This window comes from Anabrus simplex, chromosome 10, assembly GCF_040414725.1.
Source record: "Anabrus simplex isolate iqAnaSimp1 chromosome 10, ASM4041472v1, whole genome shotgun sequence".
Classification (NCBI taxonomy): Eukaryota; Metazoa; Arthropoda; class Insecta; order Orthoptera; family Tettigoniidae; genus Anabrus; species Anabrus simplex.
In genome coordinates, this window is record NC_090274.1 from 9,087,521 (window position 1) to 9,231,699 (window position 144,179).

General features: G+C 40.9%; 1 protein-coding gene across 2 annotated transcripts; it reads left to right on the plus strand.

The window, feature by feature from the left end:
• Positions 1–1,096: 1,096 nt before the first annotated feature.
• LOC136882282 (insulin-like growth factor-binding protein complex acid labile subunit) lies at positions 1,097–81,931 on the plus strand. 2 transcript variants are annotated; one of them, XM_067154840.2, is made up of 2 exons: positions 1,097–1,248; positions 77,776–81,931. In XM_067154840.2, exon 2 carries the CDS (start codon positions 77,786–77,788, stop codon positions 79,964–79,966), a length of 2,181 nt encoding a protein of 726 aa, XP_067010941.1. In that variant the 5' UTR covers positions 1,097–1,248; positions 77,776–77,785; the 3' UTR covers positions 79,967–81,931. The 2 variants fall into 2 exon arrangements, with proteins under 2 accessions (XP_067010941.1, XP_067010942.1); XM_067154841.2 differs by lacking the exon at positions 1,097–1,248 and adding an exon at positions 29,919–30,037.
• The last annotated feature ends 62,248 nt before the right edge of the window (positions 81,932–144,179 follow it).

Below are 144,179 nucleotides of genomic sequence, written 5' to 3' on the forward strand. Positions count from 1 at the left end.
TTGTTTAAAGAGGAAGTACAGCTAGGTAATCATCATCTATAGAACACTAATCAGAGAGAAAAAATGGAAGGGATCCGACACTTCAAAAACTGAAGGTATCGTCCAAAGAAAGACAAGGGCCACGAAGGGCGTGAAAATGAAAGACTCCCTAGGCCTCGCAACCTAATACCGTCGGGGTCGAAAAAGGAACAAGAGTTGACCAAGGGAGGTCGGATAGGACAGATGAAAGTGAGGAGCCTGTCACAAGTAAGTGGAAGCAATGCCAGGACTCAGCTAAGGGCCCCATGGTCGGCAACCCACGCTCCCAAGTTTTTTTTTTGCTACGGGCTTTACGTCGCACCGACACAGATAGGTCTTATGGCGACGATGGGATAGGAAAGGCCTAGGAGTTGGAAGGAAGCGGCCGTGGCCTTAATTAAGGTACAGCCCCAGCATTTGCCTGGTGTGAAAATAGGAAACCACGGAAAACCATCTTCAGGGCTGCCGATAGGGGGATTCGAACCTACTATCTCCCGGATGCAAGCTCACAGCCGCGCGCCGCTACACGCACGGCCAACTCGCCCAGTCGCTCCCAAGTTAAGAGCCCGCGGGCCACACCTTAGTCACCTCTTACGACTGGCTGGGGATACGTTGGGTGTTATTTACCGCCCCCACCCACAGGGGAAGACGAACGTGTAGTCGCTAAGCACACTCCCAACATTAAGCCCTGGGTCCCCTTTTAGTTACCTTTCTTTCGACTGCAGGGGATACCGTGGATGCATTCTACCACCCCTGACCTACAGTTGTGATCCTATCTGGAAAGCCAAGAATAAGGACGGAAGGGAATCGTCGGACTGATCGGGCGTCATCCCATAATCTGCTGACCTTTATGTTGAGCAACGGTCTCTTCAAGTCCGTAGCACAGTTTTTTCTCTCCTTTTAAAATAATGTGTTGTTCCCGTACATGGATCTACAGGCTACCATTTATTTCAGTTTTCGGATTTCGATCCACACCTCTTTGGTTCGCAGCTTTAGTTCCTGTCTTCGCCGGTAGGAGCTCTACCAGCACGCTCTCGCTCCAGCTACACTGCACTGCATACCAACCACTCTTGTTTTAGTGTGCAGCAGTTCAGTCTGTGTTCGAGCAGCTAGATAGTGTGTGTGTCAGTGACAAGAAGGCGCTCTTTGTTTAGAGCAAGTTCTTTTTTCATCAGTGATATTCACAACGCTTGTGCTTCAGGACAGCATTCGAGTGTTGCTCAAAATAAGGTAAGGCTCAGTTGTATGTATACTTTGTGCGCCTGTTTTAACAACAGGTAGTTTCTGCTACGTGGAATCTTCACAGTGCTCCACAGGTACGAACTAGCTTTGACAACAACGCCAGTTTCACAACTCAGGCTTATTGTAGGTTTCTGAATTATCAAATCTGACAACTGACAGTTCATCCAAGCAGGATAATGCCAAGCGAAGTATTTTACACAAAACTTCGGCAGGTCTCGATTCTCAAAGCACTTCGAAGTCGAAGATTATTTTCTTAGCAAGTTTTTGATAAGATGAAAGGAGGGTGGAGCTGTGTTGCTAGCTTAGGAGATAATGTATTATAATAGTCCTAAGTATTAGGAGAGGATTCTCTTTGATTTAATGCGGTGTTGTGTTTAACTTTCCAGACGGATTTCCTCTTCCAGAGTTGTCACTTTGTTGATATAGACTAATTACTAATGGCTGTCAATGTACGAAAGTTTTACAGAAGCTTCTTACCCTTTACTGTGGTTGAGAGTTTTGATTGCACAATTCATTGTTGTATGTCTCATGAAGCTGAGCAGAATTTTTACACATTAACTCATTCTTCATACCTGAAGGAACATATCTAATGCCATTTAAGGGGACTTCGACATGAGAACGTACTCGAACTTCATTTATTTTGAATCAGATTGTTCTCAAAAACATTTTTCAGAATAGGTGACACAGTTGTTGAAAAACGTGCTTAAAGTCTTTGCGTTATATATCATTGACGTACAATAAACAATACAGTTTTAAGATAATGAACATGTTCACTCACTTTTCAAGCCTTTTAGGCTCATATCTTTCAGAAAATCGTTAGTGAAACTGTATCAAAATTCATAGTTTATCCTATCAGAAGCATTCAGCTTAGTCATATTTATAGACTTAGAACTATAAATATTGCAAAAATTTCGCTGAAAGAGTTTTTACTGTCGGGCTGAGTGGCTCAGACGGTTAAGGCGCTGGCCTTCTAACCCCAAATTGGCAGGTTCGATCCTGGCTCAGTCCGGTGGTATTTGAAGGTGCTCACATACGACAGCCCCGTGTCGGTAGATTTACTGGCACGTAAAAGAACTCCTGCGGGACTAAATTCCGGCACCTCGGCGTCTCCGAAGAACTTAAAAAGTAGTTAGTGGGACGTAAAGCAAATAACATTATTGTTATTATTATTATTATTATTATTATTATTATTATTATTATTATTAGAGTTTTTGCTGGAAATTATTGGAAAAGTTTGACAAATACTTGCAATATTTTCAATCAAATACATCCATTTTGTTTCAGGAATTAGGAAATGCCAGTATCTACCTTCCTTGAAGATTATATTACTTTATCAGGAATAATTTGGGAGATAATGTGGGTTGTGGTGATTATTATTATTATTATTATTATTATTATTATTATTATTATTATTATTTACAATCTGTTTTAAGTCGCACCGACACAGGTCTTATGGCGACGATAGGATAGAAAAGGCGTATGAGTGTGAAGGAGGTGGTCGTGGCCTTAATTAAGGTACAACCCCTGTATCTGCCTGTTGTGAAAATGGAAAATTATCAACAGGGCTGCAGACAGCGGGGTTCAAACCCACTATCTCCCGAATGCAAGGTGGTGGTGGTGATTATTGTTCTAAGAGGAATTACAACTAGGCAATCATCCTCTATATAACACTAATCAAAGAGAAAACATGAAAGGGATCCGACACTTCGAAAAATGAAGGTATCGGCCAAAGGAAGTCAAGGGACACGAAGGGCGTGAAAATGAAAGACTCCCTGGGCTCGAGTGCTCTAATACCGTCGGGGTCGGAAAAGAACAAGAGTTGACCAAAGAAGGTCGGATAGGATAGTTGAAAGTGAGGAGCCTGGCACAAGCAATGTCAGGACTCAGCTAAGAGCACCGTGGACGACAACCCACGCTCGCAAGTTCAGAGTTTCTGGGGCCCCTTTTAGTCGCCCTTTACGACAGGAAGGGGATACCATGGGTGTAATTCTACCGCCCCCACCCACAGAAGGAAGTGAGTACCAGGATTCAGCTGAAGGTCCCGTGGTCGCCAACTAACGCTACAAAGTTAAGAGCCCCTGCGTCTGGTAGATAAGGGGTACCTTAGTTTGCCAAATATAAGACAATTGTTTGGCACTATTTACTCTTCAGTTGTTGGCTTAACCTAAAAGCTAGTTAAATGAACTTGGGAGGACGTTAATATATTTAAATTCCAGATATTCCTTTTCAAGAAGGTTTCCTGTACACATTGATGATGATGATGATGATGATGATGATGATGATGATGACATTTCGGCACTTTTTACAGTCAGGGCCGTCCTAAGAGTGCCTGCAAGAAAACTGGTCACGATCGCTCTCACCCGCATCTTATTTTTTTTCTCACCTGTTCTATCAGCCGCTATTTATTTCAGTAGTTTTGTTACATAAAAGAACATGTTTTGTTTAAAGCGGGTGTTTTAACTTGCTAATTTGAGTGTGTCAGCATCAGCTGCTAGCCACGGTAACACCTGGAGTACATTCCATGCGCAGACAAGGTTCTATTTTTTCCTCGTCGCCGCTGTCTGTTAGCTAGAGGCCCCTACCGTCGGCTCCTTTTCAATGCTATTCTTTTGTCCTCAGTTCACAAGGCAAGGAAGCTGGTAAAGACGAGTCGGTCTGTTTAAAAGACAAGGACAGCAATTGCGTGATCAGCATATCTTTTAATGGCGGTAAAGTTAACTTGAGTTGACATTTTGGGAGTAGAATCGTTATTTATTCGTGTCATGTACCTTAGGAATACTACCTCATACTCGAGGTCTCAGTTATTCCTGTCGGTGGTAGTGATTATTCTTTTAAGAGGAAGTACAACTAGGCGACCATTCTGTGTATAACACTAATCAGAGAGAAAAAAATGGAAGGGATCCGACACTTCGAAAAATTAAGATATCGGCCAAAGGAAGACAAGGGCAATGAAGGACTCCCTGGGCTCGAATGCTCTAACACCGTCGGGGTCGGAAAAGAACAAGAGTTGACCAAAGATGGTCGGATAGGATACATGAAAGTGAGGAGCCTGGCCCAAGTAAGTGGAAGTAAGGCCAGGACTCAGCTAAGGGGCCGTGGTCGCCAACCTACGCTCCGATGGTGAAAGCCCCTGGGTCTCCTTTTAGTATCTTTTCACGTCAGGCTGAGAATAATGCCCCTCGCACAGAAGGAATGATTGCTGTGGACGCAGACCTAATTCTGAGTGGCGTCAAATATACCGCCTTCTCTGAAGTAGTGGAATGGCGAACAAGCACGCCATCGGCCGTGGGCTTATCTGTGTACCCGTATAATATAGACAGAGTAAATAATGCGTCTTTTATTTCACGTTCTGTTTCCTCCAGCAATTTCTTTTTTTGAGCTTTTGAAGGTCAAAATATGTGCAAACGCCTTTTTTCCTTGTTCTCAGGCTTTGTCCCACGTGATGGCGAGTTTATGAAATATGGCGTTCCACTGCAGTGGGAGGTACATGGGCGACATGCAGCAGAAATGTTGTGAGCCTGGCTTGGAAACTGAGCGGATTGCAGGAGTGGTGGTGGTGATTATTGTTTTAAGAGGAAGAGCGACTGGGCAACCATCCCTTTCTTTACAGTTATCGGAGAAAAAAAAAGAACAGGTCCGATCATTCGAAGAATGAAGGTATCTGCCAAAGAAAGGCAAGCGCCACGAAGGCCGTGAAAATGAAAGACTCGCTAGGCCTCGACAGCTAATAGCGTCGGGGTCGGAAAACAGCAAGAGTTGACCAACGAAGGTCGGCTAGGATATATGAAAGCGAGGAGCCCGGCACAAGTAAGTGGAAACAACGCCAGTACTCAGCTGAAGGCCCCGTGGTCGCCAACCCACATTCCCGAGTTAAATGCCCCTAGGACCGTTTCTAGTCGCCTCTTACGACAGGCAGGGGTTAGAGTGGGTGTAATTCTACCGCCCCCATCCACAGGGCGAGATAAAAGTGAGGGGCTTGCAGGGTAAGTAGAATACCAGACTCATGGCGCCCCGTGGACGCCAACCTGCGCCCCCAACAAGTCGCCTCTTTCGATAAGTAGGGAATACCGTGGATGTATTCTAACGCCTCCAACCAGGTAAAGGAATTTGAAGGTGCTCAGATACGTCAGTATAGTCGACGGTACCTGCATGTAAAATTCCGAAATTTCGGCGTCTCCGAGTCAGTGGAAAGAATATAAGAGTTGGAACAAGATACCTTTTTTCAGAAAAACATGAAATGAAAATTATAACGAATTATTCTTATAACTTGTAAATTATTGGCAATCAAGAAATTCCAGTTCGAAACACAATTGGGCCTGAAGAAAGACTAGCTATTAGCTGAAGGTTTGTAAGTTCGCAATTTATACAGTAGTTATTGTTACAGTATAGACCTACAATTTCAAAAACTAAGTTCGGAAATAGTTAACACATAATACTGAATTCAAGATTGTTGTTTAATCACATTATTTATGATATGGAAATGGATAATATCTGACAGTGTCCAAGACTTTTCCATAAATGCCTGTCATGTTTTAGAGAGGATGGTTATAGAGTTGTATTTCCTCTTAAAACAAAAATCACCACCATCTGTCTTATTTTAGACGTGAAAACCGTAACAAAACGATATGATAATAAGATTTCGCATGAGTGCATAGACGGGAAACTCTCCAAAGAAAATTCCGCCGGGTAGAGAATCAGCGCGACGTGTTTAGTTGAGTCGCTAAGAAAATTCCACACAAAAACGTACGTTAGCTCTTCGCGGGTACATGTTTCTCATAAACAATATTAAACCTTTTAAATATATTTTTAAAACTGGTAGTTAACGACCTATAACATTTTTTAAGCGGCTATATATTTAAATGCATGGCAGAGAGATTTTCTCAGCAGAGTTTTCTCAGAGAGACACGAGACTTATAATATTCGTTGTCTTTACCAGGAGCAATTCGAAAGCGATTCAGGTCCTACTTGGGAGAAAACAAAATCAATGGGCAGGAGGAGAAACAAATGAACGACGCAATACGCCACCAAAGAACATTGCTCCACGACGTACGGTGCCTAGAAAAGTAAAGAAGTGCCCTTCGGTGTAACAAACTAGGTTATGGGAAAAGCGTTGTTTAAGGCTCCATAATAAATTAAGAATATTATTCTTTTAAACATAATTCGAATTTCTGTATGTTAGCTCATCAGCCCAGAGGCTGGTTGGGTCATCAAATAGCACCACCAAAGGCTATGCAGTTATGGGGAAACAGCAAAACCCAATGGCAGAGCCCAAACGAGGCGTACTAGTCAAGATGAGGAGTGAGGTAGTTAGCCATTGCGTTCCTCACTGGGTCAGAATGTGCCACTGCAGCACGACTGACCCTATGAGCAACACCTTTCATAACACTCACACTATTTGTGCTCTGAATGTCATTACTCAGCACCACCCATACCCCAATAACTTCCATATGTCACAGCCATGGATGAGACTGGGACTTCAGGGGAAGCTACACTTTGCTCTGGCCTGTGCCAAGAGACGGATACAAAAGTACTGCATCCGTCAAGAAATGGCAACAGGCGTAATTTATAGCAATTAAAAACATAATCAGGATATGTATCACGAATTTAATGCTAAGCATTCATCCCCCCCCCCCCCCCCCCAAAAGCTTTTTTCCGCCCTTAGAGAATGCGTCCGGTTCTTGGAACATATAACTCTTGAAATATCTGTTTTCTGTACAGCAGAGTTACTTACAGCATTATATGGCGATTTCACTTTCCAGCAGAGTTTTGTATTGTCCTTGAATGTCTGGAAATTCAAGCTCTGCTTCGGTTAATCTTCCTTGCCTTCAGTATTTCGCACGGCAGAACCAATACACCATGTGAAAGAAAAAAAAAAAATCGTTCGGAGTCAGAGTAACAAAAGAGCGACGAAATGCGCCATCAAAGAACAGGAAATGCCAAAGAAGAGGTATTTATCAAAAGAAAGATGTGGAACTTCTGTAATGTTTATTGGCCGTTGATTTGTTGAGTGTTGTGTTGAACTGAAGTGAAGACCTTGTCTGCGCCCCTCCACTGCCGCCCACGGTTACCTTGTGTACTGATGTCATCGTGAGGGTCGCAGTTTCGTGGGATGAGGAAGGGGCGTGGAGGGCGAACTCTGATTCATCATGGTAGGCTTTATATTGGAACTAATGACCCACAATGGCCCCGCACATGAGCAGTTTTGATTTTACAGCAATAGGTCCTTTATAGTAATTTAGTTGTTTTCCTCCTCATGTTTGTATGTACGTTGTTCATTGCAACGTTTTCGAAGGCCTGTCTGTTAGCTTGCTTCTTTCCCCCTTTGTCACTAAAACGAGGGGCGAATTTAGCTAATTGGCGTCCGTAGGCATAGAAATATATTTCTGCCTGTTATTTTAACATGAATATACCAAGTAAACTACATCAAAATAACTGAATAATAATAATAATAAATGCATATTGACTCCCCAAATTCAGTCAGGCAATGGCGTGTTGCCTTTGTTGCGATTTCGTTAACCACATCTTGATAGTCTAGTTGCTGGGTAATGCCAGAATTCATGTAGAAAACGGCAAACCTTTTGACTCGATCTTGTGACAAAGAAGATCGTGAATAATTCTTGAGACTTTGAGGACTAAGAAAGGGTGCTCGGCCGAACAGTTGGTTGCAACAGTTGACAAGAATATGTATAATGCAATTTTTAAATTAGGAAACAGTTCTTGGATGTGGTTTTCAAGCAACCTGTATACACCATTAACAGCTCTTCAGTACCTTTAGGTCGGCTAATTTCTTCTGAGTTGAAAGAGGTGAGAGATGATTATTTCTTCGTTATGCCCGACTAAGGAGTGCGATTGAACTTATTTAGCTGACATCGTTGCCTTTTTCTCCTGCCTGTCGTAAGAGGCGACTAAAAGGGCCCCAGGGACTCAGCTTGGGATAGAGTGTTGGAGACCACGGGGCCCTGAGCTGAGTCGTGGTATTGCTTCCACTTACTTGTGCCAGGCTCTTCACTTTCATCTATCCTATCCGGCCTTTCTTGGTCAACTCTTGTTCTTTTCCGACCCCGACGGTATTAGGTTGTGAGGTCTAGGGAGTCTTTCATTTTCAAGCCCTTCGTGGCCGTTGTCTTTCTTTGGCGACGTACTAGAGCACCTTCAAATTCCACCGGGACTGAGCCAGGATCGAACCTGCGAAGTTGGTGTCCGAAGGCCAGCGCTCTACTCAGCCCGGCAGGAAAGTATAGAGAGCTGTAGGGAGCAGGAAAAATGAAAGGTGGAGAGACGGGAAACAGTGGAGGCCCAGGAGAGAATTTGGAAATGAAAGCAGAGGAGACACTAGGCCTAGGTCAGCCTTTCATCAAACTTCACTCTTGTGTACCACTTTTAAACCTTATTCTGTACATTGTACTCCTTGTATTTTGTATAGCTGATTTCTTTTGCTTTACGTCGCACCAACTCAGACAAGTCTTATGGCGACAATGGGATAGGAAAGGTCTAGGAATGGGAAGGAAGCGGCCGTCGCCTTAATTAAGGTACAGCTCCAGCATTTGCCTGGTGTGAAAATGGGAAACCACAGAAAACCATCTTCAGGGCTGCCGACAGTGGGATTCGAACCTCCCGGGTGCAAGCTCACAGCTGCGCGCTCCTAACCGCACGGCCAACTCGCCCGATATATAGCTGATTTTTAAATAGCCGTACTATCTTAACGTAAAATTGCCGAAATGAAGTAATGAGTCGGGAAAAGAAAATTACAACAAATGTAAATATAGCTTCATGATCAAGTATTTAACGAACTCGTAATGTCATAATGCCTGTTATCTGAAAAGCTGGCGTTAGTTGCTGGCTTCACACTCGGACGGCGGAGGTTCAAATCCCGGTCGATCCGGACTTGAAATTTTCATCTCCAAAATCACGGGGCATCCGGAAGGTAAAAACCAAACCACCTCAGAAATAACTGGAATAAAGTGAAGATAGTCTGTTAAAATCTGTAATAATTGTTACCCAGATCACTAGCCAATGGAAATATTGCTAATAAGAAAGTTGAGCTTGCTTTGATATAGCTGAAACATGAGAGACGCGGTCGTAAATCCATTAACCTTGTTGCTTATCGGGTCAGCACGCGGATGTCAGCCGAGGATAAATTGGACTTGCACATTGCTTACCATTTCAAGTATGTTGGGTATTCAGCCCGAAGGCTGGTTTGATCCTCAACAACTGTCATAAATAGCCTAGGCGTCACTGAAGAGGCGTACTAGGGAAATGAGGAGTGAGATAGTTTCCCGTTGCTTTCCTCACTGGGCCAGAAGTTGCTATTACATATCAGTCTGCCAAGCCCACTGAAATACATGCACCAACCGACCCTATGAGCGATATTTTCACACCATTCATAGCAGGGACTGGCTGCATAAGGAATGGTATTACTAGCATCACTCATACCTCACCATTTCAAGGAAATGCTGAAAAGTTCGCCGTTCGTTTCGAGGCAGGCAATTCAGTGCCCCTAAACTCTGCTTCCGAAATGCTGGATATACATTTTTCTGCATATCTTCTGATTTTCGCGGATTTTATTTGTAGATTTGAGGACCGTTTTCGCAAAACTCAACAACTACAAAAAGTACAATTTTCAGGAAACACATTTTACTATCTTCCAGAAGAAAAAAAAAATATATATATTAAACTGAAAATTCCCTCATAATAGAGCATTAAGAAAAAAGTTATTACTATAACGCACTTTTCTAAATAATTACGTGTATTAACAATAGAAAAGTAGGGTTGAAAATTGTGAGTTTTCTTAAAAACTCAACATCTACAGGAGTAAAAGTTTACAAATTTATTTTCAAAGGTCATTTTCTCATATTATATAAAACTACACATGAAAAATTAGTAGATTGGCTCGTTGGGATACTCAGCACCATTATTGTCCTCACTAAGCAACCTTGCAACACTGCAGAATAGAACAGTTTTTCGCCTCATCGGAAGATTAATCGAAATATTTCATAAGTTTCTTAACATCCTTACTTTTCTTAACACTGACGTGATCTGATAGGCAATATCTTGTCCATGTTTCTGAAGTTGGCTCTACCACTTTTCAACACCTCAACAACAATAAGATCATCAAAATAATTTGTTTGAACTCTGCAGTGAACTCTGCTTTTTGATTTCGCATAGGCTACTTCTGCCATCTTGAAGGGTAACTTTTGTTTCAAAATCTGTCTACTTGCTGATTTGTAATCATATACTTCCCAGCTCTTCCCAAGAACAAGACATCGCCCGTGGTGATTCAGACGGGACTGATATAGTTTCCACTTTCCTCAGTTGTTTCTCAATATTACCAAAAACTTACATGATTGCCAAAAGTAAAAAACGAAAAAAAATTACTTCGTAGATATAAATAAAATCCGAAGTAGTATCTAGATGTTGAATTTTTAAAAACATGTATTCCCGTAGATGTGGAAAAACTCCTAACATTTGAAGATCTGTTACAGTAGATATTCAGTTTAGATAAATTCGGATGAGTGCAGTTGATTCATCTTTTATAAAGTACACGACCTCATATATTTTGTAGTTGTTGAGATTTTCAAAAACGCTCCTCAGTTCGTCTTCTTTCGATATTAGTGATTATTTTACATGTACCCTGAACCATTGTTGCCATCGTATAGCCGTAAAAATTTTGGACTTAGCGTCACAAATCATTCATATATACACGCACATTTGTGTGTTTTCTTATGCATTTCGTAGCGAGTTAATACTGCTAACACCGGGCGAGTTAGCCGTGCAGTTAGGAGCGCGCAACTGTGAGGTCGCATCCGGGAGATAGTGGGTCGAACCCCACTGTCGGCAGCCCTGAAGATGGTTTTCCGTGGTTTCCCATTTTCACACCAGGCAAATGCTGGGGCTGTACCTTAAGGCCACGACCGCTTCCTTCACATTCCTAGACCTTTCCTGTCCCATCGTCACCATAAGACCTATCTGTGTCGGTGCGACGTAAAGCAAATAGCAACAACAAAACAACAAGTCTACAAAAGAATCCTCGTGGTGATACTTGTAACCAATTGGAGTGTATAATATTTCCAAAAATTTTGACTTTCTGATGTGACCTACCAACAGTAAAAAATGTATAACTTCTACAGTATTTGCCTTAACACAATGAAATCAGGCGACTTATATCATATTAGATGCGATAGCTCAGGAAAAAAATACAGAGGTCTAGTAGCACAATTTTAAGTTCTAGATGACATTTCATGATCTTTATGAGATCCTAAACATTTGACCGATACTGTACAAATTCGGAACAACTCAAATCATAATTTTAAAGCATTCTAGTTCTAGACTTTGTTTGTTCCGCTGACGGAACTCGTTTTAACCGAGCCCCCTGGCCGTGTGGTTAGGGGCGCGCAGCTGTGAGCGTGCATTCAGGAAGTAGTGGGTTCGAACCCTACTGTCGGCAGTCCCGAAGATAATTTTTCGTGGTTTCCCATTTTTACACCCTGAGCTAAACCTTAATTAAGGCTACGGTCGCTTCATTCTTCCTTCTAGCCCTTTCATATCCCATCGTTGCCATGAGACCTATCAGTGTCGGTGCGACGTAAAGCAACTTGTAAAATAATAATAATAACAATAATAATAATTCATAGACAACTAACCGAATTCCGGACATTCCGCATCCCGGAAGACTTTCAGGCAGGACGCGGGAATTTTGCTCATATCTGGGAAAATCGTGGAAAATTGAAGATAGTGACAGTCTTGCCCTGAATGGCCCAGCGCGTTCCCCAAGCGGTACGTGTGCAACCAGTTGGGGATCACGGATTCGTTTTAAACAGAAACCACGAATGTTAGTTGTTCTAAAGCAATAATAAAACGAATTTGATTGCAGTAATTAATCAGCTACATTTTGTCTAACTTAAATCTAATTTATTAAATGTGCCCCAGGATGCAGCGAATGGATAAATATAGAAATCCACCTACGACTAGGTGGCGCCGGGAGGATTTACGATATCAAGATAGCATTATATGAACTGTGTACACACTTAGTTCATTGCTGTAAAACAATTGTTGCCGGGGTTACACAACCTTGCAAGGCCGCACGTCACGTGGTACATTGCTGACGGAGGCGACACATTTAAATAGCTGTTGTCGTCTGATACTCTTTCATGATGGATGCACTGTATCTTGGCTTCCACTGAAAACTGTCTTATCAATCCATCACCACTGACATGCATTTAGCACTGTCGCCCAGGCGGTAGATTCATATTCCCTATCAGTTGCTTTAGTCTTTTCTTAAATGATTCCAATTAAATATTTACTCTTTCTAGCATTTTGCCGTTTATTTTTAACTAGCCTTCACTCGGTCTAACGATTACAAAGGCTCCAACTTTCTCGCTTCACATATCCTGTCAAATTATATTGTACAAACTTCAAAATGATATGAACACAATTAAAGTAGGAATGATCTAACATAATAAAATCATAACAGGCTAAGACTTTAACTGCGACAACACAGAATTAAGCTCCTATGCATATATTAATATGTATGACGATTGAAAGTTAGTTGAATGAGCGATATAAAGCTCTGATAGAACGCAGAAACTCGTCTGATCGTATTGCTGTAAATGAGACATGTGCACGCAAAAGCACGTCTGATTGTATTGCTGTAAAACAACTGCCGGCTTCTTCTGTCAATACATTGAACTGCGACAACACACAACAAAGCTCCTCTATTCATACACTAATGTGCATTGCTTCTATAGAAGGAATTTATATATTTCACTGATGTTTCTTTGACTGTGATGATGTTTGGTATAGTACGCTATTTAATAATACATGAAGAGGGCCATGGCTTAGGCTAAAACCAGGTTTTGTTGAGGGTATTCCTTCTATTTCTCGGCCGTATAAGTAGCTACACTTTGGTGCTATTCACAATCAATCATGGAAACGTGGATCCAGAAACAAAAAGGTTCTCACAGACCAGGGGCGTAGCCAGGGGGGGGGGGGTTACTGGGGGTTAGAACCCCCCCCCATTGAACTTTCACAAAAAGAAAATAAATAGAAACTGACAGTAAACAATAAACTTCTTTTATGTGATCAAGATAAACTCCCTGCAATCTACTGCTTGTTGAGAGTGTTTGCCACCCTACCTGTCACCACTGCAGCCAGTGAGAGATCATTTTCAACATTAAGACGCCTTAAAACCTACCTCAGAAATACCACAAGTGAAAGTCGACTCAACGGGTTGGCTCCCTTGAACATTCACAGAGACACAGTTGTAAAACCAACAGATGTGTTAAATTTATTTTCTAGGAAGCCTCGAAAATTAGATTTTAGATTGTAAACTGAACATACCGTTTGAGATAAAACTGCTGACCTCGATCATATTGTTCTTGTTCTGTATTTTAAAGTAAGAATTTTGTAGTGTATTGCAATCTGAATATCGCATACAGTAATTCACTCTTGTATCAGTATCCTTATGACAGTCATGCATGCGCGTACCAGACACGCACAAGCACAAGCACTTTCATTATGTTATATCTTAATTTTGTAACTGTAACCCCCCCCCCCCATTGGCCGATCCTGGCTACGCTACTGTCACAGACTAACGTTAGCTGTGAGTTTAAAATGTTTAAGTAGAACCTCTCCTTGGCCTACACTTAGGCTTATGCACGTGCTTACTTTGAACACCAGGTCTGTAATTCTAGAACCATTGAGCTTACCATGTTTACGGCCGGCAATTTCTTCATCCGATTCCTACAGCTGAGGAGTGGTGGCGATATCTCGAAAACGGTTGGTTTCAGGGCCTTAAAACGTGGTTTTCGGCTTAAAATGAGCTTTGTCACTTCTGTGTACGACAAAATTCGATATTTCGCTTGTATGCTAATGTACCAAGAAGCCCAAATCACGGTTCTCACGGGAACGCGCTGATATTCCCGGACGATACATAGTGTATGTTCCTCGGAATGATGATATCTTTCCATGGTGAAATAAATTTCAAAGTCGGTCCAGTATTTTCTGAGAGCACCCGTTCCATAGACACAAACTCAGTCTCTTTATACACAAGTGAGATTTCTCGGAAAATGTCGATGTCCTTAGTTTGCTGATTTTAAATTTCCTTAACTACATTTTTAGAAAACTTTACACACCTATTTCTTAAACTTTTCTTTGGTTTCAGGTGACAAGTTATAATGTTTAATTTCCTTCTCAACTTAGTAACCAAGACAAGAAAGACGAACGTGTGAGAAAAGTTTCATCATGTTTCTCGGTGGTTATTTGTAAAACAGGAATGTTTAATTACTTTTATTGTAGAGTTACAATATGGACATTAAATACAACTTAGAATCGTTAAAATCATAGCATAAAATCAAAATTAAACAAGGTAAGATACACGGAAATTAACGGCAGGATGTGGACAGCGGAAGGAACCCTACGAGGTTGTGGATCGAAGAATTTTTCTAGCCAAAACTTCGAACAAAGAATAATTTAGTTATTATATACTTATCGTAAATACTTATTATAAAAACATCTAAAAAGTAAATATTGAACACTACCGTTAATATAAAACACAAAATAGAAAAACAAACGCTGAAGTTGCAGTCTTACAATCTTATCGATGCTAGTCTTCATGGAGAACACTTTAAATATGAAGTGACCACTTGCACTAAAGAAATAAAATGTAGGTCATTGGAAAACATGTTTAAAAAAATCTGAATTACTGAGGTTAAGCTTAATGAAAACTTAATTAAAGTTACAAAATTGTATTAAAAGGCTTGACTCGTGGCAACGTAAAGATGGATGTAAAATCTCTTTACACCATCGTAAATGGTAGAGAAAACAAATCGACGGGTAAACTCCTGTGACAGATTGAAACATGAAATAAAATAAAATAAACTTACATTTAGGAAATGTAAGATTTGCTTACCGCAAGAGAAGCCAGAGCTCCCGGACAACACGTCCGATGTACACGATACCGAAGACAGAAATCCAGACGCTCTGCGACGCGCTTCCCGAAGGAAGCCCACACTGGATGGTGTAACCGGAAATACCACAGGAAAATTAATGACCAATGAGCGCACAGGAGTTACCTTTCGATCAATTTAATCCAATAAAATTTGAATGTTTTAATTAGACTCTGGTTGCCTTGTCCTTGAAAAGTTCTAGAAGATTGCATCTTGTTAAAGTCCCAGAAAAATCGGCGCGTGAAGTGCAGGCTGTCCCACAAATTTAGACGATAAAATTTAAGACAGTTTTAAATGACCGAAAATTTACTTGAACTAGGCCAAATATACTCTCGCTGCACACGTCACATTTATTATCATTCATAGTATTTCACAGAAGTTTCAAAACCTCAAACTCCATTGAAAATCACAACGTCCAAAGTAAATAATGTGGCTAGAAAAGAGCAATTTAGGAAAAGAAATTGGCTTAAATCCCCTTGTAATTTTTTTGAAAATGTCTGCTAAATACTATACTTGAAATACCAGATCTAGTCACGCAGTGGGTAAATTGACAACTCTTGATATCTCCCAGTCGTTGGGACAGAAGTAGGCTGGACACCCTCAGTTCGTCTATCATCTCAGAATGTGCTGTTCCCTCTTCAAGTTACCGGAGATAAGAAGGACGTGAGTGTACCAGACAGTTTTATCAGAACGTGGCTCTGTCATGCTCCTTATCTGACGTATTGCCTTTTAGGTATTGTGTTGGATGACTGTATGCTCGCGGAGCGGTTCCTAAAGTTTGAAGATCCCGTCATTTTCCCTTCCTACAGTTGAAATTCACCTCCCTCACTTATATACTGTGCCTTTGCTGACGAGATGTAGTGTTTACAGTGCACTATGTCTTCTGGTATGGGCTATATCAAATTTGTTACTTTCATTGACCTGTCTCAGTCTCATCCTTGGCTTTGACAATATGAAAGTGACTGAGGTATGAGTGATGCTAGTAATACCATTCCTTATGCAGCCAGTCCCTGTTATGAATGGTGTGAAAACATCGCTCATAGGGTTGGTTGGTGCATGCATTTCAGTGGGCTTGGCAGACTGATATGTAATAACAACAACAACAATAACAACGGCTGGCTCGGTGAGGAAAGCAACGGGAAACTACCTCACTCATTTCCCTAGTACGCCTCTTCAGCGACGCATAGGCTATTTATGACAGCTGTTAGCGGAGCTGCAGAGGATCAAACCAGCCTTCGGGCTGAATACCCAACATACATACACTTATATACTGACAAGGGATGTCGCTTCTCAGCAGTAACCATTTTGGGCGCCTACGAGGACCTCTTTCTTCTGAGTTTTGTAGTCTATCAGCCAGCGTCTGGGGTGAGATGATGGCGGTTATTATTGTTTTAATAGGAAGTACAACTGACAACCACTCTCTGTTAACACTAATGATGGTGCTGATTATTGTTTTAAGAGGAGTACAACCTTATTGGGCTACCAGCCTTACTCACTAGAAGCTTGTTGTTAATCCTCATATCCTACTGACATTCAGCAGTTGTACTTGGTCCTGAAAGCGCTCGAGACCATCATTTGCAAGTCCTCATCGTCCTAGGAAGGAAATCCCTGCTTCCTTGTTCGTAGACAGATTTCACCCGATACTTGCTTACGACCTTTGAACTTCACTTTCAGCAGCAACTTTCTCTCCGCCTCCCGGACAATTAGCGCAGAGGGCGTAGGTTCGCGTCACATGAGCTCCACAAGGCCACTTCCTCTGGGAGGAGTAGCAGCAAGAGTGCCTGATACCAACATCACTCGCTATTTTTTGTTAGAGAGGGCTTGAACTCGGCTCCTCCATTGGCCTTCCCACTTCGAAGTTTGTGAGGCCCAAAGATTCCCTTCCTTTTGACGTAGAATTCGTATTTCGGTGGTGGTGGTGATTATTGTTTTAAGAGGAAGTACAACTAGGCAACCATCCTCTATATAACACTAATCAGTGGAAGGGATCCGACACTTCGAAAAATGAAGATATTGGTCAAAGGAAGACAAGGGCCACGAAGGGCGTGAAAATGAAAGACTCCCTAGCCCTCGCAAACCTAATAGCGTCGGGCTCGGAAAAGAACAAGAGTTGACCAAGGGAGGTCGGATAGGATAGATGAAAGTGAGGAGCCTGGCACAAGTAAGTGGAAGCAATGCCAGGACTCAGCTGAGGGCCCCGTGGTCGCCAACCCACGCTCCAGAGTTCAGAGCCCCTGGGGCAATTCGTCTTTCGCTTCATAGTATTTCAAGTGGGATATTCGAAGGTTGTGGGTTAGCCATGTTTGTTCTATTTTTAACACCTCTTCGATATGCAGTGCATCAGAGACCAGGGTTTAACAAACAAGAAAAAAAGTCTAGAAGCCAGTAAAATTTCTTAGGCACCAGACATAAAATATAAAAATAATTTATTTCCTTCTGTTACAATACAGGCTTAAGACAAGGAGATTGCTTGTCACCACTGCTGTTCAACTGTACCTTGGAATATATAATGAGGGAATGGTACAAGATTAACCCAAATAACATCCGAATTGGAAGACCCAAAGACAACATAAATTTAAATTGCCTAGGATTTGCCGATGACCTTGCTCTCTTGTCCAACAATATTCAGGAAACCAGACAATAAGTTATATCACTACAGGAAATGGCACAGAAAATTGGTCTTGGAATATCATTTGAAAAGACAGTAATCATGTTTACTGATCCACCACTCATAAACAAAATTGCCATAGGAAACCAAGAAATCAAAATTGTAGATAAATTTAAATATCTGGGAGAAATCATAACATATAACTTCAATTAAAAGCCAGCATGGCATAACAGAATAAAATAAACTGACCAGAGCACAATGTGTCACCAAGAATACCTACAACAAGAAGGGCCTGTCAATAGCAACAAAATTAAAACACTACAAAATAGTCACAGAAATAACATACGCAAGTGGAACCATCTTCAAAACAACTAACACTGCACAAATAGACAAAATACTCAAGATAGAGAGAACATGCATCAACAAATCATACCAAAAAGATGGACACTGGAGAGTAGCTTCTAATGAAACAGTCTACAAGGAAATAGAACCAGTAATGAGCACAATCAGGAAGAAACGCATTTCATTTTTTGGACATCTAATCAGGACACCAGAGAACAGGATCATCAGGAGAATAATAGAAAAAATATGGAATAGTAAGTGCAACATTAAGTGGATTACAGAAATCAAGGAAAATATGAACTACAAATTACACTGGAAGACCTAAGAAACAAAACCGACATAATCAGGAAACTCGTAGACAAGCAAACCAGAATCAACAAACAGACAATAGGAAGGGTGATTGCCGATGAAGAAAGAATGATAAGATCAGAGAGAATGAAGAAGTTCTTGGCTGACAGGAAACTGAAAAATTCTTTGTATAAAGTTGCCTAGAGTGGTACAATGAAGGCCATAAAATGTAAATAATAATAATAATACAGGATGACCCGAAAGTTCCTTAACATTTGACGAGGCAATACTTCACCGAATATTGGAGGCAGAAAGGTAATAATTGACACACATGATTGGCATGATATGGGATTTTATTGACACCAAAGTAATGTACAGTAAATGACTAACAGATGGCACTGGACAGCAATACATCGGGTAAAAATCGCCACACATGCTTGACATGGCATGGGGTTTTATTGACACCAGATGGCGCTGGACAGCAACACGCCAGTATAGCCGCATGAGATCCATGCGCGGTATAAAAAGAGCTGTCATGAGAGAGGGAGACAGATGCGCCTACAGTCGCCTACAGAAAAGGCACTGTTAATGAAGTTTTATTTACTCCATTTTGGTATCAATAAAACTCCTTGTCATGCCAATCATACGTGTCAATTATTATCTCCAATATTCCGTGAAGTATTGCCTCGCCAAATGTCAGCGGACTTTTGGGTCACTCTGTATTAAGCATTTCGATCTCTCACATCTTAATCCATCACCACTCTGGGCACTTAATTGACACAGGTGTACTAAACCTCGAACAGTGCTTGCTGTATAGTAGTACACTACACAAAGAACATAACGGGAGAAAATCTGGAGCAAAGGTTACGATTGCTCACGAGACATATTGAACGCTTATATTGTTTCAAGTCAACGTTCAGTTGAAGCCGGTGCTTGTAACGGCTTCTATGCAGTATAATTTCCGCATTTAGATACGTTTGAGAGACGACAGTAACAACAACGACGAAAATAAACAATTTAACGTAGGAAGGAATTTTACTGTAGAGTTTTAAAAAATGCCATCATATGAATTGCTTATTCTTTCCAGTGTAGAAATAAATTCCAGAAATATTGTTTTGCTCTTAGACTGGAATTTAGCAGTTACCATTTGAAAATATTAGGCACCTGCGCATTCGTTCTCGTCACCATGGCGATCAGGTGCCTGGGATTTTGTCCAGCCCTATACTGTACATACTGACCATGAACTAATAAGTTGAACGTTTATTCTGAGTGAGATGTGTCTGTTAATATTAACTGTATTGAGAAACTACATAATAAAAAGTCGCGTTCATGAACGGCAAAGATGGTGTTCTGTTGGACCACACAACATACCTCCCTGAAAACGATAGAACTAAAGAATTACATGCCACAAGGATTTCTCTAAGAAGAATCGACAGACACACAAAACTTGAAAAATAATTATATTCAAATAAACATTTCAAACCAACGTACCCATCAGCAGAATCCGATCAGAAGGCATCCTAATAATGTACACACTTCTCCCTTATACTTCATTTCTTCAAGTCTTTTAATTCGACATTTTAACAGGCCCACGTTTGTTCACCCACACTTCTCATTGCTTATTGAGATGTCTAACACTTTTGTATCACGCGGATACGTCATAATTGGCATCTCGTTCCACCTTTGTGACTCGAACAGCTTACGAGAAGTCTTCTCCTTCCAATGAAATTGTTTAGAATCTCGACCTGAACTCACTTAACAACACACACACTGTTGTTCCAAGATGTGCTAAAACTCTTGAAGATAATGGCATTTACTCAATGCTGTTAACGCTGCCGTTACACTGTACATTTCACTAAATGAGAATGGTTTGCAACATACTTTTCTCCACACTGTGGACATATAAAGATGCTTTAAAAGCCATAATAATTCACACGCTAATAGTATTTAGACATAATCACCTTTTTCTGCACTGTTTCATAAATAAAATTACGGTATAGTCTATCAGTAACGTCACGACCTCACTTTTACAGTCTCTCCTGGTTACATCTTATTCCTTTTACCTGCAGACTGGGCCACGCCCTATGTTTGCAGAACTAGCTAGTGCAACCCATGCCTCATTCCTTCCAGAAAACAAACTTTCTATCCGAGTAATAGAATAACCCAAGCGCTCACTTCAAAATACAACAAATTGCAAAATTCCTCCTTTACAAATAGTATGCCGTCTAATCTTAGTCAAACTACAGTATTTAAATCTATTCTAACAGTGCAGTATTCAATCTAATAACAGTATGCCACTTTATAAAATATACACAATTATGCCAGTCGTAATCGGTAGCGGCTAAATTTCAGTAATTTAGGTGTTGCAATATGAACATCTTACAAGAGAAAAGAGCAGCTAAGAAGTCACAGGCTGAAAGATCTTTGGCACGAAAGGAAACGAAACACATTGAAGAAGGAATAAAAAGCTGTTCTGTCGTCGCCGTCGCGAATAATAATTAATACTATCTGCGACATGACATCTGCTAGCCAAAATATTTGCGTAATATTTGAGAAAATGTCAAATTCATACTACTGCATTATATTTGGGTTCTTCTTCCTCTTCTTGAAATGGATATGGGCTTGTTATGTCACCCAGATACAATACTTATAAAGAATTGTGCAATTTCTACACTCGGACACAAAGTTCCTATAAATTAGTACACAAATGATGTTCTCAAGATTATCTGATGGATAAGGATTTGCAGATTGGGTTAAGTAGAGAGTGAATTGACACAAAGAATGTTTCCAAAGCACATGAAATAGTTCACTAGAAAACGTAGCACATACACAACTGTTTGTGATAGAATTACATATACAATGCTCAGGATATATAGGAAACACACAAGGACACAAGGTACTAGTCTTCACGCTAGAGTGACCCACCTCAGCGACTTTTTACGAGACGAACAAGACCGGGTCAACATTTAAGGTACAGAAAGGAAAGGGAGTGAAACATATAAAATTAAAATAAAAAAAAAGTGGGACGCTGGACTGAGGGAAAGTAATAACTGGACAAATTATGTTGGGGACATAGAATTATATTTGGGTTATACATATTTGAATTGTCCCAAACGATGCATTTCCTAAACACGAAACAAGATAGGAAACAGTAGCGTCTCGTTTATTTTCTATTGTAGCATTTAGCCACTCATTTGTTTCCAAAGAGGTTGTTTTAATGGATGAAATGGAGTGTAGCCTATGGAATCAATTTCTCGGATAACATGCGTGCATGTACCAGGTCGATGAGAATCTAAATATTATATGAGGATCTGCTAAAAGAAGACAACAAACCTGTTAAATTCGGACATAAACCTTCCTGTCCGATGGCAGACCTGCCTGCATTTCATGACGAATGTTGTCACAGCAGAGAGGCACCTAAATTCGTGCATTTCAATTCAAGGCTGAAGCAGGCAATCAGCCGTGAAGCTGTCACAGTCTCAATAGAAGGCCAACTTTAGCTGCAGTTAACGTCTCGCTGCCCAATTGTTATGCACACAGCCACCTTGGGAATAACCAGCCAAAAGGATCTTTTATTACTGTCCCACTGCCATTGTTCGCCAAATAAACATTGGGAACAAAGTGTTGAAGGTGGGAGACACCTTTCTCTTGCTTAACCCTCATGCATGAATTATTTTTCATTTGCATTTGGTGACGAAAACCACTCGTACTTGATGTGGTTTACCTGATGGAATATATAAAAGATTTTTAGTGTATGCAATTTTAAATTTTTAACATTCAAAGATCGATCATTACTACCTATTGGCCATGGGTTAATATTGCAAAGCGCAAGTAGAACTGTTTTCCTACACACACAAAAAAAGCATCACTGGTATATGTGTTAAATTGACTGCGAAGTTGAATAGGTGATAGGGAAAATGTACTACTGAAATTAAAATTAATAAATAATGCGGGAGGACTCCAACGACCCCATATGAGGTCCTAATGCACGAAAGGATTAATTTTTTATAGCAGTACGACTTTTGATTTCAGTTTCGGTATTCGTCCGACGCACTAGAACTGTTTTATTTGTTGGGTTTCTTCTTTGTTTACGGTAACGTGAAGTATCTGTGGATGTTCGATTATCTCTGGTCCAGGGAGAACCTGGAGCTCAAGCTGTATTCATTTGGATTATTTAACGAATAACAACAACATTAAATGAGTTATACACTGACTGACAGAGAAAATGCAACACCAAGAAGGAGTGGTCAGAACTTTATGCCAATTGCAGGGTAGACTGATGTCACTGAGGTATGCTCATGATGTGAAATGCGCCGCTGTGCTGCGCACGTAGCGAACGATAAATGGGACACGGCGTTGGCGAATGGCCCACTTCGTACCGTGATTTCTCAGCCGACAGTCATTGTAGAACGTGTTGTCGTGTGCCACAGGACACGTGTATAGCTAAGAATGCCAGGCCGCCGTCAACGGAGGCATTTCCAGCAGACAGACGACTTTACGAGGGGTATGGTGATCGGGCTGAGAAGGGCAGGTTGGTCGCTTCGTCAAATCGCAGCCGATACCCATAGGGATGTGTCCACGGTGCAGCGCCTATGGCGAAGATGGTTGGCGCAGGGACATGTGGCACGTGCGAGGGGTCCAGGCGCAGCCCGAGTGACGTCAGCACGCGAGGATCGGCGCATCCGCCGCCAAGCGGTGGCAGCCCCGCACGCCACGTCAACCGCCATTCTTCAGCATGTGCAAGACACCCTGGCTGTTCCAATATCGACCAGAACAATTTCCCGTCGATTGGTTGAAGGAGGCCTGCACTCCCGGCGTCCGCTCAGAAGACTACCATTGACTCCACAGCATAGACGTGCACGCCTGGCATGGTGCCGGGCTAGAGCGACTTGGATGAGGGAATGGCGGAACGTCGTGTTCTCCGATAAGTCACGCTTCTGTTCTGTCAGTGATAGTCACCGCAGACGAGTGTGGCGGCGGCGTGGAGAAAGGTCAAATCCGGCAGTAACTGTGGAGCGCCCTACCGCTAGACAACGCGGCATCATGGTTTGGGGCGCTATTGCGTATGATTCCACGTCACCTCTAGTGCGTATTTGCGTATTCAAGGCACGTTAAATGCCCACCGCTACGTGCAGCATGTGCTGCGGCCGGTGGCACCCCCGTACCTTCAGGGGCTGCCCATGGCCAGCGTACTCTCCGGATCTCTCACCAATCGAACACGTGTAGGATCTCATTGGACGCCGTTTGCAAACTCTGCCCCAGCCTCGTACGGACGACCAACTGTGGCAAATGGTTGACAGAGAATGGAGAACCATCCCTCAGGACACCATCCGCACTGTTATTGACTCTGTACCTCGACGTGTTTCTGCGTGCATCGCCGCTCGCGGTGGTCCTACATCCTACTGAGTCGATGCCGTGCGCATTGTGTAACCTGCATATCGGTTTGAAATAAACATCAATTATTCGTCCGTGCCGTCTCTGTTTTTTCCCCAACTTTCATCCCTTTCGAACCACTCCTTCTTGGTGTTGCATTTGCTCTGTCAGTCAGTGTATTTGTGTCTGGGTCGTCAATCCATAAGACTGGTTTGATGCAGCTCTCCATGCCACCATATCCCTATGCTTATCTTTTCATTTCTACCTAACTACTCTAATCTGCTTGTCATATTCATGCCTTGGTCTACCCGTACCGTTCTTACCGCTTACACTTCCCTCAAAAGCCAATTGAACAAGTTCAGAGTGTCTTCAGATTTTCTCTTCTTTTAAGGCCGCTACACACGACCCAATCTGCTGGGCCCGATCTGCAGGGTCCCTGCAGATTGGGTGGTGTGTAGGTTTGTTGGGACCAGATTGGCTGACAAAACTCATGTCGGGTGGTTGGTCGGGCCGACCACACAATCTCCCAACTTACACTTCGGAAGTCGGCCGATAAGCTATCACTTGCCTCGTCGCCACCTAGCACGTGTGACGTGTGTCAGAGGGCAGTGAGCAGATTCAGTTAGATTAGTAGTTCACTATATACAATAATATAGTTCAGATTAATTTAGTTAATAATTTTAGGTTGGTTTCTTCTCGTATTTTCTACTTATACGTAATTTCAGAAATAAATACTCTTACATTAAAGAAATATATATTTTAATCACTTACTTTTATGTATCCCTTCAGACTATTGAAAATAGCGCAAAAATGTTTATGGAATGATTTTAGACAAAAGCTGTGGTAAAATCAAATGAAATGGCGTATGGCTTTTAGTGCCGGGAGATCCCAGGAAGGGTTCGGCTCGCCAGGTGCAGGTCTTTTGATTTGAATCCCGTGGGCGACCTGCGCGTCGTGATGAGGATGAAATGATGATGAACACTGCACATACACCCAGCCCCCGTGCCAGGGAAATTAACCAGTGATGGTTAAAATTCCAGTCCCTGCCGCGAATCGAACCCCTGTGACGAAAGGCCAGCACGCTAACCATTTACCCATGGAGTCGGGCAAAAGCTGTGGTGACACGGCTGCACTAAATTGCAAATCTCTGTAACTCGCTCAAGTAGCTAAAAATCTTAGTCACGATTAATCGCTCTTGAACACTCACACTTTCCCCCATTATAGCGTCTTGTTTCTTTATTAAAGGCGCCACCAGGTAGAGCAGATCATTGAAAGTGTTGATATCCATTCGCAGAAAATATCTAAAATCGAATAATTCTAGTTCTTTCATAATATTTGTATGGCAATTTCTTTCTCTGTAATAACCACCTTTTAGCCCAATATTTTATCTTTCGTATCGACTTCAATGACAACAAAGTCAATGCAATTCCTATTTTTTGAAATTTAGGAAATGAAGGAGCCATGATCGTGCGTTTCCAGGCCAGAGCGATCCAGCCTACTGCAGATCGGGCCCTGCAGATTGTGCCGTGTGTAGAGCAGCACCCGAGTTTTACCACGCCAACTGCCTGCAGATCGGGCCCAGCAGATTGGGTCGTGTGTAGAGCAGCACCCGATTTACCGCGCCAACTAGCCTGCAGATCGGGCCCAGCAGATTGGGTCGTGTGTAGAGCAGCACCTGATTTACCGCGCCAACTAGCCTGCAGATCGGGCCCAGCAGATTGGGTCGTGTGTAGAGCAGCACCCGATTTACCGCGCCAACTAGCCTGCAGATCGGGCCCAGCAGATTGGGTCGTGTGTAGAGCAGCACCCGATTTACCGCGCCAACTAGCCTGCAGATCGGGCCCAGCAGATTGGGTCGTGTGTAGAGCAGCACTCGATTTACCGCGCCAACTAGCCTGCAGATCGGGCCCAGCAGATTGGGTCGTGTGTAGAGGCCTTTAATCAAATTTCGTCATATCGTTCTCCACTCACCAGTTTGATTCACTATCCCGTCATTCGTGATTCGATCTACCCATCTCACCTTCAACATTCTTCTGTAACACAACATTTCAAAAGCTTCTATTCTCTTTCTTTCACCACCACCACCACCACCATCATCATTCCCGGGTGTGGTGTACAAACTCTCACCATCTCTTCCTGTCTGCATACATCTTCTGTTCCAGGACATCTTCCCAACTGAGACCTCTCTCTCCTCCACATCTGGTTTCACTGTCTCTCATGATCCTGTTCAGAATCACTTGTAGCACTCTCACATAGTTTTAGGGATGTATCCCCAGGCTTCGCAGCCGTACATTAGCATAGGCTGAGTACAACCTCTTTTTGAGTCGAACAGGCAAGTGTCTGTCCAGTCATTAGACCTGCTGTCTTTTTGAGATGTTCATATCCTCGTACTCTGTGATTTTCATTATTCAGGCAGTGTAACAATTTCGTGTTCTTGAACTTCCTGTCAACATAGTGAAATAATTCTTCCTCGGAATTTCACACCCATATTTGTGTTTTTACGGAATGGTTCAGCATAAGCTCGCCAAAGTAATTGCAAAGTTCTGATGAGAGGAAGCAGCCTTGTATCACTCCTTTACACGTTCGTTACTTTTTTCCGAACCTTGCAACAGCGATGATCAGGAAGTTGACTGTGGTGTTAGGGGCGCGCAGCTGTGAGTTTGCATTCGGGAGATAGTGAGTTCGAACCCCACTGTCGCCAACGCTGAAGGCCACGACCGCTTCCGTCTCATTCCTAGCTCTTTCCTATTTCATGCCCTAAGATCTACAGTGTCTTTATCGGCGGGACGTAAAGTAACTTGCAAAGAAGTTAACAGCGCTGTGATGTTGGTTTAACTAAATAAAAAAATGGGTTGTTTATTCCTCCGGGGCAAGATATAATTATTTTATTACTAAAGGTGGTAGCATAGGACGAGATACACACAGTTTGACGTACAAGAGTCCATTCAGTACATCACTGAACACTATTTCTAACCGCAGAGTCCGGGTTGATGTGATCGTGAGTTTCCTTCTGTATAATAGGAATTCTATATTCTTGAACTATGGTGACGTACAGTGTCTAACCTTGCTGCTGTTGAGCTCGCATGACACAGCTGTTGAAACACGACCGTACTGACCTGTATCAGGTGATTCATGACAGGTGATCAGAATTCGTTTCGCAGAAGTGAATTCGAATGTGACAGGTGAAGAGACGTGTCTTCTTGCGCTCTCACATGTATCCCCGGCCTAATGCGGGCTGAATACCGCCTCTTTCTGAGTCGAACACGCAAGTGCCTGTCCAGTCCCCAACCCGTTATTTTAAATTCAATTGTCCGCGCCTGCATCCAACTTCCGGTGTAAATGTCGACCCGAGGTTTAAGACCACCGGGCGAGTTGGCCGTGCGGTTAAGATCGCGCATCTGCGAGCTTGCATTCGGGATATAGTGGGTTTGAACCCCACTTTCGGTAGCCCGAAGATGGTTTTCCATGGATTCCCATTTTCACACCAGGCAAATGCTGAGCTGTACCTTAATTAAGGCCACGGCCGCTTCCTTCCCACTCCTAGTTCTTTCTTATTCCATCGTCTTCATAGGACCCGTGTTTCTGTGCGACGTCGAGGAAGCGACTGTGGCCTTAATTAAGGTACAGCCCTCAGCATTTCCCTGGTGTGACAATGAGAAACCACGGAAAACAATCTTCAGGGCTGCCGATAGTGGGATTCGAAACCACTATCTCTCAAAAGCAAGCTCACAGCTAACCGCACGGCCAACTGCATTCTCCATCAAAATGAAGTACTGGAAATCCAGAAATGCTGACAAATGTTAATTGTGGTGTTAAGAGGCCGAAATAATAATGTTGAAGAAAGAAGAGTTATTGGGAGAATTTTCGGCCACCAGTTGTTACTGCGGCCTTGTCTTCTAGACCTTGAGAATTACTTATCATTTTCCCAGTTAATTTCTAAATTCCAAATTGCTCCGTTAGGGTTATTTTTTCAAAGCATGACAATGAATAGAAGTATGGACTTCACGATATTGTTTTTGCAATTTAAATTTGTGTGCGCGCATGCGCGCGCGTCTTTGAGTGAGTGATTATCACATGTATTTATGAGCTATGTGTTAATGGTGCCATGCACGGGAGTTGTGTATACGTATATAACAATGTTAAAGTGTAAAATAATTATTTACTGTATATTATGTAACATATGCAGATTTTAATGTGTACAGTGTAACCAACGGAGATAGGGACACTTTTGTGTATGTGGGGCTTGCCCTTTCTCAATTTGCAGTCCCTAAATTGAAGATATAATTTTTGCTTCGTGGTTAATGCGATTAGCTGCCAATCCCCGACTCTGCCACGAAATTTTAAGTGGTACGAGGGCTGGAACGGGCCCACTCGGTCTCGGAGGTCAACTGAATAGAGGGTGGGGGTGTTCAATTCCCACCTCAGCCATCCTGTAAGTGGTTTTCAGTGGTTTCCCATTTCTCTCGGCAAATGCAGGGATAGCACCTAGCTTAAGGCCATGGCCGCTTTCTTCCCTCTTCCTTGTCCATCCCTTCCAATCTTCCCATTCTCCACGTGAGGGCGCCTGGGCGAGGTACTGGTCCTTCTTATCAATTTCCTCCCGCTCCAGGACACTGTCCTTGAGGCGATAGAGGTGGGATTCTTCGTTGAGTCCAGGGGGAAGGGGGCAATCCTTGACGGTAAACTGACTGAATGGAAAAATGATAATATATTTTTTGGAAAATAAATATTATAATAATAATGGTTCCTTTTGTGTTAGGGGCTGCCTGCATGCAAACTTGTAACTTCGCAGGCCTTCTGGAGTGTGAGATATTTTTGTCTAGACGGAGGAGTGGTGGTGGTGGTGGTAAAAATGAAATTAAGTAGTGTATGGCTTTTAGTGCCGGGAGTGTCTGAGGACGTGTTCGGCTCGCCAGGTGCAGGTCTTTTGATTTGAGACCCGCAGGCGACCTGCGCGCCGTGATGAGGATGATGAAATGTTGATGAACACAACGCATACACCCAGCCCCCATGCCGGCGAAATTAACCAATGATAGTTAAAATTCCAGACCCTGCCGGGAATCGAACCCGGGACCCCTGTGACCAAAGGCCAGCACGCTAACCATTTAGCCATGGAGCCGGACGTGGTGGTGGTGGTGGTTATTGTTTTCAGAAGAAGTACAACTGGCCAACCATCCTCCATATGACACTAATCAGAGGGGAAAAAATGTAAGAGATCCGACACTTTGAGAAATGAAGGTATCGACGTGAAAATGAGACTCCCAATCCCTCGAATGCTGTAATACCATCGGGGTCGGAAAAGAACAAGAGTTGACCAAGGAAGGTTAGATGCGATAGATGAAAGTGAGGAGCCTGGCACAAGTACGTGGATGCAATGCCAGAACTGAGCTAAGGGACTCGTGGTCGCCAGCCCACGCTCCCAAGTTGAGCCCCTGGGGTCCCTTTTAGTTGCCTCTTGCGAAGGGCAGGGGATACCGTGGGTGTTATTCTACCGCCCCCACCCCCATGGGATCAGGAGGAGGAACTGGGTATATTATTATTATTATTATTATTATTATTATTATTATTATTATTATTATTATTATTATTATTATCCGTACCTTTCTCCCAATTTTCTGTTCCCTGCATTAAAGTGAATTCTAGCCCAGTTTTACGGGTGGATGCCCTTCTTGACGCCTACTCTGTGTGAAGGATTGTATTCACTACTAAAGGTATTGTTGAGCTTGTTGGTAGTGTGGTGCGTTATGCATATGAAGATACAAACATCTTGTCCCAAAGATTAATAGGACGCGCCTAAAAATCCTTGATCCGGGCGGGAATCGAACCCAGGACCCTCTAAGTCAAAGATTTCGATGCTGATCAATCAGTCCTAGAGCCGCATAATTTCAACTACTAATATTCGGTAGTGTTTGAGACGCGATGTAATGTCTCTGTTGCATTGGCAACACTGCGCACAGCGGAAGTGTGCCATCGCCTCAAACAAAAGGTTTGATAGCCTGCGTTTTATCTGTCCTTTGTTCCTGGTGCGACTGTCAGCTGTTTACCGTCGCATCACACCCATGTGCGTCACGGGCCGACGGAACGTGATCTGCAGGAAGAACAGCTGTAGGCTACAGTTTCTGCCCTGGCTTTTTAACACTCGAGTAAGCAGTTCTGAGGCGTTGACATCTTGAGCGTTTGCTTCCTTTGTTTACACGTGCTTTGTGTCTTCCAACCCTCCAGTGTAAGTCATAGTCTTAGTCTAAGCAACGTTTTACATTTGTCTAACATAACTATGTTTTGACAATATGTCTGTCTCAGCACTAACGAATTGTTATAGCGTGTGTTAAACATGGCGCTAGTTCTGTTTTAAACCTCTCAGCAGCTGTTAAAATGTCAAAATATCAGCATCTAGAAGCCCCTTTTTTTATTGCTAGTTCTATGTTAAATCTCTCAACATCAGTTAATATTTCAAGATGACAGCATCTAGAAATTATTATTATTATTATTATTATTATTATTATTATTATTATTATTATTATTATTATTATTATTGTTACCGAGTTTTTGTGGTAGTTAAGCATGAAAGAAGGTGCTGGGTGGTGAATAGGTCTCAAGCTACTAAAGAGAAATTAAATTTTAAAATTTAACAAGGTTATATTTTCTTTTCAAAATTAGGTAACAACAAATAGAACAGGTACTTAATAGCCGAAATACAACTTGAAATGTACAATTACAGGGATTAAAGAATTTGGGCTTCGAGCCCTGAAAACACAATTCTTGAGCAACTAGCTCAACTTTACGATATACCAATTTCAACAAAAGGGGCAGAAGACCCCACTCAAACCCTGGAGCCCTTGCTCCAAATTACACAGCAAAGCCTCCTGGAGGCATACAACTCTCAGTTTTAGAAAAGAGCCACTCGCTCTTAAAGTTAAGCCTCTCCCAGGCCACACCAAACTCAACTTTCAAGTTGTCCTCAAAGGACATATACACAGGGGTAAAATACCCAACCTACTGAGGTCTATTAGGTGAGAAAAGATTAATACATGACCTCTAAAATACAACTTGAGAGGAGGCGAACTTGCACTCCTAATACACTTTGCTTTTAAAACCTAATCTGGCTCTGGGCCACTAACGCAAGGGCTAATCCCATACTACAGAGGTGACTTAGATAAGAACACTTTACATTACATAAACGAAGAAAAGTTGGAGAAAATAAGTTCACCTCAAAAACAAATGTGAGTGGGAGCTCGAGAGGGTTAGCACTCTCTATCCCAATATGTAACTTTACAAGAAAAAGAAGAAAAGAGTAGTTACATTTTAGGAAAAGGTTACATGATGGAAAACGCTTCGAACCCGCCGCGAGAGTTAAACTGCCGACCTAGCAAGAAAAGAAGATATTAATAGGCCATTACCTGGTAGTAGATCGCTGCCGAGGAAAGAGGCGCTTCCCGCCTCCTGCTATGTACTTAATACACTGAAAGATGGAACAGAAGTGGCCCGGAGACCCCAAAATCAGCAGTTTATATCCTCTCGCGGAAGATTCTAGGCGTTAGGGGAAATAAAACACCCTCCCACAAAATCTTTATTGGTTCGGGAAAAGAAACCCCTACATAGAGGAAAAAGAAACACATTATTGGTGGAAAATTAATTAAAGAAATTCGGGATTGGCTAGATCCAAACTAAGGGGAAAAAGAGGGGTATACAGCCAACTTAAACAATAACAGAAAGAAATTTAACAAGAAACAAACTTTTGAAATAAAAATTTCTCCAACAAAATAGTTCTTTGATTTCGCACTAGGTTGCACTATTGTAATTCTTCAGTAGTGTCCTCTAGAAGAGAAAGTTCACACTTCTTACTTCAAGCGAAACAAAAACACATCAAAAGTGACACAGTTCAAAAACTCAAAATTTTCCACGTGGTGACATCTTCTGAGAAAGTAGAGAATTAATAGAATAGATAAAGTTGAACCTTCCTCCAGAAGAGGAGTTTCAACTGGCGCAACTTTTAAATAAACAGAGTAGAGGTGTACCGCCCGGTACAATTATTATTATTATTATTATTATTTAACGATGGCAGAAGTAAGAAAGACGTAAAATGGAGACTAGCACAAGCAAGGAAGGCCTTTCTTAAGAAAAGAAATGTGTTCACGTGAACCATTGATACAGGAATTAGAAAGATGTTTTTGAAGACTTCCGTCTGGAGCGTGACATTGTATGGAAGTGAAACATGGACGGTGAGTAGCTCAGAAAGAAAGAGAATAGAAGTTTTTGAAATGTGGTCTTACGGAAGAATGCTGAAGGTGAGATGATTGATCGAATCATGAATGGAGAGATACTGAATCGAATTGGTGGGAGGAGATCGATTTGGCTAAATTTGACCAGAAGAAGAGATAGAATGATAGGACATCTTAAAACATCCAGAACTTGTTCAGTTGGTTTTTGAGGGGAGTGTAGGCGGTAACGGTAGGGGTAGACCAAGGTATGAATATGATAAGCAGATGTAGGATTTAATAGTTACGTAGAAATGAATAGGTTAGCTCAGGATAGGGCGGCATGGAGTGCTGCATCAAACCAGTCTGTTGGCCATTAACACATCGAATTGTTTTCGGCGACTCAGAGATAGGAAAGGGTTAGGATTCGAAAGGTAGCGTCCGTGGCCTTAATTACGATTCAGCCGCAGAATTTGCCTGGTGTGAAAATGGGAAACCACCAGCACTGTCGACGGTAGGATTCGAAGGTGGTGATGTTGGTGATAATTGTTTTAAGAGGAAGTACAACTTGACAACGATGCCCTTTTAAGACTAATCTGTGGGGGGAAAATGGAAGGGGTCCGGCACTTCGATAAATGAAGGTAGACAAGGGCTACGAAGGGCGTGAAAATGAAAGACCCTCTAGGATTCGCAACGTAATACAGTTGGAGTCGAAAAGAGCAAGAGTTGACCAAGGGAAGTCGGATAGGATAAATGAAAGTGAGGACCATGCCACAAGTAAGTGGAAGCAGTGTCAGGATTCAGCTTTCAGCCACCTCTTACGACAGGCAGGGGATACCGTGGGTTTTATTCTAACGCCGCCACCCACAGGTATAATAATAATTGGCCGGCCCCCCGGTGTATGGGTAGCGAGCCTGCCTCTTACCCGGAGGCCCCGGGTTCAATTTCCGGCCAGGACAAAGGTTTTTACCTGCATCTGAGGGCTGGTTCGAGGTCCACTCAGCCTACGTGATTAGAATTGAAGAGCTATCTGACGGTGAGATAGCGGCCCCGGTCTAGAAAGCCAAGAATAACGGCCGAGAGGATTCGTCGTGCTGACCACACGACACGTCGTAACCTGCAGGCCTTCGGGCTGAGCAGCGGTCGCTTGGTAGGCCAAGGCCCTTCAGGTCTGTTGCGCCATGGGGCGTGAAGTCTATGTGGTCTTACGCCGTGGTTAGCCGGTTCGAGTCCCGTCACCATCAGAATGTCGGTCGGCAGGGTAGAGGAGGTGGTTGTATACAATTTCTAATCACTAGACTGAGTGCCAAAAGCCTGGATTCTATTCCAAACCTCTGCGCAATGTAGTAAGGCCATAGGACGCTGTTGATGGTGTTTCGTCCGTCGGATGGGGACGTTCAGCCTTAAGTAAAGCACTTGGTGCTGTTCAACAGGAGTAGGCTATGAGCCGGCACCGGGTTTCACCGTCTCCCTTCGTACTATCATATATCATGTCATTCATTTCGTCTCATTAACTCCTCTAATGAGGTTGGCGAAGGGAGGTTATCCGGCCTGAAAACTCGCTACGAAGATTCATCTCACTTCATTTTGATAGGTTACGTCGCGCATTCCTATCTACGAAATGTCACTGTAAAATTTGTCACAAATGGAACATAATAATTGCCTTAACACAGTTGAAGTCTAAAATCTGCGGTAAATTAAGAAATACAGTATATTATTTTTGAAGAATATTATGTATACCTACTTTACTACTTTACAAGTACTTTTGGTGCTACGCTCGCAGTAACACACGTATGTCTTTTGTTTGTCTTACACTTTCAACAGTTTCGTGTGTGATGTCTGTGTTCACTGAAATTCTTTGCTTTTGTTTCATTGCTTCAGTTGTCAATGACATCATTTCCTGAATTGTATCGCGATATGCAAGATTTAATAGGCGACAGAAGCTATGGTCAATGTACATAAGAAGAATTCTGTGGACTAGTGATTTATTGGTCCAGGGATCATGCTATTTTTCTGTTGACCTCCATTTTGCTGTTTCAACTGGCCGCTCTAGTCATATGGACAAAGATAATGAGAATCCACAGACATAGCACTCCCATTCCTCGGTGCTAGCCCTGGACCTCAATAAATTAACAAAAGACGGCACCAGCAGCGGAATACGACATAAAGGAGTCCTGTCTACAAGCCTTAAGTATGTTTTCATATTTCTCTAATAACGACGGTATTTCTTAATTTACCGCAGATTTTTCACTTCATTTAAGTAAAAGCAATTATTATGTTCCATTTGTGACAAATTTTACAGTGACATTTTGTAGATAGGAATGCGCGACATAACCAATGCGAAGAAAAATTCTGGATCCAAATGTAAAAAAAAGGGGGGAGGGGGAGAGGAGACTCATTTCTAACAAAATTTTGTATCAAAGAAGTGAAGGAGTTGTTGAACTGATGAGGAGGAGAAGGACACTTGTTGAGGATGGACAGTAACAGACTGACGAAGAGAATCTTTGAATTCTTCAGGATGAGGAAGACGGATCTGGAATGATTTCGAGAAGTGAGGTTGGACTTGACGAAGATGGGGGTGCCGGAAGATTATATCATGGACAGAAATTGATTTAGACAAATCGTCAAACAGTTCTGTGGCTTCCAGAAGACGCTACTGAGGAAAGGGACGTCCTCTATGGAAGAGCAGAAGAAGAAAGTTGGCGAAAGGATGAAAAGATAGTGAGTGAAAGTGAAGGGAAAGAAAGCTAAAAATACTACTTGTATTTTCAGACGTGGGCCATAGACGGCCGAAACGATAATAATATTTAATTGCGCACAATGTGCAGAGCAAAGAAGTTCTTACCACCCATCATCTGTACAAAATTTCATCGATTCCGTTCCCAACGCGGCACGTTAGCACTCGATATCGCTCATAGAATTCACTACATCTCTTGGACCTTCAGCTGCGGCCAGGTTCATGAAAGTACCTACGTAGTTTGACACAGTCTTTGATGAATAGCGCGTACGAAAATCTGATCATTATGTGTCGCAGCTCAAAACTTTCCTGTGACCACTCGTACTTGAGTACGGAGTTCCTCATGTAGAATTCCTCCCAACTGCTGGCTCTCCGTTTGCTGAGGTTCTTGTAGGAGCTGGGGTCACTGGCAGTAGCAGCTTCAGGCGCAGCTCTTGTACTTTAAAACACGTCTCTTGTCAATTCATTTACAAGGTGTGACGAAGCACTCCGTCTATGGAGAATGCTTTGTTTTTGTATATTACTTTGTTGCCCGTTACTTGGGTGCACCCACATATTGTCCAAGCCACCCAACATTACGTGGCTGACTTTCATATTAAATAAATCTACGACAGACTGCTTAGGTGTTTACCGTCCCCTTATTGCTCTTGTGGCAGCGTTTAGCCTTTCCTTCTTCACAAAGTGAGAACAAGTGATCACGGCTCTATCGTGCTTCTACTCGGGAGACGGGAAAGGGTTCGACCTCACAGCTGCTCCCCACTTTCGGTTGTCCTGAGAATGGTCTGCACTAAGGCGAATGCCGGGACACTTCTCAGTACAGGCCATAGCCGCCAACCGCATCTCCTTCATCGTCACAAATCTCCCGGCCTGAGAGACTGTGTCACCGTCTAAGAGACCCGCCCTCCCCTTTCAGGGGAGGAATGAAAATAATTTAGTAGTAGTAGTAGTAGTAATAAGTGAGAACAAGAACAGGTTTCCAGGTTTCTGAAACGTAGCAATTGAAAAGATTTCTGAGGATGCATTAAAGGTAGTAGGTGGTGATATGATTACTGTTTGCATGAAGGAGCTATTCCTGATTAGACGGAAGAGAAGGCCTGGAGGCGTTAATGTCGCCAGGTAAAATAAAACATTACTGAACTACAAAATTAACTATAGCTTAGTCGAGTAGGTCGTCTGCGTACTCACCAAGTATTCTGAGCCCAAAGTTTTAAACATTTTCGTAGCAATCACCGAAAAGAAATGGTGCTACTTTCATGATAAGTTTTAAATGTAGTATTTACCACAAGTCCGCCTCTGTGGTGTAGTGGTTAGCGTGATTAGCTGCCACCCCCGGAGGTCCGGGTTGGATTCCCGGCTCTGCCACGAAATTTGAAAAGTGGTACGAGGGCTGGAACGGGGTCCATTCAGCCTCGGGAGGTCAACTGAGTAGAGGTGGGTTCGATTCCCACCTCAGCCATCCTGGAAGTAGTTTTCCGTGGTTTCCCACTTCTCCTCCAGGCAAATGCCGGAATGGTACCTAACTTAAGGCCACGGCCGCTTCCTTCCCACTTCCTTGTCTATCCCTTCCAAACTTCCCATCCCCCCCCCCCCCGCAAGGCCCCTGTTCAGCATAGCAGGTGAGGCCGTCTGGGCGAGGTATTGGTCATTCTCCCCAGTTGTATCCCCCGACCAAGAGTCTGAAGCTCCAGGACACTGCCCTTGAGGCGGTAGAGGTGGGATCCCTCGCTGAGTCCGAGGGAAAAGCCGACCCTGGAGGGTAAACAGATGATGATAATGATGATTTACCACAAATTAGCGCAATAAGCGTTCACGTTAACCTTCACTTGCAGGAGGCTAAGGATGCTTTTATTTTTTAATTGTTTTTTACAATTGGCTTTACCTCGCACCGACACAGATAGGTCTTATGGCGACAATGGGATAAATGCTATGAAATGATAATGGAGAGTGTTGCTGGAATGAAAGATGACAGGGAAAATCGGAGGCCGGAGAAAAACCTGTCCCGCCTCCGCTTTGACCAGCACAAATCTCACATGGAGTGACCGGGGTTTGAACCACGGTATCCAGTGGTGACAAGCCGACGCGCTGCCGTCTGAGCCACGGAGGCTCCGCATAGATAGTCTACTTTTTAAAAATTAACCAATAAGAAAGAAGAGGAAAAACACTTCATTAGAACACAGTCCTACCTGTTAGATTAGATGTCATGAAGTGGTTGCTTTTGAAGATGAAATCCACTGTCGTGCCTTTCGCTGATGAGCTGCTATGGATTTTTCAGTTCTTGCCCGAATGTTCATTTGTCTTATGCGTATAAATATTCTCGTTCTAACATACATTTTTAATATTTCTGGTGGTACAGCGGGGAATTTGCTGCTAATTATTTGACACACTTTGCGTATAATATTAGGTATGCGTCACAGTTCAGCACGTCCGTGAGTGTCCCTGAAAATTAACTCAAATTCCTTTACTTGGTTTACCATTCTAAGGATGGAACGAGTAGACCTCCCCGAGATAACATTTCTATCCATCCCACAGGGGCTGTACCAGAAGAAATGTAAAGCATTTCCTCAGTGGGACTTCGCATTGACCTGTCATATTTTCTTTCACGGTCGGGTATGTAGCCGGCGAGGTACCGAAATCCCTCTGCTGAAGAATCACGTGTCACTGTAGATTGCCGTGAATCTTTTTTTTGTGCTATTCGCTTTACGTCGCACTGACACAGATAGGTCTTATGGCGACGATGGAACAGGAAAGGCCTAGGAATGGGAAGGAAGCGCCCGTGGCCTTAATTAAGGTACAGCCCCAGCATTTGCCTGGTGTGAAAATGGGAAACCACGGAAAACCATCTTCAGGGTTGCCGACAGTAGTGTTCGAACCCACTATCTCCCGAATACTGGATAGTGGCCGCACTTAAGCGACTGCAGCTACCGAGCTCGGTCGGTGAATCATTAACGGCACGGTTTTCTATCGCAACGATACTGTACTATGAACACACAAATTTCACTCCAGCTACTATGACACTGCTCACGCAAATAACGAAAAGAAAATAAGTGCACCTCACTGCACGAAACACAGCAACTTAACAGAGATCTCACAGAAACGAACTACGACACACACACTACGCAAAATACAGTAGGCCACTATATAAACCAACAGCAGTATACGGAAAGAAATTACGTATAGTTATTACGTGGAAATCATTTCTTTATAAGACAGACATATATAAACAACGAAATGAGATACACGTGCGGTTGTATGCTACACAGTCACGGTGCTCCTGTGATGACGTCACGAGCAGAACGAGGGAAAACTAACATCTACTGCGCAACCAATCTGGGCCACCCGTGGAGGAACAACTATAATGCAAACATTCCTATATATAATAACAGTATTCAGAAATAGAACAATAACAGAGCTTCTAGACATGATACTGTATAGGCTTTTAGGATTATGCCGTTCACGTTAAGAATTTCACCTTATTTTCTTGACACGGCATAAGTCCAAAAGCCTATACAGTATCATGTCTATAAGTACGGACCGTGAAAGCATTAATGGCAATAACAGAGCTTGCTTCTCAAATACATTGTTGTACGAGTCTTATTTACGGAGTTTTCAATAGTATTCACAAGTAAACAGGAAAACAGAACTTGATTCATAAATGAAAATTCGCAGTCTGTTTCTAGTAATTCGACCGGGTCAGGAATGGAATGAATGAAGCCCCCATCTAGCGGCGAGGATAGGAACTGCGCCGGCTGCCGAAGCCTGTCGCACTCCTCTGGTGCAATGGTTAATGACTGACAGATGAAATGAAACTATGCTGGAGACTGTTGCTGGAATGAAAGATGACAGGGAAAACCGGAGCACCCAGAGAAAAATCTGTCCTGCCTGTGCTTCGTCCAGCAGAAATCTCACATGCAGCGACCGGGATTTGAACCACGGAACACAGCGGTGAGAGGCCGGCGCACTGCCGCCTGAGCCATGGTGGCTCTAATTTGATTCATAAATACAGAAAATATTTCCAAGGAATGTTTTACGTACGAAGCTATCAAAAATAATCACAAGTAAAAAAAAAAAATATAACTTGCTTCATAAACACATTTTGTTAATAAATGCCCTATTAGTGTATATTATGCATTTCATGATACGAAATGCGAAAAGCTCCTCCAACAGATGCTCCGCCTGAAGTCTCCGTTGCGAAATGTAGTTCTCTGAAGGAATAACCGCTCATTCCTTGATATAAAACTATCTACCGCCTTTTGCAGATTTAACGCGTTCGCAGCCGAAGTCCACGTTTTAAGGGAACTTAACATCTAGGAGGACAATTTTTTTTTTTGGGGGGGGGGGGCAATATGGCAGTCTGCCCCCTAAATCATTGTCCCCCAAAGTCGGCGCCAGTGGCATACAAGAAAGACTGCGAACCCTATGGGACTGGCCCTGTATAATGCTTAGTGCTACCCTCCTTAGTGGCCAACGTCCCGAGATGTGTTCTCCACCTGCGACTTCACGAGGCGTACACCAGAACAATGACACACTTCCTGGACAATTAATCCATTACACCGTTGCCTTGAGGTCCAGACCCACGTTCGGTACAGCATCGGGAAATGAGCGCGTGGTTGACTCAATTATGTAACGCTCTCTCCCCCACGCCAGATGTTCGACGGCTGTGAATGGAGATTGACACTGCGAGAAAAGTGACTATATATTGTCTGAGAACATAAATTTAGGCATTAAACATCCTCTTTTACGCAGCCCAAATAGGTATTCAAATGTGAAAATGGGCATTATCAAAGTTTGTATAGAGTGTGTCAACTACCGAAGCAACTACCGATCAAGTGTGATCATCATAATGAGGTAGCCATCTTAAAGATATATTTCTTTTAATAACCTATGAAGATGTTTACTGTATTCTGTAATATATTTCTTATTTCAAAATCTCCCTACACTTGGACATTAGACAAACAATACGGCGAAACAACTTCGTTTGAAAAAATACAGTGTAAGTCCATGATCTCAGAATACAATTAGTGGTGTCTGCGTTTCAGAAAAGAACCCCTGAGCGCTTTCAACCTTCCAGTCGACGAACTGCTTGGTACTTCATCAGGTCTGCCGTCTTCTTCTGTCCCTCTCGCACCCCTTACTTCTACGTCGCGTCGTCCAGCTCGTATTAATTCATATAATACGGCACTGTAGGCAGGTAGATAGACTTCTTTTCTCTGTCTGTTTGGTCGGTGTGAAAGCCTTTCTCACGGATCGACTGTGCTATGGATGGTGTCTTATATTTCGAAGAGCTTCATCAAATGCACAGGAACCTAGTATACTGCAGAGCTTACCTAATGAATAAAACTTGGGAGGGCATAAAATAATTAATACGGTAAATAGTACATTTTCATACAGGTATTGTTGTTGTTGTTTCGTATAGGCCGACTAAAAGGACCACGACATCCAACGACTGCGTTCGGATGGGTTTTGATGTTTGTCCAGTGATTGCGCATTCTCTGGGTGTGTTGCCCAGAGGGTACCTGTCTTCCTTCCTGGTGGTTTGTTCTGGAATTTCTTTTGTTTAAGCATCCTCCTGAGTGATGTCCGGTCTTTTAAGTCTCTTTCTGTTCCTCCCAGTTCCTGCAGATCTTTGTTTACTTCCGTCAAAACTTAGTGTTCCTCTTTTGTCAGTAAACGAGAAGCTGGCTGGTCAGTCTGACATGTTGCATCCAGTAGACATTATTATTATTATTATTATTATTATTATTATTATTATTATTATTATTATTATTATTATTAATGTATGTGTTTTGGTGGTTTTTGAGCGTCTTACCGGTCGTAATATCATGTCTCAAAATTATTAGACAGGTTACTCTTACTATCCTCTGAGACACATTTATCGTCGAAACAATCAGCCTCTGGGGAATTCTTTAAAAATTTAATCAAATAATTCTTGTCAGTTTCTTCAGAGCGGTGCTTATGAACAGTACATAGCGAAATAACGCCGTAATATATGTAAACAAGACGAGTGTCATGCTTATAAATGCCAACAGTACATTAAGATGTTATTCAACTACACTGGTGTAGGTAAACATGTGATGAACGTTTTGTTCACAATGGACAGTTTCCTTTGACGTCAACAAAATGGCGCTTCTTTTTCGTCGAGTCATGGAACGGTCCGCTCCCATTTACTGTAATGGAGTCGAACCTAACTGAATGTGTTTTTGCCATGGATTTAAAAGCGAGATAGATATGGCTATTGCCACAATTCTAGCCGAATCCAAACGAAACGAAGATGATTCTCTGCCAAGAATAATTTTCGACGGGCTGAGTGGAATCGAACAGAATTATCAGCGTGCTTGCCGATTGGGATCTTCCGTACCGCCGTTTGGAATGTATGTCAACTGGGAGGCCAACTTTTTCTTACATACGGTCGGGACGTTTTTGTTTCGTGGTAGTTATTCACTTTATAAATATTGGACACCGAGAAATATAATTTCCTGCATCACAAGAAGACTAATATTACCGCAACAATATAGAGCCTACGATACAATGCCTGGGAGAAAATTAATAAGGCTATGAAGGATTAAACAGGTTAGAATATTTAATTTCGTGGTAGATTATATTCATTTATTTTATGATAAATGTTAACCCTATCACTACATAAATAAATATTCAAATAACGTTGCATACTCTTTTGTCGGCTCTCTCTTAATTTCATGCCCCAGAATCACCTCCGATTTATTTTTCAACACCGGTGCCATCGTAGTCCTCAAAGCATGTAGCGTGTTCTTTTTATCCACCTAGGGCGTTTTATTACATAATCTTGGTCACATTGCTCGTCGCTGTGATTTTGTCTTTCATTTAAATATTCCAATCGTCTGTGAGCTGCCATCTTGGATTTCCTGTTTTACCGGCCAACCTTTCTTCGGTAAAATTTTAAACCGATATAATAATACCCGTTATCCGAGATAATGTTGTTGGTGAATATGGGCCTGAGTACCTCAACCCATCTTGGCATGTTCGAGTGGTAGTGATTATTGTTTTAAGAGGAAGTACAACACTAATTAGAAAGAAGCCATGGAAGGGATCCAACACTTCGAAAAATGAAGGTATCGGTCAAAGGAAGACAAAGGTACGAAGGACGTGAAATTCAAAGACTCCCTAGGCCTCGGAAACCTTATACCGTCGGGGTCGGAAAAGAACAAGAGTTCACCAGGGGAGATCGGATAGGATAGATGAAAGTGAGGAGCGTGGCACAGGCAAGTGGAAGCAATGCCAGGACTCAGCTAACGGCCCCGTGGTCGCCAACCCATGCTTCCAAGTTAAGAGCCCTTGAGGCCCCTTTTCGTCGCCTCTTACGAGAGGCAGGGGATAACGTGGGTGTTATTCTACCGCCTCCACCCACAGGGGGATTGGCATGTTCGATCCTGTCTCTATCCGGTGAGACAAGTGTTTGAAGGTATTGAAATGCATCAGCCTCCTGTCGGTAGATTATTTACTTGCACGTTAAACAATTCCTGTGGAACAAAATTCAGACACTTCGGCGTCTCCTAAAACCATACAAATGTGTACTCTGATATAAAAGCAGTAATCTTCTTCTTCTTCTTCTTCTTCTTCTTCTTCTTCTTCTTCTTCTTCAGGAAATGTTTAAACCGTACTTTGAATTTCTAAGCCCCTGCCTGATGTGGAATTTGCTTAGTGTTTTCCCTTGTGGGGACTACAACTATTTGTCTGGGTGTATTCCTTTAGTGTTCTCCATTGCTCTAACAGTTAGTGTTTAAAAGAACTCTATCGCTTTTGTCTCACAACTTATCACAACATGAACGGTTCGTTTCACTCTACCTTATCGCATTTTTCGTATAGTAATGTGTTTTAATCTTTTGAGTGATTAGATAGAAAGTTCTCGTCCAGGACAGTAGCGCGGCTAACCCAAAGTTCGTTCTAAGGTCTGAATTTAACTACGACATGAACCAAATAATACATTTCCCTTCTCCCATTTCTAAAAACTCAAAATGAGAGTATATAGCAGCTTAGTTGTTTGTCTTGCTTTTTCATTACCAAATTTGATATCTCCTTAACCAAATCGTACAGTTACATAATTGTACATGCCAACTACAGCAAGATACACGCAGCGTTATTGATTATGAGATAATCGTAAGCAGTGGCGGTTCTATGATAAATTGACATAATCACAAACATTCTAAGCCTAATAGATTGGGATGAATCTGTTTTCATGTTTACTCACACCTATTGTCGCAGCCTTAAGGAGGAGGTTAACACATTAGGTTTCCCGGAATTGTGGAACGTGTTTCTACTTCAGTGCATCTCCGTTAGGCGAAATAACAATAAGCAGTACTGTGACCGCGCAGGTAGCCCATTAATTTCCACCTCATTGCGTTACCGTTGTTCGAAATACCCCCTTGTGATGGCCCATTCTCTTGTGAAAATACGTATAATGTTCTTCAGTTTTAGTGCTGTCCGTCTCGGTAACTCTGTTAGCTGCCGTCCGCGGAAGCGCGGGTTCGTTTTCAGATTTATTTAGCGTATGGCTTTACAGGTACAATACATCCGTACATGATTTTAGAAACCAAACTATCTTTATGTCCAGGTTGTTTATGAAACTAATTGTCTCTGGAAACGCATGAGTAAAATAAGTGATGTTGCCACTTTTATTAAAACACTCGGTGATAATATGTTGGATGGTCCGCTTAGAGGCACCACAATCGCAACATTATTTTTCCGTTTGTAGTGGAAATCTGCGCAATTACCTACGCATCCTGTTAAGAGTAGACCAAGTTTTACGGGGAAGCTCAAATTCAGGAGGCAGCGACGAACCAATGTGTGGTAGAGTTGACTCAGGCCTAGTATTTTGTCTTCCCTGCCACTCTTTAGTTGTATTGAAGTCGGTATTCTTCAATTCTATTGCAATTGTTATTGGTGGATTTCGAGACCTTAGACGATTCAGATGGACATCAGGGCTGTCGTCATGTATTGGTAAATGGTGATTACTCATTACTTTCTTGAACTCGCTGGGGAGAGCGTTTTTACGTCGAAGATCTGATGGAGAGATGTGGCTGAAGATAGGTAGACCTTATTGTGCGGTGATGAGACGCGTCGTGGCGTTGAGCCGCGTGAGGTGTGAGGGCTATTCAGACAAACAGGAACACAGTACTCAGCAGCCGAAAATGCAATTTCCAAAGCTGTTCATCGAAGTAAAGTTTAACAGTGGCAGGAGGGCTGATATGTTATTGGAATGGTACATGCAGCTCATCTCGATTCGCGGTGTGCCTGAAAAGAGGACACGAGTTTAGTGATTTTGCTGCTGGAAATGATAACTTAGAAGATATTGTATAAGTTTCAGTTCTCTCCTTAAAAGCGGGGCATTAACCCTGAGCAAGTGTCGTCACACTTGTGGAACATAAGCGGTGTTGTGAGCACATGTTTACTAATCACTTGCCCTAAGGTAGTTGCACGCAATACTCCAGGAATACATCAGAGCGTTATAACAGAGAAGAGTTTGAATATTCCATTTAAGAAAGAGTATATACAATGTGTAACAATGTACGGCCAAAGTGAATCAGTGTTTTTTTTATATTGTGTATATTATGTATATAATTTCCTTGCCATACGCTAATAATATTAATAGGGGGAAAATCGCACTTTTTCATTTTTCCCGCTGCACGGAACCTACAGGGGAGATGAAGAATTCTAATAAATCGAAATAAAACAATGGTAAGGCTCATGGATTGTGAGAAAATGAAAGATATACCAGACCTCGTAAATATAATACTAATCTAATAAGTTTTGTTAACCAACTTGTGGTATAGAGGCAGTGTGTTTCTCTTATTTCAAGGGCCTGTGTTCGTTTATCGGCCAGTTCAAGGGTTTTAATTCTGGACTGAGTTCACTTGATACGAGATGTCCTCGAGCTCTTAGTTACAGGAAGAAAGCGCACAGTAAGAAGAAGACGCTACTGACCTAGTGTACTTGGACAAACACTGCTCACCATGGTTACAATCGATGTGAAAGCTGGACCCCGTATCCAAGCACTCAAAAACGTATACATGTCTTTGAAGTGTATCTACATCGCTGTCTCTTGCGCATGCCTTGGATATCGAAAATTCTAAATGTCACGGTCCTTTATCGGATGAAAAAAACCTGTTACTTATTATAAAACAAAGGAAATCACAGTACTTAGGCCAGGGATGGCGAACTAGTGTGCCATTTTAAGTGTGGTTTATTATTCTCAACTGTTGTCTGCGCCACTTAAGGAATGGCTGCACCCTACAACCCCCCCCCCCCCCCCTCCTCACCCGTGGCGACTTCCTTTCCAAATTCCCAATTATCCCATGCATGTCGTACTATGCAGTGAGGCAGATAGAAACAACTGCACTGAAATTATTCCTTGTCGGAAAAGATGATACAAAAGAACTAGTTTGTTTTGTGTAATATTCGATATTTTGTGACACGAACTCTCTTCTTTCTTCATTTGGCATGGAACAAACTTTTGAATGATTGGTCTCGAAACGGCGCTTACATTAAATCTGTGGGATACAATTGTTTTTTTTAACACAGGCAACACATCTTTCTGTCAGTCCGAATTGCCTTGTCCACTGTTCTTGAAAAATGCGGTCACTACCTTTGTTAAGTTTGTGTTCTTTTCGGCACCGAAAACATGTTTGCGAGGTCCGTATACGAAACCACCAGAAAACGACACTGCTATCTCACTTGACTTTCGGACGTACCGTATCAATGTAGCTGTGTTGCCATATTGAACGTCCGGATGGAACTAGTATTAAGATTTTCGATATTTATTTCTTACACTATATGATATGTATTGCCTGTAGTACAAAACGTATATAAAAACATTATTATGTTCATGTGGCGTGCCACCGAAATCGTGTTCGTGTGTCACGTAGCGACACGCATGGCATAGGCGAGCTGTATCAAGTATTTCAGCTAATTTATTGAAGGAAAGATACAAGGGAAACGGTCCGTTGGTAGACGGAGATGTTCATGGCTAAAGGACATTCGAAGATGTTACACATGTCCATCAGAAGCTTTTCTTGTTGCATTGTCAAGATCATTATCCGTATGGAGCCGGCGTCTTAAGGAGAAGAAGAGGAAGAGGGAAGAAGAAGAAGAGGCCTGACCCGTCCAAAAATGAAGATACCGGTATTGAAGGGGAAGTACCGTACCACGAAGGGCACGAAAATGGAAGACGCTCCAGGCGTCGCAAATCTAGTACTCTCCGGGTCGGAACAGAACAAGAGTTGGAGGTGGGACAGGATTAAGTTATTCTGGCCCATCATGTGAGGAGCCCGTCCAGCGATGTTGGCTTGCCGGTACATGTGACATAGTGGGCAGGGAACTATCAGTATTATGACACAGCCTGTGATGTAATGCGAGGGAACAGCATTACCACACACCTTGCTGGTAACCTTGACGAGGCTCACGTCATGCCGTATTCTATTAGCAATACTGGAGCTCAACGACGCATTCATCGTCGTCGACCACCCGCATTGAGCGCAGTTCGACGTCAAACTTACATGTACTGTAGGTTCGTATTGTATTAGGTCTGCCAAACTTGGCTCACCTTTTAACATTAGCTAGGGCAACAACACGCACGCTCAGATATGCAGATGACATAGTACTTCTTGTCACTAGTATCGAAAACCTAGAACTCGCTTAATGCAGTTGGGGAAGAAATGAGTCTCACGATCAACAAAAAGGAAACAACACTAATGATTTTCAGTCAAAGAAGAGATAAAGCTATTCTGAAACTGAAAGGTCAACATATCGAACAAGTTAACATGTTGGTTCAGATGATTTCAATCCAGATCTCGAAATTAGGACCCGTATAGAAATGGCAAGGTCATCGTTCAAGAAAATGAAAGCTTTACTACTGTCTGATGACGCCTTAAATGTTAAAATGGGACAGCGCATGGTTACATGTTATATTTGGTCAGTTTTGCTTTATGGAGTTTAAACTTATACTTTGAAAACTAAGCTATGGAAATGTGGTTTCATAGAAGAATGCTGAAAGTCTCCTGGATAGAGCATGTCTCTCTGATGAATGGATCTTGCAGAGAACTAGTGGCCACCATCAAATGCATAAAAATTGCTTATCTGGAGCATGGGTTACGTGGTGAAAGATATGCAGTCTTGAAGATCAGCGAGGAGTAGGCAGACATAGAACGTCATGTCTTAGCAGTTTAAGAGTGGTCTGTAATGAGTATGTATGTAAATTTAAAGTAAAATGGAAAAGAAGAATATTCGTAACTGCCATGCTACACCAGGCGTAACCAGTCGCGTGCCGAGGCTTCACTGTTTGGAGAAGACAGAAATATACGGTAGAGTTCATTGCTCTCTACAAGTCATGTGGAACTGTTTGTGCTTATATTTCCAAAGCCGAGACGTCAGAATTTACGAAGTACAGCAGGATTTTGTTTTGTAATGCCGATTGGGTATGATTTCCATCAAATTCGTATTTATATGATTCGTGCGTTCTGTTTGAACTCTGTATTTGGTTAGTGGGATTTGTGTAAACGATGTCGGTTTCTGCTCTTTTGACAGCCGCTTGATCTATACTGGGGTTGCCCTCTCCGCAGTGAATGTCAAGCAGAGTTGAACGTATCGATGTGCTGTAAAAGTCAGGGATGGAAAAGGGCACTGGCAGCTTCCACTGAGACAATCCAGCAAGAAGCTGTAAGGATGATAATAATAATAATAATAATAATAATAATAATAATAATAATCTATATATTAAAAATTTATGAAAACTAAAGTCAGTCAGTCCGCCCATTCTATCGGGTCGATTTCCTTCATTTTTTAAAACTGAAAGGTATTCATGCACAGATTTGTCATCAGGTACTATAAATAACTAAACTTCCGCCTTCCTCAAATTATTTGATTTTTTCAATTCTTTGTCTTTTTGAAGCAATCATATCTTTGGTTCTAATTGAGGTATGTAGTTCGTTTTGGCCTAAGAACACTCTTTCATTTCAGCTCTTGAATATTCAAATTGGCTGATTCTAAGGAAAGTTATGTGTGCACATTCAATTTGACGTCTCATTTTTTCAACATTTTTTCTCATCGAAGCTATCATATATTTCGTTATAATTGAGGTACGCAGTTCGTTTTGGTCTAAAAACACTCGGTGGATCAAGCGCTTTCTTTTTAGGTAATAACTACTTAAATTGGTAGATTCTGAGAAAAGTTATGAGTACATTTGTCTCCATGACGAAGATCTTTGAAGGACTTTTTAACAGTTTGGCGCGTAGTGTTGTTCCAAGGAACGTTTAACTCAGTTTCTTTGTGTGATGTACTTTCAAGTGGTTTGTTGACATAATATTACATTCTGTTACCACAGCAGATCATGTGCTTTATTTCATCAACTCGAAACTTTGCAAATACATCCGTGAGGATAGTAACGAACACCATACTTTGTACATTGCGGGCGGAGCCAGCGGGAAAGTGCTAGTAATAATAATAATAATAATAATAATAATAATAATAATAATAATAATAATAATAACGGACTCAGAGAAAACAGATCTCCCAGATATAATCAAAACCAAATTTGGGGAAATCCACCGTGTGTATAAATTCCATTACCGGGAGGAAATTCTCACCCAGGTTAGAAACTTGAAAGACGCCATAAAAAGAAGGGTGAGGAAGATGGAGATAGCTTTCAGTCTATGTCACGGAACGTATAAATCGATGTCCATATCCATCCAAGCAAAATTAAGACAGTATTGTCCGGTGGTCAAAGCACACACAGTCTCTATATGCGGCGGAAACCATAACGAGAGTAACTGACTCAGTTTTTGAAAAAAGGGACAGTTAAATAATAAATTTCGTGTGGCTATTTCTAGCCGAGTGTAGCCCTTGTAAGGCAGACCCTCCGATGAGGGTGGGCGGCATTTGCCATGTGTAGGACATTGCGTTATTGTGGTGGAGGATGGTGTTATGTGTGGTGTGTAAATTGCAGGGATGTTGGGAACAGCACAAACACCCAGCCCCCGGGCTAATGAAGGTTAAAATCCCCGACCCGGCCGGTAATTGAACCTGGGACCCTCTGAACCGAAGGCCAGTACGCTGACCATTCAGCCAACGAGTCGGTCAAGGGACACACGATTACTTAGAAAAATCTTAGGTCCAAAGAAGTCACTAGATTCACAACCCATGTTCCGATTGAGACCGAATCGAGAACTTGATGAAAAAGTTGAGAAGATACAGTAACTACTATGAGGAAAAGAAGACGCTCATTTTATGGGCACATTAAGAGGATGAATTCTTCACAAGGACTTGGAAGAAGTGGGGATCGAAGTATGAGATTACAGACAGGAACAACCTTCAAGAAGAAAATTGCGAGAATGAGGGATGCAGCGGGGAAACTCGTCAAGCCACGTAACATCTCGGTTGAAGAGTGACAAAGGAGAAGTCAATGACTTCAGAACAACTGGAAGCAGTGCAAAGAAAAGGGAAGAAGTTTGAGAGATAGAAGGTATGATGGATTGTGTAAACGTGGTACATAGATGATCGTAACGAATTAAATAAACAATAATAATTAAGCGAATCAAAATGAGTTTAATGATAAGAAATAGGAATGAGTGAACACAAGTGTTAAACAATCACAAATATCCAGTTGAGATCACAGGGTTATTCGCCGAAAATGTTACACCGAAATAAGTCATTCAAGATATCAGTATTCTGTTTTCATATTCTTAATTTTCTTCTTCTTCCATGTTATATGTTGCCTGAGCTGCACTTGGTTCAGTTACTACCTCAGCTATAACAAAAAGAAATCATTGTTACTATCAGTAAAGTTCCACAAATTTCTCGGCTTTAATGTTAAATTAAAATGTCTAGTGAACTTATGCGTTGAATCTGAAACAAAAAAATGCTCTCGAGTGGCCCGCAACTGACAGCTGAATCATTTCACGTACATAGTCCAACATCGGATTTGGAGTTACTTCATCTATGTTAAGAGTTTACTATAAACAGCTTCGGCAAATCCGTCCGTCCGTCCGTTCTGGTTGGCCGATTTGCTTCAGTTTTGTTTTATTCTCTCCGGAATTACCTGCCGGTGAATCATGACACATCATAGGTCTCTAAGTCCAAGTCAGCTTTGACTAATCATAAAATCAAATCATTAAATCATCACTCCAACAATTGCAAGAAAAGGTTTACCCTAACCTGCAATACATTCTGTACTTAGCTGGGTGCTAAGCGACGAACACTTAAGATACATGTGATTTTCATCCTTAGTAATGCCATTGCATACAGCCATGTTTGATTACTACCTGTAAAGCTAGAGAGTATACACTTCCTCTGATCGCGGAAGAATACTATTCCCTGCTAGATACTCTTTGATTCTCTAACCTTTCCATCCAGCTTCCAAATATATTCAGCAGATGGCAGAGCGTTCCTAATAACTTACATGCCGCTAAGAGAAAGTCTACGTACAAACATAAGTTCCTTGGTATAAACAGACCCCATCATGACATACGCCTTAGACATTCTCTGGGAACACCTATCGAATAATAACCTAGCTACACTAGAAAGATTGAAGGCTATGTATCTTAAAAAGTTCTCTGTCTGGCAAAAAAAAAAAAAAAAAAAAAAAAAAGCTCCTTCGAGACTAAACTATGAACTCACAAGACAACCGTTAGATATAGAAGAACTGCGATTAAAAATTCCATTGCCTTCTACGACACAATACTAATCTTTAAATCAAGAACTGCAGGATAAAGAAGCGAATATCTGGATAGATTTTTACCAAACAGACAGCATGATGACATCAGAATGGTCGAACTGCGGCATACCATAACGCGCTTCTTATTAAATGTTCATAAAACTATCGTAAAGGGCAGGCAAAACAATATGACTACGACAGACATATCAAGGCGAGTTATCTGATGTATTTATAACGAATGGTGCGGAGTAGCAGGAAGCATGGACCAACAAATGGCAAATAAGTTAACATGGGAAGGGCAGCTGATTCAGAAAGTGATGGAACCAACCAGAGGGAAAAATATCCTGGATGTCGTGCTGATAAAACCAGATGAGCTCTATAGGGAAACTGAACTAATAGATGGTATTAGTGATCATGAAGCTGTTTTTGTCGTAGTTCAAAATAAATGTGATAGAAAGGAAGGTCTTAAAAGTAGGACTCTTACGCAGTACCATATGGCTGATAAGGCAGGCACGAGGCAGTTATAATAGAGAAATAAAGAGACTAAGAAGGAGGTGCAGACTGGAAAGAAACAGAGTTAGAAATGGCTGTGGAAGGAGAAACTGAAGGAACTTACTAGAAAATAGAATCTAGCAAAGAAGGCAGCTAAGGATAACATGATGGCAAGCATAATTGGTGGCCATACAAATTTAAGTGAAAAATGGAAGGGTATGTATAGGTATTTTAAGGCAGAAACAGGTTCCAAGAAGGACATTCCAGGAATAATTAATGAACAAGGGGAGTGTGTATGTGAGGATCTTCAAAAGGCAGAAGTATTCAGTAAGCAGTATGTAAAGATTGTTGGTTACAAGGATAATGTCCAGATAGAGGAGGTGACTAATGCCAAAGAAGTAATAAAATTTACATATGATAACAATGACATTTACAATAAGATACAAAATTTGAAAACTAGAAAAGCGGCTGGAATTGATAAGATTTCTGGGGATGTACTAAAGACAATGGGTTGGAATATAGTACCATATCTGAAGTACTTATTTGACTATTGTTTGGTCGGAGGAGCTATACCAGATGAATGGAGAGTTGCTATAGTAGCCCCTGTGTATAAAGGAAAGGGTGATAGACATAAAGCTGAAAATTACAAGCCAGTAAGTTTGACATGCATTGTATGCAAGCTTTGGGAAGGCATTCTTTCTGATTATATTAGACATGTTTGTGAAATTAATGACTGGTTCGAGAGAAGGCAATTCGGTTTTAGGAAAGGTTATTCCACTGAAGCTCAACTTGTAGGATTCCAGCAAGATATAGCAGATATCTTGGATTCTGGAGGTCAAATGGACTGTATCGCAATTGACCTGTCTAAAGCATTTGATAGGGTGGATCATGGGAGACTACTGGCAAAAATGAGTGCAATTGGACTAGACAAAAGAGTGACTGAATGGGTTGCTATATTTCTAGAAAATAGATCTCAAAGAATTAGAGTAGGTGAAGCTTTATCTGACCCTGTAATAATTAAGAGGAGAATTCCTAAAGGCAGTATTATCGGACCTTTATGTTTTCTTATTTATGATATGAGTAAAGGAGTGGAATCGAAGGTAAGGCTTTTTGCGGATGATGTTATTCTCTATAGAGTGATAAATAAGTTACAAGATTGTGAGCAACTACAACGTGACCTCGAACATGTTGTGAGATGGACAGCAGGCAATGGTATGTTGATAAACGTGGTTAAAAGTCAGGTTGTGAGTTTCACAAATAGGAAAATTCCTCTCAGTTTTAATTACTGCGTTGATGGGGTGAAAGTTCCTTTTGGGGATCATTGTAAGTATCTAGCTGTTAATATAAGGAAATATCTTCATTGGGGTAATCACATAAATGGGATTGTAAATAAAGGGTACAGATCTCTGCAAATGGTTATGAGGGCGTTTAGGGGTTGTAGTAAGGATGTAAAGGAGAGTGCATATAAGTCTCTGGTAGGACCCCAACTAGAGTATGGTTCCAGTGTATGGGACCCTCACCAGGATTACCTGATTCAAGAACTGGAAAAAAATCCAAAGGAAAGCAGCTCGATTTGTTCTGGGTGATTTCCGACAACGGAGTAGCGTTACAAAAATGTTGCAATGTTTGGGTTGGGAAGAATTGAGAGAAAGAAGAAGAGCTGCTAGACTAAGTGGTATGTTCCGAGCTGTCAGCGGAGAGATGGCGTGGAATGACATTAGTAGACGAATAAGTTTGTGTGGCGTTTATAAAAGTAGGAAAGATCACAATATGAAGATAATGTTGGAATTCAAGAGGACAAACTGGGGCAAATATTCATTTATAGGAAGGGGAGTTAGGGATTGGAATAACTTACCAAGGGAGATGTTCAATAAATTTCCAATTTCTTTGAAATCATTTAGGAAAGCAACAGATAGGGAATCTGCCACCTGGGCGACTGCCCTAAATGCAAATCAGTATTGATTGATTGATATAATTAAAGATCCTCCGCCTGTCTGAATCCTGCATCGTCTCTCTGCAGGAACACTTGTCATCGTTATCTTTTTCAAGGATTCACATTTGAGGCGTTCAGAAGCCAAGCCGACTACCTCCATCAAATACAAATGTTCAATGCAAACAGTTGAAGTTATTGGTCTGTAAAAAAACTCAATTTATTTTTCAGCATATTTACAATACACTCATTTATATTCTTACAATTAAGGTTATGTATTCAGCACTTTATAAATATATAAAAACATTTCAATATCTCTGTCCCCCCTAAAGAAGCCACTTTCTATGGAGTTAGTCACATTGCCAACTGAAAGTTTTGACACAGTATTCTGAGTGGTTTGTATACAAGTAATTTTATTAAACAAATGTGTACAAACAAAACCCTTTTACACGAACAATGCACTAGTATTATTGTAAGTCATTAAGTAGTACTTACAATACACATAAAAAGTGCCCAAAATACAAATACGTTCGTTGTCTCTATTCTGCATACGTGATGCAGTCGTCATCACTGGCAGGTTCATCTCTTGCAGTCTTCAAGTTTATATAGTAGTGGTGATGAATAGTAGGTATAAACTTCAGGAGGTCCATTACATCCTTCGTTTTTGCCATGGAGATCGGTCTGGATGTGCTATAAAGGAGATCTTGTGGAACATTAGCTAGGCTTTCTAAAGGACGTCCGTTTCCATTTTTCTTCTGGATATTAGCTGCCTCTGTGGATCAGCGGTAGAGTGTCGGCCTCCGGATCCCAAGATAGCGGGTTCAAACCCGGCAGAGGTAGTCGGATTTTTGAAGGGCGGAAAAAAGTCCATTCGACACTCCATGTCGTACGATGTCGGCATGTAAAAGATCTCTGGTGACACATTTGGTGTTTACCCGACAAAATTAATTAAATCTCAGCCATAGACGCCCAAGAGAGTTTCGGTTTACTCGGTCTGCCATCTAGTGGGGGCCTAGAGTAAAGCGGAACGTCGAAATTGACGAGCAGACAGCCAGATGGCGTCAAATTGAAATGTCTGCACACGGTAGCTGAGGCCATACGATTATTATTATTATTATTTCTGGATATTAATTTTTCCAAAAGGCATTTCTGTGAAGAATGTAGTTTTAAATTTGATAGTGAATGGTTCAGCCTTCTCAATCCTGACCCATCTCATTGTCAGCCAGTTAACTGGTTCACCTTCGACACTTAGTTTCCTGTTGGTGATACACTTTTCTAAGTTTTCCGTTGAGTATAAGCTTTCATGGTTCAGTTCTGTGAGGATATTTTTTTCCTGCAGCCAAGAATGATATCATATCAATCCCTTGGAGAATAGATGTGCCTACAAGTTTTTGCTCTTTTTTCAATAAAAGAAAAAGCTGTGGAGTTAATCAGTTTGGCCACTGAAACCACTGGTAACATGTTCCGTTGCCAGAGCAGATAGCGCATTCTGGCGGCCAAACATTTAACCGTGGAGTTAGTTGTTTTGGCTACTGACAAATATTCAGTGATGCTACCCAGCACTTGTCAAAATTTTGGACTTAGTCGGCTTGGCTTCTGAACGCCTCATTTGTTTGGCGTCTCCAGAAACCTTAAAATAGTAGTTAGTGGGGCGTGAAACTATTATTATTATTATTATTATTATTATTATTATTATTATTATTATTATTATTATTATTATTATTATTTAAATTTGCTTCGGACTTCTTTTGATGTCTTCCAATTTGTGCTGGTGCTATTGAATCCTTCGTACATTATATTCCTATAATATTGCAATGAAAATTATTCATCTTTATAACCAAGTATTTAGTTTAAAGTAAGATAAATGCTTGCCAGTTATTACTCCAACATTGTCTCGAGAAAATAAGTATTTATTAAACTGCATTAATTAATAATAAAATTAACGATCCTTCCCCTCATGCCACAGGCTATTATTTAGTCCTACTTGTGATATTTCAGAGTTACCAGTCTTAACAAAACACGTGGCATTAATTACGAAGACAGACTAGAAACAAAACAAAATTTTATCATCTCACGTGGTAGGAATTATTTGACAAGAAGCATGAAAAATTATCAATCTTCATGAACGCCTAGTCTACAATATTTTTGTAATTCTTTACACACTCAATTCATTTTTAAGTTTCTTCATGTGGGTGGTTTTCTGTCCTAATTCTTTTATTGTCTGGAACTTCCATATCATTATTGTAATACTGGACTCTTGTAATACAACTTCTAAAGAAATAGCGCTGAACAAACGAAACTCCTGGACACAGGTGTACCACCGCACTAAATTTTACTACGGTATGGGTTCAGCAACTTAATTGCCATTGGAATGAAAATGTTACTACATATTCCCGAGAACAATGCCGTAGTTCAAATCTGTTGCTAGTACATAAGTAAATATTTATCTTTTTTTAGATTGCAAAACTGCACTCTACTTATCTGGATGTTTATGCGATTATCGTATTATAGGCCCACCTGAAGCCCATGTTAGCGTTACAAATAACCTTTGTTCATCTTTCGAATTAAAGAAGTTACTTTACGACTGTTTAATGAAAATGATGATATTGGAACGGATAAAAAGCGGATAGTAATTCAGTCAGTCATCACTGATATCATTTAGGGCAGTCGCCCGGGTGGTAGATTCCCTATCTGTTCTTTACCCAGCCTTTTCCTAAATAATTGCAAGAAATTTAGAAATTATTCCAATCGGTAACTCCCCTTTCTGTAAACAAATATTTGTCCCAATTTGTCCTCTTGAATTCAAACTTTGTGATCTTTCCTACTTGTAAAAACACCCCTCTAACGTATTCGTCTACTAATGTCTTTTCTACGCCATCATTCCACTGACAGTTCGGACCATACCACTTAGTCGAGCAGCTCGTCTCCTTTCTCCCAAGTCTTCCCAGCCCAAACTTTGAAACATTTTCGTAATGCTACTCTTTTGTTGGAAATAATCCCAAACAAATCGAGCTGCTTTTCTTTGGATTTTTGTCAGTTTTCGAATCAAGTAATTCTGGTGAGGGTCCCCATACACTGGAACCATACTCTATTTGGGGTCTTACGAGAGACTTATATGCCCTCTCCTTTACATCCTTACAATCCCTAAATGCCTCATAACCATGTGCAGACATATGTATAATTTATTTACAATACCGTTTACAGTTTGTGATTACCCCAATTAGTATCTTTCTTTATATTAACACCTAGGAACTTACAGTGATCCCCATAAGGAGCTTTCACCCCATCAACGCAATTATTAAGACTGAGAGGACTTTTCCTATTTGTCTGCTGCACTTCTCACAACATTGGCGAAGTCTTAACAGTTGTCACAGTATTTTAACTTATTTATTACTCTCTTCACTGTAACATCGTCCGCAAAAGCCTTATAACTGATTCTAGTTCGTTACTCATAAAGTTCGAATAATACTGCCTTAAGGAATTCCACTCTTAATTATTACAGGATGAGATAATGGTTAGTTCTAGAAATATAGCCGCCCATTCAGTCATGTTGTAATAGTCCAATTGCACTCATTTTTGGCGGAGTACTTTGAAACTCAGTTTGCTGTAGTTCTTAGTAACATGCAGAGGAGCTGTTGGAAGTCACAGACCACTAATGAATTCAGCGCACACCGCCGGAGCGGAAACAGTTACATCCTCTGACTGACTGGTCACTTCCTTCTGGCATTCCGCTGTAGCCGATGGCCATTGGGAGCTTAATCGATTTCTCCCTGCAAGAGAAAGTTCGCCCAAGTGTGCGGAGAGGTTGTTAAAACAATTACGATTGGACGGCTAAGTAACTGTGAGACGTGTGTTTTACCGGCCCTGCAGGAAAGCATGTGAAAATGGCCATTTGGTGGACTTGATTATCACAAGAAATGTGATATGGTAAAGCAGAGGTGGCCACACAAGTATAAGAATGGAAACCCAAGAATTACACTAGAAATGTGCCGTCGCTATGTTAGAACAAAACACAACATACTTACAGCTTACAACAATCAAGGGGAACTACGTAATAACATCCAGACAAGAAATCTCTCTATATAAAAAATAAGAGTTTTGTCTGTACGTCGTTCAGAATTTAAAACGAATGGTATTTCTCTATCGGTCGTGTCCACAGTAACAAGGAAATGCACTTTAAAACTTTCCCGTGATCTCCAACTGTCTGTATGTACGGGCATCACAAGGAAATAGCTGAAGAGAATTTAATGAAATGTGGTACGTAAACTCGGGGGATGAGGCACTACAATCTAGGCTACAAATCATTGTATTCACACTGAGTGGAATGGTAGTTTAGGGGAAGGCCTAAAATGTAAAAGTATATATGTTATTAGTGGTCCTATCGATAAATTCCACATAAATAAAGTTATATAGAATTAAATTTCCAATCATTTATGTCTTATACATTTTACTGTACCGGCTCTGATAACAGAGATAGACCCTATTCATGAATTTCGATTTTTGTTGCTTAGTCCATATCAAGGCCGAGTAATGCTAGCATGGAATAGTCTAATCACGTTAACTGGCGATGTTTTTGTCATGATTGTCTTAAGGCGTAGAACCGCATGGTCATCGGTCCGCATCGACAACGAAAATGGTAAAGACGATTATTTTATAAAATCAGAAAAAGTCGTAAAAGATCGATCGGAAGAATAAAACAAGAGGGAGTCATGAAAGAAGGAACATTATATTAGATGCCCTACTTAATTTCCCACAGTTGGAATAAAACTAAATGTGAAGGTCTACAATATCGAAAGCTCATAAAACTGACCAAGAAGAACGTAACATCGTTGTGATGTGATTTGGCTGCTACTCATCTCCGATGGATGGGATTATTTCTGCTGCGTCCCGAGTAAAACAACATGCCAGACTTTGGGTGGAAAGTAGTTGGGGAGTTAGATAACTCTGCACATACTAATGATTGCAGTGGCGACTTCTGACTTCTGGTTTAGGGGATATAACCGAAAAAAGTTGCAAACATCAACGCAAATGTGTCATCCAAACACATTTTTCAAGAGAAAACAAGAAGGCAAATAGAAAAGTTTATTTAAGATCTCACATAAACTAATTCAATGGTCTGTTTCATAAATATTTCTGTTGAAATGACGAACACACAACTTAAGTTGTGTAGTTACATTCAGAGTTGGACGCGGTTGTCCTTCATTTATAATTGTCCGTAAAATCGTCATAGTTCTATACTGTATTTTGATCAGGAGGTAAATGTTTTACGTCTGAGCACCTAATTGTTGTTGCTCCCTTAGCACCACTCAGGGGTCACGTGTCGGGTACTTTAAGGACATGACCAACGTTGGATAGACACTGTACGTCTATCCATACGCTAAATAAATAAATAAATAAATAAATAAATAAATAAATAAATAAATAAATAAATAAATAAATAAATAAATAAATATCCGTAAAAGAAAGTATACTAAATTATTCTCTTAATAATCGTTCAATTAGACAATGGTTAGAATTAAATTCGGAATACACTGTAGAAACGCCTGACCCTGGCGCTCCTATTCTCTGAGCGGTGTGATGTCATTTAAAAATCACATAATTCCCGCATTTTTGTTTGTTTGATATTTACACTACAAACACACGAAAGTGAATCATTTATATTACAACAACGCACATTTGTCATATATAATCATTTATTTATAGCACAAGTAAAGAACCACTCACAAGCAAGAACTCCAGTATTTCACAAAATAGCAAATAAATCCCGGTCACGCGCGATAAATTATAGGATTCCAGCTTGCACCGTCCTCTTGACGGATGTGACTTTATATTTCCACATTCCAACCCCACAAAAGAGACCAGCAATGGCTCGTGCTGCCATCTCTGGAGTAGTTCGGCAATTAGTAGCAGTCACTAGCCCGCCACGCTCGTTTCATCCATCTTTGAGTATTGAAATGAAATGAAATGGCGTGTGGCTTTTAGTGCCGGGAGTGTTCGAGGGCATGTTCGGCTCGCCAGATGCAGTTCCTTTGATTTGACGCCCTTAGGGGACCTGCGCGTCATGATGAGGATGAACTGATGATGAAGACGACAGATACATCCTGCCCTCGTGCCAGCGAAATTAACCAATGACGGTATATAAATAACTTCCATTAAAATATGAACAATTAATGTTTATTTTTCGTTGAAAATACGAGGGATCTAACACCTGTATGGGAAATTCGTCACTGAATGATTGTCCAATCAGCAACGAGCACCGCTGATGCTCTACTGTAAGATAGAGATGAGCTCCCTTCTACGGTCACCTAAGACGGATGGACAACTCTTGATGGACAAAACGCATTTTTATCAATTTCGACTTAAAACCAAAAAAATTACAATTCCCTGGTACGTCATTGTCAGGAAAGACCTCGGAAGAAAAGGGCCTACGACCAGATAACGCGCACGAACGAGACCGTGTGTTCTTAAAATATCCGAATTTCCAATCAGAGCACTGTTATTTATTATATTCGATTACGACCATTTGAGACCACGTTAAACAACAATCACGCATTACTGCCTTCTTTGCAGCACAAAATCTTTGCATTCTTTCTCTGCTAGCCTGGCTTCTTTCTTCTCGCCATCCGCTATTCAGTTTCTCTTGGTCATGGAAGCCTCTGAATCCATACTTTGTTGGATTTAGGATTTCTTCCCGATTTAATCCAGACTGCTCAAGATCCTTTCTTACCTCCCTGAACCATTTGTCGGAAACTTTAGGTCTACAGTAATATTATATTAAACAAAAAGAAATTTAAAAAGGTGCGTAAAGGTCTGTTGTTAGCATCAGCCAGGACTGCGTGCCCTCTCAATGTTGAGGTGGGCCTAGCGTATAGCCTCGCAAAGCAGCCATTGCTTTGTCAGATATGAACAAGCATGACCATTTAGACATTTTACTATAAAAATCTTTACAATATTTCCATCACAATGTTGCCACAGGTTTCAGTCCATTTAGATGACGAAAGAGATTATTCTGGAAAAAAAAGAAATCTTGCCGGGCTGAGTGGCTTAGACGTTTGAGGCGCTGACCGCAACTTGGCAGGTTCGATCTAGCCTCATTCCGGTCACATTTGAAGGTGGTCAAATATGTCAATCTTGTGTCGGTAGATTTACTGGTACGTAAATTGAACTCTTGTGGGACTAAATTACGGCACCTCGGCGTCTCCGAAAGCCGTAAAAGTAGTTAGTGGGACGTAAAGCAAATAACATTATATATATAAAAGTCGATGTCTCCAGTTTCCTCGTATTTGGCTGTAGCCCTTTCGAATATTTCCTCTAAAATGCAATATTTCTTTCTAACCTTCGGGATTTATATCCATCTTGGCTATTTAAAAATCAAATCTTCCAGCTTCTGTTTTCAAACAAGGTACCAACTCCTTGAAGCGGATGTGAGGTATTTTTATCAAAATTCTAGAATTCAATCTCAAAATATTGTAAAAATGAAAATCCACAGTCTGTTTCCAGCCATTCGACCGGGTCAGGGATGGAGTGAATGGAGACCCCATCTAGCGGCGAGGATGTGAAGTGTGCCGGCTGCCGAAGCCTGTCGCACTCCTGTGGGGCAGTAATAGAATTCTATCACTCAACGGCATTATTTGTTCGGTGTCATTTTCCATGTTAGCTCCTTAGCTCAAATGGCATTCGTGGATTGTCCAGCCACTGGTCGTCGAAGTAGTTGAAAAAAATATTTCTAATTAAATGAATAATAAAAAAAATCACCCTTAACGTAGCGAAGTGCGGGCAGCCAGCTAGTAAACGTAAGAATTGTTTGTGTTTGAAGTCCCTATAACCAATGCAGCCACCTACACTTCTCGGATATTTTGAGACTAGAGCCTCCGTACCTCAGGCGGCAGCGCGCCGGCCTCTCACCGTGGTTCAAATGCCGGTCACTCCATGTAGTAGTAGTAGATCAAGGCCTTCTCTTCCATCTAACCAGGAACTGAAATATGCATATATTACACTGTATTACTATTATTTGTGCTGGACAAAGTGTAGGCAGGGCAGGTTTTTCTGCGGGAACTCCGGTTTTCCCTGCCTTTCATTCCAGCAACACTCTTCAATTTCATTTCATCTGCCAGTCACTAATTACTGCCCCACGGGAGTGCGACAGGCTTCGGCAGCCGGCACAGTTCATATCCTCCCCGCTAGATGGGGGTCTCCATTCATTCCATCCCTGACCCGGTCGAATGAGTGGAAACAGGCTGTGGATTTTCATTTTTAGAATATTTTGAGATTGAACCTTAACAACACCTTTTGCAACTTTCAAAGGTAAGAAATGGACAACTGGTACAAAGTGGTCGGATGAACGAACGCCGTTCTCGACACAGAAAGTTCATGAAAACCTTCTGGATCAAACGGAAATTAAATAAACGCACAATGTACAATTATCGAACTATAATAAATAAATACATAAATAAATAAACAAGTTTTACCTTGCCGCTTCACACACGTACAATTCGTTTTCGTTCCTATTCATGGCATTGATGAACACTGGGAGTTACATCGAAAGGAGTTCAGTAGTTTTTAAGAAACGGTGGACCGTGCAGTCCTTGGACACAAAGTGCCATTCAGGAGAAAATAAATTTCAGCGAACAGTTGTTCTGGCCTGACTCTATGAGAACGTTATTTGAAGAATGCTGTAATGGCCGTAGGTGGCGGATATTGCCTTAAACACTTCTTAATGGATACTAATGATCGAAAGTAACGTACATGCTGTAGCGTATTCTAGGGCTGGGAGTAAGTCATGGGAACTCCCCACCGCACGAATGCGGATGTACCAAATCAATGGAAATATAGGTAGAGACGGGGCTGAGGAACGAATGACGCTATGGAATGTATGAATAATTCCGAGTAGGTTTACCAGGCAAGGAAACTTTCAGCCATGAAATGTTTAGTCTCCGAGAGTAGAGCAACATTTACCATAAAACCTCAGCAGATAACTCAAAATCAAGAGTAGACAGTTTCAGGTTCCACTCGGAGAAATTGTCCTGATTGAAGCTGGTGAAAGGAAAGCCAACATCAGCAGGCAGAATAAAAAAGATAGTCACTGCTTTTCGTAGAACAAGAAGACAAGCTAAGTCCAGGCACTACAACACACTACTGCTGGAATCTGGAACAAAACGAAGACTGACATTCTCTTCTCTTCTCTTCTCTTCTCTTCTCTTCTCTTCTCTTCTCTTCTCTTCTCTTCTCTTCTCTTCTCTTCTCTTCTCTTCTCTTCTCTTCTCTTCTCTTCTCTTCTCTTCTCTTCTGAATTGATGAAAATATATATTTTTTTAACACGGATATGTTTTTCGTCTATCAGGAACTAGCATCATATATTTTCCGACACGATTGTAACCATGACAACCACTAGGTCAGTAGCGACATCTCACTGTGCGCTTTCTTCTGGAACTAAGAGCTTGAGAACATCTCGTATCAAGTGAACTCAGTCCAGAATTGAAATACTTCAACTGGCCGGAAAACGAACCCAGGGCCTTGGAATAAGAGACAGGCACGCTACCTGTACACCACAGGGCTGTTATTAACGAAAATGCGCGCAATGTGCAAAATGCAAACACTGTATTACATTACTCTAGTTCTAGTTTTGTTATAGATATTTGTCTGTTACTGCAGATATTTGCATATCTTTCAGTGTTTATTGTACAATTCACTCACACAATTTGCATTCGGATGATGAAATCTCTAATTTTGGCAGAACTTGTGATAAAAGCCTTGTGTTGCATACCGTGTTATGATGTGTGGAAGCTCGTAACTTGCTTGTTTTCAATCATCCCTCGTTATGGCGTCTGTTGAATAAAAGTCGATCCAGATATAGCTGCGTTTTTTGTGAGAATTCGGAATCTGTTCTCGTGGGCCTTAGCGTATCTGCATGCTGATGTCTTTTTGGAAGAAAGTTTCTTTTAGAAAGACATAGGTCAGTCTTGATCGTGCTGTCTTCGCGATACCCAAGATTCGTTTCATATAAAGAGCTTTAACTTTCTCTAGCGTTATCAGGTCGTTAATTTTAAGTTTATCCCAGATTATATGGATCCCATAAGTTGCTGTTGCTGCTATAGCTGTTTTAAATAGTATCATTGCTATTTTTGTTGACAAGTTTTGTGTTTGTTGAATATTATAAATTGCTTTTATTGTTGACTAGCTGATGTACCCGTGCTTAGCTACGGAACTCTACATTGTATACAGAATTGTAGGTTAGGTAGAGTACACGTTGTGAGCAAGACTGTATTCATTTGCATAGCTCTTAACGTTACCCTGGAAACTCGACGGAGAAATCACCAAACGTCTTTTCTCATATGAAGACTGCGTTAGGGAATTTTAATTGTAATGATAGGCCCGCTTGCCTACCATCAGTCACAATCAGGTTGGGGAATTGCATTATAATGGCAGACACTCCCTCTCCATCTGCCTGTTTACATCCTCAGAAAGACTGCCTTAGTGGTTTTTCCAACTGAAATGAACATAAGTCATTACAATGACGTCGCTGGGAATGGCCCAAGTAAAAGCAATGATTTCACATGAAATACTCGATCAAATGAAAAACCACACATTTTCTCACTTTTAACGAACAGTACTACGCTGCCGATCTAGCAGTCCAAAGTTCCAGAACTGGAATGATGAGGGCGCAGACAGCCGTGATCCGTGAACACACTCAGGTTTTTTTTTTTTCGGTGGGGGGTCTAATAGTGGAGAGTCCTAGGGCAGAAACTATGCCCTTTTACTAATCTGTTTCGTAGGAGTACCCTATGAGTCGGAAAATCTCAATTCACTACACTGGCGGCGGAAAAATCTATCTGAATTGGAGGCAAATTTTTCCTCCAAGCCAGAGTAGAAACCCCCTCTTCACTGCTAATTGGGAATAAAATGAATGTAGAATTTAATAAAAGTGAAGAGGAGGAAGCTCTTTTTAGGAAACGGCTCTTTTCAGGGTTGAATTTTGAGTTATTTAGTGAATTGTGGTGCTATAATTTGGAATATGCCTAAATTGTAATTCTAGACCAGGTACTACTACTACTACTACTACTACTACTACTACTACTACTACTACCGGTACTACTACTAAGTGAGCCTCTACCTTATGAGTGCACACTGCTCATTCAAAACAGCGCGTCAGAGAAGGGATCGAATAGCTGGAATACTATGATGAACCAGTGTGTTACGTACCAGCAGTACGGTATCAGAAAATATATGAACCACAGGAATGACATGCTAAAGAAGAAAGTTTTCTAACTCCACAGCTATTTCCTGCCAATATTCAGTCAGGCTGTTATACTCGGTACGCAGCAGTAATCCCATCTGTTGGAGTTGAACGGCAACATAGGAGACAAAGAACATCACCACAAACAATGGTCAATGTAATGTTATTGTCGATCAACGTTATGCGATTTCAATATTTGTAGGCCTTGACATTTAGTTTTCTTCCGCCTCTGAAATACTTCTCTTATCATAGTCGGTACGGTAAAACTGAATAAAACATAAAATGGTCGGAAATTGTATTCTCTATAACTTTTGTTATGTAGTACTTTTCGATAGGACCAATAACATTGGTATTTAAAAATTAAATTTTAGGTGCCTTCCCCTAAACTACAATTTCATCCAGGGCGAATAAAATTGTTTATAACTTAAACTGTAGTTTCTTATTCCCCGACTCTATATGCCGACTTTTAGTAAATTCTGTTAACTCATTTTTCTCGTGGCTCGGCGTTGATATGGACTTGGCAATTAATATCTGTGTTATCAAAGCCGGTACGGTAAGTATGTATGACAAAAATGATCGGAAAATCGATAGGACCACTAATAATATAAATGTTTGAGAATTCCATTCAGGCCTTCCTCTAAACTACCATTTCGCTCAGCGTGAGTAAAATGATTCACAGCCTAGATTGTAGTTGCTCATCCCCCGACTTCAGATACCGATTTTCATTAAATTCTCTTCAGCCGTTTTCTCGTGATGCGTGGACAGACAGACAGACAGACAGACAGACAGACAGACAGACAGACAGACAGACAGACAGACAGACAGACAGACAGACAGACAGAAATTACGGAAAAGTAAAACGTGCTTTTCCTGGTTGCTATGGACATAACCGATACAGAAATACTATTTTTTTTTTTTCAAATTCTGAGCAATGTACAGACAAAACTCTTATTTTATATATATAGATGATGTTCTTTCTTTGATATGATTGTTAAAAGATGCAAATGTTGTTTGAAGAGTAACTCCGAGAAATTTGAATTTTGGTACTACTTCTAGAGGTTTATTTTGAAGGGTCAGTATATCTTTTGGAGAGAGTTTACCACCACTTCCGAAAGTTATTTGTTTAGTTTTGTCAGGATTTATTTTTAAGTCATGTTTTAGGGCCCATGAAGTGAGTCTGTTTAGTACCTTCTGGAGGTCTTCTGTCTTCTGAACCTATTACCATATCATTTGCATAGAGTATAAGTATTGGTGAACTGTTCTGAATAATATTTGTAATGTCTGGCATGAAATTGAACAGTAATGGGCTAATCGGATCTCCTTGTTGAAGCCATTCCTATGATAAGGTGATATCATCAGATATTTTGTACTTACGAGGTCTAATTTGTCTTTCATTTTCTCACAATTCATGACCCTTACCATTCTCTTGTGGGCACACTCATTTTTCTTTTGATTCATCGGATTTCTTTGTGTGTGTGTTTAGTCCTCAGCCTGAAGGCTGGTTGATCTACGGGAAAAGAAGAAAGCAATATATCCTATTTAGATTTCTACCCCACAGAGGCTATGCCATCCAGCGACTGGAAGTACGCGAATTACAAGCTAAGACACTCAGTTACACGTTTCGCAATACATAGATTTCACTATTGGGCATGCACAAATACGAAATTGCACGAGCCGACGTCAGACTGCAAATGTGAGTGGCGTTGGGAAACATGTGATAGATATCACTCCCTGGCGTGTGCAAAGAGGAACATTTCGATTAATAAACTATACAGTGAATAGTATTAATTACACGTTTTTCATGATAATTTTCATTTTCATTATAATGGGCATTGTCTGCAATAACAATAATATATTATTGGGATCAACTAACGAATCTGTATTCGATCTTTCGTCTTGTAAGCCCAAAAAAACACATTCACCATTCTATGCTGTTCCGTGTACGAGTGTGAAGTTAACAAAATACAGGTCAAGAAACTTAAGGCTTCTGGTAATTGGTTCCAGGCGTTCAGAAATAACTTCAGTAGGGTTTGTCTCAAGCCAGAAGACATCTCAGATCAATCCGGGTACAGATGGCAAATTAACAACTTGAAGGGCTGCAGTGATGAACTGTCGCAGGACAGTGGATGGACGGAGAAGAAAGACAGGGTGCCAGAGAAAGGGCTTTCATTACTGCTCTTTTCCTCTAAAACAGATAGCCGGAGTCTCGGCACTGGTTTCATTAGATCAGGCCTATCACGGTCACTGGCCACTACGAAAGGGTAGGTGACATATTAACATGGATACGTTTTAGGTCTATCCGCAGTTAACGTCATCAGTGTTCCTACACGACGGTAACCATGGCAACCATTGTACGTCATCTATGTATACTAGGTCAGGAAAAAGCATAACCATGCCATGCTTCTCTTGGTAGCGGAGGAACTATGTTAATATTTTTGTCATCCTGTGTCAGTGCTGTAATAGGAATAATGACGTGTACAAGGGACGAAGATCAGATTGCGTCATATGCTCTTACTCAATATGAGCACTGCGGAAATGTTTGGAATAAATCCAGGTTTTGGCACGCAATCTAGTGATACCACCACCACGTGCCGGCCAACATTCTGATGGTGACAACGGCACGCGAAGCAGCATACCACGGTCACGATACGGGTTGATAATCTGGCAAGACAGGCAGGGAGGGCTGCATCACACCAGTCTTTGCGTTGTTATCCCCGGAAACGTCAGACGTTTGGTCGCGTGTATATAGCCTCTGGCGTCTTCTTCCATTTCTACTCAAGTTGCGCTCAGGGTCACCGCAAACAGCATATCGTTATACTAGGTCGGCTTTCTGCTGATGCACACTTGACTGACAGTAGACAACTGTCTGTGACGTACGTCTTAACGGTACAAGAACTGCCCTGGAAAACGCATCTATACACTCAGCTCTCGATTTACCGTAATCGGATCAACCACGTTGCGGCTTAACCGCGATATCAAGAAAACTAAAAATGCACGAATGTTAGAAGTTACAGTAATACAGAATTACAAAGGGTCGGGATAATATTGCCAGGATGATGTTCTCATCACCGAAAAATTTTGTTTTGAGAAACTTGACAAGCCAAATAAAGAAACAGTGTTTCTCGGTACAAAAGCAGAAAACCATGACTGGTTATTCAGAAACAGTAAAGTTAGGTAATCTGAATATTTTTCTTTGCCTTATTAGTTTCAACGTAAACTGCTGTTTATTTTTTCCAAGGGCTACTTTCACTGCTACGTATTGGGTAAGTTGATAAAAAACAATACAGAAGTATCATTTATTATCATTTTAACTTGCTTTCAGTACGCCTGTTCTCTTTTTAACTTTTCGGGGGTTAACCGCGGTTTTACATACATCCGGGCAGCATTAACCCTGCATTATCCCGGTTAATCGAGAGGTGAGTGTATGTAGATACATCTTAATCCTAATACATCCGTATTATACACGTACAGAAAAGTGAAAATTACGGAAAAAGTAAAATGTTGTATATGAATTTCTTGTAATTGCGTACATAAGTCTTCATTAGAGACTGTTATACCTTTCAGTGTTCAGTCTGCAACGCGTCTGTTAATTAACTAAACGCTATCACAATCCTATTCTTGCCACTAGCTTTGTCGAGCTTCACACCTCTAATCATCGTCCTCTTGGTTTGCCTCTACTTCTCTTACCCTCCATGACAGAGTCCATTATTATCCTAGGTATCTTGTCCTTCTCCATTCGCCTCACATGACCACACCAATGAAACTGATTTATACTTGCAGGTTCATCCAAGAATTTTATTCTTAACGAAGCATTTATCTTGTTATTCCGAGTACATGCCTGCCATTGTTCCCACTTTGCAATCATTCTCGCTTCTTTCGTATCCGTTACTTCCGACTCCCGTACAGCCTCATGCCTCTTCGGAGGCCACACGCCATTATTATTATTTCCTTATTCAGTGCCAGCAGCCTCTCCTTGGCGTTTTCATTCTCTTCTCGTCTTTAGCTAAGGCCAAAGTGGCATCTGTCATCCAGTGCTTATTCTTTGTCATTGTTATCAGGGGACATTTCTTGGCCACCTTTTCAATTCGATTCTTGCAGTTTCATTGATTTTCTGTGTCGTCTGTGGTCTGACCTCTTCCTGCAGGATGTGTTGCAGCTCTAGGGAATTCGTAATGCATATCCGTGGTCTCCGCTCTCACTTCCTGTTGGCCTGGAATTTCAAGTCCACACTTGAACATCTTGTGATCTGAGCTTTTTGCCTTTACGTTTCTGATCTTCTCACTAGTACGATGCCGATTTGATTCTTCTGCACCTTGTTGGGTTGACAATCTCCTCGGGTGGTGCTGGAATAGGGTGTTTTTTGATCTCCACCCTGGAACTGTGGCAAACTGCAGCAGACGTTCTTATCTCTCGTTTCTCTTCCCTAATCGAACGTTCCAACAATGTCTCTAAGATGTAAGTAAGTTGCGGGGCATCCAACTTATTTAGGGTATTTAGGGTTATAGAAAGTAAGTCTCTGGTTAGAGTATGGTTCCAATGTATGGGAGTTCTTGATACGAGAACTGGAAATGATCCAAATGCAAGCAGCACGTTTTGTTCTGGGTGATTTCCGACAAAAGAGTAGCGTTACGAAAATGTTGCAACGTTTGGCGTGGGAAGACTTGGGAGTAAGGAGACGAGGTGCTCCACTAAGCGCTATGTTCCGAGCTGCTAGTGGAGAGATGGCGTGGAATGACATTATTAAACCAAGATTCAGTGCAGCTTTAAAAGTTTGGAAAAATCATAATAGGACAATAAAATTGAAATTCAAGAGTACAAATTGGGGCAAATATTAATTTTAGGAACAGGAATTAGCGATTGGATTAATTTATCAAACGAAATGTTTAATAAATTTCCAATTTTCTTCGAAGTAATTTAAGAAAAGACTAGGTAAACAACTGGGCGACGGCCCTAAACGCAGATCAAGATTGATTGATTGATTGATATCCCTCAAGTTGACTCGCTCCTTCTGTGGGATTTTTATCGAGTTATTCTCCTACCTTGTTGTATAAAGGCGTTCTCAGCAGGAATACTTCTTAACTGTGCACTTTGGCGTTGACTTTTCTCTTAAAATGTAGCAAGTACATCAAAGTAACAAAATTACATTCTAATTTTTTCTAATCTGTAGTCATATCGGCTAAGTTCTGAGAATAAAGAATAAATTGTAGAAATGACCATACGTTCGATGTGCCCAAAACGTTCTAATTTTCCTGCATCGATTCATTCTTCTCAACTTGGGTAGAAATAACAGTGCTTCTATACACATCCATACTGATAATTGAATTAAATGTTGCCGTTCAAATGGAAACCACAATGCGGTTGGCAGGACTGCAAGTGAAGTCGAGGTAGAAGGCAGTTTGCAAAAGATAGCAAAGGACTGCAATCAGAATGCACTTTTGCTGTTCATTTAGACTGCAAAATTTCGCCGGTGTATTTCAGGCCTACGGCCGAATGAAATGTGAGGTAAAGCAAACATCCTCCCAGTGGAGATGACTGCAGCTGTGAGATGCTTGAGCTTTGAGCCGCTCACATTCAGCCTAGATTGGCCACTAGCCTGCCAAGGAAGACTCGCTATCAACACGATATATTATATTATCTTAAAATCCTTCAGGCAAGCAAAAAATCCGAGGGATATGAGCTACGAATTTTAGGCACATAAAATACAATACAGTATGAGAATATATTCTTTATTTGTTCCTAAAAATTACAATCTTTTTCTTAATTACCGTTACCCGGTCGATTAGATTGCCTTTTTCTGTTATTACGAGCGCCTATATGAGTAAATGCATTGTTTCACTGAAGTCCTTATAACCTGCCTACGAGTGTTGCTGGAATGAAAGATGACAGGGAAAACCGGAGTACCCTGTCCCACCTCCGCTTTGTCCAGGACAAATCTCACATGAAGTGACCGGGATTTGAACCACGAAACCCAGCGGTGAGAGGCTGTCGCCTGAGCCACGGAGGCCGGAAGCAATTTTCGATTTTTTTTAAAAGTTTGGTAGAGCTATCCAAGACTCACAATTTGAAACCATCCCAGGCCCTTTAGCCGTTCAGCTTTCGGCACAGTTGAGGAAATTGCTTAATTTTATGTTTTTCGTAGCTGGGGACCCCTCGTTTGCTAAGGAATGTTCTCAACATTGAAAGATATCCATGTTCATATTCGATTGCCTCCGGTGACGTTACGTGTGTAACCTAGCGAAACGCCAGTCAAAGGTAGTGGAAACTCGTACTTGCTGTATATAGAAGGCGGTGTTCTGGTAATAACATGAGGAAGAAATGGCGAACACTGGTCGCCTGGTTACCACACTTTCGGTTCTGTGTCCACGCTAAAGTGATGTTAAATATTGCAGGGTTGGATTTCTAATATTATGTAGAGGACACAAAGTTTAGATACGCACGAGTCGAGAAATTCTTGTCCGTTTCTTTCTCACTTTGGGGCTCGCTCTCAGCCCGGGGCTTCCCAACACGTAAGCCATGACCTAGGGCACCAGATGACGATGAAATGAAATACTGAGATTTCGGAACATGACACGTTTTCGTCAGCCGGGTGAAAGTTGAACTCTGGCTATGCAACAGAGCGACTGACGTCAGACTGGGAATGTCCGCGGTCTTCTTTATCACTGTGTATAACCCACAAGGAAGTAGCAGATAGTTCCAACCAGTATACTGTACTTCCGAATTTCGTCTCGGTCTCTATATCTGGAATATTGGCTCAGTAGTAGAGTGTAAGGCTCCGAATCTCGAGATCGCTGGTTCAGACCTGGAAGAGGGGGTCGGATTTTTGAAGGGCTCGGAAATGTTTACTGCGCAGTCGATATCATATGGCATTTAGAAGACCTCTGGCGACACATTTGGTGTTTACCTGACAAAATTTAATTTATATTCAACCACAGGTCATCCAACAGCGAGTCGTTTCTCTGCCATCTAGTACACTAAAACAAAACGTCGAAATTGAAACACGAGCTTTCGGAATGGCATCAAGTGCTAGCTTAGGCCGTCTGTCATTATTACATCGCTGTGTCCAACTGAGGAACACCTTATTCGCCTGGCCGTGGATTAGGGTGGTCGCCGACAATAGAAATTAGCGATATTCCTTACTATATAATTTGTTATTTCCTATCAACAATCTAAATGTCCGGCTCCACGGCTAAATGGTTAGCGTGCTGGCCTTTGGTTACAGGGGTTCCGGATTCGATTCCCGGCAGGGTCGGGAATTTTAACTACCATCGGTTAATTTCTCTGGTACGGGGGCTGGGTGTATGTGTCGTCTTCATCATTTCATCCTCATCATGACGCGCAGGTCGTCTACGGGAGTCAAATCGAGAGACCTGCACCTGGCGAGCCGAACATGTCCTCGGACACTCCCAGCAGTAAGTCATACGCCATTTCAACAATCTAAATCAACCAGATTCCTATAGCACATGTCAGGAAAGGTGTGACTGGCATCTAGCTCCGAACAATTGAACTAATACATGGTACATACACAAAACGTCTTCACAGTAGAGGTACTGGACTTGCGCCGTACTGTCACTGATTTTGAAAGTTTAAAAAATCCGTCTGCAATGATGAGAGTCGATGGCTACGAAAATCGAGCTGCAGTCCATAAAGGAGTGAGACAAGGCTGTAGTTTATCCTCTTCTTCTCAGTGTTTATATAGAACAGACGGTGAACGAAATCAAAGAGGAATCTGGAAAGGGAATCACAATCGAAGGACGGGAAATCAAAATTCTGAGATTTGCTGATGACATTGTTATTTTGTCTGAGTCTGCAGATGATCTGGAGAAATTCCTGAATAGTGTGGACAGAGTCTTGGGAAAGGAGTAGGCCTACAAGATGAAAATGAATAAACCTAAAACAAAAGTAATGGAGTGCCGTCGAACGAACTCAGGTGATGCAGGTTATATTAGATTGTGAGATACAGTCTTAAAGGAAGTAGGTGAATATTGTTACTTGGGTATCTGTTTGTGGCAGAAGGAGGACATAAAATGCAAACTAGCACAAGCAAAGAAGGCCTTTCTTAAGAAAAGAAATTATCGTCGCCATAAGACCTATCTGTGTCGGTGCGACGTACAGCCCCTAGCAAAAAAAAAAAAAAAAAAAAAAAGAAAAAAAAAGAAATTTGCTCATATAGGGATAAGAAAGATTAAAAAAAAGTTTTTCGTGTGGAGCGTGACATTGTATGGAAGTGAAACATGGACGATAAGTAGCTCCGAAAGAAAGAGAATAGAAGCTTTTGAAATGTGGTGTTACAGAAGAATGCTGAAGGTGAGATGGATAGATCGAATAAGGAATGGAGACATACTAAATAGAGTTGATGAGAGGGAGTCGATTTGGCTAAATTTGACCAGAAAGATAGGACACATCTTAAGACACCCAGGACTTGTTCACTTGGTTTTCGAGGAAAGTCTAGGCGGTAAAAACGGTAGGGCTAGAAGAAGGCATGAATATCACAAAACAGATTAGAGCAGATATAGGTTGTAGTAGTTAACGTAGAAATGAAAAGGATAGCACAGGATAGGGTGGCATGGAGAGCTGCATCACACAGTTTATGGGCCGATGACCCAAACATCAACAGCATTGTCTGCTATCAATCAGTCTCTTGTGCTTTACGTGTCTAATGTTCTCTGCATGCATGTATAGAAATCATTTTTGCTTTTTCACCAGGTATCGTCTTTTTCCTGAGAGTTTTCTTCTGTAGCTCCTTGATTCAGTAGCAAGCGTTCTGATCTACACAGTGCCCCTGTCTGCTTCTTCTTATTCTTATTCTGATGGCCATGGTCGTTAAAGCGTGAAGTCCATATGGGCTGACATCATGGTTAACCGGTTTCAATCGAAAAATATTTCACCATCAGAATGTTGGCCGACAGGGTAGGGAAGATGCTGCTATACAATTTCTAATCACTAGATTGCGTGCCAAAATCCAGGCTTCAGTTCCAAACCTGCCCTCAGTGTTCATTTGGTGTGAGGGCATACCACGCTGTTCACGGTTATTCATTCGTTTAAGCGTTGGGCAGACCCCTTCCTGCTATTCGGCTATGTGCCGGGCCCGGGTTTCACCCTCTCCTTTCCTGCTATCATGTATCACAGCTGTCTCCATGGGTTAGTAGTGTCGGCCTCAGGATCCCAAGATAGCTGGTTCAAACCCGGCAGTGGTAGTCGAATTTTTGAAGGGCGGAAAAAAGTCCGTGCGACACTCCGTGTTGTACGATGTCGGCATGTAAAGGATCTCTGGTGACACGTTCATTAAAATTCAGCCGTAGACGGCCAAGAGAGATTCTGTTTACTCTGCCATCTAGTAGGGTTAGAGTAAAACAGAACGTCGACAGTCACGAGCAGACAGCCAGATGGCGGCAAATTAAAATGTCTTCACCCGTCAGTGGAGGCCATACGATTATCATCATATACCACGTCATTCATTTCATCTCAGACTCCTCCAATGAGGTTGACATCAGGATGGGCATCCGGTCGTAAAAATTATCTACGATGAGTCATCTAACTTCATACACGATCGCATAGGGAAATGGGGTAAGGGTTCGGCATTATTATTATTATTATTATTATTATTATTATTATTATTATTATTATTATTATTTTGATTCGTTATTTTGCACAATGTTTCTTCTTCTTTTCTTCCCAATATCTCTTCATTTTTCACTGTGTTCCTTTCTGCGTGTTTCTGTCCAGCCTGTATTTTTTCTTGTTGGTTTCTCTGCAAATTTATGTTTGTTTACTAAGCTTCTAAATTTTATTCTATCTTGAATGGTTTCGTCCTCAATACCCATTTCTTGTAGATCTTCATGAATTTCTGCTATCCAGTTGTTGCGGATTTTCAGGGTTAGAGCTAGATTTAGAATTTTCTTTGTTAGCCTGTTGTTATCCATTCTGTGTAGGTGTCCGTAGAATTTTAGTCGTCTCTTTCTGATGGTATCTGTGATTTTTTCTGTGAATTGAAAAATTTCGTGTGGTTTCTTTTTCATCCAAATTCCATTTTCGAACTTAATTAATAATTAATGTTATTTGCTTTACTCCCACTAACTACTTTTTAAGGTCTTCGGAGACGCCGAGGTGTCGGAATTTAGTCCCGCAGGAGTTTTTACGTGCCAGTAAATCTACAGACACGGGGCTGTCGTATTTGAGCACCTTCAAATACCACCGGACTGAGCCAGGATCGAACCTGCCAAGTTGGGGTTAGAAGGCCAGCGGCTTAACCGTCTGAGCCACTCAGCCCGGCATTTTCGAACTTTGGTCCTAGGATTTTTCTGAGAATTTTCCTCTCTTGTTTCTCAATGCTTTTCATTTGTGACCTGCCGCCAATGATCAGTGTTTCAGATGCATAAAGTGCCTCTGGTTTGATGACTGTATTGTAGTGTCGTAATTTTGCATTTTTTGATATACATCTTTTGTTGTATCTGTTCCACGTGATTTTGTAAGCCCTTTGCAGTTTAGCAGTTGTTTCTTTGTTAGCTTCCTGATTTAACCCCTTTAACTCTTTTCTTTCGTTTCAGCCTCTTTGAATGAATCATGAATCATTTCTTAGTGCCCAGTATTTCTTCATTCTTTCTGATCTTCATTTCCTCTCATCTTCCGAGATAATAGCTTTGCCTTTTACTGTAGATTTGTCTTGGAACCTTCTATTTTCTTCTTCAGTTATTTTATTACTTTAGCTGTTCGATCGAATAGCGAACTTTCTGTAATTTTTAACTCTGCTAGGTTTTTTCTAGTTTCTTTAAACCAGTTGAGTTTTGTTTTGCGGTTACGGAAGAAGTCAGATTTGTTTGGTTAATCCATTAGAGTTCATTCTGAGAAGATGACCATAAAATGTAACATTCTTTTTCGCATAGTATCTGAGAGTATTCAGTTCTCTTGTACAGTGTTTCATTCTTGGTCCTATGATCGTGCTTAAAATGTTCCTTTCTTTTAGCTCAAGTTTCTCCATATGACGTTTGAAATTCACGTTGAGTGCTTCTGGTTTAATCACTGTTTTATAATGCTTAATTTTGGACCCCATGAAAGGGATTTCTTGTATCTTTTGATAGTTGGAAGGCCAGTTCAAGTTTATTTTTCCTGGATTCCATTGCTTTGCATTCCACAGAATTCCAACTAATCAATTCTCCGAGATATCTGAATTCTTTTACTATTTCAATCTTTTGTTCTTGGACTTTGAGGTATTTACGTCGGTGTTTGTTATTTGTCATGACTTTGCTTTTTTTCGAAGGAGATGTGAAGACTTATTTTAACTGCTTGTTTCTCAAACCTGAAGGATTTGCTCCATTGCTTCCTCCGTTGTTTCTGCAATACAATTGATTTTAAGGTTCTTATTTTTTCAACCCAGTCTAATTCCAGTCTTCATATTTTTGTTCCATTCTCTAACTACTTTCACAAAGGCACAGTTGAACAACGGTGAGGGCCCATCCCCCTGTCGTACTCCCGTTCTTACACTGACTGACAGAGCAAACGCAACACCAAGAAGGAGTGGTCAGAACTTTATGCCAATTGCAGGGTAGACTGACGTCACTGAGGTATGCTCATGATGTGAAATGCGCCGCTGTGCTGCACACGTAGCGAACGATAAATGGGACACGGCGTTGGCGAATGGCCCACTTCGTACCGTGATTTCTCAGCCGACAGTCATTGTAGAACGTGTTGTCGTGTGCCACAGGACACGTGTATAGCTAAGAATGCCAGGCCGCCGTCAACGGAGGCATTTCCAGCAGACAGACGACTTTACGAGGGGTATGGTGATCGGGCTGAGAAGGGCAGGTTGGTCGCTTCGTCAAATCGCAGCCGATACCCATAGGGATGTGTCCACGGTGCAGCGCCTGTGGCGAAGATGGTTGGCGCAGGGACATGTGGCACGTGCGAGGGGTCCAGGCGCAGCTCGAGTGACGTCAGCACGCGAGGATGGGCGCATCCGCCGCCAAGCGGTGGCAGCCCCGCACGCCACGTCAACCGCCATTCTTCAGCATGTGCAAGACACCCTGGCTGTTCCAATATCGACCAGAACAATTTCCCGTCGATTGGTTGAAGGAGGCCTGCACTCCCGGCGTCCGCTCAGAAGACTACCATTGACTCCACAGCATAGACGTGCACGCCTGGCATGGTGCCGGGCTAGAGCGACTTGGATGAGGGAATGGCGGAACGTCGTGTTCTCCGATGAGTCACGCTTCTGTTCTGTCAGTGATAGTCACCGCAGACGAGTGTGGCGTCGGCGTGGAGAAAGGTCAAATCCGGCAGTAACTGTGGAGCGTCCTACCGCTAGACAACGCGGCATCATGGTTTGGGGCGCTATTGCGTATGATTCCACGTCACCTCTAGTGCGTATTGAAGGCACGTTAAATGCCCACCGCTACGTGCAGCATGTGCTGCGGCCGGTGGCACTCCCGTACCTTCAGGGGCTGCCCAATGCTCTGTTTCAGCAGGATAATGCCCGCCCACACACTGCTCGCATCTCCCAACAGGCTCTACGAGGTGTACAGATGCTTCCGTGGCCAGCGTACTGTCCGGATCTCTCACCAATCGAACACGTGTGGGATCTCATTGGACGCCGTTTGCAAACGGACGACCAACTTTGGCAAATGGTTGACAGAGAATGGAGAACCATCCCTCAGGACACCATCCGCACTCTTATTGACTCTGTACCTCGACGTGTTTCTGCGTGCATCGCCGCTCGCGGTGGTCCTACATCCTACTGAGTCGATGCCGTGCGCATTGTGTAACCTGCATATCGGTTTGAAATAAACATCAATTATTCGTCCGTGCCGTCTCTGTTTTTTCCCCAACTTTCATCCCTTTCGAACCACTCCTCCTTGGTGTTGCATTGTCACTGTCAGTCAGTGTATTTCGAAGGAATCTGATTGTTCACCCACGAATTTAACTTTCGAAAACGAATTTGTGATAGTTGCTTTTATGATATTAGTTGTTTTCTTATCCAAACACATTTCCTTCAGCACTGATAAAAGGGATTCTCTATCAATCGAATCATATGACTTTTTGATATCTATGCCCTTGATTTTTCATTTTTTTTTTTTGCCATAATGTTTTTGAGGTTTAGTATTTGTCAGAGCATGCCGTACACTTTCTAAAACCTCCATGGTAATCCTCAAGTTGTGCGTCCATTTGTGGTTCTGTCCTGTTCAAAATTACTTTAGAAATAATCTTATATGTTACATCCAGCAATAGTATTCCTCCATCATTGTTTGGGTCTGTTATTGTTATTATTATTGTTATTGTTGTTATCATGATGTGAAGCCTCCGTGGCGGCAGCACGCCGGCCTCTCACTCACCACTGGATACCGTGCTTCAAATTCCGGTCACTCCATGTGAGATTTGTGCTGGACAAATCTGAGGCAGAACAGGTTTTTCTCCGGGTACTCCAATATCATTTCATGTAGTGAATCATTGCCCCAGAGGAGTGCGCCAGGCTTCGGCAGCCGGCACATTCCCTATCATCCCTATCATTCATTCATTCCATTCCTGACTCGGTCAAATGACTGGAAACAGGCTGTGGATTTTCACTATTATTATTATTATTATTATTATTATTATTATTATTATTATTATTATTATTATTAATGCACTGTCAGGCATAAAGATTATAATTTTGCGTCATATATTAGTGGAGTTTGAATAGTAATGGGTTTTTTTCTGTTTTCTTTTCAGAACCAGCACCATGGGCTCCCTGTGGCTCGTGTTTTTCGCCCTGTTCGGGGTCATTTCTGGGCTGGAGAGTGGTGAAACTGGAGGCTGCCCGAAGTCCTGTTCCTGTTCTGTTGTGGGAGTAACGCAGCTCGTCGCCGCCTGCTCCAGGTTCAACGCAACTCAGAGGTTCGACGATTCCACTGGAAAACTGGTGATTGAAAATGCTAGCGGCTTGGTTCTAAGCGACAACATATTCCAAACCGTGGGCCTATCAGAACTTCACTCCATAACCATCAGGAGCAGTGTCTTTCAAAGACTGGATTCCAAAGCTTTTAACGGTCTGCAGAGCTTATCGTTTGTGAAGCTGGAAGGCAATAATCGCATGGTCCTCTCTTCAGACATGTTCACGACCAACACCGACTTGGTCCAGGTCAGTATCCGGCACAGCAGGCTCGCATTCGGCGATAAGGAGCTCTTCCTGTTCGACAACCCGTCTGTGACAGAGCTGGAGTTGGTAAACTGCGACGTGGCTTCCCTGCTTAACGCGGATTCCTTCTCAAGAATGCCTCTTCTCCAGTACATCAACTTGGCATCGAATATGATCAGGCACGTTGAGCCAATGTTCTCCAACTTGACAGATCTGGAACAAGTCGATCTTTCGGACAATCTTATTAGCGAAATCCAACCAGATCTGTTTGCTCACACCGATTTGGACATTCTGGTCCTCCGTAAGAATGCTCTCAGCACAGTCAAAGGTCTGAACGTTCCTAGACTCACAGATCTTGATCTGAGTCTTTGTAAATTTAGCAAGATTGATGGGGAGATGTTTACCGGAGTTCCTATGTTGGTACGCTTGAATCTCAGCGGCAATGCAATCAGCGAAATAGACGCTAATGCTTTCTCCGAGCTGGTTGACTTGATTCATCTGGATCTATCCCACAATGCACTGAAAGGTCCTTTGATGGTTGATCTGTTCAGTGGAAATCAGGCCCTTCAAATTATTTCTTTCGCTCACAATCCTTCGCTGAGAGTTCTTCCCGCACAGCTGTTCCGTGGATTGAGCGACGTCTTCAGCATCGACTTGTCATTCTGTGGCCTGAAGAGCCTTGACCAAGGCCTGTTCTCAGGCATGACTGCCCTCACTACGTTGAACCTGGCCGGCAACGTTCTGCAGGAGATTCAGCCGTTCACATTGACAGCATCCATCATAAACCTTGATCTTTCCCACAATAAGATCACTGATCTTGATTTGGTCAATTTTACATCTGGTTCAAGCATTGAGACTCTGTCCTTGGCTAACAATAAGCTGAAGGAGGTAGCCACCAGCCATTTCAAGGACCTTGAATTCTTGAGGGTACTGAACCTAAACTCGTGTGGCCTTCGCAACATGTGGGTGAACAAGAATGAAAAGGCGGTAGTTTTGAAAAGCTTGACAACGCTACTGATGGCCAAGAACAGCATCCAGCAAATCCTTCCACGACTGTTACAGCTGACACCACGTCTCCACAACCTGGACATTTCTGACAACCGTCTCGTGTGCGATGCCGGCTTCCAGGCAAGTCTGAAGTGGCTGGAGGATCGTCACGTGAAACATTCGAGCGTGTTCGAACCTCGGTCAGGAGAAGTATTGTCTGGTCATCCGTACGGCAATGACGCTATCGCTCACTCGAACCCTCTGGACACCGCCGAGAAGGGAGAGGCTATCAACCTGCAGTCATGGAAGTGGATTGAAGCTGTTGTATGTGGTTTTGAGCCTGACAACAAACTAGAGCCGATACGCAAAGATCCTGAGGACCAATATGACGATGGTAACGAGGAGGAGGAAGAAGATGAAGAAGAAGATGAGGACGATGACGATGATTACGTTCTGGACAAGACACGACGGCCACATGACATAGAAATAAAACAGATGTCTATCGAGGAAGAGTTCGACAAAGTAGACTTGTGGCCTATCGCAATAGTCGCTATCTCTGGAGTCGTCATCTTGCTATTCCTGTCCGTTCTCTCGTGTTTCGCCCTCCGCTGGCATCGACAGAGGAACAGCTACGGCGCCGCCATGATCAAACACCACCTGAACACCCCTAGGTTGAGGCGCGATGGCTCTCCCATCTATCAGCAGTTGCACGAAGATCTCAACAGTCCCACAACTCCTGTGATGTCCATCAAACTGGGCAACTCGGAGTACTCCAAGATTGCCCCTCAGTCAGTTTGAGGGCGAGCTGTAACGTCAGTTGCTAGGTAGCTACATTACATTCCATGTCTTCCATGGACAATGTTTGTGACCAAAAAAAAAAAAAGTGAGAATTATCAAGTGAAGGGAACATCAAAATACAAAACTTACCGAGAACATTTGCCCGTACATTTCTTTTGAATATATTACAACTTGTTCCCCATAAATCTCAAAAAGCCTTTCTGTTCCAAATATGTACAGACCATCAAAACTACTATACGTCTTGACCTATGGTCAGGAATTTATTTTCAGTTTTAAAAATGCCTTATCAGAACATATATTTTTAACACATTAATGGCCACTGTATGATAATCATTTTCTATGAACTTTTCTTTAAAAATTCTCTCTTAAATATACAAGAGGTTTAAAAATATATTAATCAGTTGACAGTATTCAGCAGTACGATGTTACTTGCCCAGATTCCTTGTGGTTGATTGTAATAATTGTCGACAATCATGTTTGTATATAGTTTCTCAGCACTGCTTCTAAAATGTACCACTACATAAGAATCATAATTTTCTGATCATTTGAAAAAAGTATAGTCATTCAGAGCAGTGGCGGCCCCTGCTAAAATTCAACTGTGTGCTACAGTTAAGTAGTCCTAAACAAATATATAAGTAATCTATAACACTCACTGACGAAATATGATGTTCATACGCCAAATTTTCTACTGTCGACGACTTGAGTTGAGCGCTCGATGTTGGCAACCGCCCTATTCTTCTCAATTGAGACATTATGAAGGATCATAAGCGGTTGAGGGAAATCTTTCTTGTTCATCATTCGTCTTAGGTGCTGTGCTTAATATTCTCAACAATCTAGTAATTTGAAAAAACGTGTCTTGTAAACTGATGGTCATTCATACAGTTCCTTCTGGTCTTTATAAAATGGAAAGCCCTGTCTTCAGCCTACATTTCTGTAGCATTAAGTCTTCTCTGAGCAAAATGACTTGTGTACTCCTCAAATTTAGAGGAATCCAATATTGTTGGTGCCTCAATCAGGAGTGATATTCATTGAGCATTCATTGGCCGCAGTTCTGGTGTGATCTATCGCCACGCATGCGCACATCACATGTTTCTACATTCTCCTGCGTGTCGTCATAGCTCCTTTCCAAAATGTCGGCACGTGGTGACGCGACTGCAAAACCAAGTCAGCACTTCAGGTATTTCAGTCATTTTCACTTATAAAACGGCACGTTGAATCGAGAGAATGAACTTTTGTTTTGTAAGGTAGAATCCTCAGTGTGCTCCATTAGGACATACGGAGCGGCCGCCATTGCTTTCATTTAGTCCATTTTTTTCAGCTTACATTAAGTCTACAATTAACTTCAATCGGAATGTGTTCCAAAAAGCACTTGCTATCCTAAAGAATGTTGATTATTACTTTGGCCATTATTGGGTTATTAATGTCCACATATAATTTTACAGAATTAATCTACTAATATTATCAATGTTCTCTGTAATTTTATATTATGAGGAAAGTTTTTAACAGTTCCCTTAGTGATTATTAGAACTACGTACAGTTTAATTTTATGTGGCCTTCAGAACAATGTTGAACTTTGTAAAAGTAGCATTTTAAGTGTACTTCAGTGGAGCTGCGCTATCTTAAGTGTTTTTAGTGATAGTGTTAAAGATCAACTGGTCCTTGATATAGTAACAGACTTCCCTATTATAATTTTATGCACACACTTAAACTCTGTTATCATTATCCTGGGAATATCTGTACATTGTTTTAAACCGCAGGTCATTGCGCAGAGAGAAGAATTAGGCTATCAGAATGAAGAACACTGACTTTTAAGATATATTTTTATCGATATGAGCAATGACCATAAAATTATTCTGAAATGAGAGAATCATTCAACAGCTTCCTAGAAGTAAACACCCTGAGGGAAAGCCAGCGATATTAAGACATACCTGCCAACTTTGTGGAATGAAAATTCGTAAAAAATTTCCACACTAGAAAAACAATGGGCAAAGGCGTAGTCAAACCAAAATGTTTTAACATTACATAATATTGATACCTAGTCCAAGTGGTCAGATACCACTGCCGTAGAGTTCAACAAATTCACATATCCAAACAGAAAATCTTAGGTCTTATAGATTTACACTTAACACTCGCAGTGTTGAAAACAATTCACAACACACGGCCGCACGGGACGCGCCAATATTACATTACGTAAAAATCGCGTGCTACCATAAGTAAAGAAACAACGATTACTCCTTCGACTTGTGAGCAATTGGAAGTGAGGAACGAGAGTGATTATCGAACGTATTACAGTGCATCTCCTTTCGTGAAACAATCGCCATCCACGTGAGTATTTTGGTGCAATTTCAAAATACGACTTTCAAATGAAATTCTTAAAAAAAAAAAAAAAATTGCTGTTCTTCCGTAAAATTGGAAAATGCGGACAAATCGTAGAAGTTGGCAGGTAACCTAGTGTATCTGGTTGATTCAGCTAGAGTTCAAATACTGTGGCAGAAGCCTAGACGAGCCGTTCTACTCCAGAGGCAAGGAAAATGTAGGCTGAAGTGCCATTGGCTTTAACATTCCGTAAGCCAGTTTCATTCCCACATGCGATCATAGCATACCTTGTTTGAAGCTAGACATACTAAATGTAATCGATAAGGCCAGTTGTAAAGAACACCGTAGGAAATCTGCAGACTTCGCACAGTGCCTTATTTCCTCTATTGCTGTCTCAAAATAATGGAACTGACAAACATTCTACTAAACCACAGTAATTATGAGTTAGTCTTGTGTGTACTTAAGTTGGTTTTATTTTCATTGAAAGTGGTATGAAACAGGAGGAGATGGGGATGATGTTTTGGTTAGTCATTTGTGAACCAAGAATGTAGGTGTACGAGCTTCAGTAAGGGAGACTGGGTACATGGTAGTGTCGGCACAGCCATTCCATCCCGAGCCGACAGCCTTCGAGTTGTAGCGGAACACTAATTGCTTTTGTCTCTTAACACCCATTAACTGCGCGTGCTTGGGCTTCTAGTAGCTGGCCGTTTATTGCCCACTTTCTGGAGAAAGACATCTGTTTATAGATGCATTGTAAAGATTCGGGCATTTTTCGAAACAATATTGGAATATTTTTTGGGTCTTTGAGGTGAATATATTTGGCAAGAACGCTTGTTTTAAAGCAGCCCACCTGCATCTATTGGAGGATATGACTGTTTCAAAGACCTTCCGCTCGTTTGATGTCAGCTGGAGATCCATTTGAAGTTCGTTTGGATCAGTGTGCTCTTCTCATCATAGAGCCTGAAACTCGGCAGTTTACTTAGTTTTGAAGAGCATGTACTAATTATTCTATTTCGGGCAAGATTAAAAAAATGAAAGGTCACATATTATAGCGTGGGTTGTACCCCTGCTGGCTTGAGAGGTATGAAGCATGGGTCATATGACGGCGCCTGTTCTGAATCGCATATCCCAGTTTAACATATTGAATTCTGTCGGAGACGACCCTGTGCCAGTAAGAAACGGAACAGGGCAGAGCGAGAATAAGGTGTACTAGGTTCGCGTCTCTGTTAGGTGCCGTGGAACCACCTGATGAGAACTAGTGTTTAGTAAAGCGTAAGTCTGTCGCGACCGGCGATCGGATGAATTTCCTATGCGGCCACCAGGACTTGCCATTGTCAATAGGAGTCTGCGCTTTACCAAACGTCAGTACTGAAGTAATCAGCTAATAATATTTTTAAAAAGGAATCTCTTAAAAAAGATACATTCTGACCCGTTTTAACTTGTGTAACTTCATTGCCGTATGTACAGAGCCGTAAGTAATTCCCGATTTTTGAGAGATACCGAAGAGTATTCTAGGGGAATTTTCAAGGCGATGCCCGATATCATAGAGATTAATTTTTCTGTGAACATTCCTGTTCCTCGAAATTTGTGAACTATTTCATGCGTCGCAATTCAAACTGGAGGAACTCAAATATCAGGGACTTCTTTCTTGAAAAAATCTCCTGACAGCTGTACGCACATTCGAATAGTACACTCATTGAAGAATAGAATACTTATTAGCCATGAATTTCTTGAGTACGGTACTGCAAGTGTTTGGCTGTTACCACAAAGTTCGGAATTCCCGGCTTGTCGACCGAAATTGCAGCTGGACGCGCAGGAGGACGGGTTGACCATGCTAAAAGTCTGCACCAGTCAGTAGCCCTCGGCAATCAATACCTCTCAAGAAAATATTGTTAAAGAACAATAAAAAAAATCATTGTTCTTGGGAAAGCAAATATCCTGAATGCCTCTTGAAATCTCGTTGGAATCATTGAGTACCAGTCTCCTGCTGCAAAGTGAAACTTCGAATCATTCTATCAAATGTCTGAAGCAACATCATTCAGTGCCTTGTTGTATCATTCCATACTTATTTTGTTAAAATGTATTGTGATACTGATGTTAGATGTAATAAAGTGATTTTAAAACAATTTTGTAGTACATCTCTTCTCCTGAACTGCGTTTTATCCAAGGTGAGTTAATCATAAAAAATGTAACTTTAAGTATCCATTTCTATGCAAAATAGTCTATCCAAGCCTTAATTACTATATTTGTAAGTTATCAATTAAAATGTAATAATTCAAGCACAGAAAGGTTGGAGAATGTAACTGGACTAACCAGATCTTGCCAACTTGTCCGCGCCGATTTGCAATTTACATGTAGCCCATGACGAGAACTTTTATCGTCACCGTGTTCTTCCTCTACTTCTCTTGCCCTTCACGACCGACTCCATTATTCTTCTTCTAGGTAACCTATCCTCCTTGATTCGCCTCACATGATCCCACCGCCGAAGCCGGTTTATCCGTTTAGCTTCAGCCACAGAGTTCATTCCTAACAGCGTTTATCTCCTTATTCCGGGTATTCTCTTGCCATCATTCCCACAAATTTGTACCAGCTATCATTCTCAGGTTACTCTCAATGTATTAATAAGACAAACCGAGTCCATCCACCTTTCACTTCCTTACAGCGAGGTCGGTCTGAAAACAGACCAGTGTAAAGATAGTTTCGACCGAGAACTCGGTCCTTTCTTACAGAATATTGTTGATCGCAACTGCAAGCTCACTGCATTAGCTCTGCTGCGCCGTTGTTGAGTATCACTTACTACAGTATACTCGCACAGATTCACAAATAATATCTCGGAATATGTGTGTTAATTTGCATGATGTTATAGAAAATCAAATGGACGTTCAATTGCCATTGGGAGATAGAACCGAGTAGCTTTGAGTCAGGGGCGCAGCCAAGGGAGGGAGGGGTTACTTGGGGTTACAATTCCCCACCCTAAAGGAATGTTTACAAAAAATAAAATAAACAAACTGGCAATCAACACTTAGAGACATGTTATTATAGAACCAACAGATCTGTTTTCTGAGAAGCCTTTAGATTTTAGATTGCAATCTGAACATACCGTTCACCGTAAAACTGTTGAACTTTATATCGTATTCTTCTTGTTCTGTATTTTGATGTAAGATTCCGTAATGTACTACAATCTGAATATCAACATAATTCACTTGTGTCTTTATAATGCGCACCACACAGGTCGATCCTGAATACGCTACAGCTTTCACTCACTTATCTGACGATTTCCTCTGTCTCCTTGGCCTTCCAAAATGAATCCTGGCAGGACCTAGATGTTATTTTACTCTTCGGTTGCCTCTACGAATTATGTTGTAGGTCTTGTACCGATATCCCAACTTAGTCAGCTTACTTGCAAGAGACCCGCACCAGTGGCACGTTAAGGAAGTCATTTTCAAGGTAATGTATGAGGAGCAGCAGCAGTGGTGGTGATTGCTATTTTAAGAGGAGGTACAACTGGACAACTCATCCTCTACTAATATTAATGGCGGTGATAATTACTGTTTTAAGAGGAAGAACAACTGGACAACCATCCTCTATTAACACTAATCGGGGCGAGAAAGTGGAAGGGATCCGACCATTCGAAAAATGAAGGTATCGGCCAAAGAAAGACAAGGGCCTCAAAGGACGTGAAAATGAAAGACTCCCTAGACCTTGACACCTAATACCGTCGGTGTCGGAAGAAAAAAAGAATTGACCAAGGGAGGTCGGATACAATAAATGAAAGTGAGGAGTCAGGCAAAAGTAAGTGGAAGCAATACCAGGGCTCGGTTAAGGGCCCCATGGTCGGCATCCCACGCTCCTAAGTTAAGAGGCCATGGGGCCCCTTTTAGTCGCCTCGTACGGTAGGCAGGGGATACCGTTGCTGTTACTCCCGCTCCCACGCACAGTGGTTTACATAGCAGCTGAACACAGCATCGATGCACGTACTACTGTTAGTGGAAATGTCTGGGTCATCGTTTAATTTGATGGCGAACATATCTTGCATGAAGGGAGTTGACCAGGTGCTAATGTTCAAATCACCACCAAGTGAATGGTACTCGTTCTCACGAAGCTTACGTGCGTATAGGAACCTACAGATGACGCTACTGACCAAGTATACGTGGACGACGAACAGTGGTTGCCATAGTTACAGTGGTGTAGGGAAATTGATGTCGTTAATTCCAGATTTTTGCCAATGAAATTCCTCTTAACGAAGTCCTGCAAGTTCACGCTGGATGGACTGTGTCCGTGAGGACACGCGGCATGGGGTTACACGACCTGACCGGACGAAGTGGAATGCCCGATGTACAATTATGGCAGACGGGAAAATGTCCAAGAAGGAGAACAATTCCTGAAAGACCTCCAGCCCAACAACATGTACGTGTTAAAATATCTCGGTTTCCAAAAGAGACTTGTTGGTTTCTGTAATGGTTTATTATCTGAAGTACTTGAACATACGGGAAGTAAAGAGTGATATGTGCCTCAACCATTGTCCCAGCGGTCTACTTGATGACTCAACGTGCGCGGCTGGCGGCGGAACTATTCTTCAGCAGCGTCTCGGACTCCCAACTGCTTACGTAGCGGCATTCCTTCATTGTTTTTTCTGTTTTCATTTCTGCACCCGGCTGGCCACTGTGGGTGACCTCGTTTTGACACGTCCCAACACTGCACAGCGTGGTACACACTCATTCCTATATTTCTAGGAAATAGAACTCAGAGAAGAGTAGGTGAAGTGTTATCTGATCCTGTAATGATCAATCAATCAGTCAATACTGATCTGCATTTAGGGCAGTCGCCCAGGTGGCAGGTTCCCTATCTGTTGTTTTCCTAGCCTTTTCTTAAATGATTTGAAAGAAATTCGAAATTTATTGAACATCCCCCTTGGTAAGTTATTCCAATCCCTAACTCCCCTACGTATAAATGAATATTTGTCCCAATTTTTTCCTCTTGAATTCCAACTTTATCTTCATATTGTAATCTTTCCTACTTTTAAAGACGCCATCCAAACTTATTCGTCTACTGATGTCCTCCCACGCCATCTCTTCACTGACAGCTCGGAACATACCACTTAGTCGAGCAGCTCGTCTTCTTTCTCCCAATTCTTCCCAACCCAAACATTGCAACATTTTTGTAACGCTACTCTTTTGTCGGAAATCACCCAGAACAAATCGAGCTGCTTTTCTTTGGATTTTTTCCAGTTCTTGAATCAGGTAATCCAGGCGAGGGTCCCGTACACTGGAACCTTACTCTAGTTGGGGTCTTACCAGAGACTTATATGCCCTCTCCTTTACATCCAGAAGGGGGTCCCACAAGGCAGTATTACTGGACCTTTGTTTTCTTATATACACTGAGCTTTTTTGTAAAAAGGAAGAGTGTGTCTCACTTTGTACATATCTCCAGATAAACCGCCTTCTCTTCCAAAGGTACTGATTTTATTATTGTCTCACTCAGTGGTGGCAATACGGACCCCGCAGGGCGGGATGTCTCATGGCTCGTGAGGGGTCCATGACTGTTTCTTACTTCACTAGCTGAAGAATGATTTTATATATTGATAAAGCTACAGCACACAGCACAGTATTATTTGTATTGCAGAGGCTTTTTCCAAACTTACGCCGCCGTAGTGCAGAGCTTCTTTCGTCAGTAGGAGTACGGTAGTTATTTCTGAAAGAATGTGGGTTTCCCAACCTGTTCCAATAATAACCATCCCTTGCTGCCACTCACAACAATCAGCAAGGCTTTTGAAGTAATTAGCCAGTTCTGAGTAACCAATAGTCAGCGAAGATGCGATAACAAAGATATCCTCCTTATCTAAACTGTAAATACTGAAGTTTCGAGCCTGTTTATAACTCTCGGCAGTCAGTGGAGCTAAGTTGGCTAACGATAGACCGTTGACTTGTACATTATTTGCTCCTAGGAAAGAGATTATTTCTTAATATTGTGACGGTCAGCGAATAAGTTTGAGTGGTATCTTTAAAAGTAGGAAGGATCACAATAAGAAGATAAAGCTGGATTCAAGAGGAGAAATATTCATTTATAGCACGAGAAGTAAGGGATTGGAAGAAATTATAATGGGAAATGTTCGATAAATTTCCCAGTTCTTAGAAAAACTCTTAAGAAAGAGACAGGTAAACAATTCAATCAATCAATATTGATCTGCATTTAGGACTGTCGCCCCCCTCTCTGTTTTCGTAACATTTTCTTAAATGATTTCAAAAAAATTGGTTATTTATTGAACATATCCCTTGGTAAGTTATTCCAATCCCTAACTCCCCTTCCTATAAACGAATATTTGCCCCAATTTGTCCTCTTTAATTCCAACTTTATCTTCATATTGTGATCTTTCCTACTATTAAAGACACCACTCAAATTTATTCGTCTACTAATGCCATTCAACGCCATCTGTCCGCATACAGCTCGGTACATACCACTTAGTTGAGCAACTCGTCTCCTTTCTCCCAAGTCTTCCCAGCCCAAATTTTGCAACATTTTTGTAACGCTATTCTTTTGTGAGAAATCACTCAGAACAAATCCAGCTGCTTTTCGTTGGATTTTTTCCAGTTCTTGAATCAAGTAATCCCGGTGAGGGTTCCATACACTGGAACCATACTCTAGTTGGGGTGTTACCAGAGACTTATATGCCGTCTCCTTTACGTCCTTACTACAATCCCTAAACACCCTCATAACCATGTGCAGAGATCTGCATCGTTTATTTACAATCCCACTTATGTGATTACCCCAATGAAGATCTTTCCTTATATTAACACCTAGATACTTACAGTGATCCCCATAAGGAACTTTAACCCCATCAACGCAGTAATTAAAACTGCGAGGACTTTTCCTATTTGTGAAACAGCTTGACTTTTAACCCCGTTTATCACCATACCATTGCCTACTGTCCATCTGACATTATCCAGGTCATTTTGCAGTTACTCACAATCTTGTAACTTATTTATTGCTCTATACAGAATAACATCACCTGCAAACAGCCTTATATCTGATTCCACTTCTTTACACATATCATTTTGATATATATATATAAGAAAACATAAAGGTCCAATATTACTGCCTTGAGGAATTCCCCTCTTAATTATTACAGGGTCAGATAAAGCTTCGCCTACTGTAATTCTCAGATCTATTTTCTAGAAATATAGCAACCCATTCAGTCACTCATTTGTCTAGACCAATTGCACTCATTTTTGCCACTAGTCTGCCATGATCCACCCCATCAAATGCTTTAGACAGGTCAATCGCGATACAGTCCATTTGACCTGAATCCATGATATCTGCTATATCTCGTTGGAATCCTGCAAGTTGAGCTTCAGTGGAGTAATCTTTCCTAAACCCGAACTGCCTTCTATAGAACCAGTTATTAATTTCGCAAACATGTCTAATCTTAATCTATATATATAAAATAAGAGTTTTGTCTGTACATTGCTCAGAATTTGAAAATAATGGTATTTCTGTATCGGTCATGTCCGTAGTAACAAGAAAATGCACTTTTTACTTTTCCGTAATTTCTGTCTGTCTGTCTGTCTGTCTGTCTGTACACGCATCACGAGAAAACGGTTGAAGAGAATTTAATGAAAATCGGTATGTGAAGTCGGGGGATGAGCCTCTACAATCTAGGCTATAAATTATTTTACTCACGCTGAGTGAAATGGTAGTTTAGGGGAAGGCCTAAAATTGAATTCTCAACTATTTATATTATTAGTGGTCTAATGAAAATCGGTATGTGCAGTCGGGGGATGAGCCGCTACAATCTAGGCTATAAATCATTTTACTCACGCTGAGTGAAATGGTAGTTTAGGGGAAGGCCTAAAATTGAATTCTCAACTATTTATGTTATTAGTGGTCGTATTTTAAAGAAAATGGGTATGCAAAGTTGGGGAATAAATTGCTACAATCTAGGTTATCAATAATTGTATTCACGCTGAGAAAAATGGTAGTTTAGGGGAAGGCCTAAAATTTAACTTCCCAAATATTGTTATTAGTAGTCCTATCTTGATGAAAATCGGTATGCAAAGTCAGGAAATAAGTCGCTATAGTCTAGGCTGTAAATTATTTTATTCACGCTGAGTGAAATGGTAGTTTAGGGGAAGGCCTAAAATGTAATTCTCAAATATTTCTTATTAGAAGTGTAGTCGATGAATGCTAGATAACTAAGGTTATATAGTATTAAATTTCCTATTATTCATGTCTTATACATTGTTACCGTACTGGCTATGATCACCAAGATATTCATGAATTTGAATTTTTGTTACTAAGTCCATATCAGCGCCGAGTAATGAGAAAATCGGTAAACAGTATTTAATGAAAATCGGTATGTAAAGTCGGAGAATAAGAAACTACAGTTTACGGTATAAAATATTTTACAAATCACAGAGTCGAAAGAAAACTAAATGTGTAGGCCTACAATATAGGAAGCTCATAACATTGATCAACAATAACATTACATTGACCATTGTTTGTCGTGATGTGCTTTGTCCCTTCTGTTGCCCCTCATCTCCGGTAGATAGGATTACTGCTGCGTACAGAGTATTTATTATTTTATTTCCGTCGCACCGACATAGATAGGTTTTTGGCGACGATGGGATAGGAAAGGGCTAGGAGTGCCTTAGGCCTTAATTAAGGTACAGGCCCAGCATTTGACTGGTGTGAAAGTGGGAAACCACGGAATACCATCTTCAGCGCTGCCGACAATGGGGTTTGAATCCGCTATCTCTCGGATGCAAGCTCACAGCTGCGCACCACTAACCACATGGTCAACTCGCCCAGTCGGACAGAGTGTAACAGCCTGCCTGAATAATGATGGGAAGTAGCTGGGGAGTTAGATAACTTTCTTCTTTAGCATGCTATTCCCCTGGTTTATAAATTTTCTGATACTACTGGTACGTAACACACTGGATCATCATAGCATTGGGGCTATTCAATCCCTACTCTGAGGCGCTGATTCGAATGAACAGTGTGGATATTTAGCGGAATAATGACAGATGAGTGTTCATGGCAATCTGCGGCCTGGTCATCCCAGCTCTGGAACTTTGGACTATTAGATTGGCACCGCAATCTAACCGCAGCACTGTTCATTAAAAGTGATAAGACGTGCGGCTTTCCATTTCATCGAGTATTGCTTTCAATCGCTATATTCATACTTACGTTTTTGTAATGACCTATGTTGATTTCAGTTAGGAAAACCACAAAGTCAGTCTTTCTGAGAATCCCGTAGCGAAGCACGGGTACATCAGCTAGTATAATCATAAAGAATGCCTTCCCAAAGCTTACATTCAATGCATGTCAAACTGACTGGCCTGTAATTTTCGGGTTTATATCTATCACCCTTTCCTTTATACACAGGGGCTACTATAGCAACTCTCCATTCATTCGATATACATTCTTCATACAAACAATAATCAAATAAGTACTTCAGACAGGGTACTATATCCTTACCCATTGTCTTTAGTATATCCCCAGAAATCTTATCAATTCCAGCCGCCTTTCTAGTTTTCAAATTTTGTGTCTTATTGTAAATGTCATTGTTATTATATGTAAATTTTAATCCTTCTTTAGCATTAGTCTCCTCCTCTATTTGGACATTATCCTTGTAACCAACAATCTTTACATACTGCTTACTGAATACTTCTGCCTTTTGAAGATCTTCACATACACACTCCCCTTGTTCATTAATGGTTCCTGGAATGTTCTTCTTGAAACCTGTTTCTGCCTTAAAGTACCTATACATACTCCTCCATTTTTCACTAAAATTTGTATGACTGCCTATTATGCTGCTTTCTTTGCTAGATTCAGTTTCCTAATAAGTTCCTTCAATTTCTCCTTACTTGATAGGCAATATTCCATCTGCGCGACAGCTCTTAATGCAGATCATTAATGATTCGTTCCCATACACACATTCTTCATACTACGGTGAATGTCGGCTCAACTAACACTATGTACCACTATCAGTTGAATAACTGACGTTCTAAACGAATTCATGACAAAACCGTACCCAGTCAATTTGCTTCACGGGCATTTTCCGACGATACCAGATTCCTTCCTTAGCCATCGCCGGACACATGCACAATGTTCTTTCTTCGACGCTCGCACTAAAGACTCGGTTTCCTTTGGGCACCCTCTTATTTTCAGGATTTTCATTCTCCTTAAGGAGGATTTATTTTCCACAGTTCGTTATCTACGGGTAATGACTACTGGTTGGTACTGATTGCATAAAGTACATCGAGTAACTTTCGTCCCGTAGTATTTCCTGAAAACCTGAGACTAATGAAATGAGCGTGCTAGAAGAGTTTCAGTCAAAGGGATTAAAGTCATTTTTCCCCAGTTATTATATACTATAGGAACATTTTAGCTGGTAATTAACTGTTTCCAGGATTTTTCTCAAAACATAGACATTTATTATCACGACGGGAGAATGTGTTCTTTGTTTTTCTCAAAATAAATTCTCCCTGGCCGAAGCGCAGTGTTAATTAAAATCTAAATAAAAATAACGTTGACATTCCAGAGTATTTTCATGGCATCATGCTCATAGCAGAGCAAAATATCCAAAAATTAAATTTAAAATTCAATTCAAGAAGGACGTTGTAATATAGGACGAAAATCACAAAGAGAAAAATCCACAGTTATTGAGCTGAACCGACGATCAGAGAATTTCACAGGTAGTCTCTTTCAAGGGGGCACCAATAGCAATAGCCTTAATCGCCCTATTGTTCTATCCTCAACTCAACAATTTGTATAATCTAATGCTGTGCTTTAGATGCTAAATAATGAAAACAACGAGACCCCATTTACAACTACTAAAGCATTCTTTTTCTATTGGTGTAAGTACGTCCTGGTTAGCGACAAGATACACGTCAGGAGGCCAGAGAGCAGCACTATCCAAGTTATCACCATAGGTTTATTGGTTACGACGACATATGGAGACGCTCAGGCAGAGGAGAGACAAATGTGGTTGCAGCGACAAGACCTTGCCTTTTGAATGCTGATAACAGAAAAAAAAAAACTTTTTAAGCTAGTGGCTTTACGTCGCACCGACAGAGATAGATCTTATGGCGACGATGGGATAGGAAAGGCCTGAGAGTGGGAAGGAAGTGGCCGTGGCCTTAATTAAGGTACAGCCCCAGCATTTGCCTTGTGTGAAAATGGGAAACCACAGAAAACCATGTTCAGGGCTGTCGACAGTGGGATTCGAACCCACTCTCTCCGGGATGTAAGCTAACAGCCGCGTGCCCCCTAACCGCACGGCGAACTCGCCCGGCAGAGAAAAAGTATAAGAGTAATATGCAGTTTGCGTCGCTTAGCTGTCAGCTTGGGTTCGACCACTGTCGGCAGCCCTGAACATGGTTTTCCGTGGATTCCCCATTTTCACACCAGGTAAATGTTGGGGCTGGGCTGGTTACCAACTAGGATGATTGGTTAGTCTAACCCTTGTCTAACCACAAGGTGGTTATTTTAATTTTCAACACCAGTGTAACAGCTCAACTTACAATTTTAATTTTGTTATGTGTAACAGCTCAGCTCCAATATTTTAATTGTACATGTACAGAGGTTACTTATTTTAGATTAATACCAATGGCAATGTTATACATGACTACTAGTGGACTTTAAATTCACTAATTATACTACTATAGTCTGAGAGATTTTTTGCCTATTTTGTAAAATAATGTGGAATATGTACATCCGACAAAGGAACGGAAGTTGAATTCTGCACTGACCATAATTTAGTCCTTGCCAATACTTGGTTCAAACACCACAAACGACGGCTGTATACGTGGACGAGACCTGGAGACACTGGAAAGTATCAAACAGACTTCGTTATGATTAGGCAGAGATTTAGAAACCAGATGTTGGATTGCAGAACTTCCCCAGGAGCAGTCGTGGACTCTGACCACAACTTGTTGGTCATGAAATGCCATCTGAAGTTGAAGAAATTGAAGAAAGGAAAGAATGCAAAAAGATGGGATCTAGATAAGTTGAAAGAGAAAAGTGTAAGGGATTGTTTCAAGGAACATGTTGCAAAAGGACCAAATGAAAAGGCTGAAGGAAACACAATAGAGGAAGAGTGGATAGTAATGAAAATTGAAGTCAGTAGAGCTGCTGAAGAAATTTTAGGAAGGAAGAAAAGATCATCTAAGAATCAGTGGATAACTCAGGAGATACTAGACCTGATTGATGAACAACGAAAATACAAGAATGCTAGAAATGAAGAGGGCAGAAAAGAATACAGGCGATTAAAGAATCAAGTGGATAGAAAGTGCAAGGTAGCTAAGGAAGAATGGATGAAGGAGAAGTGCAAAGATGTCGAAGGTTGTATGGTCGTGGGAAAGGTAGATCCTGCATACAGGAGAATCAAGGAAACCTTTGGAGAAAGGAAATCTAGGTGTATGAATATTAAGAGCTCAGATGAAAAGGTGCTTCTAGGGAAAGAAGACAAAGCAGAAAGATGGCAGGAACATATCCAACAGTTGTATCAATATAAAGATGTAGATAATTTGGTTCTGGAACAAGAAGAGGCTGTTGATGCTGATGAAATGGGAGACCCAATTTTGAGGTCAGAGTTTGACAGAGCTGTGAGTGACCTAAATAGGAACAAGGCACCTGGAATATTGATGACATTCCCTCTGAATTATTGACTGCCTTAGGAGAAACCAGCATGGCAAGGTTATTGCATTTAGTTCGTAAGATGTACGAGAGAGGAGAAGTCCCATCCGGTTTTCGGCAGAATGTTGTTATACCTATTCCCAAGAAAGCCGGTGCTGACAAGTGTGAAAACTACCGCACCAATAGTTTAGTATCTCATGCCTGCAAATTTTTTTTGGCTTCAGAAGAAATGTAGGAACACGTGAAGCAATCCTGACTTTACGTCTGATCTTAGAGGATCGAATCAAGAAGGACAAACCCACGTACATGGCATTCGTACATCTAGAAAAGGCATTCGATAATGTTGATTGGACCAAGCTATTTAAGATTCTGAAGGTGATTGGGATCAGATACCGAGAACGAAGAATTATCTACAATCTGTATAAAAATCAGTCTGCAGTGATAAGAATCGAGGGCTTTGAAAAAGAAGCAGCAATTCAGAAAGGAGTGAGGCAAGGCTGTAGTTTGTCCCCCCTCCTTTTTAATGTTTACATAGAACAGGCAGTAAAGGAAATCAAAGAGGAATTTGCAAATGGAATTACAATCCAAGGAGAGGAAATCAAAACCTTGAGTTTTGCCGATGATATTGTTATTTTATCTGAGACTGCAGAAGATCTCGAGAAGCTGCTGAATTGTATGGACGAAGTCTTGGGTAAGGAGTACAAGATGAAAATAAATAAGTTCAAAACAAAAGGAAAGGAGTGCAGTCGAACGATGGCAGGTCATGCAGGAAATATTAGATTAAGACATGAAGTCTTAAAGGAAGTAGATGAATATTGTTACTTGGGTAGTAAAATAACTAACGATGGCAGAAGTAAGGAGGACATAAGATGCAGACTAGCACAAGCAAGGAAGAGCTTTCTTAAGAAAAGAAATTTGCTCACTTCAAACATTGATATAGGAATTAGAAATATGTTTTTGAAGAATTTCGTGTGGAGCGTGGCATTGTATGGATGTGAAATATGGACGATAACTAGCTCAGAAAGAAAGAGAATAGAAGCTTTTGAAATGTAGTGATACAGAAGAATGCTGACGGTAAGATGGATAGATCGAATCACGAATGAAGAGATACTGAACTGAATTGGTGAGAGGAGATCGATTTGGCTAAATTTGATGAGAAGAAGAGACAGAATGACAGGACACATCTTAAGATACCCAGGACTTGTTCAGTTGGTTTTTGAAGGAAGTGTAGGTGGTAAGAACGGTAGGGGTAGACCAAGATATGAATATGACAAGCAGATTAGAATAGATGTAGGATGCAATAGTTACGTAGAAATAAAAAGGTTAGGGTGACATGGAGAGCTGCATCAAACCGGTATATGGACTGATGACTCAAACAACAACAACAACAACAACAACATGTACATAATACTTTAAAGTGTTAATTTGATTATATTTTCACTATATATTGCCATTTTTAGCGCATGGCTGAAAATGACCCATAATGGGGTCGAAACAACTCCCATTGTATTTGACATAATATTAAATGGTACTGGATAGGTAGACTTGATTTTCATTTCTTATTAATGTGAATCTTACCAGCTTGCTGAACTGAGGTTCATATGATAGCAGAGTAATCCTGAAAAATCCTTAGTGACGCGCAGCTGTGAGCTTGCATCCGGGAGATACTGGGTTCGAACCCCACTGTCGGCAGCCCTGAAGATGGTTTTCCGTGGTTTCCCATTTTCACACCAGGCAAATGCATGGGCTGTACCTTAATTAAGACCACGGCCGATTCCTTCCCATTCCTCAGCCTTTCCTATCCCATCGTCGCCATAAGACCTATCTGTGTCGGTGCGACGTAAAACAAATAGCAAAAGAAATCCTTATAATTACGTTTCAAAGTAGCCTTGACATTTTAATACGAAGTATCGGTGGATAAATAACGTATAATAAAAACATTTAACTTATAGATACACAAAAAAGTGTTTAATCTAGAGACCAGTCTCAGGGGTCTCGAGGGCCACCAGCTGAATCTGCCTGCCACGAGGACAGTGTGTCCTAGTTAGATTCAGACCAAGTACCGTACGCTTTGAATAAAAAACTTCTCCGGATATCTTAGCTTTTTCTGCATCATATTATTGCCGCAGAGCTAATAACCGGTGCATTTTAATTATTTTGGGGGTTGACGGATAGTGGACCCTTCTAAATTCCTCCGACCATCGGTACAACTCGATATCAGCAGAGAAATCTTGGTAACGTATGGGTTAAGATGAAGCGGAAAATCATCGAGGAGACACTGGCTCGAGTACGAAAGAAAGGGCTGGGGAACGGGGGGGGGGGGGGGAGGGGGTAGTATCGGTGATAGCCAGTATATTTATACACCAGTTTATTGCATATTACATATTCCAAAATATACTTTCCAGCGACCAGCTTATTTCAGATCAGGTTGTGGTTTCTTCTCAGTATCAGCCGCAGTCTCCAGTATTTCATACGCTAACCTATCTGCTATTGTGAACGGGACTTGTTGCAGAGACGGTCCCCATTTTAAATTACAAAGTTTAATCGCCTCTGCTCGTTCATCCACCAATTCTTTGATAGCATTCTTGAGCGAACGCCGAGCAAATGTCTCCATAGTCAGACCTTCCACTGCTCTCCAAGTCTTGTTTTCAATATACACGGGCAAAGAAACAAAAATTCCTGGAGGTACATCGTAAGAGCCATCTGATATGACTCCCATAGACATCCAAGTCTGTGCTGGAGTGCCATACCACCAGAAGCGGACATGTTCCACGACCGCCTGGGCACAGGATATGCTTAACGGCACCGGCTTGCGCCCAATCCTTGCCGATGAACGTTTCTGTAATTCTTCTAGAAATACAGTTTTTAACCACTTGTCATTCCTCACTGCTTCATAAGCACTCTTGGATTTTTGGATCTTATCTGGGTAATCTATGGTCGCGTAGCTTACATCTGCGTGAACAGTGTTGCAGCTGTTGCCCCATATGATCACATTATGAACACGATCGTTTGTTATCTTGAGGCGTGCAGCGAGGAGACCTACGGCTAACTTTTCCGTGACAAGGGACAAAGAACTAAAATTAGTGGAAGGAATTGACGGCGCATAACGCGAACATATGAAAGCATTTGTATTGCACGGTTCGCCCACAACTAAAACTTTAACAGATTTCTTTGCGTACATATCTAAGACTTCACCGTGAGACTTAAATAACCGTACATTTAAGGCAAGAAGTTTCCTTTTGTCCATAACATTCTTTTGACGCCGAGAAGATAATAAAATAGCAACATCAACATCCTTGAAAGCTACTTCAGGAATTACAGTAGGAACAACTTCCCTCAGGACTGCCATAGCACAAAACTTCAGCTCCATTGCGATCCCTTCAACACGTTTTCGTTTCTTCGCGATATCTAACATGTGAAGAATGACCGGTTGACAACGTCCGAAAGCTTCACCTTGAGCGATCTGGTAGATCAGGGGATAGGCGACGTTTCCTGCAGCTCCTGCCACCACAACACGAAGATCCGACACCATCTCTTCATCGAGTTCAAAGATTTATCGCTCTTTCTTCTTCCTACCGAATGACTTAAAATGATTTAACCTAATTAATTTTGTTTTCATTGCGTTTACCGACATCGCGGTAGACAACGAGTTAGTTCCTTTACTCCCTACTAGATGGATGACTCGGACCTTCACCAACAGAGAGTAGAGATACTAAATCATTGCATTTGGAGTACAACATTTCAAGATCACAGAACAAAGAACAGTGTAAAGCGAGTCTAACCTGCTCCCATGGAGATACTTAGGAAACTGCAGTTGACTGGATTTTGCTGATTCTCCTGGTTTGTTCATTCCTTGCCATTGTGAAGCCTCCATCTCGAGAAAGGTATTGCAACAAATAACCTAATTATCCCGGAATGCGACTTCTGTAAATATATCTAAAAACTAGTTCACCACGCTCGGCCATTACAGCGAACAAATGATCCATTTGTGAACAGCACTTATTTGGTCTGTAGCTTGTAAACACGGCCTCTTTAACAGATGACAGTTGTTATAATACTAGAACATCTTTGCCTTCTGTGGGTCACGTGAGTTGAAATAAAGGAAGTGAAAATCCCTACGCAAATCAAAGAAAACATAACGGTGGTGAAAGACCTCCAGTGAAGAGAGTATAAATAAGTTGCACGGTGAATCGTCTTTCCCTGCAGGCTACCGCTAGACTGGCGACTTGAAACGAATAGTAACAATGAATATCGTGGTATGAAAACAATATGATGTGGCAAGACGCTAAGGAAGTTATCGCGCAATGCCATGCTAAGGTCACAACGCAGAAGAATGGATCATGATCCAAAATCTGCAAATGTTTCAGAGTATCTACTGCTCATTGTGTCACGGCAAGGTTAGGGGAAAGGAAACGAAAAAAAGTATGAATTAATAAAAATGAAACACACTGAATCTCATAATTATAACTTTTATTTATTACCTGACAAAACAGGAAAATTATGACACTAACGGACACATGTAAGAACATCCAAGTTCTCTATTAGGTTGACAGCATGTTGTTTTACGCAACTGTCTGTCTGTCCAACCCTTGTCCCGTTTCTCTACGGGGTCGGGTATGAGATGAATCTGTCATGGCGGGTTTTTATGACCCGATGCCCTTCCTGACGACAACCGCATCAGAGGAGTTAATGAGATGAAATGAATGACGTGAAACCCGATGCCGGCACATAGCCTACTCCTGTCGAATAGCACCAAGGGGTCTGCTCAAGGCTTAACGTCTCAATCTGACGGACGAATCACCATCAACAGCGTCATATGCCCTCGCTCCATATGAACACTGCGGAGAGGTTTAGAATTTAATCCAGGCTTTTGGCACGCAGTTTAGTGATTATAAATTGTATACCACCACACCTCCCCTACCCTACCAGCCAACATTCTGATGGTGAAATTGTTTTCGACCAACGGGACTCGAACCGGCTAACGACTGTGTAGAGACCGTTTAGACTTCAACCCTTTACCGATCATGGCCACCTGGTGGGCTGTTTTTACACAGACTGCCTGAATTTATAAATTGAACCTACAACAGAATCAGATATAAGAGCTAATACCACTCACTGATCACGAGATTTCCAGATCTTTAGGGCATAGAAAGCTGAAATTAGAAACATAGGTTCATCGCATGCCCTGGAGGAATTTTTCAAAATTCAGCATCTGTCCCAGTGTTAGGCTCTTTGCCCAATAGCATCGGCTAACATAGGCGAAAATCGAATTTGTCGTACATTGAGGAGACAAAGCTCATTCTAAGTCTTATGACGCGAGGAACAAATCCTGATAAGCCCCGACGGAGCCAAAAACCACATTTTAAGGCCCAAAACGAACCATTTTGGAGATGCTAGAGAGCACGAACAAGGTGAACATAACAACTTCCGCTTGTCAGTTCTCTCATTTAATGCAATACGATCAGACGTGCTTCTGCGATCTATCATACATCGAGCCAAAGACAAGCATTCTATCAATTTCGCCACAAAGCCGGACTTTAATTTGTAAAACCTTAGGCCAGGGCCCCTCAGGGTGCATGTACTGTGCACGATGCAAAAGACGACTTCGCTTGGTTGACCAGATTTGGAGCAATAGCGCTGTCTCTCTCTTTCCCCACGCCTGCCTCGCTCGCTCCCCCTGTCTCCCTCTTCCTCACTTGCTCCGTAGCACTCCAAATCCGAGCTGAGTTGAGCCGACTTGAGCCGAGCTTAGCCGAGTAGCCCAGAGACGAAGCGTTGGTACGAGCTGAGCCGAGCGGGACCGATGCACTGAGTACAGGAACTCTGCACTGCTGTTTGCACGCGTGAGATTTTGGGCGTTTGAGAGGCCCTGCCTTAGGCTACCATCTCCATTGATCAGGTGTTGAGTATTGGCAGCGGCAGAGGTCAGGGCAGTAGCTTGTAAAGCAGCCACCTAAAAACGCTAAAGGCTTGACGTTCATTAAACCAACCATCGAAAAGGGGTAACTTAAGTTTAGTGGTAGCCCACGGCTCAATCCCAGCATAAGCTACTGGTCCTGCTTTTTTAAAATTTTTATTATTTTTATTATTTTTTAATGTGCGATTTAGTGTCGTACAGCACATTCCTAACAGCTGGCAACAGTGAGGATACATGAACAAAACCTTGGTTGAGTACCAGGCTTACATGCCCCTTCCCACCTCATACGCCACCCACTGCGAAATTGTGGCTGCTGGTGGTGTATCGGGAAGGGAGTGGGATAATGATAATGCAGCCTGAAGAGCCTTTTGAGGGAAGGACTTATATTATGTTTTAAGAGTTCTTGTCGCATGATGTCATCACATTTTGTACCACTCACTCCTCAATATGTCCTACAACTACCCGCTATCGACAGCCCTATCCTTACTTCACTTAATGTAATCAGCCCTGCACGTTTTTGTCCAGTGTTCTGCCAATGACAAAATCGACAATGCATTTTATTTTACTGATTATCATCCTCTTCCTGAAAACAAGTGTCTGTCTGTTGTGCCTGATGTTGATTTAAATTCTCCCCTTGACTCCCAAAACGGTTCAAAAGTTCCGTCATCCAATGGAAACCAAAGGAAACAAGAGCCGCGCTAGATTCACCGATAGCATTAACATTAAAAAACCATAAAGAGTCTGTAAAAAAATGTTAAAGAAAACCTACTATTAATAGGGAGGAAATACACGAAGAAGAGTCCTGAAATCATTAAAAATAGCTGTTAGGAAATACAATGCGTATAAACGATCGACCCCGTGGAAACGAAATATATTATAAGGATTGTAATTATGCATAAGATGTTGAAGTTATAAAATGAACCAAGATTCACAAAGATATATACCGAATTTCCTATTCTTTTTCATCATTGGCAACAAAATATATTTGTAAAAATGCACGTTTTTCTTGTGATAAAGGAAACAAAGTTCCTATTTTGTGGTAAACTGGGCCTTGAAATGTTGGTTTAAGATTATCCCTCATGTACCTCCTTAGCTCCAAAAGACGTCATTTGAAAAGATCCGTTATATTTCCTAATGTTCCTCAAAAATGCTCAGACGCAGGATGATTATTAGCAAGGAGGTTGTGTAGAGGATGAGGAGGCTCTCCAATAGGAGGGAGATGTACTTTCCCGTTCGTACAACACAGACCGGGACTTTTTTCTTTCAATTTTTACGTCACATCACTTGCAATCGACTTTCTGGCCAATAGCAATATCCATATCATTACTTAGATGTAACACGTATGAAGCTAAGGGCCTGTTATCTCCTTCATGTTTATCACCCTTTCCCTTGTACACTGGGGCTTCTATTGCAACTCTCCATTCATTTGGTGTAGCTCCTTCATGCAAACAATAACCAAGTAATTATTTCAGATATGCACTGTATTCCAACCCATTGCCTTTCATATATTCCCAGAAATCTTTTCAATCCAGATGCTTTTCTAGCTTTCAACTTTTGTATCTTTTTGTAAATGCAAATAGGTAAATTTCAATAATTCAGCAGCACCTATCTGAACATTTTTTCATATCCAACTACCCTGGCATACGGTTGACTGAATACTTCTGCCTTCTGTAAGTCCTCACGTACACACCCCCCTTGTTCATTAATGACCCGCAGAATATCCTTCCTGGAACCTGTTTCTGCCTTAAAGTATATATATAGCTCCATTGATCCTTAAAATTCGTATGGATGTCAATTGTGTCTGCCATCATGTTATCCTCAGCTGATTTTCTTTTTTTACAATTCTTAATAAGCTCATTCTATATCTCCTTACTCCCGCGACCATTCCTAAATCTATTTCTTTCTAATCTGTAACTCCTTTTAATCTCTTCCTTTCTCTTCCTTACTACTTTTAAAGATTCGTACCTGTTTTCGCACCTATCCCATATTTGTTTACATTTTTATTTACCATTTCCCATTGATCGTAAATGGATTTTTTTAGAAATGTAACCACGACTCTCTTATCATCCATATGGTATTGCCTAATTGTTCTACTTTTACGACATACAGTCGTTTAAGTGCGGCCACTATCCAGTAATCGGGAGATAGTGGGTTCGGTCCCCACTGTCGGCAGCCCTGAAGATGGTTTTCCGTGGTTTCCCATTTTCACGCCAGGCAAATGCCGGGGCTGTACCTTAATTAAGGCCACGGCCGCTTTCTTCCAATTCCTAGACCTTTCCTATCCCGTCGTCGCCACAAGACATGTCTGTGTCGGTGCGACGTAAAGAAAATAGCAAAAAAAAAAAAAAAAAAAAAAAAAAACCCGACATACCTTTAGCTACGACAAAAGCAGATCCAAGATCGCTTAAACCATCTATCAGTTCCGTTTCTCTATAGAGTTCATCTGGTTTTACCAGCAGCACGACTAGAATATTTTCCCCTCTAGTTAGTTCCGTCACTTTCTGATTCAGCTGTCGTTCCCATATTAACTTATTCATCGTTCATATGGCGACGATGGGACAGGGAAGGGCTAGGAGTGGGAAGGAAGCGGCCGTGGCCTTCCTTAAGGTACAGCCCCAGCATTTGCCTGGTGTGAAAATAATGGGAAACCACGTAAAACCATCTTCAGGGCTGCCGACAGTGGGGTTCGAACCTATTATCTCCCGAATACTGGATACTGGCCGCACTTAAGCGACTGCAGCTATCGAGCTCGGTAATGGCTGAACGAAAGGTGAGTTTGTTCTTCAGTTTTGTGTATGTGAAAGAGAGAAATATTGCGCACCCATCTGAACAAACCACGTGGCGCCACGACTCAGTGACAAGGATTTTCTCTTTTCCTACTTACTACTGTAAATGTACAGCTAGAGCTGCCACTAAACCGCCCAAATATGACATGTTTACTAAAAATGCTCAAAATATTTCCTAATGTCAAAATAAGACATAATTCGTACATTTACGCGACAAACTAGAAACCACTCTTTTCTGCGAAGAGTCACTGGATTTGCAAATAAAGGCGGGGAATATTAGAGCCAGTGGTGTGGAGTGGAAATGATTTCGAAACTGATACACTTGAGGAGAGGATGAACTTAACGTTCTACTAACGTTTTACGCGAAACATTCTTCTTACAAATACAACATTGAATTTATAAAATTGTACGAAGAATCTATATATTAAACGAGTGTACTAAAAACAGCTGTGGCAAATCTGTCCGTCCGTTCTGGTTGACCGATTTGCTTCATTTTTGTTTTATTCTCTCCGGAATTACCTGTCGGTGAATCATGAGACATTGATAGGTCTCTAAGTTTAGCGAACTTTGAGTAATCATAAAATGAAATCATTAAATGATCACTCCAATAATTACAGGCGAAGGCTTACCCTAACCCGCAATACATTCTGTATTTAGCAGGTTGCTAAGCGACTTACATTAATACTCTGATATATGTGATTTTCATCCTCAATAATGTCACTGCATGCAGCCATGTTTGATTACTGCCTGTCAAGCCACAGAGTATACACTACCTCTGATCCCGGAAGAATACTATTCCCTGCTAGATACTCTTTGATTTTCTCACCTTTCCCAGCTCCCAAATATATTCAACAGATGGCAGAACGTTCCTAATAACTTACATGCTGCTAAGAGAAAAAACTCTACGTACAAACACACACCATGATGACATACGCCTTAGACATTACCTGGGAACACCTATCAAAGGATAACCTAGGTAAAACTACAAAGAGTGAAGGCCATGTATCTTTAAATTCTCTGCTCGGCAAAAAATGCTCTTTCGAGACTAACCTATAAGCTCACAAGACAACAGTTCTGCATAGAACTCCGATAGACACTGCCCTTAAGGTGGTAGAGGTGGGATCCCTCTCTGAGTCCGAGGGAAAAACCAACCCTGGAGGGTAAACAGATTAAGAAGAAGATGAAACACTTTTATCCTTAGTAGACCAAAGACAAAAGACAAAAGTCTTCAGAAATATTTTTCTAATAAGCACAACTGTTTTTCATGAGTTAAAATTAAATGATGCGTTTAGTAAGTGTATTTTGTTTTATTTTCGTGCATATTTTCAACATTTTTAGTGCACATATGCATACATATTTTTGGAGTTTTTAGTGCATATGAATCCGGGCCCTAGTAATTACACATTCTGTTCCCATATACGTTGCTGCAAGAAAAGCTAAAATATCAGCGAATCGCACTAAAAGGACCATCATTCCGGCAGTTTAAAGTGACATATTTTTACATATTTCGATGCATAATAAACATTTTGATAAATATTACATATTTAAATATTTTGAAGGATATAGCGCATTTGAAAGGAAACCATTCTTTTTTCACTAATTTTACATCGACTTAACATTTTTAATTAAACATTTGAAAATAGTTTAAAAAGTCTGTGCGTCTCTAACATCTAAAAATAATTTAATAATTTAAAGTGAGGTATTCTGTCAAAGAATCGCATCCCTTAGCTATGCTGACGGTGCAAGTTTTGAGTGTCTTGAGCTGTGTCTATTAATCGTCCCTTGCACACACTTTGTCACATTGTTCGTCCCTCAGATTTAGTGACTCTTTTGTTGTTACCGGTATCTCTTCCTCAGTCCTTAGTTTAATGTCACATGTCAAAAGCACCTTTTCTTTTTCTTTCTTTCTTTCTTTCTTTCTTTCTTTCTTTCTTTCTTTCTTTCTTTCCTTCATTCTTTCTTCTTCGGATATTTCTCATGTTTCACTTCAATACAAGGCTACACTCCATACAAAAGTCTTCAGAAATATTTTCTAATAAGCATAACTGTTTTTCATGAGATGAAATTTATTCTCTCTTAATAAGGACCTTCCTTGCTTGAGCAAGTCTACAATAATTAAATATTTCTTTGCCGGGCAATTTGAAATACGCGCCAGTAACTAAATGTGAAGTTGAAAGGTCTTTTTCTATTATTCCTGACTGGAAATGGAGGAAAAAATGTCCTATGAACATGTGTCCGAAAATGCATCGTTGCGACGGTAGATGGTACTGAAGAATGAAATTTTCTCTGACAACTTGCAGTGTGTTTCTTCTGTTGCAGGTAGTGTGATTGAAGCAGCGTACTGTCGGAAGCAGAATGGTCGGGTATTCATGTCGGGAACAAGCCGGGATGGTGTTTATGTACGGCCAAGCCAATGGAAACGGTCGAGAGGCAGCACGGCTATACCAAAACAAGTACCTACCCACACAGACACCAACCACATCACACAACGTTTCAATCCATTTTGGGGCGTTTGTGTGATCATGGGTCCTTTCAGACAGCCGAATGTGCAGGGAAGCGGCGGACTGTGCGTACAGCAGATCTGGAGGAACAGTTTCCACAGGAGATTGAGACGAACCCTAGTACAAGCTCCAGGCAAGTGGCCCGCCAACATGGTGTAAGCCAGACTACGGTTATGTGTATCCTGCATGACAACCGCTATTATCCCTATCATCTGAAACGAGTGCAAGGATTATCAGCAGCGGATTTCCCTCCACGGGGAAGGATTTTGTCGATGGTTTTTGCACCAGGCCATCACAGTTATGGGATTTCTGTCGTCAGTCCTCTTTACCGATGAAGCAACCTTTACCAGAAATGGCATCGTCAGTCTGCATAATCGTCATCTGTGGGCTACAGAAAATCCCCGGGGAATGGTGAAGGGTCTCACCAGCATCCGCTCAGCATCAATGTTTGGGTAGCGATTCTTGGCGACCACATACTTAGATCAGTTATTACGGAGGAACGTACCTGGACTTCCTGCAGAATACTCTGCCTGGATTGCTCGAGAATGTGCCTTTGGCAATAAGACAGGTTATGTGGTTTCTGCATGATGGAGCATCACCCCACTTCCGCATTACAGTTCGCCAACACCTCAACAACATCTTTCCCAGGCGGTGGATAGGACGCGGAGACCCGGTTGCATGGCCTCCTAGATCACCGGACTTAAACCCCTGGAATTTTACCTCTGGAGATATCTGAAAAGCGATATGTATGCGAACCAGTTCCTGATTTGCAGATCCTTCAACAACGTGTTCACGACGCCTGTGACGCTATTCGGCCAGAGGCCGGAACGTGCGAAAGAGTGAGGTAATCCATGATACGACGTCTGAACGCGTGCATTGCAGCCCAAGAAGGCCACTTTGAACATCTGCTGTGACGTGGATGCGATTCAGCTAAGTACTGTGTTCCGGGACTATTTGTTGTCGTTGAACGCACACCGTCCATTTCCGGGCACATGTTCGTAGGACATTTTTTCCTCAATTTCCAGTCAGGAATCAGTTCCTGCAGTTTGTTGGTTTTATTAAAGTTCACCCTGTATAAGAACATCCTAACGGATAGAAGGCATTCGATGACCGCAGAAAATTTGGAAAAATATGTAGTTATTAATTGCACCTCCAAATAAAAATTAGAGGTTGAATAACTCTGCACTTTACAGGAAAGGAGGCAGATCAGCAGCCAATGACCAGATCACATACAAGAATGAGCCACTAGCAATCGTCCCACAGTTTAAATACCTAGGGATCACCTTGCAGACATATGGAACTGTTTTCACGATGCATGTCAAAGAAAGAATAACAGTCGCAACCTTAGCCATGACTAGTGTAAAAAATCTACCAAAGATCTCGCTGGCAACCGCAATGGAAATATTTAAATTGAAAATTACCCCCGTAATAACATATGGCATGGCATTAATTTGGGAGCACCTTACCAAAAGCAATCTAGCAGATATAGAAAAGGTGAAAACCAAATTCTTGATGATGATGATGATGATGATGATGATGCTTGTTGTTTTAAGAGGCCTAACATCGAAGGTCATCGGCCGACCAAATTCTTAAAAGAAGCTCTATGTGTATCGAAGTACACCCGATCGCGCCTGGTATACGTGCTGGCAAGAGAAACATTTTTGATAGAAGATCTCCGCCTACAACTGCAACTACCCTCTACAAATGGCTGGAGTTCTACTCTACAGACGCTATGTTAAACAGCGAATGGAAAAAAAGCCCTGATATGAACTTAGACACATAATGACGCGATTTGCTGTTCACGGATTTCACCACCGGATATGCAGCAGAGCCAACTACCAGGAACCAAACGAATTACCGCATTTATGCAACTTGTGCGGGAAAAGCTGTGAGAGGTACCACGCAATGTCATGTGGAAAAGATTAGTGTCACTGATTAAATTCTGTCTCGATGAAAATGAGAGCTAAAATTTTCTTTGCACATTGTGCGGGGGCCGATGACCTCGATGTTAGGCTCCTTTAAACAACAAGCATCATCAAGCACATTGTGCGAATCTTTTCTCTAATTATTATTATTATTATTATTATTATTATTATTATTATTATTATTATTATTATTATTATTATTATTATTATTATTATTATTATTATTATAACTCTGCACTTTTAACTTTTTTTGGTTTTGTTTCCTTTTCTGTGTACAAGAATACACAAAAAAGCTTAGATATTAAGTAACGTATGTTTTATTTATTATATATTTTGTCAACTTTAGCTACATATTTATGTGCATTTCTCATTTTTATATTACAGTACACATGATCCGAGGTCTAGTAGTGATGTACGATCTAATAAATTTGTCTTTGTTAGTCTATCGATTTCTATTTTTCTGTCAGAGGCATACCAGTATTATCAAATTGTAGTAGAAAGAAATACGTTTCATAGGAGGGAAGATGTTCCTCTTTATGTGGTGAGGAGGGAATTGGAATATTTACCATTTTTGTTCCATTGACCGCGGGAGAAACCGAGAGTCACCAGACCGCTGTAGCCAGGCGGTAGGTCGGTCGGTCTGCGACCCGATTCATCTCTAACATCAAGTATCCAACTTATCTTGTTTTATCTGCAGATAAGCTGAACATGAGTGTGTTGTTCCTTATCGTAAGGTACTGACGTGATGTTTCGCTGTTGGATTACCACCAGATAGAGCTTCACAATAAGTTATCTTCTATTTCCAACTCCTGCACTGCAGAGGCAAATGTAGAGTTTGAAAGTTGGGTGGCCGATCTAACGGCGTTGAAACGTGTGAAACACTCCTATTTTGCTTAAGGTGAATGGTCCTACCTACACGGAATTTTAGTAGTTGATTGTAATAATAATAATAATAATAATAATAATAATAATAAAAATAATAATAATAATAATAATAATAATCGTACGGCTTCAGCTACCGTATGCAGGTATTTTTATTTGACGCCATTAAGACTGCCTCCACGTTAATTTTGACGTTCTGTCTTATTCTACTAGATGGCAGAGTAAACATTATCTCTGACGAGTGATCTATAAATGAGTTTTAATTCATTTTGTCAGGTGAATACCAAATGTGTCACCAGAGATCTTGTACATGCCAATATCGTACGACATGGAGTATTGAGCGGACATTTTTTCCGCCTTTCAAAAATTCGACTACCTCTGGCGGGTACGGAGACAGACTGATCCGCAGAAGGCGTTCGGTGATTGGTGTGCTTCTATTTAAGATAGTGTTTAACAAATGTCTGAATAGAACAAATATTTCCGAAATTACAACGCTGTAACAATTCACGGCCGCTGTTGGTTGCTTGTGGCCTGGCGTTGTCGTGCAACAATACGACGTCTGTTGAGTCCTGAGAAGGTACTACCACAAGGCCCGAAGAAAACTAAGTCACCAAAAGGGAAGCGACGGTCGATCGAAAGTGTTAATAACCAATTTATCATCTGTAATTCAAATTTACCCAACACAGCAACAAATCTTTACAATTTATTTACAGACTTCATCAAGTTCACAAAGATTACAAAGACCAAACGTAGGTCAGAGATGTGTCTCATAAACAAGTTAAAATTCAATAAAGTCCCCAAAAGAACATTCTCCAACCGGAGCGTACTTCAAGTACCGTAATTATAAATAAAGTTGATCCTGAATATACTTTTTAACCTCTCTTGCGTAAAATAAAATAGAATAAAGTAATGCCACACTAGCAATCAAAGCAAGGGTGCATACTGGACTACGAACCGGCCACATACGCACAAAGATATCACAAACACCCATTCGCAGCCGCAATCATCAACCTTTCACTCAACCTACATACAAGCCTTACACTCCGATGTTCGCAGCCTAGCAACTTTGGGTTCGAAAAGAAACCCCAAACTAGACAAGTAAAGACAAGTAGAGAAATAACAGGAAAAATGCGAAGGAAACACTGAACCCTTCCAGCCACCAAGACAACGTTTGAGAAGAGGAGCGGAAAGAACATGAGGGGGAGCAACCAATAAGGAAATAGAAAAAATAGTAACCACTTCAAGTGTCTGTTTAGCGTCTTTGAGATATTTTGAAATGTTTCATTTTTGGAAAAAAAAAATTGTCACGGAAAATACATTTGTACATCTGTGACAGTACAGTCCAGGTCATTTTCTGTGAATTGCGTCCGGCTCCATGGCTATTTTTTAAATAAAAGGTTAGCGTGTGGCCTTTGATCATAGGGGTCCCAGGTTCGATTCCCTGAAGGGTCGGGAATTTTAACCACCATTGGTTAATTTCCATGGCACGGGGGCTGGGTGTATGTGTCGTCTTTATAATCATTTCATCCTCATCACGACGCGCAGGTCACCTACGGGAGTTCAGTCAAAAGACCTGCATCTGGCGAAACGAACATGTCCTCGGACACTTCCGGCACTAAAAGCCGTACGCCATTTCATTTCATTTCATTTCTGCGAATTGCTACCCACAAACGCTCCAGTGTGTCACAGTAACTACTGTAGCAGCATTCACTGTCGCTCCCCTGACGAGGTAGTCAGCCATCTCGACTATCCTCCCTACAGCCCTGACATGGCACCCAGAGAGTTCCATCTCTTCGGACCGTTGAAGAAATACCTGGGTGGTAAGCCATTCAACGAGGACACACCTGTTCAACATGTCGTCATGACGTGGCTTCAAGGAACGGACGCAGATTTCTTGCATGCCTTGGTGCACTGTAGAAAGAAGTGTTTATAGTTTTCTCATTTTCCTTGGTAATGATCCACGACTCAAACCACCCCCCGACAGTAACGAGATTTATGACTGTGTACAGTCGCCTGTGTTGTCAGTGGCAGTCCACATGGAGTACTTTTAAAGCGTGCCGATCCTGAAGCCGGCTCGCTTGTCAGACCTCCAGTGTTGCACAGCTGTGTGCAGTTCTGTTCAGTCTCGCTGCTCGCTGTCAGAGACTAAACTAACCTAACCCCATTGCACTACAGCCCTGAAGGGGCATTGGTCTACCAAACGACCGCTGCTCAGTCCGAAGACCTGCTGATTACGAGGTGTCGTGTGGTCAGCACGACGAATCCTCTTGGCCATTATTCTTGGCTTTCTAGACCGGGGCCGCCATCTCACTGTCAGTTAGCTCCTCTCCTCAATTTTAATCATGTAGGCTAAGTGGACCTTGAACAAGCCCTCAGGTCCAGGTGAAAATCCCTGAACTGGGCGGGAATCGAATCTGGAGGCTCCGGGTAAGAGACAGACACGCTATCCCTACACCACGGGGCTGGTCGCTGACAGAGGCTAAGTAACTGAAATGGAGAGTTGGCAATGTTGTAACTCGAGTTGGTGAAATCCTGGACATGGAATGTAAACACAGCCCGTTGGCTAGGCTTGAAAAGCTTGCCGGTCGTTAATGAGGAAATTGCAAGAACTATACCCAACAATGGTGACTACAAGTGCCCTACTACTCTGTACGTTTATACTGTATCTGTCTGGAAAATAAAGCTTGCCATATGAGCTATTGTTACCTTCATTTTTGAAGCACCTTTGTACATTTTGATTTATATAAAAGGGTATCTTCCTTAATATAATATGTTTATTATTTACAGATTGGCCAAGTTGTTATTTTCCTTCTGTTTAGTTATAGAATGTAAGGTTTATAAAAATGGACTTTTACTGCATAATGCACGTCCTATAGTTGGTTTAGGGAGTCAGTTTTCATGACAAAATTATTTTCGATCAGCAAAAACGTTATAAATCACCTAAAACGCAATCTTGACAATTTAGCAAAGAGTTCTCTGTTAAAAGCAGAGCAAATGTTCTTGGTTCTAAATCAGTTCATGTGGCCCACTCTTATTCACACTCTGCAGAACGCTAATACCACTAAAACTCCACAGTCCTTATTAATTCAGATTGTGAAAAAGACAGTCAAAGAAATGCTTCAGTTACCTGCAGACATGCTAGACAGCTCTCTATACTCTGCAAGGAAAATAAAGGGGCTTGGGCTGTGGAAGACACCACTTCAACATCTTAACATCTGTCACTTACTGGTAATAAGTTCGTAACATCATTGTGCAATCTGATAGAAGAGAAAAACTGTGCGTTCAGAGAGTTGAACCAAGAAATGCAGGTAACACTCAACTCGAAGAACTTAGCGCAGGGAAGTTGAAGAGAAATGCTAAGGAAAAACGAGTATGACAAATAGTATGCATTAAGAACTCATGGTAAAGGATCCATCCTCTTTCAGGAATACACACCGGCTAACCGATGGATCGACAGTCTAAATGGACTCTCAGACCAGAGTGGAAAGATGTGCTACGATTCTTGTACGGACCTTCCCTGGACATAGACTGGATGGAGTCCATTTCGGACACTCTAGTGAGCCTGAAGCCCTAGCTCATGTTGTTGGTTCATGTCCATGGTGGGTCTTGCTTAGGAATGTTAGGCACAACAGAATAAGATCTAGAATTGCAGCAGCATCCTCCCAGAAAGATTACGAGGTACTGTACATGAAGAGGTGCCATGTGCTGCTGACGATGGAAGCAACCAGAGAATAGATATAATCGCAATTGACCGAGAAAAGGACTTTGCATATATTCTGGACTCCACCATTAGATGTGAGAATGACTCAAGTCAGCCAACAACAGTAGACGTGGAGAAGCGAGCCATCTATGAACCAACCATCAGCTACTTCAAAGAATCATAGAACATCTACTATATAAGGGTTGTAGGACTTTCCATCAGAGCAAGAGGAACCATATAAAAATTCTTAGTTGAGTTTTTAAAAAGTGTGGTCATTCCCAAGTATCTGTACTGTGATTTAGCTGTCTTGGCCATTAAAGGATCCACCCAAATTGTTAGAAATCACCTCTATAGTACTACATATGAGAGGGATTAACTTCAGAAGACTCTTCATGGTTAAACATACATTCAATATTCAAGTGTTATTGCAGATTTATGCAGGCTATCATTGAAGGAAGAATGAATAAATGAAAATAAATTCTGTTTTCTGTTAAGAAGAAAGCCATTGTTTTTGGTGTCAACTCAGTCAATAATACTTAGTAGTTTTTTTTTTTTTTTTTACAGATTACGAATTATAAGTTCTATGTTCTAGTTTAATAATGCAATTATCCAGAGATTAGACAGTGCTGACGGTATCCAAAGGCTTCCATGTCGCTGGGAACACCATACGATGATCCGTTATTGACAGTTGTTACATTTGGTAAGTAAAATGGGTCCACCTATTCATACAAGGCTAATGATACATACAACTATATTTTCTCAATAATTAGTTACACTATCATCATCATTTTTCAGCTCCAGTTTCCTGGGTGTGGTGTACAAGTGCTCGCTACTTCTTCCTTTCAAACTATAGTTTCTGTTCCTCTATGTGTGTTAAGAACAAAACTGTTTTCTTGCACAGTGGAAATACATACTATATAAATAAATTAACTGATATGAATAGATAAAATAATCTTCACCTGTATTTCTCTTTTTCTTGGCCACGTTTATTTTCCATTTGTTCTTTGTACACAGAGTTTTGTAGGATGACTTATGTGATGAAAAGGAGAAGCACTGTCTGTATCACTTATTGTTTGTGCTTAATAAATATAAATAATAATATGGTGATAACATTTGTAGATTTCAAGAAAGCTTATGATTGCATCCATAGAGAATCTCTGTTTAAAATGTTAAGACACCTTGGACTACACCCCAAATTAATAAACATGATAAAATTGACTCTCACCAATACCAAGTCAAAAGTGAAGTTTAGGGGTGAAACATCAGAGACATTTGAAATTAAAACTGGACTACGACAGGGAGATGGGCTCTCACCACTATTATTTAACTGTGCTCTAGAAATGGTAATGAGGGAATGGTTTAGAAAATGTCCCCCCAAAATAAAGGTTGGCCGAAAAATCAAAACAAATTGCCTGGGTTTTGCTGACGATTTAGCATTACTAGCAGTGGACATAAAAGAAGCAAAAACCCAGATATCAGAACTTCAAAACATTGCAAATAAAATTGGCCTCAAAATATCATTTGAAAAAACAGAAATTATGCCCCAAAAACCAACACAGCTAAAAGAAGTCACCATAAATGGTAATAAAATCAAAATAGTAACTCAGTTTAAATATCTTGGAGAAGTAATAACACATAACTTAAATGAAAAAATCTCAATCCAAGTAAGAACAAATAGATTACCTAAGGCACAAAAATTAACATGGGATATCTACAAAAAGAAATGTCTATCAATAAATACAAAAATAAAACACTACAACACAGTTATAAAACCGGAAGCTACATATGCAGCAGAAACACTCTTTTACCTGAATAAACAATCAAAGACTGACAGACTTCAGAAAATTGAAAGGAGGATTGGAAGAACCTGTATCAACAAAAAATATCAGAAAGATGGACAGTGGCGGTTAATACCTAACAAAGTCGTGTACAAAGAGCTAGAACCCATTACAGATACTATGCGTAAGAGGAGACTGGGATTCTTTGGACATATCATGAGGATGCAGGACTCGAGACTTCTGAAACAACTAGTACAACACAATCTCGTCTCAAAAAATACCACAACAGGATGTAAATGGATCAGAGAAGTAAGAGAGGATCTGAAGGAAATAGGCCTTACAACAGAAGACACCAAAAATAAGATAAAATTGAATACAAAACTCAAGAATACAAACCTCCGCTTTACCCTTACACAAAACAAACCAACAACACGCACATTTTCAACTGAGGAAAGGGCACGAAGATCGGAGCGTCTGAAGAAGTACTGGGAGGATCGCAAAGCCCGAACAATCCCTTCAAAGAGACCTGAACGACGGACTGACTAAAGTGATCCTATGTGGTCATAAAAGAAGAAGAAGAAGAAGAAGAAGAAGAAGAAGAAGAATGAAAAGTCAATCAATCAATACTGATCTGTATTTAGGGCAGTTGCCCAGGAGGCAGATTCCCTATCTCTTGTTTTCCTAGCCTTTTCTTAAATGATTGCAAATAAATTGGAAATTTATTGAACATCTCCCTTGGTAAGTTATTCCAATACCTAACTCCTCTTCCTATAAGGGAATATTTGCCCCACTTTGTCCTCTTGAATTCTAACTTTATCTTCATATTGTAATCTTTCCTACTTTTAAAGACACCACTCAAACTTATTCGTCTACTGATGTCATTCCACGCCACTACAAGTGGCCACTACTATGCCAATTCTACACTACAAGTTTCATTCCTTCAATGATAATGGTTAAAAGTACAAGTACACCAAATAAATATTGCTGCAAGAACTGAATGATACCAAGAATGAATGTAACATATTACAATTGAAGATTTAAAATACAAATCAAATACACTCAAGATATTGAAAGAAAAACATACTAGACTCACTCACTCACTCCGTAGGCTTCTGATGGACGTGAAGTTCCCGTGCCTATCTCATAATCCTCCTCCATCCCTTTCAATCTTGAGCCTGCTCTTTCCAGTTATCAATTTGGAGGGTCCGGGTGCTTTGGGGTCTTTTTGAAGGTCTTTTCCCATTAAGAGATCCTTTGAATAGATCTACTGGTGCTCTGTTATCCTGCATCCTCAGTACATGTCCAGCCCAGCGCAGTCTGTTGGATTCTATCACACCCATTATAGTGTGTTGTTGAGAAAGGGTGTAAATCTCATAATTAGATCTTTTCTGCCAGCTTTGAGACATAGGATCTAGACTACAAGTGAAAATCAACAAGCAGAGAATAGGAAGAGTGATTCCAAAAGCAGAAAGAAAATTATGTTCAGAACGGATGAAACAGTATTGGGCTGACAAAAAGAAAAAAAGTCTCCATAAACCTGATTAGTAGTGCTATGATGGCTAAAAAATTAAAATAAATAAAAAGGATTTTGTCAACATCTGTGTGGGGAACACATGCCCCTCTGCCTTTACCTACAGACTGCCCCTGCATATAACTGAGGCACTTGGTGAGAGAGCTATGCCTCATGAATACATAACTTGAGGAAACCTGAGTGCAGATATGAGGTGGACTGCAGACAATGGTATGACAGTAAATGGGATGAAAACTCCTCTCAGCTTTAATTGCAGTGTTGATGGGCTGGAAGTATTTCATGTGGATCACTCGAAGTACCTAGGTGTTAACATAAGGAAAGATCTTCATTGCGGTGATCACATTAATGAGGTTGTTAAGAAAAGTTACAGACCTCTTCATTTGGTTGTGAGGGAATTTAGGGGTTGTAGTAAGAATGTAAAGGAGGAGACACATAAGTCATGAGTAAACCCCAATTAGAGTAAGGTTCCAATGTATGGAAAAGATCCAAAGGAAAGCAGCATAATTTGTTCTGGGATTTCCAACAAATGAGCAGTGTTATGAAAATGTTGGAAACATTGGGCTGGAAAAAAGGAAACAAGATGCTCAACTAAGTGGTATGTTGCGAGCTGTCAGTGGAGAGATGGCGTGGAATGACATTAGTAGATGAATAAGCTTGAGTGGAGTTTTTAAAAGCAGGAAACCAGGTCATCTCATCATCTCGATATGCTGTGGTATAGATTATAGAAAACTCAAAAATTTCATATAGTGTTATAGTGTTAATTAGATCAAGAATTCTATCAGCTCCCTTTGAAAATTTTCAAATGACATCTTTATAAATGGTTGTAGGTAAAGCCATGGTACTCCAGCTGAGTGAATTGAAGAGCACTGGAGCAGTCTACATGAACTCTGAGTTCCTAGGTTTCTGTATCTTCCACTGTATTTGCTTAAATATAATGTATATCTAGTTATTTAAATGAGCTATGTATAATGGGATTCATCGACTACACCTTTAACAATTTTTTGTTGTTCTGATTTCATTTGTATGGCCACTACGCTTTGAACTGGATGAGAGTCCCCTGCGAGATGTTACCAGCGGGATGGACCAACTTAGAGCGTGTGTGGACAACAGCATCTCTGACCGCTGATGGACTATTTTTTTTAACAATATTAAAATTGATTTGTGTTGTCAATTTACTTGAGTATTAATGTGAAGCTTTTACAGGGCATAAATTTATTTTGATACAGAAGTGTATTGATTGGCATGTACGATATTTTGAGGAATATATGGTTTTATCATTAGAGTAAGCTTGTTTAGTTTATATGAAGAATATCTGTATATATTAATGTATTATGACAAAAGCTATTACACTTGTTGTTTAATGCCAAATAAATGATTCAATGATTGTATGGAGATAAAGTTGCAGTTCAAGAGGACAGATTGAGGTAAATACTCATTTATAGGAAGACGACTTAGGAATTGGAATAATTTACTGAGATTTGTGTTATAAAAAGGTCCCACTCTACCTGTGGTTGTCCCTCCAGCCATTCTATAAGGCTTGGGTTGCTAGACTACAAAGAAAACAACAGAACAGAGACTTCATGTAGACGAGATGAGAAAGTGAAGACCAGGTTGGACAAAATTCAAAATTACTGACAGTAATACTAATATCAGAGAAATTGTGTGAACGGGTTTTGTTACCTTCAGTGATGACTAGAGCAATATATGGTTAGTAGAGGGGAGATGCTTGATATGCTTGTACAAAATGGCCAAACAGTCATAGAAAAGAGGGGAAGGCTGCGTTACAAAGGATGTTTACAACACCAATAGTGTCCAAGAGAGAAGCTACTGAAGGAGGGCCACCAGAAAAACCGAACCCATCTGAGTAGGAAAAGTCAAGGAGGAGGAGGATGACTGTGTGTTCAAGTGATTCTAAGAGCTATGCTAGAGCTTAAGCTCCTCTTAGGGTCACCCAGGTTGGACAGATCAATCAGAATGCTGCCTTGCAGGTTGATAAGAAAGGCTAAGGGAGGAAACACCAACAGAATGTGTTAGGTGCAGCTTGTATCTATTTATATATGACTTGAATTAATGAATAATAATAAACAGAGCCTTGAATGTATACAGAAAAAACCACAAGTAGGATCTTCTACTTTGCAGAAGGCCACTGTTGACAATGGTGATAAATCTAGGGTTGCCAACTCTCCTGTACCGTGTTCTTCTAAACTGTTAAGCCGTAACCCGTCTCTCATTTTAATTTAATCCGGAAGATCACATCTCCTGTTTTTTCAGTAAATTATACCACACTAATAATTACACCAGCCACAAATTTAAAAATACTTGTTTTTGAGAGACCATTCTACCATCAATATTGCGATATAATATTTATAACGTGTCTTCATCTCTACGTAGCGATATGAGCTATGACAACAATACTCCTTCTACTTAATGTGGTTTGTGACTTGATTTTGTTTGTGATTCAATTTTGTTCTCATACAACTGTTGTTGTGTGTCGTTTTGGGGCTGCTTTAATTGAAGTCACGGAAAATGCTTGGATATAAAACTCCTTCAAAAAGAAGGAAAATAGTGATGATAGAAAGTGTTGCAATGTAAATCTGATGATAGCTGAGTTACAAATAAGAGTTAATTTTAACTACAATGACATATGCCAAGAAATTGTAGAGTATGTAAAGACTAATCATTAACTTCTGGCTGCTACCAAAAATGTTAACAAATGTAATATATGAGAAATGAACAGGATTCAAAGGTACGTCAAGTAAAGAAGTGTATTTATGGGCCCAGAGTAAATTTCTTTAAAGATATATATCACTTAGATTCAAGCAAGGTCTATGGACTTTAACTGGGAGCTCGAAATGCCATACGGTACCAAGGTTTGTGGAGATTTTAGGAAGAAATTCAGCTTATCATCCTGTCTTAGAGACAAGATTGTAGTGACGGTGCTGAAGAAATCCAGCCAAATCTGGTTACGAATGGGTAAATGAAAACTGGAAACTGAAAATTAATGCCAAAAAACTTGATTTGCCTAAATGAATGTGAGCTTATCCACAGTTATGAAATAAATGGCACTCCACTGAAGGCTGTAACTCAGGTCAAAGATATTGGAATAATTCATGATAGCAAGCTAATTTTCTCCTTTCATGTAGACCAAGTTAAATCCTGTACTATGAGGTCTCTGGGACTTTTGTTCAGATTTACAGAAATTTGTGGCTAAAATGCTATTAAATTATTCTTTTATAGGTAATTATGTTCTTCCTATCATTGATTTCTGCTCTCCCATCTACTCATCAGCTGCCCCCACAAATGTGAATGTGAATAAAATTAACCACATAGGCCTATTTTCATTCTTAGCTTACATTGCAAAAGCCTGTAACCCCAACCTGAGACAGTACAGTACCAACCAAATTCTGACATATTTCAAAATCTTGGACCTGAGTAAACATCTACCGTACATAGATCTCTGTTTTCTTCATAGAATTGTTAATGGTATTCTTAAATACACATCTTTGTTACCTCATTTCCCATTACATGTTCATCCACATAGGATCCAAAATAGATGACTATTCCATCTTCCTCCTGTGCGCCTAGTACTCCAGCAACGCTCCATATTCTGCCGACTTCCCACAACAACAAATGCCCTGCATGACACTGACATCTTCATTCCCTATCATCTCTTCAAAACCAAATTGAAATGTATAGGCTACTAAAGGAGTAAACTCTTGATAGGTAGTGGTGGTGAGTATTGCTTTAAGAGGAAGTACAACTAGGCAACCATTCTTTATGTAACACTAATCAGAGAAAAAAAAATGGAAGGGATCTGACACTTCAAAAAATGAAGGTATCGGTCAAAGGAAGACAAGAACCACGAATTACGTGAAAATGAAAGACGCCCTAGGCTTCGAATGCTCTAATACCATCGATTTTCCATGGTTTCCTATTTTCACACCTTAATTAAGGCCACGGCCACTTCCTTCCAAGCCCTAACCCTTTCCTGTCCCATCGTCACCATAAGACATATCTGTGTCGTTGCAACGTAAAGCCAATAGCAAAAAAAAAAAAATATATATATATATATATACCATCGGGGTCGGAAAAGAACAAGAGTTGACCAAGGGAGGTTGGATAGGATAGAAGAAAGTGAGGAGCCTGGCAGAAGTATGTGGAAGCAATGCCAGGACTCAGCTGAGGTCCCTGTGGTCACCAACCCATGCTCACAAGTTAAGAGCCCCTGAGGACCCTTTTAGTCACCTCTTACGGCAGGCAGGGGATACCCTGGGTGTCATTCTACGGCCCGCATCCACAGGGGGATAAGCTCTTGATACTCTGTTGACAACCTGGCCAGAATGTTACTAGTGATATAAACATTATTCTATTATTTTTTCCTTGTTATTAATTTTATTTATTTAATTTCCAAATAATTTTTAATATTAAGTACCTTCAAATGTTATTATTTGTTTTTGAAAGTACCTGTATTTGATCTGTGCTAATCAAATTGGCATCTATATTTCCTCTACTTTTTGTGTTTGTAAATTCAAAGGTTATGTATGTTAGATATCATATTTGTGGTATTAGTTTGGTATTTATTCCCATTTTAGATAGCTGTTCTAATTTTAGAATATTTAAAGGAATTTAAATAAATGTTCACAAAAATTTGCACCACAAATGCTTCAAAAACCGTCTAATTTATGGGAATTCTTTGAAAGTATTCATGATAACAATTCAGTGAAATGCCATTTTTTCGGCCCCAATTACAAGAAACTGGTCGAAACCTTTTTACAAAGAAATGTATCATATACATCGCATCATTAGTATTTGTATCTATTTTCCTCATTATCAGTATGCCACATGAATTTATGGAACATTTGTTAATGCATTTATTTCCTGTTGAATCCCAAGTTGCATTGTTTACAAACTTGTCGTTTCACCTCTGCTCCGTAGTCTGTTTTATAATTGGAATGAGTTAACTATACGAGTTCCTAACTTACGCCTACTCCCTACTTCCACCACTTATGTACGTAACAGTTCTTTGAATATATGGAAGTCATTTACGGTTGCTATGTTGTGGGAAACGGGCATTGAACAGGGGGACGAACTATATTTATCGTTGCCTACGCTATAATATTATAGTATTATAGCGTAGGGAACGATATTTATACTGTGAATTAATTAACAAGGAACCAATAACGTGGTGGACCAATGATCTAGATGTCAGGTCTCTTTTAAACAACAGACAAACATCAATATCGTGTTTAAACGTGCCGCTACATTCACTCGGTGTAATCGGGTGATGACGTCACAACTGTTTCCACGGCCAACTTGAACTCTTCCGCTCCGTCACCAAAATAAATTTAGCAACGCCGGAACACACCGTATGGTTTCGGGTGCTGCTAATGCCTCACTGTTCACAAATCATATCTAAAATCAATCACCACAGGTCTACATAAGGAAAATGATGTGCCGCAAAACATTTTTAGCGAAGTCACCTACAGTATTTCATTTTTTCTTTCTTTCTTTCTAATGATTGTGTTATTTGCGCGTTAACTTGAAAATAACTGCTACGCTAGCTGGAAGAGAGAGTGCATTCATTACAAAAATCCTGTATACATGTCTTATACGTCAAATGCTACTGTGGCAGAGTCTTCTCTGAGGCTTGGCAACACTGTTTGCCACTGTCTCAGGCGGGAACACAAAGTGAGTTTCCACTCTACCAAGTGTTCTCGTTTATTTCACAACATTATTCAGCTTCTATTGTGCTTTTATGTTCGGCACGTTTAAACAAACACATTGGTAGCTTTTATATTACATTTACAGGTGAGTTTAAGCTGCAAGTAACATAAAATAAAAACGCAATCTCTAATCAAGGACAGTGTGCTTTCAGCATAGGCTAAATATGAATTTTTAAATGGCGTCGTCACTAAGACCGAAACTCTTAGGAAAAAAATAAATAACTTAATTAAACTTAAATTAAAATCAACTTAATTAAGTTGTTTCTTTTTCAGGTATAATTCTGTTACCACATGTTTTTAAGGTAGTTTATGTATTTATTCTAAATTAACTGAGTTGAAACTGACAAGAAAATATCTTCAGATACTGGTATTAAAAAAAAAAAAATTAATAATTAAAAAAAATCTTAAAGTGTGTTGCCTGATGATTCAGGTTTCCCAAATGATTTGTGCCTGTGTAGCATGGGAATTAGCATATTATATGAAATAATATTTTCAGCCTGCCTGCTTGCAATGTTTATTAAGGTGTCATGTCTACATATAAGTTCTGACACCGTGGTTAGCCGGTTCGAGTACTGTTGATCGAAAAAATTTCTCCATCGGAATGTTGGCCAGCAGGTCATGGTACACAATTTCTAATCAGCAGATTGCATGCCTAAAGCCTGGATTTATTTCCAGTTCTCTCTGCAGTGCTCATATGGAGTGGGGTATATGACGCTGTTGGTGATTTGTCCATCAGATGGGGATGTAAAGCCTTGAGCAGACCCCTTGGTCTGTTATTCGACAGGAGCAGGGTACGTGCCAGCATCGGTTTCACTCTCTCCCTTCCTGCTATCATGCATCATGTCATTCATTTCATCTCATGAATTCCTCTACAATCATCAGTCACTACTGATCTGCATTTAGGGCAGTCGCCCAGGTGGCAGATTCTCTGTCTGTTGTCTTCCTAGCCTTTTCTTAAATGATCGCCAAATTTGTCCTCTTGAATTCCAGCTTTATCTTCATATTGTAATCTCCTACTTTTAAAGACACCACTCAAACTTATTCGTCTGCTAATGTCATTCCACGCCATCTCTCCACTGATAGCTCGGAACATACCACTTAAGATATAGATGTTGAATCCCACAGGGAATATGAAATATTTTCCCTGTGGAAATCAACATCTATATCATCTGATGGCCAGGCAGGCATCAATTTTTGGAAGTGAGACAAAGTCTCTCATAGTGCATTGGCACTGCTGATGGCTTCAAATAGCCTATGCAGTGGCTTCCACAATATGCACTAGCCATGCGTCTTGGTGGTTGTGCTAAGTACCAACTGATGAGCCCAACTTAGCACATAGGGGCAAAACGCAGGCAACCAAGAATGAGTTAGCTGGAGAATTTATAATGTCCAATAACGGACCATTAAATTGTTATTACATACCACTTAGTCGAGCAGCTCGTCTCCTTTCTCCCAAGTCTTCCCAGCCCAAACTTTGCAACATTTTTGTAACACTACTCTTTTGTCGGAAATCACCCAGAACAAATCGAGCTGCGTTATTTTGAATTTTTTTTTCCAGTTCTTGAATTAAGTAATCCTGGTGAAAGTCCCATACACTGGAACCATACTCTAGTTTGGGTCTTACCAGAGACTTATATGCGCTCTCCTTTACATCCTTACTACAACCCCTAAATACCCTCATAACCATGTGCAGAGATCTGTACCCTTTATTAACAATCATATTTATGTGATCACCCCAATGGAGATCTTTCCTTATATTAACACCTAGGTCGTCATCATCATCATCATCATCATCATCATCATCATCATCATCATCATCATCATCATCATTTCCCTTTATCCAGCTGTAGCTGGGTAGGGGCAAATATGGTTCCTCTCCACTTTCTTCGGTCTTTCCACCACTCCTCCTCCAACACTGTGTCCCAGTCAAGGTTTCTTTCTATAATGCTGCGTTGGATGGTATCCTTCCATCTCAATCGTGGTCGTCCACGGCCTCTCCTTCCTTGGATTTGCATTTCCATCACCTTTTTTGGCATTTTTTCGTCGCTCATTCGCTTTATGTGCCCAAACCATCTTAGTCGGCTCTTCTCTATTCTATCATTCATTTTTTCCACTCCAATTTCTTCCCGGATTTTCTCATTCCTTATTTTGTCTCTTCTACTCTTCTGTATCATACTCCTCAAGAACTTCATTTCGGCTGCCTGTATTCGACTCTCATCCTTCTTTGTCATTGTCCAAGTTTCTGCTCCGTAAGTTGTTATGGGTACATAATACATCTTGTACATAGTATCCTTTGCTTTCGGTGGCACATCTTTGTCCCATAACATGTTTCTTATACTATGATAGAAACGACTTCCAGCTTGAATCCTTTTACTAATCTCAGCATCCAGTCGAGCATTCTCCATTAATTCACTCCCCAGGTATTTAAACGTTTCCACTACTTCCAGGGGCTTGTCTGCAAGTCTAATCTGACCTTTCCCTTCTTTCTCCCCTTTAGTCATAACAAGAGTTTTACTCTTTTCTACACTTATTTTCAATCCACATTCTTCGATCTTCCCATTCACCACATTCAACTGTTCTTGAACCTTCCTGTCGTCTTCTCCCCAAATGACAATATCATCTGCAAATAACATGATGTTCATTTCTCTTCCTCCATATGCTGCTTTTGCTGTTCTCATGATGTCATCCATTACTATTGAAAACAGAATTGGTGATAGAACACTTCCCTGTCTCAGCCCACTAGTTATTTTGAACCAACTTGACCTGCCAACTTGTGTTTGCACGCAACTACAACATTCCTTATACAACGCCATGATCATTTTTATTAATTCCTGTCCAATTCCTTTTTGCACCAGACTGTCCCAAACTTTCGTCCTGGGGACACTGTCACATGCCTTTTCAATGTCAATGAATGTCATCACCATATCATTCCCGTACTCCCAATGCTTTTCCATTAGTTGTCTCATAATGAAAATGGGCTCTATTGTTGACCTTCCACTTCTGAAACCAAACTGATTTTCCTGTATCTGATTCTCAACCCTCAACCTTATTCTACTTTTCAGTATCCTTTCCATTATCTTAGCAACATGGGATATTAGAGTAATTCCCCTGTAGTTCTTCAAAACTTTCTTATCACCTTTCTTGAAAATTGGGATGATTATTCCTTTTTGCCAATCCTCAGGGACCTCCTTATTCTCCCAGACATTCCTGAGAACCCGATATGTCCACTGCAGGCCTACAGCTCCAGCTGCCTTTATCATCTCCACTGAAATTTCATCCATTCCAGCAGATTTTCCATTCTTCATCTTTCTTACTGCCATTTCAGTTTCATTCATTGTAATTTCTTTATCCATTTCTTCATCAACTAATTGCCTTTCCTGGTCATCCATTGAATGACTGTCATCTGTTCTTATGTTCAGCAGCTTCTGAAAATACTCTCTCCATCTATTTCTTATTTCTTCTGGCTTTGTTAAAATTATGCCACCTTCATCCTTCACAAATCTGGTGTTTACTTGATCTCTCTTTTTTTCTTCTTAAGATACCATACAGTAATTTCTTGCTGCCCTGCGTATCATCTCTCAATTTCTGTGTGAATAAGGCCCAGCTTTTCCTCTTTTCTTCCTCCACTACTTTCTTGGCCAAATTCTTAGCCTCCACATATTTTCTTCTACTTTCTTCAGTCTTAGATGTTTTCCATGCTTTCCATGCCATTTTCTTTTCCTTCACTTTAATCTTTACCCTATCATTCCACCAGTGTGTTTCTTTGTCTTTCACATTTCCTGATGTTCTACCACACACCTTTTCTGCACATCCAACCAGTGCTTCCTTAAATCTTTTCCATTCCTCTTCAACATTCCCCACCTCTATCCTGGATACCAAGGGTATTATTTCCCTTTGAAATTCTTCTTGTATGCTTTTCTCCTTCAACTTCCATACTTTAATTCTTTTCTCTCTTCTTAATTGGGGTTTTTCAATCTTTCCAACTTTCAATTTTCCTATCACAACTCTATGATCTCCACCAAAGGCTTCTTCAGGAATGGCTGTTACATCTACAAGGTTCTTCCGGTGTTCTTTCTCTATTATTATATAATCAATCATGGTCTTTGTTCGTCTGTCTCCCTAACCATACCTTGTAATCTTCTGACTGATCTTCTTCCTAAACCAGGTGTTTCCAACAATCATTTGATTCCTCATGCAAAAATCCACCAACAACTCGCCTTCTGGATTTACATTTCCATATCCAAAGGGCCCTACAACATCTTCCTTTCCTTGTCTTTCCATTCCAACTTGTGCATTTAGATCTCCCATCAATAGTACTTCCTTATCTTCTATCTGTCTCTCCACTTCCTCTAAGAAGTCCTCTAGATGTTCATCTATGCAACCAGTTTGTGGGTCATACAACTGAAATAGATCTTTAATGCCATTTTCAAACTGGAGTCTCATCATCATCATCCTATCGCTCACGTACTTTGTATATTCCATATATTCTTGGATTTCTCTTCCAAGTATGATGGCCACTCCATTTTTTGCTTCAGGTCCTCCGCTGTAATACAGCCTGTATCCTTCTCTCAGAGGGATCTCCCCTGTACCCCTCTTCTTGGTCTTGCACAGTCCAAGTATTGCTATATCTTTTTCTATCATGAAGTCAACCAGTTCTTCTGTCTTTCCCGTCACCTAGGTACAGTACTTAAAATGATCCCCAAAAGGAACTTTCACCCCATTAACGCAGTAATTAAAAGTGAGAGGACTTTTCCTATTTGTGAAACACACAACATGACTTTTAACCCCATTTATCATCATACCATTGCCTACTGTCCATCTCACAACATTATCAAAGTCATTTTGCAGTTGCTCACAATCTTGTAACTTATTTATTACTCTGTACAGAATAACAACATCTGCAAAAAGCCTTATCTCTGATTCCACTTCTTTACTCATATCATTGATATTTATTATTTATTTTAATTTTTTAGCCAACATAGGACTACTTAGTCAGGTTTATGGAGGTTTTTCTTCTTTTTGTCAGCCCAATACTGTTTCATCCTTTCTGAATGTAATTTTCTTTCTGCTTCTGGAATCACTCTTCCTATTCTCTGCTTGTTGATTTTTGTCTGTAGTCTAGTGTGTTTATCTTTCAATATTTTGAGTGTTTTTTTGAAGTTCTGTGATCCATCTAATATTATTCTTACTCTTACTCTTCCATAATTTTTCGATTATTTTTCTACTGATTCTATTTTCTGGTGACCGTATTAGATGGCCTAAGAATGATATTTGTTTCTTTTTCATTGTGTTATTCACAGGTTCTATTTCTTTATAAACTGTCTCATTGGAAGCTAGTCTCCAGACTCCGTTTACTTGATAATTTTTATTTAAACAGGTCCTCACTATTCTCCTTTCTAACTTGAGAACTCTATCTATTGTAACTGTGTTTGTTGTTTTGAATAATGTTTCACTTGCATATGTAATTTATGGCTAGGTGACTGTTTTGTAGTGTTTCAATTTGGTTGCTATTGAGAGTCACTTTTATATGTATTCTTGGTAACATGCTGTGTTGTAACCAGTTTATCTATTCTATTTTGCCATGCTGGTTTCTCGTTCAGGTTATATGTCATTATTTCACCTAAATATTTAAATTTTTCTACAATTTTTATATTTTGGTCTCCCAGCTTAATTTTGTTGTTAGCATAATTTCTGTTTTTTCAAATGAAATTTTCAAACCAATATTTTGAGCTATTTCCTGTAAAAAAATTTTAATTTGTTGTTTTGTTTCTTGAATATCATTGGACAGAAGAGCTAGTTCATCAGCAAATCCTAGACAGTTCAAATATATGTTATCCTTCTGGGTTCCAAGTTTCATATTTTTCGAGTTGTTTTTGTACCATTCCCTCATAACGTACTCTAGTGCACAGTTAAAAAGAAGAGAAAAGAATGGTTCAGAAAGTTCTTCTCTGAGCTTAATTTTAGAAATTGTATTAGTTAGAGTAAGTTCAATCAATCTGATTAGCTTTGGGTGAAGTCCGAAATGTCTTAACGTTTTTAATAATGGTGGTCTGTGGATGGAGTCGTAAGCTTTCTTGAAATCTATAAATGTTATTGAAAGGAGCTTGTTTTGTTTTCTGTAATATGCCATGACTAGCTTCAAAGTTATTATTTGTTCAGAGCAGATTCTCCAAGGTTTGAAGCCTCCTTGGTATTCACCTAACTCTTGATCAAGTTGTTCTATAATCTGATTATATAGTATCTTAGAGAAAATCTTATATGTGCAGTCAAGGATGGAAATACCTCTATAGTTGTCTGGATTACTTCTTTCACCTTTCTTATGAAGAGGATTAATTATAGCTGTTGTCCATTGTTCTGGGAATTTTTGTGATATCCAAATCTTCTGTAATATCATATGGAGGAATGTCTGAGTAGCACTGCCGGTATATATCCACATCTCTGCAAAAACCTGGTCTTCTTCTTCTTATTCTTGCGTTATGGCCTCTGTAGGACCACGGACAGCTCCTTCATGGATTGCATTTTCTTCTTCTCCTCCCAGAACCTCTTCATCCTTTCTCTTCTTCTCTCCCGCTCTTTTTCAAAGATATTCAGTATCCTCTTCTCTTGTCTACTCCACTGGTGACTCTCAATCCTTTTCTTGTATCCATCCCTATCAATGATCTCTGGCATATTAGTCGGTATGTACTTGCTTCTCCAATTTTCCTTTTCTTCCACCTTGATCCCCAATTCCGACCAATCTTTCCGGAGTTCAACTACCCACTTGGTTCCTGTCTTTCCTCGTGTCCTCGCTGTTGTTTCCCATACTCTTTTCGTCATTCTATCCATATTCATCCTGATTACATGTCCCGCAAACCTTGCTCTTTTCAGTCTGATTTCTTCTGAGATTGTCCTCATGTTCCGGTATAGTTCTTCCCTGGGTCTCCTCATCCATCTCTCACCTCCTCTCTTAGGGCCTAGTATTTTCCTCAATATTTTTCTCTCCTCTTTCTCTAGTTGTTCCGCACCATTTCTCCCTAGTGCTATTGTCTCAGCAGCATATAATACAGCATTTCTCACCGTTGCCTTGTAATGTCTAATCTTTGCGTCTGTAGATAAATTCTTTTTATTGTATATATCTCTGGTCATACAGAAGGGTGATCGCATCTACTTTATCCTCTCTGTTATTCCCTCATTGCTCCTATTCCTTCCTGTTATAAATTCTCCTAGGTACTTGAATTTGTCCACCTTTTGCACGGTGCCTTCCAGTGTTGTCCAATCCTCAGTGGTATTCAATGTCTTTGTCTTGTTGTAGGCGATCCTCAGTCCTACCCTTCTGGCTATATTGCTTAAGTTGTTGACTTGTGTCTTTGCATCTTCTTCTGTCTCACTTACTATAGCTATGTCGTCTGCAAAGGCTAGACAATCTACTTGGGCCCTATTGTCCTTTTTGTCCCCAACATGCGTCTTTGGTATTCCCATTGTCTCATTCATTGTTCTTCACTGCCTGATGACTTCATCCAGAGCTATGTTGAACAACATTGGTTTGACACCAGTGTTGATATCAAATTCTTCAGAGTACTCCTCTGAATCTCACCCTTGCCTTTGTGTCTGATAGAATTTCCATTATGAGTTCATGTGTAGTGCCATCTAATCCTCTGTTCTTCAGGATTCTTCCAAGGGTTTGTCTGTCGATGGAGTCATATGCCTTAGTGAAATCTACAAAGGTTACCACCGTTTTTTTGTTCTTTAAGGCCCTATGTTCTATCAGTTGTTTCAGTATAAAAATCTGTTCTATGCATCCTCATACCTTCCTAAATCCTGCTTGGTAGACTCCAATTGTACTTTCTAACTGTTCTTTCAGTCTATTGAGCAGGACTTTCGACAACACCTTATAGCCAATCTCTAGTAGCGAAATTCCTCTATAGTTGTTTGCATCCCTTTTGTCTCCCTTCTTATGTATTGGTATTATGATCGCATTCTTCCATCCTTCTGGTAACTTCTTTGTTCTCCAAATCTGGCCGATGATGTTGGTCATGTTGTCTACTGCCTTGTCACCTCCCCACTTAATCATCTCAGCTGATATTCCATCTTCTCCGGTTGCTTTGTTATTCTTTAGATCGCTTATGGCCTGTGCGACCTCATCTCTAGTTGGAGGACATGACTCTCTCTCTTCATTGTTTGTCCCCAGCTCCAGCTCTTCTTCAGGTGGTTCACAGTTTAACAGGTCATGAAAGTATTCTGCAAGTCCTACAGTTCTCCTTCGCACTAACTGCCAGATCCCCATTCTTATCTCTTATAAAGAGTTCCCTGCCTTTATATCCACTCAGGTTGTTTTTGAATTTCCCAAAAAAGTCTCTACTATTGTTTTTCCTGAAGTTGTTTTCAATTTCATCCAATTCCTGCTTCATCCTCTGTCTTTTGGTCCATCTTATGGTTCTGGCTCTTTCCTTCCTTACTCGTAGGAAAACTTCTCATTTTTCCAGGTTCTTCTTAATGCTCCAGTCTCTCCAGGCTTTCCTGCGATTCTCAACCGCTTCCTCACAGTCCGTATTCCACCACCAGTGTTTCTTTTTCTTTTCTTCCTTTCCCCATATTTCAGCCTGTTTCCTCATATTCAGCTTCATGTCATCCCATCCATTGCCAGTTTCTATTCCTTTCTCGTATTTGGATCGATTGTGCTGTAATTTGTCTCTGTCTATATTTATTTTTCCAGTTGGTCTACTTGTCTGTGGCAGTCTACCCCTGTGCGGAATCCAAAGGCACTTGATTTCTGTAAGATAGTGATCTGATTCTATTCTTGTGTTCTTTCTGACCTTTGTGTTCATAATCTCTTTAGTGTTTGTCCGATTGATTGCCACATGGTCAATCTGGAATTCCCCAATGTGGGTGCATGGGCTTGCCCATGTCTTTTTCTTATTCAGTTTGGCCCTGAAGTGAGTTGTCATAAGTCTCATTCTGTGTTCTCGACATAGTTCAATTAACCTTTCTCCGTTTTTGTTCGTCCTCTTGTGTGCTGGGTACTCGCCTACTATCCCCTTATGTTGCTTCTCCCTCCCTACCTGTGCATTATAATCACCTACAAGTATCTTTACTTGTCTGTGTGGTATGCTTTTCAGTGTATCATCCAGTTCTTCTCAGAAACTGTCTACAGCTTTCTAAACCTGGTCTTCTCCATATGCTTTGTAGTTCTTCATTCCTTTAAGCACTGTTTCAACTTCTTTTGCTCTAGGTGGGTTTATATTTTCTGGTTTTGTTTTTATCGCAGTATGTGTATCATTTAATAAGAGCTTTTCAGGTTCATCACTGTTCAAGGGCATGTTAAATGCTTCTGCCATGATTTCTGCATTTTCCTTATTGTTATGCGCTATATTTCCATCTTTATTTTTCAACAATAATGTGGGGGGTTGTATTTTTTCAATTGTTTACCAAAGGCTTTGTAATAATCTCTAGAATTGTTTTTGTAATAATTTTCCTCAATAGAGTTTATTAAATCATTTTGATATTTTCTCTTAATTCTTATAATATTTTGGGTGAATTCTTTTCTGACATTTTTGAGGTTCATGGCATTTTCTTCTGTTTTGTGGGCTTGAAATTTCAACCAAGCTTGATGTCTTTTTTTCATGCATTCTATCACACTCAGAGGTCCACCAGGCATGTCTTTTCCTTGGATTTAATGGAGCTAGATCTTCTGCATTCTGTGTAAGAATTGGTATTGTGTTGTTGTTGTTTGAGTCATCAGTCCATAGACTGGTTTGATGCAGCTCTCCATGCCACCCTATCCTGTGCTAACCTTTTCATTTCTACGTAACTATTGCATCCTACATCTGCTCTAATCTGCTTGTCATATTCATACCTTGGTCTACCCCTACCGTTCTTAACACCTACACTTCCTTCAAAAACCAACTGAACAAGTCCTGGGTGTCTTAAGATGTGTCCTATCATTCTATCTCTTCTTCTCGTCAAATTTAGCCAAATCGATCTCCTCCCACCAATTCGATTCAGTATCTCTTCATTTGTGATTCGATCTATCCATCTCACCTTCAGCATTCTTCTGTAACACCACATTTCAAAAGCTTCTATTCTCTTTCTTTCTGAGCTAGTTATCGTCCATGTTTCACATCCATACAATGCCACGCTCCACACGAAATTCTTCAAAAACATATTTCTAATTCCTATATCAATGTTTGAAGTGAGCAAATTTCTTTTCTTAAGAAAGCTCTTCCTTGCTTGTGCTAGTCTGCATTTTATGTCCTCCTTACTTCTGCCATCGTTAGTTATTTTACTACCCAAGTAACAATATTCATCTACTTCCTTTAAGACTTCATTTCCTAATCTAACATTTCCTACATCACCTGCCTTCGTTCGACTGCACTCCATTACTTTTGTTTTGGACTTATTAATTTTCATCTTGTACTCCTTACCCAAGACTTCATCCATACCATTCAGCAACTTCTCGAGATCTTCTGCAGTCTCAGATAAAATAACAATATCATCGGCAAATCTCAAGGTTTTGATTTCCTCTCCTTGGACTGTGATTCCCTTTCCAAATTTCTCTTTGATTTCCTTTATGGCCTGTTCTATGTAAACATTGAAAAGGAGAGGGGACAAACTGCAGCCTTGCCTTACTCCTTTCCGGATTGCTGCTTCTTTTTCAAAGCCCTCGATTCTTATCACTGCAGACTGATTTTTATACAGACTGTAGATAATTCTTCGTTCTCGGTATCTAATCCCTATCATCTTCAGAATCATAAATAGCTTGGTCCAATCAACATTATCGAATGCCTTTTCTAGATCTACGAATGCCATGTACGTGGACTTGTCCTTTTTGATTCGATCCTCTTAAGATCAGACGTAAAGTCAGGATTGCTTCACGTGTTCCTACATTTCTTCTGAAGCCAAATTGATCTTCTCCCAACTCAGCTTCAACTTGTTTTTCCATTCTTCTGTAAATAATACGTGTTAAAATTTTGCAAGCATGAGATACTAAAGTAATGGTGCGATAGTTTTCACACCTGTCAGCACCGGCTTTCTTTGGAATAGGTATAACAACATTCTGCTGAAAATCGGATGGGACTTCTCCTGTCTCGTACATCTTGCACACTAAATGAAATAACCTTGCCATGCTGGTTTCTCCTAAGCCAGTCAGTAATTCAGAGGGAATGTCATCAATTCCAGGGGACTTGTTCCTATTTTGGTCACTCACAGCTCTGTCGAACTCTGACCTCAAAATTGGGTCACCCATTTCATCAGCATCAACAGCCTCTTCATGTTCCAGAACCAAATTATCTACATCTTTACCTTGATACAACTGTTGGATATGTTCCTGCCATCTTTCTGCTTTGTCTTCTTTCTCTAGAAGTGGCTTTCCATCTGAGCTCTTAATATTCATAAACCTAGATTTCCTTTCTCCAAAGGTTTCCTTGATTTTCCTGTATGCAGCATCTACCTTTCCAAGGACCATACAGCCTTCGACATCCGTGCACTTCTCCTTCAGCCATTCTTCCTTAGCTACCTTGCACTTTCTATCCACTTGATTCTTTAATCGCCTGTATTCTTTTCTGCCCTCTTCATTTCTAGCATTCTTGTATTTTTGTCGTTCATCAATCAGGTCTAGTATCTCCTGAGTTATCCACTGATTCTTAGTTGATCTTTTCTTCCTTCCTAACATTTCTTCAGCAGCCCTACTGACTTCATTTTTCATGACTCTCCACTCTTCCTCTATAGTGTTTCCTTCAGCCTTTTCATTTAGTCCTTGTGCAACATGTTCCTTGAAACAATCCCTCACACTCTTTTCTTTCAACTTGTCTAGATCCCATCTTTTTGCATTCTTTCCTTTCTTCAATTTCTTCAACTTCAGATGGCATTTCATGACCAACAAGTTGTGGTCAGAGTCCACGTCTGCTCCTGGGAAAGTTTTGCAATCCAACACCTGGTTTATGAATCTCTGCCTAATCATAATGAAGTCTATTTGATACCTTCCAGTGTCTCCAGGTCTCGTCAACGTATACAGCCATCGTTTGTGGCGTTTGAACCAAGTATTGGCAAGGACTAAATTATGATCAGTGCAGAATTCAACCAGCCGACTTCCTCTTTCGTTCCTTTGTCCCAATCCAAATTCTCCTACTGTACTACCTTCTCTTCCTTGGCCTACCACTGCATTCCAGTCTCCCATCACAATTAGATTCTCGTCACCTTTTACATATTGTATTAAATCTTCTATCTCCTCATATATTCTTTCGATTTTTTCATCATCCGCTAAACTAGTAGCATATAGACCTGCACTATTGTGGTGGGCATTGGTTTGGTGTCTATCATGACGACAATAATTCTTTCACTATGCTGGTCGTAGTAGCTTACCCGCTGCCCTATTTTATTATTCATTATTAAACCAACTCCTGCATTTCCTCTGTTTGATTTTGTGTTGATAATTCGGTAGTCGCCTGACCAAAAATCTTGTTCTTCCTGCCAACGTACTTCACTTATACCAACTACATCCAACTTTAGTCTATCCATCTCCCTTTTCAGATTCTCTAACCTACCACAACGATTCAAACTTCTAACATTCCACGCTCCGACTCGCAGAATGTCAGTATCCATCTTCCTGATGATCGCCCCCTCTCATGTAGTCCCCACCCGGAGATCCGAATGGGGGACTAGTTTACCTCCGGAATATTTTACCCGGGAGGAAGCCATCATCAGTACATCATTCATACAGAGAGAGCTGCATGTCCTCGGGAGGTAGTTACGGCTGTAGTTTCCCGTTGCTTTCAGCCGTGTAGCAGTATCAACACAGCTAAGCCATGTTGAGTATTATTACAAGGCCATGTCAGTCAGTCATCTAGACTGCCGCCCTTGCAAATACCGAAAGGCTGCTACCCCCTTTCGATGAACCATTCGTTAGTCTGGTCTCTCAACAGATACCCATCCGATATGGTTGCACTTGCGGCTCGGCTATCTGCATCATTGGGACACGCAAGCCTCCCCACCGCGGCAAGGTCACATGGTTCGCAGAGGAGGGTATTAGGTCATCTACATTGTCTGTTAGTCTTGTCTTTCCTGTTTTTTGATATATATAAGAAAACATATAGTTCCAATAATACTGCCTTGAGGAATTCCCCTCTTATTTATTACAGGGTCAGATAAAGCTTCGCCTACTCTAATTCTCTGAGTTCTATTTTCTAGAAATATAGCCACCCATTCAGTCACTATTTTTTCTAGTCCAATAGCACTCATTTTTCCCAGTACTCTCCCATGATCTACCCTATCTGATGAGATACAGGACACATATACACGATGCCGTTTATTTAAGCAAACTTATATAACAGAAGAGAGACACTTTAGCAAGGCCTACACTTCTGCATCACATAGCCTGCTATGATTAGACCAACCTATTATTAATATACTGCCTATTTTTATTACTCGACACTAGCAATATATGTAACGGTAGGTTAAAAATGTGTATGTAAAATATAAATTCCGTATTATCACTCTTTCAAGTTTGCTTTACACTAGGATGTGTATATATGAATGTGTTCTGGTATATTATTTATTTGAGACCCAAACTTTTATTACTTGAGAGTAATCAAGTCATCATCATCATCATCATTGTTGGCCAACTCCAGTTTCCCAGGTGTGGTATACGAGCCCCTTTCATTTTGTTCTGTCCGTGAACCATTCTTCGTTCACAATCCGCTCCCAATCCTGGCCTCTCTCCTCTACATCCTTCTTCACTAAGTCTATCCATTTTTCTCTAGGTCTGCCCACTGGTATCTTTCCCCTGATTTCTCTTCCATACTCCTTTCTTGCAGACCTGTTGGCACTCATTCTTTTCACATGACCAAACCTCTTCAGTCTTGGAGTAAGGAGTCTTCTAGTCCTATGTCTTCTCTTACTTTTTCATTCCTGATTTTATCCCTCCTGGTCTTCTGGATCATTGTGCGTAGGAATTTCATTTCTGCTGTTTGTAGTTTTGAGTTGTCCTTCCTTGTTAATGTAGTGCAAGCGATTCCAACTGAGGTGCTCCCACGGCCGGCCCCGGCAGCAGGCTCGGTGCTGTGCTATAGCACCGTTGAGGTGGTTGGGGAAGGAGGGGAAGTGACAGAGGCAGAACCGCAGGTCGTCAAGTCTGCGCGCAGCTTATGAAAACAATATTATTTATGACAGTTCTGTGAACACATAAACACACAATTTATTCTGTACATACTTTGCATTTGCCTTAATGTACATTTAGTGTTTAAGTCGATTGCTGACATCGTTTTGCGGCAACTAACTTACCAATAATGGGTACAATCGATTTGACAGTAGAAATTCCAAGTACAGCCTCTAAGTCCGCATCAGACAGAGAAGTCCTAGGTCCCCGTTTATTTAAATTCAGAATTGAAAACATCTGGTTCTTGCAATTTTCAGAGCAACAATAGCCCATAACTTGCTCAAACTGCGCCTTCTAAAGTATTGGATTCAAGTATCTGTGGGACAGGGAGATAAAATAATTAAAATAATTATCTTTGTTGGTTCTTTTTTGCAATAGGTCTTATGGCGATGATGGGATAGGAAAAGGCTATGAATGGGAAGGAAGCGGCCGTGGCCTTAATTAAGCAACAGCCCCAGCATTTTCTTGGTTTTAAAATGGGAAACCACGGAAAACCATCTTCAGCGCTGCCGACAGTGGGGTTCGAACCCACTATCGCCAGGATGCAAGCTTACAGCTGAGCGCCCCTAACCGCGCCGCCAACTCGCCCGGTGTTTTTTCTTAGCAGGACATCTAAGTCTAATTCTAAACAGTTCTTAATAATACAAAAAAAACCGAAAAGAAATCTCCTAAATTGCATGTAAAACAATTCCTAATGAGTAAGTTATTACGTATCTCTGAAGAACTTTCCGATTTTAACTTAGCAATTTGTTCAGTTCTTGCTGCACCAACAATGTCATCATAGGTGGAAACATGTTTATTGTGGTAGTGTCGTCGCACGGTTGAAGACGTTACGTTTAAACACTGAGCTTTCCCTTCGGTATTGAGAACAAAATATGAATCCACCCATAAAGGATTAAACGACATTTTTAACGAAGGTGAAACCAACTGCTCCACTGTCTGTTCTATCAAATAGATTCTACTGAGAATGACACACACACACACACACACACACACACACACACACACACACACACACACACACACACACACACACACACACACACACACACACACACAGAGAGAGAGAGAGGATGAGAATGAATGTACTGTCTCTTACGCACACATGCAGCGCCCACTGCGCGGGGTAGGTGGGGAAGGAGGGGGACGGTGCTGCTGAGTGCAGCGCTGGTGCGCCCGAGCACTAAGTGCTCGAGTTGGAAAGGCCTGATGTAGTAGTTTCCAGGCTGTATGTGAGGATAGGGGTGTAGTATGATTTATACAGTGTCATCTTGGTTTTGAGTGATACTTGTTATAGTAGCTGTCTTACTTGGAGGTAAAAATGTATTGCTTACTTCACATTTAGCTAAGTTATCCTTGGACATTATACTACCCAAGTACTTAAATTCTGTGTCACTGTCCAGCTTAGTGCCATTTAGCATGATTTCTGGCTGATTGTCACCCTTATGTACCTTCAACACCACTGTTTTAGCCTTGTTGATGTTTAATCTATATCTCTCAAACTCCTGACTCCACCCCTGCAGTCTCTCTTCTACATCTTTCTCTGAGTTACCCCAAATTACTACATCATCTGCAAATGAAAATGCTTTTAAGTCTTGTTGCCCTTTTTCTTTTAGCGCCTTTAATATGGTATCCATTACAATGATAAATAATAGGGGTGACAAAGCACTACCTTGTTAGTACTCCCCTTTTTGTCTCAAACCAGTCTGACAGTCCAGAACCAACTTGTACACAGCTTCTGGTTTTCTCGTAAAGCACCTTAATTTTTGAAATTAGACTGTCTCGAACTTCAAGCTTTCTCAGAAACTTATGATTTTTTCTTTATTTTGCTAAATACATTTATGTTGGTCAAATATGTTTTCCGTGTTCCTCCTGCAATCAGTTCTTATCACATACTGATTTTCTCACGATCATATATATGCACATTTTTGGCAGATTACTGATAGTAACAACACAATGAAACAGGAACAACTTTCTCTTAATTTTTGTTAGACATACAGTATACGAGGGTAGGAGACAGGGATCTGCACTCATATGGCCTTCACTTGAACTGCAGTGGTATCCATAAGTTAGGAGGTTTGTTTAGAAGGGTTACAGAAAGGTACATTCAAGGAAATGGAGTGGACTAGGGAGTGGTGATAATATTACAGGGATGACATAAAATGTTAGTGTTAAACTGTAGTAGTATTGTAAGGAAAGGAATAAAATTAAGTAATGTAATAGATACATATTTACCAGATATTGCAATAGGAGTTGAATTGTGTCTGAGAAGTGAATGCGGAAATTTTCTCACAAAATTGGAGCGTTTATTGTAGAGACAAGATAGGAATAGAAGGAGAGGGGAGGGGGTATTCATACTAGTGAAAGAAAATTTGTAAGCTACACAAGCGTTAAGGATGAGAAACATGAAAATGTAGGTGTAAGGCTCATCTCTAAAGATAATAGACAACTTGATGCTTATGGAGTGTACAGACCTGCGCACTGATGCTGATGTAGAATTGTTTGATAAGATAATCAGCTATGTGGATGAGCGACACACAAAAGAATGTGATTGTAGCAGGTGATTTCTATTTATCAAATGTTTATTGGTATGGTAATGCGAATGGCAGGAAGCATGACCAACAAATGGCAAATAACTTAATCTGGGAAGGATAGCTGAATCAGAAAGTGATGGAACCAATTATAGGGAAGAATATTCTGGATGTGGTATTGGTAAAACCAGGTGATATCTATAGACAAACTGAAGTAATAGCTAGAATAAGTGACTGTGAATCTTCTTTCTTTTCTTGTAGTTAAAAATATCCATAAATGCAATAGAAAGGAAGGTTATACAGTAGGACTATGACACCATCTGCAGGACCGAACATAAGATAAAATACCAAACCCCATGGCACTACAGTCCCTGAAGGGCCTTGGCCTACCAAGCGACCGCTGCTCAGCCCGTGTTGTATTTCTATACCTTCTTCATTATTGAACTGCGTTTGAAAGGTCCTGGTATGTTACTAATGAAACACTTCATATCCTATGCAATGCTTATGCCAGCGAAGTGCAAAGTTGTCAAATATGGTAATGAGGTACAATACACTTAGTGCTAGCAGGGCTGTCCTGAAGCCAAATTGGATTAAATTAGCGTTGATTACCCTTTTAAAATTGGTACACGTTGGCTTTCTGACAGATAGTGCTGGAGGTGTTGCAACATTCCTGCATTCCATCCCCTCGCTTCTGCTCACTTATTCCTTAATTCAGGATGCAGTATTCTGTTGTAAACTACTTGGCCATACTACGACTGACTTGCTCTCATGTTTGGTTATATTTAACAGGGGCCGGGCTGATAAGTTCAGACAGTCTTCTGAGCCCAACTAAGCAGGTTCAATCCCAACTCAGTCCGGTGGTATCTGATGGTGCACAAATCTCATGTCGATAGATTACTGGCACGTAAAAGAGCGCCTATGGGATTAAACATTGGCACCTTGTTGTCTCCAAAAACTGTGGTAGTTGACAGGACATAAATTCAATAACATCATTATTCTTTAACAGGGGTGGCACTTGTAGCTGTAGCCATCCTTTGTCTCTATACACCTTAGTAGAATGGACATAAAAGATATAAGAAAATATTGAGGGCAGGAGAAAAAGGTGCGCAGGGTGGAGGTGGGGAGGCATGCATAATGTGTACTCTTATCCACACCACCCGGTTGTAGAGTACCTGGCTCGGAATATGTATACAAATACTATAATTTTATGGAATTTGTAATGAAAATACCATTATATACCTAATAACATGCACAAAACAGAAAGAAAATAGAATATAACTCAAACTGAAACGCTTGCAACAAGATCTAACTCAGAAGTGAGAGGTTTGGCAACCTAGCCAGCAGGCTTATCTCCATGGCAACCACAGTGGACCCACCCCCTGATTCCATGGTAACCATATCCCCCTCCCTGGCAGGCAATAAACAGACCTCTCTCTAAATACTGTCAGAATGCATCTTTCAGTACTGCAAAGTAGCTGAAAAGGAGAATTAATTTATGGTACCGTATCCGTCCTTCCGTGGTCCACTTTCCTCAGACACAAGCATTTGCTGTGGGTCTCCACAAGGTTTGTATCTAATGGTGGGTAAATTGAATACTGCTAGTAAAGTCTTATAAAATATTGACTGAGGCTAGTATAAGTGTTGAAAGCAATTGCAGTTACTCTCCAACTGACTTGCTAGGCCTAACGTTGGAGAGATTTTGTGTCAGGGTTACCTCCCTTAGCCTTTAGCAGTCATAATATATTCCAGCAATGTTTTCTGAAGTGCAAAAGATTTTAGTAGGATTTTGAAATAATGTCATAATTAGGTACTAGTTACTACACTGCTGTCTGTTTCCTTCATTTCCATTACATTTATCTGTTTTACTCCTCGAGTGATGTTTAAATACCAAAGGAAAGTGCGGTCGCTCAAAAGTAATAATGATTGCATGGTACCGTACAAGTTCTTTGAGGGTCCACTTTTCTCAGATGGATACATTTGTTACGGGTGTCCAAAAAGCTTTTTCTAATGGTGAATTGTATATTGATAGTTAAAATTAAGCCTGATAAATTATTACATACGGTGAGCGTCCAGTAACGTATGCTCTTTCTTTCTTTCTGAGTGACTATACCTCAATATCTAGTACATACGATAATTGAAGGTTATCTAATGTTTAAATTCTTCATTACAGCTAGTGTGTAACTATGAAGATCACATGAAGAACCCGCATCAAGCCTTCACCGCCCTCCCCTAGATGTTAGGAACAGTTAGAAGTTGTCCACTTCAAGATGTGTTCCCTCCTCTTACATTTGCATGAGTTAGTAAAGAAGGATAGGGTTTGTAATTAACTTATATAACTATACCCTCATCAAGGGATAGTTGACCTCGAGATAATGCTAGGACAGATACACACACACACACACACAAGAAACACACAAAGTAATCATTGTAGTTCTGACAACCGAGTGGATCCTAACGGTGCCAACGAAGCGAGGCTGTCTAAAGAACTACTCTGATTGCACCCCACACTAGCATCAAGAGAGAAGACTGTTTGCATCGCATCGCTTCACTTCGTGGGACCTAAATTAGTGAGTGCGCTTTATGATATAGCACTTGTCCTCCCGAATTGTTCTCTTCAAGAACATTGTGATAGACTGTAACAGTTCTCATCAAGAACTGTCTGTCTGTAACAGTTCCCATCAGGAACTGTTAGGTAGATTGCAGGAGGACTTGTGCTACTTGACACAGTTTGTGGACGCTGGTGAGGACACTTACCATCAGCCTCCACAGACTCTGTTGAGCCTCTTGTAGTGGGACTTGTTGAGTGTTATTTGAAAGCACAGCACAAACGTCACCAAACACCGAGGTGTTCTAAAAATAATGCGGCTCGATACCAGGTTTGTGCTGCGCTCTGTTGTTTTATTGCAGGAACAAGTGTAGATGAAGACAGGGTCACTGATTGGTGGAGGGGTAGCTGTAGCAGTGACGCTGTTGTTAGTCTACGCCAACGTGGGACGTGCGGGTAGCAGTCCTGGATGAACGTGAGTCATAGTTGTAAGTTTAGAGAAACCCACATTAGAGACCGCGTACCCATAGCTCCGCGCATGTGCCCACTTCGCATAGGTGGCACCCATCGTTGTGGGGGGAGGGGGGTCGACCTGTCCGCTTTGTTTCTTCTTGGACGGAAAGCTTGATCATTAGGGCGATCAATGCTGCATTGCCTATGCTGTCCATAGGACTGTCCGGGGTCCATCCAGCCCTAAAGAAATGGATACCACTTTATAGCCAGGGTGTTGCTTACAACACTCATGGAGGGGTGTGCCCTAGCACACCTCTTTTACTAATGTAAATCCTTCTTTCTCCACAGGTCTTTTTGTTCCAGGACCCAAGGTTGGTTGCTTGTTGTTGTTGGCACTGGGCTGACCTCCAATGTATGGGTAGTCATTCAGTCTGTTCACGCTCACGCTAGGTTAAGTTAGGTCCCAAGTTATGTTCAGACTGTTTCTCTGCCTGTGTTGGAGTGACTGTTCAGATGCTCTCAGCTCTGTGGACCTTCCTTGGTGCCTGTAATATTCAATAATCTAATAGTGTTTTCTTTTGCAGGAAGGTTTCACCTCTTCATTAGTCTAAACATTTTACCTTTATTTTCATGAGAACCACGCATGAAGAATGTAAGTATTCTGAAAGTGTTGCTGGGCTTCCAGAGTTCCAGTACCTGTGTTATTAGTGAGGATGGATCTGTCAGGTGGTATGAGATTTCATTATTAATTTTGCTTCATGTGATGATGTGATTAAAGAGGTTACCCGAATACATATTGATAAATTAATAGTGTCTTTCTGAATGTCACAATTCACTGTTTCATGGTCTATGAACTGCTGTTGAAGGAGGTTCTCTGGTGTGTACTTCAAATATCCAACGGTCTTTCGAGAATCAGCTTTGTTGCCTGTCCGATCAGCTTACAGTGTTCAGTAAGTTTGTAGAAATAACGATGAACATTATTGTTAATATTTCTACATATTTAATTAATTCAAGTACTTTAATAACCAGGTCTGCTTCATGTCTTGCAGATGGCAGAAATCTGAAGTTGCCTAATGACATCCCCTTCATTGCAACCAGCTGTTCAACTGTCAGTGGTAAGTATACCCACCAACAACAATAGATACATTGTTGTCACATCTAATCTACACTGGCTTCACTGGTTCATTCCTAAATTCAACAACCCTGGAGCATAACATATTGTTGCAGGTACGGCAAATACCTCACTAAACAGCCGCCACTGCTCTTTGATCTTAACCCAATGTGACTGTTTCTCTATCAATTTTTACTGAGTATTCCATGAAATGTGTGGAGAGACCCTGGAAATTTATTGAACATCTCGTGGTAAATTATTTTAGTCTCAAATTCCTCTTCCAAAAACAAATATTCACCCCAAATCATCCTCTTGAAATCCGTCAATAGGGTACTTAGTGACACCCAAGAGTTACATTCATTTGATCAATAAATTAATTAATAAAGAGAGGAATTTTCCTCGTGGTGAAACAATTTGAACCTTCATCACTTTGTCCCTCAGCCCACAAACTGCTGTCCATGTAAACTGTTGATTCCTTTTGGCAGTCACATTCCTGTAAATTATTTTTAGCTGGGATTCTTGTCCTTCACTGTTGGAGGTGAACTAAATTAAGAGTTCAAGCTTATTCATCATTTTTGTCATGAAGAATAATGCCATACTTTGTGAGAGAAACCAAAAATAAATAGCAGAAACCGTGGAATGTTAAGTAAAAGTTAGTGTTCATAAAGAAATTTCGTGACAGCAAGTTTTCAGGCTAAGTTGCTAAGACAACATTGCCCAGGTTGGCGAGCTCCCTGTGTCTCAGTCTGATGGTTTCTAGATGCCATTGAGTAGGTACATTATTCCAGCAATATCCTGTGAAGTGTAAAGTGTTTTAGTACGACATTTAACTAATGTCATAGTTAGGTAGTAGTTACTAACTGCTATCTTCTTCCTCTTCGTCTTTTCCCGCTCATGCAGGGTCGACGTTTTAGACAAGTCTTTTCCATTTCCCTCAGTCCCAAATGGTGTTTTCAGTTAACTGCTTTTCTACGAAGTCTTCTCGCACACAGTCCATCTATCTTCTTCTTCTATCTGCCTCCTTCCCTCTTGGCTTTCAACTCCAAGTCAAGCACTCTTCTTGCTACACAGTTCTCATCCCTGAGCTTAAAGTGACCATACCAGAGCAACCGCCTTTCTTGAACTTTCTCGATTGTTGAGTGTCCTTAACACTGCCTCGTATGACGCTGTTCTTGATGTGGTCTTTCCTAGTATCACCACACATCCATCGCAGCATTTTCATTTCGGCTACATCCAGCCATTTATTTTGTGATTGTACTATTGGCCAAGTTTCTGCTCCATATATCATGCCAGGTCTCACCACACTTTTGTAGGCTCTCCCCTTCACTTGCACATTTAGTCTCCTGTCACAGAGGACACCAGCCAGCCTTTTTCAATTTAACCTGGCAGCCTGAATTCAGTGTGTAATTTCTAGATCTTGATTGCCCTCATCAGGTACAGTTGATCCAAGGTACTTGAAACTATTACTGGCGTGGAGTTGATTTCCGTCCATTTTCACACTATAATTTTCCTTTCCACCGAGGCACAAGTATTCTTTCTTATTCCGACTGATTTTAAGACCCCTATCCTCCAGTGCTTTTCTCCAGTGTTCTAGTTTAAGTTCAAGTTGTTCTCTATTAGTGCTGCATAGTACGATGTCATCTGCAAAAAGCATGCACCAAGGAGCTGGTTCTCTAAGGCTTTCAGAGAGAACATCCATTATCAGATCAAATATATAGGGACTCAGTGCAGATTCTTGATGTAGACCAAC

Excerpts from the sequence above, each read along its gene's own strand:
- LOC136882282 (XM_067154840.2), top strand. The coding sequence starts at position 77,786 with ATGGGCTCCCTGTGGCTCGTGTTTTTCGCCCTGTTCGGGGTCATTTCT.